The sequence below is a fragment of the Semicossyphus pulcher genome, unplaced genomic scaffold (genome assembly GCF_022749685.1).
Source record: "Semicossyphus pulcher isolate SPU_LCO1_2020_fin unplaced genomic scaffold, fSemPul1.0.p SCAF_28, whole genome shotgun sequence".
In the NCBI taxonomy this organism is placed as follows: domain Eukaryota; kingdom Metazoa; phylum Chordata; class Actinopteri; order Labriformes; family Labridae; genus Semicossyphus; species Semicossyphus pulcher.
In genome coordinates, this window is record NW_027211702.1 from 2,588,748 (window position 1) to 2,697,500 (window position 108,753).

At 41.3% G+C, this 108,753-nt stretch overlaps 5 protein-coding genes across 12 annotated transcripts; all 5 read left to right on the forward strand.

Moving 5' to 3' along the window:
- The first annotated feature begins 3,015 nt into the window (after positions 1–3,015).
- Positions 3,016–8,152, forward strand: LOC138605047 (bile salt-activated lipase-like). Its single transcript, XM_069677121.1, has 11 exons — positions 3,016–3,078; positions 3,659–3,806; positions 3,888–4,007; positions 4,103–4,300; positions 4,371–4,501; positions 4,747–4,854; positions 5,604–5,718; positions 5,909–6,095; positions 6,212–6,415; positions 7,652–7,861; positions 7,960–8,152. Exons 1-11 carry the CDS (start codon positions 3,016–3,018, stop codon positions 8,150–8,152), a joined length of 1,677 nt encoding a protein of 558 aa, XP_069533222.1.
- A 4,712-nt stretch (positions 8,153–12,864) lies between these two features.
- LOC138605096 (bile salt-activated lipase-like) lies at positions 12,865–17,991 on the forward strand. Its single transcript, XM_069677185.1, has 11 exons — positions 12,865–12,927; positions 13,251–13,398; positions 13,470–13,589; positions 13,685–13,882; positions 13,954–14,084; positions 14,316–14,423; positions 15,286–15,400; positions 15,851–16,037; positions 16,154–16,357; positions 17,503–17,712; positions 17,811–17,991. Exons 1-11 carry the CDS (start codon positions 12,865–12,867, stop codon positions 17,989–17,991), a joined length of 1,665 nt encoding a protein of 554 aa, XP_069533286.1.
- A 3,385-nt stretch (positions 17,992–21,376) lies between these two features.
- LOC138605238 (cholesterol 7-desaturase nvd) lies at positions 21,377–30,937 on the forward strand. The gene is made up of 7 exons (XM_069677365.1): positions 21,377–21,794; positions 25,618–25,806; positions 26,788–26,966; positions 27,107–27,232; positions 27,711–27,830; positions 28,159–28,335; positions 30,776–30,937. Exons 1-7 carry the CDS (start codon positions 21,377–21,379, stop codon positions 30,935–30,937), a joined length of 1,371 nt encoding a protein of 456 aa, XP_069533466.1.
- A 16,605-nt stretch (positions 30,938–47,542) lies between these two features.
- On the forward strand, positions 47,543–88,051 carry grin1a (glutamate receptor, ionotropic, N-methyl D-aspartate 1a). 8 transcript variants are annotated; one of them, XM_069677120.1, is made up of 23 exons: positions 47,543–48,320; positions 51,306–51,440; positions 54,393–54,569; positions 59,803–59,865; positions 60,618–60,715; positions 62,512–62,633; positions 63,655–63,829; positions 65,461–65,605; positions 67,860–67,946; positions 68,357–68,492; positions 68,822–68,949; positions 69,853–70,017; positions 71,193–71,311; positions 71,685–71,797; positions 72,395–72,543; positions 73,043–73,200; positions 73,761–73,922; positions 74,237–74,346; positions 74,708–74,853; positions 75,129–75,179; positions 79,705–79,731; positions 80,517–80,627; positions 86,007–88,051. In XM_069677120.1, the coding sequence occupies exons 1-23, from the start codon at positions 48,072–48,074 to the stop codon at positions 86,073–86,075; spliced, it is 2,895 nt and encodes a 964-aa protein (XP_069533221.1). In that variant the 5' UTR covers positions 47,543–48,071; the 3' UTR covers positions 86,076–88,051. The 8 variants fall into 8 exon arrangements, with proteins under 8 accessions (XP_069533221.1, XP_069533213.1, XP_069533215.1 ...); XM_069677112.1 differs by lacking the exon at positions 75,129–75,179 and having other exon boundaries at positions 68,357–68,501; positions 68,819–68,949; XM_069677114.1 differs by lacking the exon at positions 75,129–75,179 and having other exon boundaries at positions 47,544–48,320.
- Positions 88,052–93,183: 5,132 nt separating this feature from the next.
- Positions 93,184–108,083, forward strand: entpd2b (ectonucleoside triphosphate diphosphohydrolase 2b). The gene is made up of 9 exons (XM_069677250.1): positions 93,184–93,300; positions 98,596–98,713; positions 101,076–101,226; positions 103,550–103,709; positions 104,388–104,615; positions 104,729–104,998; positions 106,455–106,574; positions 106,857–106,991; positions 107,108–108,083. The coding sequence occupies exons 1-9, from the start codon at positions 93,184–93,186 to the stop codon at positions 107,321–107,323; spliced, it is 1,515 nt and encodes a 504-aa protein (XP_069533351.1). The 3' UTR covers positions 107,324–108,083.
- Positions 108,084–108,753: the final 670 nt, after the last annotated feature.

A 108,753-nucleotide genomic window follows, 5' to 3' on the forward strand; every position in this document is an offset into this window, starting at 1 on the left:
GTTTACATTTTCCAGGGCAAAAATTTGAAGTGAGTGATACATATGACTGATAAAGAAAGCAGGATGAGATTTGTTGTTAAAAACCACCACTTAAGCATGTACAGGACAGAATCAGCAAAGAGATAAGAGGTACGGCTTTGTACACAGGGGGCACCGAAATCAACACAAACCGAAAGTTTCTCGCTGGAGTTTTAATGGCAAATCTTTATTAGTGGTGCTGAAGAGTGTGTTTGTTTCATTAGGCAAAAAATACAAAATCAGAAGAGACAATAAAGAATACATTGATTTTATTATATTACATTTTTATTCAGATTCAGTTCATTAGATTAGAATGATCTGTTTAAGACAATAGTTTGTTTCTTGACTTTTATTAGGCTTGAACATGCTGGCAGTTTTAAAGCTCCTGCTAAATTAGGTTGAAGTAGCGCAGTCTGATTTAACGTTCCTATATGTATCACATTGCATTAAACAAAGAAGCCCAAGTTCATCTTAATGTTTTTTTATCTGCCTCTTAACTCCTAACTCCTCCTATCTCTGATAGGGACTTGCAAGGGATTTCAGTAGCTAAAGGCAATGCTAGTCTTCTGGCCAATGATGCAACACTTTTCCTTCTTTGTACTTGTGTGTATTTGTTTTAGTCTGAACTCCCATGTAAAGCGACCTTGGGTTTCTTGAAATCACTATATAACTTTAAGTTTTCATTATCATTATTATTATTTAATTCCCCCGAACTTTTAAGTCATGCTTCACTGAGCAAATGGCAGGTACAAAGCAGGTACATTCCTGTGGATTTCAGTAGTTTAAAGACATTTTTTTTGTCAACTGGCCGCTGACATAACATTTTTTCTGAGAAGCACCTCCAAATACCCCCACAGTTTAAATGGAAGTGCAAAGAGGGAATATTTCTGTTTATTACAGCACATGTAGGACCTAAGTATTGTGCTGTTGGTTCGGATCATACAGAATGATTCAGATGTCTCTCACAAGTTCAGCAAAATACACGTTCTCCTGGTAATATATCTCAGACACACTGGCCTTACTAAAGACTCCTGCTCGCCATTGAAAAATGACAAAGGGCCATTTTCACTTTGACAACCTGAATGGGCTGATAATTTGCTATTTGTGTTTTCACTGTCACTTCCCTATTTATTCATGTTCTCACCAAAGAACTCTCTGCACCTGCACCTACCTTTTCTCTGAGCCCAACAGTATGAGTGGCATCGGCAGGTGCGTGTTCAGAAAGCCTTTCACCACACCTTGATACGGGTATGGGCCATGCCACTGCTGTTCATGAGAATCACCTCCTGCTTTCCTCCTAAGGAACGAAGGACTTACTCAGTGATACTTTAAAAGCTTCTGGTCTCAAATGAAACTTGCAACAATGTGAACTGGCCTTAAAATAACGTGATGATCATTGTTTCCTTGCGTACAATCACTAAACATACCTGGGAGCACTTATCACTAAAAGACTAAATGAAAGATTCCCATCATGACATATGCAGACTCACTTATGTGGCTCTTGCACTGGAGTTTGATAGTGTTTTATCTAAAAAAATTGTGAGTATATTTTTTAATTTTGTACAGAGGAACAAAATTTAGGACGCTGCAGTGGTTAGCACTACTCACAACAAGAAGGTTCCTGGTTCGAGTCTTGGTTCCGACTTAGGGGTCCTTTCTGTGCTGAGTTTGTATGTTCTTCCAGTGCATGCATGGGTTCCCTCTGGGTACTCCAGCTTCCTCCAACAGTCCAAAGACATGCTTCTTAGGTTAACTGGGGACTCTAAAATTGGCCATAGGTGTCAGCCCTGCGATTGACTGGGTGTACTCCGGCTCTTGTCCAATGACAGCCAGGATCAGCTTCAGCCCCAGAGCAACCCTTAACAGGATAAACAATATACTGTGTAGATAATGGATGGACTGACCATCATAGAAAAAAAGATGTGGGGCTCTCAAGTCCTTTTTGCTACAAATATGAAAACGTGTGCTGATTTTTGTGACCTTTAACCTTTCCACTGACGCTAGGTGTGGAGTTTAAGGCCTTGGTGCTGGGGTTCAGTTTTATTTGTTCAACTCTTAATCATTCAACAAATTATGTTGAGGTATTTCTTTTATACTGTTGGAGCTATTTTTAGAAAGTGCAGCTCTGGTACATTAATTCAATGGTTGGCTCTGTGTGTAATAAATTAGATTTTTCTGACAAGCAGCACTGATTTTAAAAATGTTTAACCCAGAACACACAGAAGAAACAAACTAAATCTGTGGAAAGAATAATGTGAATGTAACAAGTCTTTTGAAGTTAGACTGATGATTGCAGTCACACATCCACATCCAGTTTTTAGTCATTCCAACACTAATAACTATTCTATCTCAACAAATACAAGACACGTATGAACAGCGCTGGCAGAGGTCTGCAAAGTGTTTTGCTCTTTAACTTGCACAACACAGCTGCCGAGGGTTAACAGCTCTGTTAGGATACAATATAACTTGCATTACTGTTTTCCTTTCGAATTTTGTAAATGTTACCGCAGTGTCTGTCTAAGTGGATCTGCTGCGGCAGGAAGGTGAAGGTACTTATACATCCAGCTTGAACAGAACACTAACTTTTGTAATAGGTTTAATCTTATCTCAACAGTTTGCTCTTTGGTAATCTGAGAATACGTGCACCTGTTTCTGTGAGTCAACAGCAGCATGTGCTTCATTACTTACATCACCTTGCCTCCTTGACTAGATCTCACTACATGTCCACTGTAGGCTTTGTGTTTGCCAAACAAATATTTTACACATAATTTAAACACACATAATAAACATTTAGCTTGTGGTATAAAAAAAACTATTTGTGTGTGTTATTTTCCTGGTTACAAGGACCTTACAAGGAGCTACATCACAAAATGTGTGAAAATAGACCAACAATCCCAGTTGTCACGGTTTACACCAGGTTGGCTCTCATCAGAGGTTTGGAGGTCAGGGTCAGGTATATAAGCACCTGGAGAGGTGCTCACTAGTTTCCATACAGCCATGGAGAAGCTGAAGATTCTGTTTGCTGTTGTCTTGTCTCTGGGGACGGCTTCAGCAGCCACTGTAAGTCAATAAGAGCTTTAACTTTCCAGAATTTGCAAAAGTTTGAATGAGAAAACACATTTGCATGAAGAAATTATTCTGTGGTTTGTGATTTAAAGGGTTTTTTAATAATTTGGGTAATAAATCTTATCTCTTCTACTTGTTAGAATCTTTCAAATTGGATCAGTTTTCACCTTACATAACCATCTATTGCCTTCTTTGATTGCAACTTATCAGCTGGAAATTGAACAGCTGCTAAAACGCCCTTTTTCTTTCAAAAAAGGAAATTGCACAATTACAAAGAGTACCTTCTCACAACAATGTGAACTTACTCAGAAAGTCCATCTTGCACAAATGTTTAGGTATATACAGTATATTTCTTTATTTTTACAATATCACAACTATATGTTTATGTCACTTTTTTGTACATTAGACATCACTGTTTAATACTGTCATTAAATGTGACTCTTGTTCGTGTGAATGTGTTAATATATATTTTTACAATTACACAATTTTCTGTATCGGTCACTTCTTTTGACATTAGACTTCACTGTTTCACACTGTCATTAATAAATGTGACAACTCTTGTTCGTGTCCGTAGCTCGGCGTGGTTCAAACAGAAGGTGGCAGTGTTCAGGGACAGAACATCCCCCTCGGCCTGTTCCGCTCTGTGGATGTTTTCAAAGGAATCCCCTTCGCTGCCAAACCTGGAACGCTTGAAAAACCCCAACCTCATCCTGGCTGGGAAGGTGTGTAAAGATTCGCTTATAATTCTTACACTTTAAGAAATCATCCCTTTGTCACTGAGAGTTATATTGTTTCATCCTCAGGAGTGCTGAAGGCAACAAAGTTTGCTCAGAGATGTCTGCAAATCAGCATGCTCCAGACTTCCAGTTTTGGTAGTGAAGATTGCCTCTATCTCAACATCTGGGTTCCTCAAGGCCGACAGGGTAGCATTTTTGTGTTAATAGTTTTATTATAATTGCAGAATTATTGATACATGCACAATTATAGATATGTAAATGATTCCCCTTTTCACCCCCAGTGTCATCAGATCTCCCAGTTATGATCTGGTTTTATGGAGGAGGCTTCTTGGTTGGCGGCTCTATGGGGGCAAACTTCCTGAACAACTACCTGTACAGCGGTCAGGAGATTGCAGACAGGGGAGATGTCATTGTGGTATCTGTGGGATACCGTGTGGGAACTTTGGGCTTCCTGAGTACAGGCGATTCTGCTTTACCTGGTAAGAGCAAATTCACTGAACTTGAATGCTGTGTTAATGTGCTTTTGACTCAAGTTTGTTACCCAAAAAGGAAATTATGGCTTGTGGGACCAGCATGCTGCCATCGCCTGGGTGCACAGAAACATCCTCTCGTTTGGGGGAGACCCTGACAACATCACCCTCTTTGGAGAGTCTGCAGGTGGAGCTAGTGTCAGCTTCCAGGTGAGAGGCGTTAGTAGAAACACAGTACAGTACAACCTCTTCTTAATCTAATTAATATTGAACAGGAAAGAAAGGATTTAATAATAACAGCACCGAGCAACACAACACATGAACACATAATCACTACTTTTACTCTTCTTTTCAGACACAAGTGGAAATAATTTGATCACTGATGCCAGACAAATTGGCAAATAAACACAGCTATGAGTACTCATTTCAAAATGTCAACATTTGTGCCCTGCCAGAGTCTCTCCCCCCACAACAAAGGGCTGGTCAGGAGAGCCATCTCCCAAAGCGGTGTTGCCTTTTGCCCGTGGGCTATGACCAAGAACCCACGCAAGGTCGCAGATCAGGTTCGTCGTTTTCTAATAGCTGTCAACACTGCTGTCAAAGAATGAAAGAAGTCCTTATTTTACATTTATAGTATTAATATGTATAGAAGAGAAGAGAAGAGAAAAGAATAGAGTAGAATAGAATTGAACAGAAAGCCTTAATTGTCATTATACAGACTACAACAAAATTAATAAGTGCTTCACCTGAGGAATATATTGCACGGTAAATAATTTATATTGCATGGTCCATAATGTATATAGCACAGTAAAAATTATGTATATTGCGCAGTAGATAACATGTGTTGCACAGTTAATAATGTATATTGCATACAAAATAATGTATACTGCATGAAAGGTAATGCATATTGGACGGTATATAATGTGTATTGCATGGTAAATAATTTATATTGCACGGAAGATAATGTATATTGCACAGTAAAAAAGGTTGGTTTGCACGGTAGATAATGTGTATTGCACGGTAGATAATGCATATGGCATAGTACATTTTGTATATTGCCCGATAAATAATTTATATAGTATGGTTGATAAAGTATAAAGCACAGTAAAACATATGTGTAATTCACAGTAGATAAAGTATATCGCACAGTAAATTATGTATATTGCACGGTAGATAATGTACATTGTACAGTAAAAATATATCGCACTAGTTTTTGCAATGGAGGGCTAGGAGTAAAATGTGCATTTATGTAAAAACAAACAAAAAATATTTTCAACTCTAATTTAAACATGCTTTATTATCAATGGTTTAGGTTGCTGAGAAGGTTGGCTGCCCCACTGATGACAGGATGGTGGCCTGTTTGAAATCTATTGATGCTCACACTCTGACCATGGCTGTTCCCCGCATCAAACAAGGATCCCCAGATTGTGAGCATAACATTCTGTCAATTGCACAAAACATCCAGGGATCTATTTTTAGAAATATAACAGGCAATCGATTTTCAAAAATGAAGTTGAAAAAATACTCACAACATTGTTGACTGGAAAATCTAACACCTTACAGATATGTCCATGATTTACAATACCACCTGACTAATCGTGTGTCACTTCATCTCAGATCCTGGTGTGATGAACCTGCTCATGTCTCCTGTTGTTGATGGCGATTTCCTCCCCGATCAGCCCGCCAACTTGTTCCACAATTCTGCAGACATCGATTATCTCGCAGGGGTTAATGACATGGACGGACATCTTTTCACTGCACAGGACATTCCTTCCGTTGGTAACAAGAATGAAGAGACTCCTGTGTACGGCTGATTCATCTTCATCATAGCTTTTGAAGTTCAAGCAAGAGAAAGAATTAAGAGGCAGAAGACGGAAGAGTTGCAGAGTCCTTTCACTAACGACTTTGTTTTCACTGCAGAGAGGATTTAAGGAGGCTTCTTGCTTCTTATACCAAAGAGTTTGGGCAGGTTGGTTTGGAGGTCGCATTTGCTGAATACACATCCAACTGGGGATCAGCGCCCAGCCAGGACACCATTAAGAGAACTGCTGTGGACATCGGCACTGACTTCATCTTCCTGGTTCCTGCACAGTTTGCCATCTACCTGCATGCTGATAACGCCAGGTAAGGCATACTTTTTGCTTCCTTTGCCTTTACGATATCTTTCAGCCGCTGCTGATGTGTTTTGCCTCCGGAGGTTTACCTAACAATGTAACACAAATACTATTTGAAGACAGGCAAACTTTTTTTACTTTAAAGACAAAACTGCACTCTAATGTTAAACTTTCACTTAACAAGCTTTTTGAAGAGCAGTGAACCACGATCACTCAGCCTTCAGTCTGTACATAATGCATTGTACATTGTCCGTCCATCCCATTCTTATAAACACGATGTCTCTGAAACTCCTTGAGGGAATTTCTTCAAATTTGGCACAATTGACCACTTGGAGTCAAGGATTGATTAGATTTTGGTGGTCATAGGTCAAGGTCACTGTGACCTCATGTCCAATCTATTCTTGTGAACGTGATATCTTAGGAACGCCTTGAGGGAATTTCTTCAAATTTTGCACAACTGTTCACTTGGAGTTAAGGATGAACTGATTAGATTTTGTTGGTCAAAGGTCAAAGGTCACTGTGACCTCAAAAAACACGTTTGTGGCCTTAACTCAAGAATTCCTAAGCTAATTATGACAAAATTTCACACAAAATCATAAATGAAAAAAGTGATGACATTTTATACCCAAAAGATGAAAGGTCATCTTAACTGCGACAGCATCATGCTTCATATTGTCACTCAAATCCAATTCTCATTGATTTAGACCCCAAGGTACTTGGTATGAATCCACCCTTTTCACTTCCTCTCACTGGATGACAACCAGGGCAGGGGGCCTCTTGCTCCTCTGATAATCCACAACAAGCTCTTTGATCTTGCTAATATTGATCTTGAGATAATGATAATTGCATCATGTGTCAAAGCTCTTTATCAGTACTCTCTCCTCCTCTTTAAAAATAGTCTCTAAATAAGGGCAGCATATTTCTCACTGGAAACAATTCACTGGAATCATGCATGTCACCATATAATTAACTACTTCTATTTCACCAAAACATACACTTAATATTTTTTGTTTAATAACACAAACATCTAGTCGACACAGACAGAAATGTAACTTCAACTTGAGTAGTTGGCGGAGGCATACAACCGCAACGCGGTAATTGTAGTTTATCTTCTGATGTTAAAGTTCAGATTGCTGGACCGATACACTTATACTGGAAGGTTCATGAATGAAGATAAAAAGAATGTATTAATTTGTTCTTCTGGCTGTGAAAACAAATCTCCCTCTGTGAAATCTAAATCTCCCAGGTCCGGCCGTACCTTCACCTACATGCTTTCAGAGCCCAGTTTGTTGGCTGGACCAGGCAAACCCTACCATGACTGGGTGGGATCGGACCACGCTGATGACCTGCAGTATGTGTTTGGCAAACCCTTCACCACACCGAAGGCTTACGGGGACAGACACAGAGACCTGTCTGGCTATATGATTGCTTACTGGACGAACTTTGCCAGAACTGGGTAAAACAGACTTTACCTTCATTTGTCACAGTGTGAAATCGACATTTTGAGCATAATTTTACAAAAATCTACTGCAAAACCCTCTACGTATTTCACAGGGACCCAAACAAAGGAAACCTGAAGGTGCCTGCGATCTGGCCTGAATTTACCAGCGGTGGACACCCGTTCCTGGAGATCAACTCTAAGATGAACGAGAGCTCCATCAGACAGGAAATGAGGCTTCGTTTTGTTCGACTTTGGACCAGCATCCTCCCCAGCCTCCAATCAGATGCTGTCACAGATGCTCAGTGATGCATTCTTTTTTATAAAGATGCCAATTATACAAATTAAAGAATGTGCACAATAAACATTGGGAAACAAAAGATCTGATTATAATTCAATTTGAATACCTAAAGGAGTATAATTAGCAGCAGATATTTAATGATGTCAACATGAAGTGTTCATTGGAAACATTCCAGAAGCATCTGTTCTGCGGCAGTTTCAAAAACAGTTTAGTAAGTAATTCATGAGAGCTATTTCCTAATAAGCACAGCTGTTCAGATTTTCACAACAGTTTATGATTTTCCCAACAGTCTATTCACACAATGGGATACTTTTCTGTCGATCTAGAAAACAAAACCATCGCCAGGTCACTGTGATATTAAACATCCAGTTTGAACAGAACACCAACTCACCGAGCTCCAAGCTCCTCTCTCTCTCTCTCTCTCTCCCCCACCTTCTCTGTATGCATTTGTTATATTAGTGCATCTTATTAACTATGTAACTTCTTGTCCCATTAACGTTACTAACCATCTTCCCGCAAGTTTTTGAGCTCCTTGTCTCGTAGGTTCCTAGGCATCGTTGCTGCAGAACACCTGCTGCCGTGGACCTGCTTGACTCAGATTGCTACAACTATTGATTTCAGTCATCCCCATAGTATTATTATTATAGTTGTTAATGCTAAGAGTAGACCTGTTGACTTCAACTGTTACAATTATTATTATGAGCCTTACATCATACCTATCCATGTTACAATAAAGGATTTTTATTCAACATCAGAGTCCCTCGGATGCCTGTTGACTGCCTCTCCAGACCTAGGATTTATTTACTGTCAGATAGCTGGACAGTCATTTTTATCTTTGTCTCTATTCATTACTATGTTATTATTGAAACCATCGGAACCATATGTATGTATTATCTGTTGTTATTGCTATTGATGATGTGACAAGAACATATGTTATTGTTGCTCTTTTTACCTTTATGAAGTATTTCCTTGCCAATGTGCCAAATGTTGCTAAGTGCTACTCATGGTGGGTTCATGTTGGGTCTCTCTCTAAATAACATAAAAAGAGTACATGTCGATCCTTGCGCTTTTAGTATCTCCAACAGCGTGGTCTTTGGTAATCTGAGAATATGTGCACCTGTTTCTGTGAGTCAACAGCAGCATGTGCTTCAGAACTAACATCACATGGACTCCTTGACAAGATCTTATTACATGTCCACTGTGGGGTTTGTGCTTGCCAAACAAATATTTTTCACATAATTTCAAACAGGTAAACACCATTATTATCACTAAAAACCAATGCATTTATGCTTAATGCTGTTTGACATTGGGTTTTTAAAGGTGCTATTATGTAACTTTCAGAAAATCCTCATTCCTAGCGACACGGTCGGCCATTGAGGGAACTGCAGTCAACCTTCTTGTATGCGCTCGCGCGGACACCATAGACTGTATAAATAATGGACGTAGTCTCAGTGACGTCACCCATTGGTTTCTGAAGAAGCGTTTGGAAGCCCGAATTGCGCTGCCGCTGGGGGTCACCATATTGGAAATGCCAGAGACGGCTAATCTAGAGACGGGCAAAGAGGCGGAGCGCGACCGAGCTACAGCCTATGGCTGAGCTCTATGCGCGGGCCGCATGAATCAGCCAGCTACGGCTATGAAGCTAGGCTATATGCTCCTCAGCGTAAATAACGGTTATTATCCATAGACTATAAATCATGAATGAGCTGGTTTGACTTTCCCAGGAGGAGATTCTGTCGGTGACTGACTGCAGGTGTTTAGTTATCAGACTAAAGAAGTAGCGGACTCGCTGCTCGCTCGCCCGGTGAGAGAACGGCGAGCCGACACGTAACTGGAAACGTAAAAGAACCGGTCTCTTCATCACTATGGTCCGCTGTAATCTCTCCGGGGAAACGCCAACAACTCCTGACTCCTATTTACTGACCGACGATTAAATAAATAAAGGGAGCACAGTATACCTGCTACTTAGTGCTAAAAATATTTCAATACAATAACACTAGCATTTAACTCACCGAAAAGCTGGAGCTCAGACTTCTTGCACAGCCATAAAGTTCCATAAATCCCACAGAGACAGATTATTTGTCCAAACTTTGAATGAAAAAATCCCCAAAGTCTCCAACAACACAAACAGGTGAAGTTAAGCTCAGTGTCTGTGTGTCTGTGTTGACATCTAGCAGACAGCCAGCAGGATCCACCTGTCAATCAACTGATCCGACCCCTATAATTTAAGGCTTAATATGATTAAAACAGGTGTGTTATAAAAAGAATTCCCCCCCCCCGTACAGTTATCTTGAACAATAAAATTAGCTATTTATAACAAAACCATTTTTTGTACCAGGCTGTAAACATGTTTATTTCTGCTGTAAAAATGGGGATTTTCCCACCTGCTCTAATGTTATTTCTTGTTTTCTGGAGCCAGCCTCAAGTGGCCACTCGAGGAACTGCAGTTTTTTGCACTTCCGCGTTGGCTTCATTTTTCAACACCGGAGGTTGCCGCTTGGCGGACACTCGCACGCATGAACGAGCATCCAGGGTTTTTGCCGAAGACACACGAAACAGAGCATGCTCAATCTCGGCTCTGTTTACTTTTCACTGATGAGACGTGGTCAATGACCGGCATAATGTTGACCGGCATCATGTTGTCCAAAATCAACACTGTTTGTAATACCTTAGTTAATACCATGTTAGGTAGCGAAGTTATTTGTCAAGCTAGACTGACAACACTGACATACACATTCGGATAGTATTTTAGTCATAACATTAGCGAGCTCTAACATAACTACACTGCATGGATCGGGCATTGTGCTTCGTAACCAAACAGCAAATTATTCAATTACCAGCCAGATCAGCCCCGGGAGTCTGCGTGAGTAAGCTGATGTTATCCACTAGGCGGTGTTTTGTTAGGTTGCCTAACTGTCAAATCGTCTGTGATAGCAGACAGGCTAACGGTAGCTTGTTGCCAGCCTACAGCTGGCTGGCTAACCTTAGCCTAGGCAGGTAATGCAATGATATTGTCTAATAGAAAACAATTGGTAGTTATACACATTTGCTTTGTTCTGCTACATAATTTACAAAATCAACACCATTTGTTATGTTAGCTGGCGAAGTTATTGTCAAGCTAGATAACTGACAGACACACTCAGATAGTATTTTGGTAGTCATAACATTAGCTAGCATGCTAAGGTTAGCCAACTAGCTTGAACATAAATACACTGCATGACACGGCATTGTGCTTCCTAACCAAACGGCAAATTTACGCCGGCGAACCAGCAAATCATCACAAGCATAAGCGAACATCAGCCAGGCAGGGCAGGGCGGCTGGAGAGAGCTGGGATGAAGCGCTTGTGCTGTGAGAGAAAAAAACGCTGCACCCGCTGAGAGAATGCTGCACCCGGGTTTTGTTTCTATGACAACAATAAGTTGTGGGTCGGGCTTCATTAGATAAAACTTTTCATGTTGTTTATTCTTGTGTGTAGTTAGTGCTGGTGTTGTTGTGGGTGCTGGTCGTTTGTTGGCATCCATCTCAATTTCACAGCTTGCGTTGTCTCGTGCTGCACACTGTTGACTGTAGTGGTGTGGAAATTCCACACCACTACAGTCAATGGAATGAGCTTTTGGCAGAGGTATTCACGAACGTGCAGATACGTCACATCCTCTTGTTTCCCGGAAAAACCGTCCCGAGCGCTTTACATAAAAATCAGCCCATAGGTTGTTAGGGCCAATGGAGGAAGTTGGGGACGGTCTCGATTTATCAGTTCTTCTACTTTCCTTTCACACATTGGCAATAAAAAATTATATTTGATTGATGAATATATGTAAAATCTTACATATAGCCCCTTTAAGTGTGTGATGTATAGGATGTATGTACTCGCATTTTCAAATTTTTAATTTCCATAATGGAAAATAAAGCTACATTACATGGTACAGTTACGCAATTAACGTGGCTTCTATCAAAGTGCACGGCAGGCCTTGTTCACTCTTGTATGAGAATGGCAAGAGGAAAAGGAGTCTGTCGACAATGACAGAGAAGTATATTATAGTAGGGTTGTAGGTGCATTATAATAGAGGTGAATGCATATTTGAGAGTATTGATCTACAGAGATCTGGACTAAACGTGAGTTGTCCTTCACCATATTGTTGAGATGTCTTGCATGTGTAACAAACACAAACAACAACAAAGGCCTGAAAGCTTGAGCCCTGCAGGGAGGAGAGCTCGGGGCTGTGGGGGGCATTTTTCCAGCATGGTGTGGGTCCTCTTGCTCCCTTACAGGGAGGGGTCACTGCAAGTCAGAACAAAGTAGCTCTGAGTCATCATCTTTATCCTGTGATGACACATTTCTGAGTGGTTTTATTGTGTATGAACACAAAGTGAATTTGTCACCTTTTATTGTGGAGTCAGAGCTCTGATTTAGCTTTTGGTATTAAAAAAAATTTTCGTGTGGGTTTTCTAAAGTTATTTTCCTGGTTACAGTTTAAGACACGCTTACAAGGACCTACATCAAAAAATGTGGGAAAATAGACCAACAATCCCAGTTGTCACTGTTTACACCAGGCTGGCTCCGGAGGTTTGGCGGTCAGGGTCAGTGAGACCACAGGACGAGTGGATGGATTTAATGTTATATAACATTGGTAAACAGCCATTTATACCATTTACTCCTCTAAAAGGGGGATCTTGTGTATATAAGCACCTGGAGAGGCGTTCACTAGTTTCCAGACAGCCATGGAGAAGGTGAAGATTCTGTTTGCTGTTGTCCTGTCTCTGGGGACAGCTTCAGCAGCCACTGTAAGTCTATAAGAGCTTTAACTTTCCAGAATTTGCAAAAGTTTAAATTAAATGGCACAAGATTTGCATGAAGCAATTATGCTATGGTCTCTTCTACTTTTTAGATACAATAATCTCAGTTTTCACTGTGTTAGAACCTTGTATAACAGGGGTCTCCAACTTTTTTTCATCTTAGAGCTACTTTAGAAAAAATTAACATGGCCAAGAGCTACTTACATTACATCGCTGTATTACATTTCTGTATCAGTCACTTATTTTGACATTAGACTTCACTGTTTCACACTGTCATTAATAAATGTGACAACTCTTGTTCGTGTCCGTAGCTTGGCGTGGTTCAAACAGAAGGTGGCAGTGTTCAGGGACAGAACATCCCCCTCGGCCTGTTCCGCTCTGTGGATGTTTTCAAAGGAATCCCCTTCGCTGCCAAACCTGGAACGCTTGAAAAACCCCAACCTCACCCTGGCTGGGAAGGTGTGTAAAGATTCGCTTAGAAATTTCACACTTTCCCTTTGTCACTGAGAGTTATATTGTTTCGTCCTCAGGAGTGCTGAAGGCAACAAAGTTTGCTCAGAGATGTCTGCAAATCAGCATGCTCCAGACTTCCAGTTTTGGTAGTGAAGATTGCCTCTATCTCAACATCTGGGTTCCTCAAGGCCGACAGGGTAGCATTTTTGTGTTAATAGTTTTATTATAATTGCAGAATTATTGATACATGCACAATTATGGATATGTAAATGATTCCCCTTTTCACCCCCAGTGTCATCAGATCTCCCAATTATGATCTGGTTTTATGGAGGAGGCTTTATGAGCGGCGGTTCTATGGGGCCAAATTTCCTGAACAACTACTTGTACAGCGGTCAGGAGATTGCAGACAGGGGAGATGTCATTGTGGTGTCTGTGGGATATCGTGTGGGATCTTTGGGTTTCCTTAGTACAGGCGATTCTGCTTTACCTGGTAAGAGCAAATTCACTGAACTTGAATGCTGTGTTAATGTGCTTTTGACTCAAATTGTGTTACCTCGACAGGAAACTACGGCTTGTGGGACCAGCATGCTGCCATCGCCTGGGTGCACAGAAACATCCGCTCGTTTGGAGGAGACCCTGACAACATCACCCTCTTTGGAGAGTCTGCAGGTGGAGCTAGTGTCAGCTTCCAGGTGAGAGGCTTTAGTAGAAACACAGTACAGTACAACCTCTTATTAATCTAATTAATATTATACAGGAAAGAAAGGATTTAATATTAACAGCACCGAGCAACACATAATCACTACTCTTACTCTTCTTTTCAGACACAAGTGGCAAGAGTTTTATTACTGAAGCCAGACAAATTGGCAAATAAACACAGCTACAAGTACTATTTAAAAATGTCAATATCTGTGCCTTCCCAGAGTCTCTCCCCCCACAACAAAGGGCTGGTCAGGAGAGCCATCTCCCAGAGCGGTGTTGCCTTTTGCCCGTGGGCTGTGACCAAGAACCCACGCGAGGTTGCAGAGCAGGTTCGTCGTTTTCTAATAGCTGTCAACACTGCTGTCAAAGAATAAAAGAAGTCCTTATTTTACATTTATAGTATAATGTATAGAAGAGAAGAGAAGAGAAGAGAAGAGAAAGCCTTTATTGTCGTTATACAGACTACAACAAAAAGTGCTTCACCTTAGGTGCATGACATTCAGGCACAGTAACAGCTAACATGCATTCAAGTAAAACAATGTACAATGCACAGTAAATTATGTGAATTGCACGTTAATCTAAATTATATTGCACAGTAAAAATTATGTGTATAGCATGGTATATAATCACACTATACAATCGCACTAGTGGAAAAAATATTGCACTTGTAGAATTGTGATTATTGCACAAAGAGAAGATATAAATATATACATTTATAAATTAAATGATCAAAATCTTAATTTTGAAACAAATTGTTCAATACTTTTCTTGTCGGTGTCAGTGATTCATTTAGGTGTTAAGTGATTGTAGAAGGCTCAGATCATGAAGCTTAAAGTTTGAAAATGAAAGCCTGAATTTGCTCAAAAACCCAATGACTGACTTCTGTTTACAATTATAGGTACAGTTTTGTGTTTACTTTTGCAATGGAGGGCTGAAGCATGTCATAGAGAATTTGGCTGACATCATGTTAGTTTCTCTTCTCTTTGCTTTTGTGGAGTTCAGGTTGTGTCGCCAAAGCAATTAACCAAGTCCAGTCAACACAGGACGACTTAAAGGAGTAAAATGTGCATTTATGTAATAACGAACAAAAAGTAAATATGAATAATATTTATTGTTAGCATAAATACAATAAATGGCTATCTAGGATATTTTTAACTCCAATTTAAACATGCTTTATTATCGTTGGTTTAGATTGCTGAGAATGTTGGCTGCCCCACTGACGACAGGATGGTGGCCTGTCTGAAATCTACAGATGCACACATTCTGACCATGGCTGTTCCCGTCCCTGAAGAAGGATCCCCTGATTGTGAGCATTACGTTCTGTTAAAAGCAAAAAACATGCAAACATCTATTTTTGGCTGACCGCCGGGGTCAGCCCTACACAGGTCTGTATGTGACTTACTGAGTGAGTGAGAGACGGTACTTTCAGAACCGTAGAGAGAGAGAGTTGCGCTCACATGCTTTTAAACACGTTGTCATTGGCCTCATAAGGACAGTCCTTGTAACACATTGCCCACAAAAGCACACATTGACCCGTAGCGGTCAGCCACACACATACAATGTTTTGACCTAGTCTTGTTAGAAATAGGAAATCAATTTTCATGGATGATGTTGTAAAGTTAATCAGAACATTGTTGACTGAATAATCAATTGATGTCCAAGCTAAAAAATACATATTGTACAAACCAATAATACCTTACAGATATGTCCATGATTTACAATACCACCTGACTAATCGTGTGTCACTTCATCTCAGATCCCAGTGTAATGATCCTGCCTACGTCTCCTGTTGTTGATGGTGACTTCCTCCCCGATCAGCCCGCCAACTTGTTCCACAATTCTGCAGACATCGATTATCTCGCAGGGGTTAATGACATGGACGGATATGCTTTCACTGTACAGGACATTCCTTCCATTGGTAACAAGAATGAAGAGACTCCTGTGTAAGGCTGATTCATCTTCATCATAGCTTTGAAAGTTCAAGCAAGAGAAAGAATTTAGAGGCAGAAGACGGAAGAGTTGCAGAGTCCTTTCACTAACGACTTTGTTTTCACTGCAGAGAGGATTTAAGGAGGCTTCTTGCTTCTTATACCAAAGAGTTTGGGCAGGCTGGTTTGGAGGCTGCATTTGCTGAATACACATCCAACTGGGGATCAGCGCCCAGCCAGGACACCATTAAGAGAACTGCTGTGGACATCGGCACTGATTACCTCTTCTTGGCTCCTGCACAGATTGCAATCTCCATGCACGCTGATAACGCCAAGTAAGGCATACTTTTTGCTTCCTTTGCCTTTAAAATATCTTTCAGCTGCTGCTGATGTGTTTTGCCTCCAGAGGTTTACCTAACAATGTAAGACAAATACTATTTGAAGACAAGGACAGGCAAACTCTGAACTTTTATTCACTTAAAAGATGAAACTGCAGAGCTTTTTGAAGAGCAATGAACCACGATCACTCAGCCTTCAATCTGATCATTCCACGAGCATGTAGAATGCTTCAGTATTGCACTTGAACCTTTGTCAGCTCTGAATGCACAACACGGAACAACTAACAACTTTACCCTAAAGGATTTTACAAAAAACTTTTTTTATGTAAGTTGAATGCAGTGACGGGGATAGACACAAACATATTAAAGCACTTCTGCCAATAAACCACCAAGCCCCTAAATTTGGTAACCAAAATACATTTTTGGAGAGCCCAATTTAAGCTTATGTAAAACATTTTAAGAAAGGACAATTGAAAGCAACTGTACACGCCCCCCTTCCCCCAAGATCAGGGCTGCATGGTGGTGCAGTGGTTAGCACTGACTACCAGAAGGTTCCTAGTTCAAATCCTGGCTCGGACGAAGTCGGCCTTTCTGTGTGGAGTTTGTATGTTCTCCTCGTGCATGCGTGGGTTCCCTCCGGGTATTCTGGCTTCCTCCCACAGTCCGAAGACGTGCTCTTTAGGTTCATTGGTGACTCTAAATTGCCCATAGGTGTGAGTGTGAGCGTGAAAGGTTGTTTGTCTCTATGTGTCAGCCCTGTTATTGGCCCCTAGGCTCCAGCCCCCCGCAAACCCTGAACAGGATAAGCGGTATAGATGATGGATGGATGGATGGATGGAAAAGATTAAAACCAACCAAAATAGCAACAAAGCAGAAAAATGTGGTGTCCAGTTGATGAACATATGTGTCTGTTTTACAGATAAATGTTTTGTGGATATTAACAATCAGTCCACAGTGAATGTTGAACCCTGAATAATAAGAAAAATGTTTTTTTCTTCTAAGGTTAAAGTTCAGATTGCTGGGCTGATACAGACCAAACACTTATACTGGAAGGTTTATGAAGGAATATATATAGAAAATGTATTAATTTGTTCTTCTGGCTGTGAAAACAAATCTCCCTCTGTGAAATCTAAATCTCCCAGGTCCGGCCGTACCTTCTCCTACATGCTTTCAGAGCCCAGTTTGTTGGCTGGACCAGGCAAACCCTACCATGACTGGGTGGGATCGGACCACATTGATGACCTGCAGTATGTGTTTGGCAAACCCTTCACCACACCGAAGGCTTACGGGGACAGACACAGAGACCTGTCCCGCTATATGATCGCTTACTGGACGAACTTTGCCAGAACTGGGTAAAACAGACTTTGCGTTCATTTGTCACAGTGTGAAATCGACATTTTGAGCATAACTTTACAAAAATCTACTGCAAAACCCTCTACGTATTTCACAGGGACCCAAACAAAGGAAACCTGAAGATGCCTGCGATCTGGCCTGAATTTACCAGCGGTGGACACCCGTTCCTGGAGATCAACTCTGAGATGAACGAGAGCTCCATCAGACAGGAAATGAGGCTTCGTTTTGTTCGACTTTGGACCAGCATCCTCCCCAGCCTCCAATCAGATGCTCAGTGATGCATTCTTTTTTATAAAGATGCCAGTTATACAAATTAAAGAACGTGCACAATAAACATTGTGAGAAAAAAAGATCTGATTATAATTCAATTAGAATACCTAAAGGAGTATAATTAGCAGCAGATATTTAATGATGTCAACATGAAGTGTTCATTGGAAACATTCCAGAAGCATCTGTTCTCCGGCAGCGTTTCAAAAACAGTTAAGTAAGTAATTCATGAGAGCTATTTCCTAATAAGCCAGCTGTTCAGATTTTTACAACAGTTTATGCAACCACTCTTCAATACTTATGAACACGAAAATGTATTCAACAAACCAAATTTACATATACGTAAAAAAGGGATGCACACAAAAAAGAATTAAATTCAAGAATATATAATTAGGATATGAATATTATAATTGCATTGCAAAAAAAATGAACAAATAAATAAATATCTTAAAACTATGGAAGCTCTAAGCATTTATTTACTCCGTTCATGAAATGAATCAACGAGTCAATGTAGTTCTTATCTCGAGATCTACTTATTTATCTCGTTATCTCGGGCTAACAAAGCTGGTTTTCTCGTGATAACGGGATAATTTTCTGTCGATCTCGACAACAAAACAGGCCGGTCACTGAGATTTTACAGACCACCACATGCCATGCTGCCATTTCCCACACTAATGAGGAAAGTTAAGGCTGTTTCTATTTTTGTTTTGTGCTTTTGCAGCTCTGGGGATACGAGTTACGATCATCTGACGTTACGGTGATGCAGCGATGTGATCTCGACATAACGACATAAATAAATTGAGATCTCCAGAAATTCAGGAATCACAGGAAGCGGAGTAAATAAAATGTATGGATGCATGTCCGCTTAGGGCTTCCATATAAAATACATAAATAAATGCATATGATCAGACATTAGGAATATTCAATTCATTTAACATGAGGGTGTTTCACCAAATATGTCTTTACAGTATTCTAAAAACCATGTGGTTTTATTTTGTGTAACTTACCTCTCCTCTTGTTTGGATTGCTTAACTTCCTTCCCCTGTGTGTTTCTCATCTGTGTGATTGTCTGCCCCTCCCTGACCTGTCTCACCTGTGCCTGATGGGCTGCGTGTTTGTTTCTCTGTGCCAGTTTGCCCTCCAGCCCTGTGTCTTTCTTACTGGACCGCTAACGTGGTTTTAACCCAGTCCTGCCTCATTTACCACAGGCTTTTTTCTTTATTATTTCTTGGTATGAATGGAACCAGCTCCCACAAGAGCCACTTTTGGTTCCCCTCTCCTGTGTTCCCATATGTTACAGTATTCTTTGATCATTTATTCTCCACACTATCACTTGCTTTCCTTCTGAAACTCCTCTCTCTGGCAAATTCACAGCATACTTTTGCCTACCACACACTATCCATTGAGATCCCTTGCCTCTACAACACAGTGTCAACATTTTTTTTCATTATAAATCCATCCCCTATCTATTTTCACTTTTCAACTTTTAACCATAAGCTGTCAGCCTCGCCATCCACTGCCATCAGTAAGACCCCCCCCCCCCCCCCCCCCCCTTATTCAACAGTGTGTTTTTTTCATTTTGAGAGCATGACTTATTGATTTTTCGTTCAGATTTAGTAACACTTTCATTCAAAACCTGTTTCTGCACTCTAGCCGCTGTTTGTGCTTAGATTTGCTGCTTCTGCTCAGACTGTATGCCTGCACCCAGATATATTGTTGCTTGCCCACATTTCCTGCTCTCCAGCTTCAACCCATCTCCTCTCACTCAGGCCACTTCTGTACGCTTCTGAAACATCCACATTTTCATGCACCAACCCTGTCGAAATTCCCCAACCAAAAGATGTTGAATACATGTTTACATTAAGACCACATTTCACTGAGATTTTCACTGCTAATGAAAAAACACGCTCTTGAATGAAGATAAGTAAAACCCCACACAGATCAGACACCACTTTCCTGTGCAGCCATCATGCTATTCAAAAAGGATGTGCACATTTGTAGGCCCTCTGTTATCTAAAAAGGCTTAAATTGTGCATAAAGCTGTCATACATGAGAAAATCTCCCCAGGGGAGCATGCCACTGGACCCCAAAGGGCTAAGCTCAGACTGTTTACAATGTCTGGCTCCCCCTCTGCACACACACCCCACAGCAAATGAATATTCAAAGGAGGACCACAAGTTTGTTTAAGGTACGCCTCAAACACACCTTTTTTACACATCTATCAGTTAGTGAATAGCTCTCTTTGTTAGCATAATGGCTGGAATTGAAAGGTATACATTTGCATACAATCAGGGCTGGGAAACTGAGGATTTGATCATGTCTTCTCTTGCTAGATGCCCCGAAGGGCAACTGCTTTACTGATAATATGCTCTTCTGTTACGTCTGTCCTCAGGTAATAACTGCTGCTCTACGCTGCACTCTTGTCTGGGCCCTCTCTATTACTTACAGCTGTCAGATGTGATCTCTATATCAACAACATTTCAAGGAGCCATGTGACACAGTTAGAGTAGGATCAGACACTCTAGCTTCTCTCGCCCAACAGTAATCATTCGAGACAGAGGAAAGGGGAATAAAAACAAGAAAAGAGTGCTTTTTTATTGATGAAACAGGATTATAAAAATTCTGCAAAAACCATGTGAGAATAAGATCTTGCTATGCAGATTACAGATTCAAAGCAAACTCTTGGTGGAGGTTCCAGGACACAGACGAAAGAAAATCTGGGATTCAGGCTTTGTCAGTAACCCCACAAAGAACCAAACTAAATATCAGCAAAGCTAGTGCAATACTTTCTTAATACTTTTACAAGAAAGCTTAAATTACCCCTTTGCTTAGCTTTGAGTAGCCCTCCTGATGCTGGCCTTTTTGAACTTTGCTTTGCACGGCTGCATTTCAATCAAAATGTTTTAGTTTATTTGACTTTGTGTATGCTATGCTAATTTTTTCATTAATGTTACCTTTTTATTCCTTCTTCATCTTATGTTATTATTTATTATTTACCCCATGTAATTTCCTTATTGTAAGATTGAGCTGCATTTCTTGTATGAAAGGAGTCATACAAATAATAGGACTATTATTATCATTACTTGAGGGGAGCACTCATATTGAAAAAAAAAAAAAAAAAAAAGTAGCAGGAAAACATATTGGCTGTTTACAGTGATGTTGATGTCAAAAAGAAGTGAGTTACGAAAAAAGAAAACCGTGTGCTTGAAGCCGGCCATGGGTGTGGCGCATCTCGTCTCCTAGACTCCCCTGTCAATGTGTGCAACTTCCGGGCCAGAACATGTTAAAAGTGCCCCTTGCTCTTTAAAAACTAAACCTCGATACTGTGCAAGTCAGCAACGACGCCGTATCACTGACTGCAGACTTGGGGCTGCAGGGAGCCCCACTGAAGAAAAGATGCACAGTCAGAACTTGTCCAATGGGCGGGTAACTGCTATCATTGCTCTGGGTGCAGGTGCAATGCTTGCCCTCCAAGGCACAGACCTCGACTCAGCAGCCAGCGTGTCGCTGGTGTGGGAGGGAACGGGACTACTCGGTGTTCCAGCCAGAGCTGTGCTCTGCATTATCGCTGGAATTTCCTTCCTCGTCCTTGGCTGGCTCTACAGACTGTTCTTCTGTCCCCTGGAGCTGCTTAAGACTCCCGATGATGTGGGATACATCACCGAAGAGGGTCGCTCCAGAGCCCGGGCGGCTAACGAGGTCCGCCGCCGGAGGAAAGTGGGAGAGCTGCCTCCGGTGTATCCAAACGGCTGGTACCGAGTGCTGGACTCACGCATGCTGGAGAGGGGCGAGGTCAAAAACGTCTCTGTAGTAGGTATGATAAGTAGTTGTAGCATATCCCTGCTCAAAATAGCAGTAAAATAAAAAGCAATAAAAGGCACCTATGAGCAATATTAAAATAAGTTGTTATGTAAGTCTTATTTTATATTTTCTCCAAACACTAAAGTGAGAACAGGTTAGTTCAGATATCTCAGCAGACAAAAGTAGCCTAATGTCAGCCAAACGGCTCAGATCAGCAGTGGGCCAGAAGATGCTGAACCTGCACCCCTGTTTACCTGAGTGTAGTGACAGCCAGGTGAGGATGATAAACCACCAAGTACCCAGAGCTCCTTATCCTTATTTGCCTACTCTGTGGACTCCCTGGGCAGCACTTACCAAACAGCCGTCAGATGGGGTTCAAATGGTACGAGACAGTCATAGATGTATAAATCATACCTAGACATAAAGCCCTCTGTTTTATGATGCATACTTTGTTACTGACTGGAAATCTAAATGTATACCACAACTTGGAGGGTCCTTAAACAACATTAGTAACTCGATATTTGTAGCCCAAGAAAGTTCAACGGAAACAAAAATAGTGTCCCTTTCAGTTGCATATAGGATTTAATGAATACTACATTAACATATAATTGAGGTAACGTTTAATTATGAATTAAATTGGGTGTACATTTCTTTTTGAAAACCATATTTGCCAGTCAACCTGGTCTCTGTTGTCCTGCAGGCAGTTGTGAAGTTAGGCTAGGTTGCTAAGATAAAAGATACAAGCTCATATTACTAAGCTTTTATTTGGTATTTAGTAGACACTGGAAACACAATGCACTGTTAAAGTAGTTTGGGGCTTATGGTGCGTAGTAACCCTTCATTGTGAACAAAGCCTCATTGTTTCAGATCAATCAGACTTTAAAATGCTTGTTTGATTCGTAGGTGTCTTTGGCACACACTGGGATTACATGATGGCAGTAAAGCTGTAAGTAAAGAAGGTTTTCATGATCAATAAATGCGGCTGATTTCAGGTTAATATTTTAACTGAGGGTATAAAACATCATATAAAGTACTGACATTTTACTAATACAAGTAAAAAGATTCATTATTATGCACAGAGCAATTCTGAGTGGCCTTCTCCAGTAGTGTGGGGAATTACGGCTTTTTGAAGGGAGCTGGATCTTTGTTCCTTTCTGAGAGCTGGCTCATTGTTCTTTTTTTTTTTTATATATATAATCGGATAAGATTCAAACTTAGACAGCAAGCTCTTCATTTATCTTCCCCTGTCTCAATGGGGTGCTACATATTTGTCCAGAGATGTCTGTCTTGTGCCAGTGGTTCTTTGGTTGCCCAGGCTGCCTGTGGTAATTTGGCTCAAAGGAGAGTGGATCTAGGGCAGGTGGTCAAATTTGGGCACAACTATAAAAAGAACGTCTCTCATCTACGCCTCGGTTCCCGTCGTTCGCACCAAAGAGCCGTTCAAAAGAATCGGATCATTCGCGAACATCACAACACTATTCTCCAACCATCAATCCTTTCTTCATTTAGATCAGACGTGATCATTAATATTGTCTTTCAAACATTTAATGGCTCCATTTCATGCAGAAGGTTAAATTTTAAAATCATCCTTATCAACTTAAATCAGTCTGAGTGACTTATAAAGTGTCTCAATCTGGATTTACAAACTCTATCTGACCTCTCTGACTCAGTGTTTATGGGGATCTAACGGCTTCATGCCTCTCTATGATCAATGATATGACAAGCCGTCACTTACAGCTTTAAAGCTTTGACATATTTGTGTCTCTGTGCTGCTTGATTTCTCAGCAGCTCGGTTACAAAGTTTAAATCTGTTTCACCCTAATATGTGATTTATTTTGGCAGATTTCTATAAAGGCACACGTGTTTCTCATTTTTAGATTTGTTATTCTCGGGTTGATTTGCCGTGTGTCTGTTTGATCTCTTCACAGAGTTGCTTTGAGTTTGAGTTCAAAAAGGTTTCAAAGAGCATGCGGTGCTTTCATCATTCTCACATCACCTGCCAGAAATAAACAAACAGAATATGAAAGGTGTTATACCTGGAAAAGATATGTACCAGTAAATAGAGACACCTGCTCCTGCAGAGTGATGCAGCACACGAGCAGTGATGTGAAAGTGGAGGTGTGCACATAATGACAGCATGAATCCACTGGATGTAGAGTAATGGTCATACTTAAAAAGACCTGCATGATGATATGCTAAAAGAGGGTATGTCCCAGTGCCATTGGAGAGAATAGCTGATATTTACATTGACTGCCCTAGAAAAGTGACAGCAGGAAGTTGTGAGTGAGCACGCATGAGGGGAGTAAATGAAGAACGGTATGCTACAGGCCTAGAATTTTTCAGGCCAAGCAGCAGTGAAGCACGTTATAAAAGCTCCTAGACCAGGGTTTCACAGGGGCCAAATTATGTATTTTAATATAATTTTGCAAAGGGCTGAATTGTCTTTTTTTTCTCCACTGGGCAAATAAAAGCTTTTGCTGATTCTTCAATTACCATGATTATTCATTTTATTTTTTATTAAAGGAGTTGTTATAATTTAGATTTGGGATTCTCAAATCCTGTGTTGGGGGTCACAGAAGAAAAAAAATGCATTCTTGAAACAATAATAAGTCCTAATACCAACCATTTAATTAAAACCATTTTGCAGAACATGCAGGGTACGGTTTGCTTCCAGAGCAATACAGATTTACAACAGCAGGCTTTACATACAAACCTCATATGAGCATAGTAGAAACAGGGAACTTGTATGATGTTTGTATCTGTACAATATTTGTGATGATCCATTTTTGCAGGGTAGTTTGAATAAAAACTGGCAGCATACAGAGTGTTACGGTGGTTCAGACTCTCAAAACATTTTATGCTTTGCAGACACTTCTGTCCAACTGCACATCGGTTTAGCATTGTGGTGGTTCCATAAAATAAATCAGATCTGAACTGTCACTTGACTATGCCCTTTTTTAAACTGGTCAAGTTGTTCTTGGTTTAGGACAGTTAATGATTATTTGTGACTTATTTGAGCTTAGCTGGTTCTGTCCACAAGGCTTAATATACAAAAGATATAACAGAATTGCATTCGTCTTACATATCCCCTCTTTTTATCAGCTTGTCTCTCTAATGCACCTAATATTTTACTGTCCCAATGTCTGCTGAACCAAATCAGAACTTGCCTCCTGTAATAAAATATCTGCATCCTGCTGTGACTGCTCCTAACTTTTCTCTGCAGTCATCCATTTCAAATCAAATATTAAATTCTGCCCAGCGTGTCTTTTCCCCTGTGCTGCTCTTGCTCTTTGCTCTGTGGTTCAGTTCTGCCCCACAACAGTCTTGGGTCAGTAGCGCAGTTCTTAGGATGAGCCCTGTTCTGGATTTCCTAGAATTTTACTACCCACCGAGGAACAGCTAGAGCTGACTCTGTGGTTACTCACCGTGACCTAGCCTGTGCTAATCTGGGAGCAATCTGAGTACTGTGGGTCAGCCAAATGTTAAGCCTAATACAGTGCATACAGTAGTGGTCTTCACATGTGGTGTCTGAGTGGGACACATTCTGACTCAGCAGACACCAAATGTCCTGTCTGTTTAAAGCCTCTGTGTGGAGGAAATGGACATTTCTGTGTTTGTGCCCCCCAGTGGTAGAACTAAAGAAGACTGGCTGTGATAAAAAGCAATGCACACTGAACCCGAAACAGGTGAAAATATATTTTTAGCAGGTGAAGATTTGGATAATTTTTCAGATTTTTTATCTGTCTGTGCAAACATCTCCACTGTTTTCAGAAGTGGCAGCTTATTAATGAAAATGTTTTCTGAATATTTATCCCTGCTGTAACTTATCATCCTAGGTGAGCAGGTGGCAGTATTTCGGGGCCAGGATGGGAAGGCCTACGTGTTAGATGCCTACTGCCCTCACCTGGGTGCCAACCTGGCTGTGGGAGGACGAGTGGTGGGAAGCTGCATAGAGTGCCCGTTTCATGGATGGCAGTTTCATGGAAAAGATGGCAAGTGTGTGAAGATCCCATATGCAGAAAAAGGTATGAACTGAAAGTGGATTTATTATACAAAAAAACTAAAGAACTACTGGAAAAATGACCATGTCTCAGTGGTATGAAAGCTTAAATGAGTGTAATGTCTCTAACTGTGCCAGTTTTGCCAGTTGCCAGTTTTGCTGCATCTTGTATGTTGTCCTTCTGTATTTACGTGACAGTGGCTGGAACTTGTGCGTCATAGCAACTCGCCGGAAAGGGGGCGGAGATTAGCATGTCGACACAGGTTTTGTGTTCCCATCATTGAGAATTGAGGAGCCGAGTCAATAATTACCCAGGTCTAATGCAGAGTCATTTGACCCGGGTCTGAATGCCGATTATAACCTTTCCCTCTAAGCCAAAAAGCCAGGTGTTAGCAGGTGTTAGCAGGTTTTTTGACCGGGATAGGGGCTATAGAAATGATACATCCTCTGGGCAGCATGCATATGTTCAGCTAATAAATTCTGTCAAAGTAACATGTCATTTTCTAGGGTATCAAAGCCTTAAATTAGCTAAAGTTGTCATTAAAAGAATCAAATTATCTAGCATTGATTGTTTTTCTTATTTAATGAAACAGCGGGCGGCTGTGGCTCAGTGGTAAAGTCGGTAGTCTTTCAATCGGAAGGTCGGTGGTTCGTTCCCCAGCTCCCTCAGGCTACATGTCGAAGTGTCCTTGGGCAAGACACTGAACCCCAAATTGCTCCCGGTGGCATAGCCAACAGGTATGAATGTGATACCTGGTTGACAGTTGGGCACTTTACATAGCAGCCTCTGCCATCAGTGTATGAATGTATGGGTGAATGTGATATGTAGTGTAAAAACAGCTTTGAGTGGTCGCAAAGACTAGAAAAGCGCTATATAAGTCCATTTACCATTTACCATTTAATAACAAAGGGGTAAAGCCAATTAAGTAGTGTTACAGGTGAACAGCTGATTATCTCAATATAAAGAGACAACATTATTCAGATTGGGGTTTCATTTGTCTTTCAGTGCCAGAGTTTGCCAAAGTGCGCTGCTGGCCAAGCTGCGAGGTCAACGGCCAGATCCTGGTTTGGTATCACTGTGACGGAGAAGATCCTCAGTGGACCGTCCCAGAGCTGCAGGAGATTACAAAAGGGGAGTGGGTCTACAGGGGGAGAACTGAACACTTCATCAACGCTCACATACAGGTCGGTGGATGTGTTTTACATACACGCACTTAAGTTTGTTCTATGTAAATAGCCAAGAATTATAGTAAATTGCCAAGAGTGTGCTTTTGTTCAAATCTTTAACACAGTTATGTTTTGTGGTGACTTTCTCTTTCTTACAGGAGATTCCTGAAAATGCAGCAGACATTGCTCACCTTGCTCACCTGCATACGCCAGGTATTGTCAGCGGAGTAGATCTGCGTTACACCAACAGCAAAACCTGGGAATTTTTACGACATGACTGGAAGGTAAGGAGTCTTTTAAGCCATGGACAGGTTGACCGTTTTAGCACACGTTATTTTATTTTTAAACATAATTTTACGGGGCGCCAGTTTAGCTCAGTGGTTAAAGCGCGCGCCCAATATTTAGAGGCACAGCCATGAACGCAGCAGCCCCGGGCTCAACACTAACCCTAAGCCTTTTGCTGCATGTCATCTCCACTCTCTCTTCCCTCATTCTGACTCGATTTACTGTCCAACTCAATGAAGGCAAAAGCCAAAAAAAATCTTTAAAAAAACAAAACTTTACGACTTTATTATCAGTTATCAAACAATGAAAAAAACAAAGAGCTCAATAACAGACTTGTTTGTGGACATTTTGAGACTTTTTGAAACATGCTTATCTAAGAGTTTCTCATCAGAGCAGAAATAAGTTCTGTTTTTTATTATATATTATTCTCATTGAACAGTGTATTTCTCTGTCTGTGTGTATTTGTGTTTACTATAGGCTCATTGGGAACCAGAGGCAGAGCCCAACAAGCATTGTTCTAAGATGTTGGTGAAACATGCGATCACTGTGTTTGGACACCACTGGTCTCTGCTGGATGTCGATGTTGTGGCCAGACAGGTACAATCCAATTAATCTCCCGTGGTTGATTTACAGATAGAATTGATTTCCGTTCAATAATCTAATCAATAACTAATTTAAATCATAGTAAATACATGTCACCCACATTAATAATTACACAGAATGCACTGTTCTCCAAAATACCATTAGGATTCAGGTCTGATGAACACAAACATTTTTAATTAAATAAAAACAAGTCATATACTGCAAAATAATGTGATTATGTTTATATCAACAACCTTAATTCATGTAAATCTATAGTGAATCAATAGGGCATGAAAACATGTTGTGACATTATTCTGATTATGCACACGTGTCTGTGTTTCAGGTGGGTCCAGGAGTGGTGTTCCTGCAGTTTGAGCACAGTTTCCTCGGCCGGGGTGTCATCCTGCACTGTGTGACTCCAGTGGAGCCTCTGCTGCAGTTTGTCTCTCACATCGTCTTCTATCAGTCTAACATCCCACCTATAGTACCCAAGTTCATCCTCAGAGCAGAGTGCATTCAGGTGCTGAACACAAAGATGCATCAAATGACTACATGTATTGTGAAATGGTTACCTTCACTGATTGGTTTGCAACTTTAAGTTATAGTTTGTTTATTTTTTACAGCTTGGTTGAGTACTCTTGGTTGAGCAGCAGCAGCAGCAGGCTGATATATATTAAGATATTGTTGGAATATTCTGTATATCTAAACTTATATAGTAGCTGAAGTAAATAATGTACATGCTTCCTTTTAATTCTACACTTTTGAATTACTCTGATTTGAAGAGGACATTGTGTACATTTGCCACTTACTCTGCCTTTGGTTTAATCCTGCCTACTCATTGGCACCAGAAGTAACACCGAGTCACACAGTCACAGAGAAGGTGCCAATAGTCCTCATTAAACTTGATAATTAACTGAGTGTTGATCTGAAAAACACTGTCACTGATTCACAATAAGGAAAACTGAAAAGTTGCATCAAAATGAGGGTAAAACAGGAAAAGTTGACTTGAATTGTTTTGAATTTCACTTCTCAATTTCTCAACTGTGAAATGCTCTTTGAAAACAAGCTGCCTCACCGGATCTCTACCTAAATAGAATAGTTTCAACCCCCCCCAAAAATAAAAACCAAATAACTGTGTTGCAAAACATCATGCAATATAGTGAAATATATATATATATATATATATATATATATATATATTAGGGCTGCACAATATTGAAAAAAACCCAAAACATTGTGATAACTTTTTGTTCAGCGATATTAAAAAATACAGGAAATTATATCAGATAAAAGTGTTTTTTATGTCCATATAAACAATTAACAATCATGTTATTTGGGACCTTTTGGGTCTATTTTCTTCTAACCAAACAAAACCTCTCCTACTTTCACCACACTTGGTTCAGACTCTGACGCTGGCATGAAAAGTAGAGAGAGTTCAGGTGGAGCGACACGTGTCTTCATAAAATAAATGCAAATAGACTTGTGGGCTGCGTTATTTATACTCCTTGTTCTCAACTGGTGGGTCGGGACCCAAAAGTGGGTCGCGGGGCAGTTTTCAGTGGGTCGCAGATGTGTGGTTGACAAAAAGTAGTAGTGTACATTTACATTCTTGAAACTTAATGAGCCTGACAGTAGTTGCATTAATGTTGCACTTTTTTAGTTTATTTCTGTTCAGAAAGGCTGCTGATTGAATGAATTGTAGAGAGAATATTTTCCTCTTATGACCTGCTGGTCATTTTGTTTGACACAATACTGTTGTGTTTTGTGATGTTTATATACTGTGATGTTTCGTTTCAACTCAGGTCCAAACTGCACCATTTTTTATTAAATAAATATGAGTGGTTAAAAATGTTAGAAATTTGGGTCATTAAGTAGGTGGTGGTGGGTCCTGAGGTGAGACCAGTTGAGAACCACTGATACGGTATATGTTCAATTTCAATTATCAATTTCTAACAGTGTTCACATGTAAGTTTAATCAGTGTGATCAGCCCCGTGACAGCACATTTTAGAAACAAAAGCTCACCGTGTCCTACTTCCGTGTCGGCACACACAACCTCACGGCGTGTGTGGGCTGCAGGTTTAGCCACTAAAAGTAAACACTCTGTGGCACGCCCGCTCCGTGAACGGTCCATTTATGTGGCCTCAGTGTTAACCAGCACTGGAACGAGGTGCCGCTGTTAACGGGAATACTCTCATTGATAAGCCCCCTCGCCCTGATCATCCCCCCAACATATCTGTGACGGCAGCAGCTCTGTTACACAAGATGGCTTATATACGCAAGTTTAGTTTCATTGACGTGTTTCACCTAATTTGTCTAACTAATGCACCTCCTGCGGTATAACTATTGCACATGCGCACATCGCAATTGCGATTCATTGACAATATAACGTGCAGCCCTAATAAATATGACAAAAACTTATATTACACTATTTGCAGTGCTGGGCGCCAAATCCTATATCCACCCAGGGCACCAAAATGTCTCGAGCCAGCCCTGGATAATTGTATTCAGTTATGTTGCCATACTGTGTCTCCTTGTGGTATTAACACAAAGAGCAACCAGGAGAAAACACAACTGAAGAGGTTGAGTTTGAGTGTCAACTTGAAATGCCAAATCTCAGCAGGCAATGGAGTAACTGTGCCGTGACATTTAATCAAAAGCACTTCACACTGAAATCCCTGTTGAGAAATTATCATAAATGAACACAACAGGACAGTTAAAAGCACAGATTGTCCATTCAGCTTAAATTGAATTCTTAGTCATATGTAAGTGAAAGCCTGTTCCTGTTTTTGTTGAGCGTGAAAACAAACATGTTTCTAATGAATTTGAAGTTGTAAAACAAACCTATAAAATGTTTGATCATTTAATTAGTAATCATATTTACTCAGTGTTGATTCTCACAGCTTTTTAAAATCATAATTTACCATTCATTGACCTTCTCCTGCTCCCTTTGTGCCTCCAGTTTGAGCGGGACGTGATGATCTGGAACAATAAGAAGTACATCTCCAAGCCTGTCCTCGTGAAGGAAGATTCAACCATCCAGAAGCACAGGCGCTGGTTTAGTCAGTTCTACAGCGAGAACAGCCCGCGGCTGAACTACCAGCGCGACACTTTGGACTTTTGACCTCCCTGCACTACAGAAGGAAAGATCAGCAGGGAAGATGTCAGGTCAGGGCTGACATTAATCAGAGGTCTCAGAGGGGAGAGTCCAGGATTGATTTTTATCTCTCACACATGATAAATTCAAGGAGAAAAAGAGACCTGGTAAATTGTGAGTTGGGGCTGGGGACTCCTCATAAAAAGCCTTACATAGTATTTTTAAACTCTTAGTCGTATGGATAATATGACTTATCAACTTTTTACACACAAGTGCCTACATATGTCGGCTGGTTGGACTGGTAAAAGTGTGAATTCACCCCAGAAATGTGAGATTTGGTTGAACCTGTGCTAACATAAAGTAAAAAGTGCTGCAATTAGCAATTATTTTCAATATTGATTAATCACTAAATCTATTAATAGTCAAAAATGCGAAACACAATTTCCCAAAGCCCAAGGTGACGTCTTCAAATTGCTTCATTTGTCCAACAGCAGTCTACAACCCTAAGACTCTTGTTTACTCCGATAAATGACAAAAGCAGAGGCAGCATCCTTACGTTTAGGAAGCTCAAGCCAAAGAATGAATGAAAAGAATTCAATAATCAAAATAGTTGGTTATAAATTTTCTTTAAATCGACTAATCAATATATCGATGAATCCTTTTAGCCCTAAAAGCAAGCAATACCAATAATACCTTCTACTATCAATGTGACATACTAAAGTCCTTCATTGTCTATTTTCATGGTATAGTGCCACGTGTATCCACTGCCACGTGGTATCTTGGAAGAAAATAAAACTAATAAATCTTTTTATTTAAAAGATGTATCAAATGACTACAAGTAATGTGACATTGTTACTGAGCCGCGTTTAAAGCACACTTACAGGATGGTTGAGCACTCTCCAACCTGGTTTCCAGCAGCAGCAGCAGGCTGATTTATATCGAGATATTTTGGGAATGTACTGTACATCCAAACCAAAGTAGCTGATGTAAATAATAATGTAATGCTACTTTGAGTTATAATAACTATGTACACTTTAGAATGGACATAAATAAAACACCAAAAATTGATAAGATCAAAAGATCCTGAAAGCTGTTTTACTCTGCGAAGTGGGATGCCTTACATACACTGTGATACACATATATATACACACATATATCCATCCATTATCTATACCGCTTATCCTGTTCAGGGTCGCAGGGGGGCTGGAGCCTATCCCAGCTGTCATTGGGCGAGAGGCGGGGTACACCCTGGACTGGTCGCCAGTCAATCATACACATTCTTTTATATATATGTGTATATATATACAGTATATATATATATGTGTGTGTGTGTGTGTAAATATATATATATATATATATATATAAACAACCTGCCTCTTGGTTGAATTGAGTTAAAAAGCTTCTTCTCACAATCCTCTGATGTTATTCTCACCTTTGCCTTCTCTGCGTTAAAAACACAAGATAAGTTAACCCTTTATTGATCACACAATGAAGAAATTTCCAGTGTAACACAGCAGCAAAGACACAACAAAGGACACAAGGTGTGCAAAGTGAACAAATAATCGAGCAGTTAAAAAATCTGCATAATCTGTATTTCACATTCAGGGCATAGAGTGCCCAAAACAGTTAACATGTTATTGCACATTTAGAGTTCTTATATTATAGCAGGTATGTGATTGAAGTGAATTAACTTTCAGTTAGGGTGTGTGTTTATTATTTTCTGTTGGTTGCAGGCTTGATTGAACAGTGTTACTGCAGCAGGAAGGAAGGATTTGCGGTATCTTTCCTTCACACACTGTGGGTGACGCAGCCTGTCACATTCATCTATAAGTCTAATACCTTCAAAGTGTAAACACTCAAGGCTTGGTGTTTTGTTTTCAGGTCTTCAGGTAACTGAACAGTCAGCTGATAATGATTACCTAGTCACACAAGTGTCCAATGACTGTTAAAAGGAGGCTTTTAGTAAGCAGCATTACACTAGCTCTAGCTTGTAGAGAAGCTAAGTCCACAAAAAGACAAAATAACAAAAAACACAAACAAAACAGTGAAACGTAAAAACACATGATGCTGAAGTTATTAAAGATAGACTTTAAATGTAAATGTAACAGATAAACGTAGGGCCAATATTCGGTTTCCTTTTTGGTTCCTACTGCTGAGAAACCTTATCCACCTCTTTCACTGCTACATTCTCCATTTTCTTCAACAGCTAGTCTCTTACTCTGTCTGCTGTCCACTGTGTAATGCTGGGCAGGTACAAAACAGTCAGAGTTGTTTTGCTAAAAAAAAACAGAAATCTGCTCAGGCAGTAACAACACCATGAGAGTGTAAAGATTGAATTGAAACACTAACTGAAAACCTCTGGTTGGCTTCATTAACTCAAGCCACCCCTTTAACACACATCATCATCATCCTGTCCTCCACCTTGGAGATATTCTAAATATATTGATTATAGCTTCTTTGAAACACAGACATGATGTGGATTTCTCAAAAATAAGTGTTTCCTAAAATGTATAAAATGATATAAAGCTTTAATATATAAATGAGATATATATACAGGCATAATATTGCACACAGTCATGTGTTAGAATGATAATGTGCAACAAACAATGAGGTGGTCCTTTGATTGTGAAAGGTAGAGATGTCTGTTCTGAATGTATTCCGGCAAAAGTATGATTGACCCCAAAGAAGCATTGAAAGATTATATCAGAAGAAGACACTGTGAGTGAGACAAAGATAGGCATTTGCAGGTATTTAAACCAAGTACACTTTGTGTCTGTAGCAACATTTTTACTTAACAAATCAAGTCAATATAATAAAATTGCAATTTCTTTTTTTTGTAGGGTTAAATTTAATTTATTTTTTGCCTTTCTGGCTGGTTAAATGTCTCATTTTATTCCTGAATTGCATTAAAAACCTTTGATAAAGTCAGTCCGATGCAATTTCAGATGTGATCATGTTAAACTCAAAAGTTAAATGAAGAGATGATGCACATTATCGACTGTTATTTACTGTCATTGACTTCATCCCTGATGACTGTGATGCTGTGAGGCTTCATCAAATAGTACTGTGCCTGCTGGAAAATGTAACAAAAGTGTAAAAGCAATAATCTTCTTTTGCCTCTGGTGATGAGGCTGCTCATGTGGGATGCTTAGCATTAGATTGAGATTGTCAGATGATCTTAGAAGAGAGAAGATACACTTACAAACAAATCACCAGAAGAAGAAAGCACAACACTTCTTGAGCATATCAGAAAAAACTCTGGTCTTCTGTTCCTTCTCATATTAAAGCACATTTTTATAACTGGCTTATCTAAAGATGTAATGTTTTTTAAATGTGCAGAATAAACGTGTCTGCTCGTCTGTAATGTGTCTGCTCATGCATTCCTGAACTGGCGAAAGCTTTCCGTTGCACTGAATATGTTAAGCATGTTAAATTGAGCGGAGTACTGAAATGTTCTCTATACTGCTTGGCCAGTGGCACTTCTCTGAGGCTTGTTTCATGGCTCCTTATCTGTAAATGTGCTTATCTTATCTGGGCTTATGACGGGAGAAGACTGTGCTGCGTTTGTTATCCAGAAGTGTTACATCAACAGATTATGCAGGAAGAAAGCGCTGAAACAAGGAAACATTGAGCTTTTGGATCAATCAGACAGAAAAAAGAATAAATCTTTTTGTCAGGAAGGAAAAATGAGGCACAAGTTGTTGAAACTGGGGAGACTTGCTCAAGGAAAGGCAGCCACCAGCTACAGGAAAGACTTGTGTAAGAGTTTATCACATGACAAGGGGAGCAGAGAAGCATGAAGACGTGTGAGACTCAGTAACACAGCCTCTGCTTCAGCACAAACATCAGGACAGCCGTGATGGGACTCGCGAAGCATACACGCAAACAGCGACAGATGGGCCTGACCGAATGACATCTGTTCCACAAGAGCTGGAATTGGCTGGCACGGATCAGGCCGGCTGCAGTGGAAGTGTCAGGAGCTTGTGCTGCAACAGGAGTCGACACAAGTGCCCCATCTGCAGTGAGCTGTTCCACTCGCACGGAGATCATGGCTTCAGCTCGCTAAACTGCAATCACGCAGTGTGCCACCGCTTCATGGCTGGCATCATAAGGTGGGCCAGGGTGGCGGGCCCAATGCAGTAGGCGATCCAACCCTGTACCTGCAATGGAAGATCAGAAGTTATAAGATTCTTCATAAGTCAAGGCCCTGAATTTCAGGGCCCAGTTGTTCAAAAAGTTTATTTTATTTATTTATTTATTTAATGTTTATTTGTATAGGGACAAGTATGAAGCAAGTAAACTGATGCCACACACTACAGCATTTATAGCCTTGGCTAATTTGCAATGCCTGTCCCTACATGGGCCTTTAAAATACATTAAATCAACAACAAATACACAAGAGACAATACAAAACAGACTCAACAGCAATAAGACAGATAAAACAATACAGGATACAAAATACACTCCAATAAAACTTAATGTAAAACAGGGAGCACAAAATCATACATGACTACAAGACTGAGCCCTCTTCAAAAAGAGATTAACATAGGTCAGAAACACACAGGTTTGGAAATCCTATCTTTTGCTATCCAGGATAAACCAATCTGACCTTTGTTCCTTTTTCTAAAGTAATAGTGGACTACCCTGATCCAGATACAAATTTTTCAAAATTGCTGTAACAACTGGTGCTCTAAATGCGACTAAAAATCACAGTATGAGTTACTAGCTGTGTAAAGAACAACAGCTAGATCATCTGGCATGGGCCAACTTTAAGCATTTTATTTTGAAGGGACAGAAAACGTTTCAAAACAGTCAGACCCATCTAAACCTAACCCACTGAACAAAATCAAGCAATTTTTTTTAATATGATAATCAGACATGGGACCTGACATAAATGAATGGGACCTGACCCTGATTCCATTGATGATACCAAAACATGGGGCTGTATGTGTCAGGTCTTTGATCATAGCGTCCTTGTAAAACTAGAAAAAGCTCTCACATGCAATAAGGGATGCGCTTGTTAGTAACTATTTTTGATTGTACTGTATTGAATATAAAGTGATTAAAGTAATAAGCTTGATGATTTTCATGTAAATAAATGTCTGTTAAGTCACTATCGCCAAATGAAGTAACACAATGGTGATTGAGCCTGTGGCCCACTGATGAAAGCCTTTGCATTTGCAGTATATCGTATTATTATGGACTGGTTGTCTGTGGCGACTTTCGTGGGAAAAATCACAAGCGGCGTCCAGTTAGTGACGCGTTTTCCATCACCCAGCAGTGGTTGGTCTGTCAGAGAGTTAGAATTATGTCATTTTTGTTTTTGCAATTTTATGACAAAATCTAAAATTTATTTTACTTTAGTGTACTAAAAGCCATAATTGATAGTCTTTTTTTTTCCTAACCCATTTTGGGGATCTGATCCAGTCTGCCAAAATTAGCTTTGATTATTTGGCTGAGGCTGTCCCTGCATCATGTTATGCTGCTTTTCTCTGGAGGGACAGCTGAGACGTGTGTGGATGCTGCATCTACTCTTCTTGTCTTGTCAGATGAGTGACACTGATGGGACTGTACTCCCTCTGCGTCTCCATCACTGTCCTGCTGCTCCTCCTGCTGGGCTGCTTCCTCTGGTTGTTCCTGTTATAATGCTGTCTATTCGTCTCAGCAGTAGCTAACCTTATAGATAATCATTTGATTGATTGTACTTGTCGGACTGCTGCAAAATGGTATAAAAATGCCTGAGTCACATTTTTTTTTATTTTAACTTTATTTAACTAGAAAGTCCACTGAGATTAAATTCTCATTTTCCAAGGGAAATAAATACCTGGACAGTCATCATTACACAAGGAGACAACTATATTGAGCCCAAATAAGACAATGGACTTTTACTTACAAGTGACATTTGGGACATTTTTTGGCACATTTAACACAAACATACAATACAAATTAAGCACAGCATAAATTTGAGCAGGAAGACTGTTTCATATCATCCATTCATTCATTAAAATAATAATCTCGAAGATTTTGATTTCAATAAATGTCTGTTAATCCGAATGAGGCAGCCCACTCATGAAAGCCTTTGCATTTGCAGTATTACAGACTGGGTGTCTGGTGCGACTTTTGCAGAAATAATCACAATCGGCGCCCAGTTACGCTTTTTCCATCAGCCAGCAGTGGTTGGTCTGCCAGAGAGGGTAGGCAGAGCTAAGCGGCTGATTTTCCGGTCTCTGCAAGTGTTGCGGGTAAACAGTAATCTACTATGGCTGAACAAACGAAGAAAAGATGGATGACTACAGATACAATTTCAAAAATACGTGAAAATCCAAAGAAAAAGAAACAAATTTGACGCTCAGATGAAGGCAAACAGTCTGAAAAGGAAAGCGACCGTCAGCGAGGAAAATCAAGAGTTACAACCGGAGCCAACTGTGGACGTCACACATGCGACACTGTCTGGAATTCTGGGAAGTGTGCTCCCACAATTACCATATATCACTATAGGTGCTGCCAAAGAGAACAAAACTGAGATCTTCAAGATTAAAACTTTACTCAACCAGATTTTGCCACGACCTTAGTCAGCCAATCATCCTGCTGCTGTCAAACTACCAACCTGTCCTCCTCTCTGCTGCTGTCAGTTTGTCATTGCAGCATGGATCGTTGCGACCCTCCTCCACTCTTCACCTCCAATCCAATTCTTCGGTGTCCACATTCAGCTCTTCAGGAGTCCACTCCTTATCACATCCTGCATCCATCCTTCCTTCACCACCACCACCAGTGTCTGGACACCATTAGGGGGGGTTCCTATCCTGCTCTCTGTGTCACTACGCCTCTTGAACACATGAAGATGTCATGATGGGGTCTAATTGCAAAGGACAATGCACATGCTCATCCTTTTGTTAACCTGGAAAATGCATAATTGTTTACTTATAATGAAGTCCTCCTGATGGAACTCTAACTACATGTTTTATTTCTGTTGTTTTATAAACCTCATTATATCTTTTACTTCCCATATCCTGTTCATTTCAGACTCACCAACTCAGAAGAGCCTGCACAGTAGTCTTTCAGGGTAAATAATGTTAGTTATTATTTATTATTATTATTATTTATTATTAATTGCAATTGGCAAATAGGGTGATTTTGCAGGTGCACATGAAGAATACATTTTTATACTCTAAATAAAATGTAAATAATCAAGAACTTAATCTCACAACTTTTCTGATAGATGTCTGAACCTGAAAGGATCAAGCCCCTGACTTTTTATTTTCTCTGAAGCGGCTGCAGCTTTGGAACTGAGGAAAAACGGAGGTTTGACTCTGGATCACAACCCTTCAAATCTTTCTTCGTCTCATATTGACCTACTTCTCATCGTAACAGCCCAGATGCTCTCTGACGTTACTGCTGCATATTCTTAGTAACAAAAACCCGGCTTGATCTCCTTTCATAGAGCACTTAAGGACTTGGCCCTACAATTTAATCCTTTCTATCCACGTCATTCATTCAAACGGAAGAGAGAGCGACGAGGATGAAAGCTAAATGTAGCTTCAATGTCTTTCTTCCTGTTGTTTTTTTTTTTCCGTTGTTGAGGCACTTTCACCTTTTAAGTTTAGTATTAAAGAGATGTACATAAATATTCATAAAGACTACATTTCTGCTCAGCTAAGTTCTTGGTGGTGTGTAGATAATGTTGGCTTTTTTAGAACGAATTCACCAGGAAACATTCAGCTTATGGATTGTTATGCCACCCAAACATTTTCTCTAGTCTTATTGTTATTAAATCAGAATTATCAAAGGCAAAAAGGCCTAAAATTATACATTTTGAAAAGCTACTATTTTGCTTTAAAGGTCCAATCCTGGATTTTTTGTCTTTATCTCCCAAACTCTGCAACTCTTTTAGTCTATTTCTGTTTGTTTCTATTTGTGGTTCTTTGTTTCAGCCCTGTTTCCATGAGCTACCGGCAGCAGTTTCTAGCTCTAATAGGCCCATTTTGAACTACTTGCCCATTGTGAAATGGCAAATAGACAATTTTAGCGACTACCTGGTGCAGATAATTCAATATTTGCCTTCCAGATAGTTTCTCAGAAGAGGGAATACTGGATTTAGATTAATGAAAGTGGACAGTAAACGATGGAAATTTAGCTCTGTTTCAAATGGAGTTATTATTATAACATAGGTTCAGGAACAGGACCACACCTCCCTCGCATCACCTGTGCCTCCCTAATGCAATTATCTTTGCTCACACATATAAGCCTGTCTAACCCCTTCTCTCCTGATTGTCTCAGTTCTCAAAACCCTCCCCCCAAAACCCCATTCCTCTCCTCTCTCCTATCTCAACACAGGAACCATGGGGGGGATACTGAATCAGAAAGTGCATCGAGACGTGCCCCCACCCTGAGTCTCGACCCTCAGGTTCCTGATGGCTACAGCTAACTCGACCCTTTTCGACCCTATTTCATCCCGAACTACTTCGACCCCTTCTCATCCCACCCTACCTCGACCCCCTCTCATCCCATCTTACTTCAACCCCTTCTCATCCCACTTTACCTCAACCCCCTCTCATCCCAGCTTACTTCGACCCCCTCTCATCCCATCTTACCTCGACCCCCTCTCTTCCCACCTTACCTCGACCCCCTCTCATCCCACCTTACATCGATCCCCCTCTCAACCTACCTTACCTTGACCCCCTCTCATCCCACCTTACATCGATCCCCCTCTCAACCTACCTTGCCTTGACCCCCTCTCAGCCTACCCTACCTCGAGCCTTTAGCATTATTCTTATAAACAATTTTCTTACCATACAATGCCGTGGTCTTGTTAGTGAACAAATATATGTATATAAATGGACAATTGAGCCATAACTTCAAAGGTTACAACAAGTTGTTTCCAGCTCAAGAAAACATAATAATGATAGAGCTACTATTAATGCTTATTGATAGCCTGCCTAGGTGTCTCAACAGATTCAACAATAAGCTGCTCTGTCCCAAAAAAGTAAAAAAACAGAGAAAGCTGTCCCCAAAATAGAGCGACGCTCTATCTCGACGATCAAGCTCAGGCCGGCAACTCGAGCTGTACTGATTTCACACTTAACATGCAGATTTATCCAAATTTAAGATGCAAGATTTCCAGTCTCTCCCTCTGCTCTGTCATTGCCACCGCTGCCCTGCACCAGTACTGCGCTCAGCTGTTCTGCTGCTCCAATAAACATTTCAAACTATTACTGACTGAAATACCTAAACTATACTGAAGTACTAATGTTTAAGTTATATGTATAGGTGAGAAGTAAAAAAAAAAGTTTCTGAGGCTGAGGCTGTGGATCACACACTATATACACAATTAACATGTGTTTTCCACTTTAAATTAAGTGTTGTATCACTTTGACTGAGAACCGGATCATCTTGGTGTTCTCTGTAACAACACCTATGCCTGTTTTCTTGAGATCGATTCTGTCTCCTGACTTGTTGGACTGTCTCAATTACTGAAACATGAATTTGGAGCTGACAGGCCTCTCTCTCCTGCGAAAGCAATAATTGATCCGTATTGATCAGACCAGCAGCCCCCCACAAGGCTTTGCAGCATGTTGGGAGCAAAGCTGGAATCGGAAATCCGAAAGAGTCTTTATGTTCTCCACAGCACAAATACTTATAGCTGTGCATCGGAACAAGCGAGCCCCGAGTGGGCTCACACATCCATAATTAATGCAAGGACTTTACATTACATGAGAAACACATCAGATAGGCAGGCATCCATCTGCAGATGACTCATTGAGGCAATCCATTTCAAGACTTCATCAGCTCTGTTGTCACAGCACAAGAGCCTGACCTGTTTTGCTCCTCGCTTTGATCAGATAATGTGGGTGGCGTGGCGGAGGCGCCAAATAAAGCAGGGACATTCGCTGCCTTCAATCTGCTGCTCCATGCCTTTATGTGACCCTCACTTACATTTATGTGTACTTCTTCACACCATGTCAAGGTCCGAGCAAATGTGTTGCGGGAAACGCTCTAATGTAGCAACATAAAGAGCTGGAGACACGCAGTTTGCAGGCCAACGTGCTGCTGTCATGCTAAGCGCTAAAGCATGTAGGAGTTCAAGTGTGACATCCTCTGTCTGCTCTCTTCTCCTCTTCGCTCTTGTTCCATGATTCATACATGGATAACCATTCACTTCACCACTTCAGCTGATTAAAAATGCAGGGAAATAATTGTAGTCTGTTTTATCTTTGTTAAACATTGAATTACAAGGACCGCATTCAATTCAATGTACTTCAAACTGCATTTCACACTCAATGTCTAGATATAAGACAGGACATGACATAGAAACGGTTACATGAAAGCACAAATAAAGATGGTTCAAAATGGAAATATATATATATATTAATGTCTTACAAAGAAAAAGCTGTAGCAATGTCTGCAGAGCTGGCATTGGTAGCATATTTACTAAAGCTAATGTTTGATAAAAACAACAACATCATTTTCTTTTTAAAGGCTCAAAGCTGGCAAATTAAGATTTCTTTAAACAGATTGGCACAAACATTTCACTTGCACTACACCATATTGTTGTCTTTAGTAATAATCTTATGGCATCATTGGGCTATTTCAAGGCTCTGTGAGCTAGCTTTATTTTCCACTGACCATAAGCATGCAGTATAGAGAGGTATACGATATGCTAATACGATGAACAGAGACATTTTCACCAACCTGCACTAAAGTTGCATGAAAGAACATGTGATGGCTACGGAAGCCCTGAGCGGACATGCATCCATGGTAACAAGTCATTTCTGGTTGTTTTCTTGAGCTCTCCACTTATTTTTTTATCTCAAGATAAAAAAGCTGGTTTTCTGGTGATAACAGGATCATTGTTCGACGCTCTAGAAAACAAAACAACAGGCTGGCCACATTAATATTACAGACCAGGACATGCCATGCTGCCGTTGCCCACACTAATGAGGTAAGTTAAGCCTGTTTCTATGTTTGTTTTGTGCTTCTGCAGCTCTGGGAAGACGAGTTATGATCATCTGACGTTCCATGGTGCAACATTGTTATCTCGAGATAACGAGATATGTGAGTTGAGATCTCAAGAAAACAGCCAGAAATTACTTGTTATCACGAGAAAACACAGTAAATAAAATGTATGGATGCATGCCTGCTTAGGGCTTCCGTAGATTACAACAGCATCGTCTATAAATATCATCACGTCGTCTGTTCTGTGATAAATGTCTGACGGATTTCAACACACAAAGATTATTACCAGACAATTTGAAGTCTGGAATTTCCTGACATTGGTCCTCTTTGGTTTGACAGTTTCTGGCATTGTATTTGATATCATATGCAACATCACACACAGAACATTTAGTTACCACAAGATCATATGCATACATAATGTAGTTCTCTTAAGTATTACCCATCATGCACCTAGTTTTTCAGTCACCATTAGGTCATCAGATCAATTGTCTGTTTTGGGACACCTTAAAGTTTGATGTTAAAGCACAAATTAATCTCAGCATTCATTTTGAGTTTTTAAACATGCTCATATTTTTTTTTAAATAAACTTTTAAATCTTTATTTGCAATTAAGTTCCGTCTGAAAATGCCTGAGTATGAAATGTGCTATTTGAATAAATAAAATTGGCTTGTCGAAAGAAATATTTTCCAACCAGTTAAAGCATGCATTCACATGCATGTCCCTCTTGCAGCCTTGCAGAGGACTGTGTGGGTGCTGTATGAGTCCAGATTACTTCTATGTGGGCGGACGCCTCAAAGTGTGAACACAAAGTGTGTCCGTGTGAGTGCGTTCCTTTGTGTGCATGTGTGTAACTTACATATAAAAGCCTGCCATGATCTTTGTGTGCTACACTCCCTTGTGCGTTTATCTTACTGAGTCTTAATAGGACTCTTGTGTTGTGCTGCTTATTATATAACAGCTGCAGAGCAGATTGGTCCAGCTTTATTGATGTGTGTGTGTGGTGGCTGAGTGGGCTGGAGAAGCAGCAGAGGAGGGCTTCATAACCTCATTTATTAAGAGGCCGCCACGCTGTCAGGGCCGTCCTGTAAGTGGTGAGTTTACAAACTGGCTGTGGCAGTCACTGAGCGGCTGAGAGGGAAACCATGAGGTCCTCTCTTCAACACCTTTAATTTTTAAGTAGTGCTTTGTTTCCTCTGGTCATTTCAGCTCGCATTTTGGAGGCAGTGTGTTTCGTGTGGCACCGTTTTTCTAAATCCTGGGACTAACTAGCCCCGGGTTCTCCATAATGTATTCTAATTTTCTGTTCTGGACATGTTGCTTTAGTGCTGTTGTGTAACGGATATTAAAAATGTCATTTTTCCTTTGAAATTTTGTTGTGTTGCCTTCGGGGGACTGTTCTTCCTCTTCTTCCAGTTTTTTATTTGTTAATTTTTTAGAGTGGCTATGTAACAAGAAATAACAGGCCTTAAAAACGGGACAGAAGTTCATACAATAAATCAGTCTTTGCTTGCCATAGGTTGGGCACACAGGTGAGCAGTCAGGTAACAAGCAAACATACTTGCAGGAAGAGGGCACAGGCGAGGACAATAAGGACTAACTACTCTAGGAGGTGAGGCTTGCAGGTGACACAAATTAGGCATGAGTAGACAATCTCATGGGTCGAGACCAAACGAGGGCAGGAGGTGAAGTTTTTGAGACGAGAGAGACGTAAATACCGTAGACTGTAAAAATAGTGGACGTAGCCACCGTGACATCACCCATTGGTTTGTAGACTGCCTTTCTGAAGCCTTGAGTTCGCCATTTTCGCCATGACGATGTTGTTTTTTTGGAGCTAGAAGTGACCATATTTGGATAAGAGGTTAGCCTAGAGAGAGGGGAGTTGGCCATTAACCAATGGCCAAGTTACATAAGTTATACAGTCGATTCCCATGGCTAATTCATTAACTGGCTAATTAGCCAATTAGCTATTTTGTTTCACACAAAATGCAACTCGCCGCTCGGTTGTCCACATCTGCAGTGGGAGAGCAAGCGACAAGAGAACCTACTGTTCGCCATCTTCAATGGAGTAAAGGCCAATATCAATCCCGACCCCCATGCATGAGCTGCCATAAAATAAACTCCCACTGAACAAGCTAATGAGCCAGTTGAACACAGATCAATGACTGTATATGTAGCTGTATGACGCGTCTCCACCACCTCTCATTGTACAAAAGTGAAGCCAAAATGCCCTGGAGATAGGTGCTGCCATCTTGTACATTTGGTGCCAGAGTCTGAGCAGTAGAGCTCAGCTGGTGGAGCCGCAGGATCCCCTTCAGCTAACCAAAACACACATTTAACTTAGTGTGAAAACAGCAAAGGTCCCTTATGTCAGTGTCTTCTACAGCAGAGCAGCTACTTGTGTTGGTCCGAAGCAGATATTCATGGAAAGTTCAACAGTACAGATATAAAGCAATATATTCTCATCTCAGGAGAAAGACTAAAAGCTGTTTCAGAATACAAATATCCAGCAGTACACATAGATTCAAACCTCTACAAAACCAACACAAAGTACAGCAATAAAGTAAAGTTCAATTTGCCAAATTTCAGGTTCACCAGAAGCTTTCTATCAACTGAGGCAGCTAAGTTATTCTTCCCTCCCACAAGCTGGTCCAATGCACTCTACAGCCTTAAAACCACTGGAATCATTCTATAAACAAGCACTTAAAACTTTAGACAAGAAGCCATTCAGCTTTCATCATAAAGACGTTTAATCTGCTTAGCTGGGAAAACCTCATTAAATGCAAAAATGTTTGCCTAGTTTATAAGATTATGAACGGCTTAGCTCCTCCTCCTCCGTCTGGTTTCATCATCTTCAAATCTAACAGAACAACTAGAGGTGCAGCTAAGGGGGACTGTACAATCACATGCAGAAAATCTGCATTTAGTCAGGCTGTCTTTTCCTTCATTATAACATAAATGGAATTCAGTGCCGCAGTCAAAAAGAGAGTCCCCATCATATCATTCTTTTAAGTGTAATGCCAAGAAATGGCAATGGTAAGGACCGCTCAAACTGTTAGCATGTCACCTGTCAATTGGATTCTGCCTGGGATTGTTTAAAGTTTTTTGGTTTCTTCTCGTCGTTCCTCGTCTACTCTACTGCTGCTGTCCTTCTTCTCACCCACAAAGCCCTCCATAACCAGGCCCCTCCATACCTCACAGACCTCCTCCATCGCCACACTCCCTCTCACAGCCTCCGCTCCTCTGATGCAAACCTCCTCTCTCCGCCACTCAGAACCAAGCACCGAACCTGGGGTGACAGAGCATTCACCATAGCTGCCCCCCCTCCTGTGGAACTTTCTACCCCAACACATCGAGACTGTAACGACCTGACTTCCTTCAAATCTCTGATCAAGACCAAGAACTGCTGTTTTAACAGTTCCTCTTATTGTGTTTCTTCTGTTCTTATTTTGTTTTTTGTTAAGTTTGTAAAGTGACTTTGAGTTCCATGAACAATTTATTATTATTATTATTATTATTATTATTATTATTATTATTATACTGCAGCCAGCCAGCAGGGGGCGATAGAGATGTTTTGGCTTCACTTTTAGGGAGCTGTCATATCATCCACCTTTTTATACAGTTTATGACGTAGACTCAGATACCTGCTAATCAGTGATTACATGAAGATAATATAATACTACATTTTACTCACTGATGAAGCTGGAGAACAGACTTTTTGAACAACCTGTTATTAGAGGCCACAATAAAACGCACAGGAAGCCATGTTATTTGTCTGATATTTGTATGAAAAACAACAACCAACAACAACACTAACACGGCTGTACAAGTTCTGTGACTGATGATGTCTAGCAGACAGCTAGGAGTACTCAACTGTCACTCAAAGCATCCACGCCCCTAATTATGCACAACTTGACACCCTCATATAATCTTATATATCTTAATATAAACAGGTGAGCTGTGCACACATTCCCCCGATGTACAGTTTTCAGGAATAGAGAAACTAGCTATAGGGACCAAAGCTGTTTTCTGCACCACTCAGGACACAGGTTTAATTCTGCTGTAATGTTAGGCATTTTCCCATAGGCCCTAATGGAACCAGCCTCTATAGTGGCCACGTGAGGAACTGCAGTTTTTGGCTCTTGTATGTTGACTTCATTTTTCTTGCCTGGAGATTGATGCTCGAGTACACAACATGACTGACAAAACTGGATAAATGAAAATACATGACCTCATGCACAGGATGAGGCATGATGAGCAATTGTTGATTTGATCTTGTTTTTTACAAAGAAGTCCAAGCTACGTTTAGCTTCAGGAAACTGTTGACTCGCTTTAGTGTGATAACTTTCATGTTTCCAAGTAATTGGTTGCTCTCAAAGCTCCAAGAGTAGCTTCCCCGGCACTGCCGGCTTCCCATTAACCTATTTACCATCCTCTTTAACAGTGCACATACATTACATTTCCCCTGTCCAAAGTTATGAAAAGACAAAATAACCTTCACAAATCACTTGAGACAGGCTCATTTTGGAAGCACACAGCCAGCAGCTGATGAATGTTGATTTCTTCAGCCTTGTGATTAATTTATCAGCTCACTGCATCACAGAGAGACAGCACAGTGTTGTGTGATTCATAATTCACAACACTGTTGGGTGATTTTATCCTGGCCTCATTTCCAAAATACCTTTTCCAATAGCGCCGATTGTCGACATTTATACAGCACAAATACCATCGGGGCAGAATGTTCGGATACTTGACCATTAAAAATTTAGAGTAAGATGAATGTTTTTTTTTTTAACTCTTCTTTTTTTATGTCCGTTTTGTTTGAGTCATTTATACCCTGCTGTGATTAAGAAACTCATTGTAGGCTTACCAGAGAATATTTCCTCTTTGTAAAGATCCCTTTGTGTGCGTGCGCGCATGTGCACGTGTGCGTGTTGTAAAAAAAAAAAATCTTGTTTCCTAGGTAACCAGGAGGTTGACTTCGCTCATGTATCTAGCTGCAGGGATGCTCCAAACATTTACTTGAACACTCCAAAGCAAGAGGTCAGAGATTATACAACATCCATACAACTACATGTCTGCACACACACACACACACACACACACACACACATGCGCGCGTGATTTAAGTCACAAGACAGGCGGGTCCGCTCGTGTTGAAGTGTGACGGCTGGAAAGACGTATCGCTCTGACAAGCTGCGTGATTAATGAGCTGTCAAAGGAGCTACAAAACCCGTCAGACTCTACTTCCTGTTTGGAGAAAAATAACTCGCATCAGAGCGTGTGTCCATGTCCTAACTCTGAACCCTGAAACCCGCTAACACCCCTCCCTCCCTCTTCCATCTGCTCTGGCGCAATCACGCTGTATGAGGGGGAATCTCACATCTCAACCGCGTGCTTCTCATTACAAAACACACGCATTACCAAAGCCTACATAATAATGTGAATGAATTTTGCAGGGTATCCATGCCCTGTAGGTATGCAACTTACGCTGCATGTGCGCACATCTTGCCTTTCATGTCCTATTACGAATAACATGGTGATCGAGTGTATTTTGAGGGGTATGCACATCTATTTTTCATACGATCAGTTTCTATTCCAGCATCATCATCACCATCATCATCATCACCAGCAGCAGCAGCAGCAGCAGCACGCCAACGCGCAAAACCCAGAGTGAGGAGCCGATACGGCGGGAGCGCGCACTACCACCACCACGGCGCGCATGCACAGCTGTCAGCACCAAGGACAGCAGCCGCTCAGCCCGGAGCGTCCAGCCAGCGACGCATCGGTGCGATCAGTCCGCACAGAGCGCACGGAGCAGCGGCTGCAGGCAGCGATCCACTGCCCGGAGAGGTAGAAGTCTGGAAACTCGGAATATGGTTTGACTCGCTCTTCAAAGCCGCAGAGAGGTTGGACCAATTCTGCAAAGGAGAGCAAAAAAAAAAGGTTGACAATGCGGTTTGGAGGACCCCGGTTGACTGCCACTAATATGATCTTGCACATTCCACCGCATTGCACATAAGTCCTCCCATTTTCTCAGTCTTTTCCTTCCCTTTTCTGGCCTCCCTCCCCCGCTCATACCGCCCACCTGGATCGTGTCTGCATTCATTCATCGGGCTGAGCCGTGCCGCTGTCCAGAAGCTGCTCGAGCCGACCCGCCACTGGAGGGAAAAGCGACCGGGTTGCACTGTGCTGTTGGGTGGTCCACACGATGCGTCTGTTTCTGTTTGCGGTGCTCTTCTTGTGCTCCTGCGCGCGGGCCGGCTGCGAGCCGAAAATCGTCAACATCGGGGCCGTCCTGAGCCAGAAGAGATACGAGCAGGTCTTTAAAGATGCCGTGACCCAGGCCAACCAGGTCTACGGCAGGGACAAATTCAAGCTGACCGCCATCTCCGTAACGCACAAACCCAACGCCATCCAGATGGCTCTGTCCGTGTGCGAGGACCTCATCTCCAGTCAGGTTAGTTTGCTGCCACCTCTGCATCGTACAGCTGCCTTATTAATCTCTGTATCACAGCCAGAAACTGAGCCTACTGATCCATACACATTTTCGCCTGACTGTAAAACTGGTTTGCTGTTAGATGCGTTTTGGAGGATTGTGTGCTGCATTAGAAGCTTGGTGTTCACAGGGAGCATTTCATGCATCAGATGTTTTTTATAGCTAGCAGATTGGCTTTCATGACTTGAGTCTTGAACCCTGAATCCAAACTAAACAGTTGTCTATCACACCAGCAGGCTAACTGTCCATCCAGCAAGAACATTTCACCAAATGTATGGAAACCAACAGCAATCAGCCAACACATTACTACAAGCCTTTCATTTGTCCAGTTTAGCATCACCTTGTACACGTAACAACAATGTAGTCCACCTTATATAGTTCTAATACAGTGAACTCCCCACAGACCCATCTGTTTTACAGACATCCAAAAATAGGCTTTGGTTTGAGGCATATCTCGGATGAGAGGGCATCTGTGGGCTGCATTTCAGGACACACAGCTGCACATCTACTGAACTGCACAGGAGCCAGTGAGGAGTGAGAATATGCGATATGTCATTTACAATTAACTACTTGGCTTTCACTGTGTGAGTGTGTGCGTGCGGCATGAAAACATTTTGGCAGAGAGGAGTCTGTGACGGCTGCAGACGGTTTGAGTTTCTGCATGTTGTCCAGCAGGGGTGGATCACTCACCCGGCTGCAGTCTGTGTGATATGATGCAGCGATAACAACTCATTTTAGCAGTACGAGAGTCCTATTTCTTGTGCTTCAATGCAGATTTTCCAGCTGTTTAACAAGCCTGAAGAGTCTTTCTATATGTTCTGCACATCTACCAAACAAAACATGTTTCATAAGTAATGCATGAAGAGCATATGTGCCTCTGAGAGTTGTTAAAACACCGGAGCACATTGAAATGCAGTGACCATCCACTCAAGAGATGCTCAACATGGCTTTTAAAAAACATTATGTCACAGCATGTTGAGGCGTGAAGCCCTCTCGCTCCCACTCCTCTTCCTCCCACACACACAATTAAGCTTCATGAGAACAAAAAAAAAAACACCCACAGCTTCAGTGCTGCTTTCATGTCCTCGGTCCTCTGCTTGGTGTAATGACTCTAATTGATACAGGCTTGTGCAATAATACTATCGCACCCGACTCCTGTCACACGTTCAACCGTGAAATCCACGCATTACACTGTACACCAACAATGGTTCAGTTCAACACACATGCAAACCTCTCTTGTTAATAACACCTAATGCAGACTGAAGCTCTATGGAGTCAGATGAGATGGCCTAGAAGGCGATGATGGTTACAGAGAAGGGAAGTGCATGGCAGATGGACGAGTAGATGCCTGGGAGCAGTCCTTGGAAGATAGACCCCATTTCTGACCCAACCATACGGACTGCTCACATCCAATAATCCATGCTCCCACAGCCCTGCCAGCTTTATCCCTCTTCCTTCGCATCTCCGAGGCATTTCCCAAGGCTGAGCTCAGATATTCTTTCTCTACTGGAGTAGTTGGCCGGCTTAAAGCAGGGATAAGACTAAACCAAACAGCCACAAATTAATATTAGTCTGTCAGCCCACACAGAGAGGACATTTGGAACAAAGGGAGATATGTCTTTGCTCTTCTTTCTTTGTCTCAGATGAGTTTGTCCCTAACTGAAATTTGTGTAGACGTTCAAAGAAAAAAAAATGTTATTTTTAACCTGTTATACAACATTTTAGAGCAGCAGTTGCACCCAATCAAAAGGGACTATATTGTATTCAAGGACACACAAGTGTAACTCATTTTGAGGTAGAAAAACAAATGTTCAACCAAGGCTGATTACATCCTAAGTGGCCTCAAATGCCCTAGATTCAGTTACTTCAAATGACTCCTGTATTTAGAGCCAAAATTAAGGCTCAGTTTTAAAGCTGAGGTAGTCAACATTTGAAAGTATCCAACCGGAGACATGTCAAAGCCCCAGCCCCCGAACACATCAGAAGCTCCCCCTCACTTACGATGCAGTACAAGTCCACGACAGAGCTTTGAGGAGAGGCGTGCATTGCGTCGATGTCAGAGTTAATTGTGTCAAACTACCTTTCTCTGTCACTCCTGAGCCTGTGGAGCTGCTAGCTTGAGCTTGTGGAAGACTCTGCTCATGTGCAGAGGAGCGCACATGCACAGTGCGCTGCAGGTATCAAACCATGCAATCATTTGATTCCATCCAAATGGACTTATTATAAAGGCCTACAACATCCACAGATACTAGATTTTTGTTGCAGATCATTTGTATATTTTTTAACTTGTCACCAGTTGGAACATGGAGGGCTCAAACACGGCCCTTATCTTGCTGTCTGCCGTCAGGCCCAGTAGCTGGTTAATACAACCCTGGCTTCAGGATGTAGATTCTAAAACTTCTTTCTTTTCTCAAATGGGGTGAAATTAACTTTTTATGATGTAAACATCGCACAGTCGTGGCCTGTAAGTGTGCATAGCAAAAGATGTTTTTTTCCCATGTTAACCGCTTGTCGACTCTTGTTTCTGTTGTTGCTACAGCCTACAGCAAAAACATGTCAGCAACACTTAAATATATAGTTTTAGTCTTTTGGTTGGTGGATGCTATCAATGTAAGAAGTCATGTTTATTGCATATTATTATTTATATATATATTTCTCAGGATAATATGGACATTTTGCACCTGTAGGTTTTTGTGAATGTTGTGTGATGAATCATGAAATGACTAAATGACTAAATATTTGTGGTGTATTGTAAGTTTGCAAATGACAAAGAAAGAGAGAAAAAAAGGAAGGAATGGAGGAAGGAAGGAAGGTAGAGAGAAAAGAAAGAAAGAGTCTTAATTGTATATCTTTGAGAGTATCATCACAGTATGACTAATGTTGTTTCCGCTTTGTCTCAAAGCCAGTGTCGGAATGACAAAGTGCTCTTCTTCTGCCTCTCTGCAGGTCTACGCTATCCTGGTGAGTCACCCTCCCCAGTCCAATGACCACCTCACTCCGACGCCCGTCTCCTACACTGCAGGCTTCTACCGCATCCCCGTGGTGGGGCTCACCACCCGCATGTCCATCTACTCCGACAAGGTGAGTGATGGATGACGGAGATGTACGCAGAGTAGAGCGGGAGGGAAACAGGAAGAGAGCGAACGCAGAGCCAGGCAGTAAGGAGCTCCCATGGGGCGGCTTCAAAAGCTTCCTAGATTAAACGTCCCATCACTGTCCATTACAGCGGCTGTGATTAAATGGGTTTCCAGCTGAAAACTGAGAGCATCATTAATAATGCCTCCGACCTTAGTTAATGTTTTTATGAAGCACAAGCCACTAAAATGAAACTTTAAAGCAGTCAAATAAATAAAATGCCAAGATCTTTAATAACTCAATTTAAAATGCAGGTTAAACAACTCAGAGACATTAAATCCAGAGCTCTCAGGTAGCCTGCAGCCCTCTGCACAGATCTTTACAACATGTTGGTCCATCAGTGATTTAGACTTTGCGTGCCATCTAAAAGCTGTGCATGCTGTCCCTTTTTCCAGAACAAATTGAGCTGCAGGCATTTTAACTTTACATGTATTGCACGTCTATCTTAAAGTTCAGCAAAAATTACAGCCATATTTCATCAGTGAACATGTAATTCAGAATGTGAGCAGTATCACTGTTATTACAGACTCCTCTCTCTTCAGTGAATACTCCGCTCAGTCACAAGAGCAACAGAAAATGCTTTCAGATCAACACACCTAAAGGTTTTCTTTCAGCTGGACTTTATTTTTGAGGGCCTTATCAAACGGTTACCAATCTCTGTTGGAACTATAAATATGTTTTATGATGTGATAACACACGGTTATGGTTTGGCCAGGCTTACGACTTGGTTAGAGTCAGGAAAAAACAAGATTTGTTTGATTTAAGTCCAAAATATTGCTGATCCTTTGATACCGCAGCCTGTTTGCTTTATGGACCTTAAGGCTCTAGGGCTCTCGGCTCGTTTTTTACAGGGTCCAGCAGGGCAATTAAGGCTGTTTCTTTTCCAAACTAGGAGGCCGCCGTGTCCCTGTGAGACCAAAGTACATGTTGATATATTATTTTAAAGGGGCAATATCTTCAGAATTTTCATATTTTGCATGGGTTTCACATGTTTGGGTGTTTATTGTTCACAGTGAAAAAGTGAAAACTGCATAATCCCGTGTAACATGTTTAAAAAGGTCACCTCTGAAATGGGCCGTTCAGAACAGATGCAGGTTTTTACGAAGGACCTTGCTTTCACAGAAAATGACCAAACATCATTCACCATCATTCACCTCGGGCTGCCTTCTTGCGCGAGCTTGCAGTCAAGATTTCAGCGTACCATTCCGATACCTCCTGGTGATTCTGGCTCGTACATATAAGGCTGAATAACCAATCCTAGAGCAGCCATGTTTTCTACAACTTTGGAGTGACAACGCAGTGCGGCCGCTCCCCCCACGTTGGATCGCACGTGGGGGAGGGGCTACTGTCAGCCAAATACTGTCAGCCAATCGTGGCTAAGGTCTAACCTTTGAATGGCAACACGGCTTGTTGGTTTCAGGAGGAAGGAGAGGCTCTGAAAAATAATGAAAATAAAATTTGTTTACAATTTTAAAAAAGAAACATACTTTACCAACATGATTAAAAAACACATTAGAATGATAGAAAATTGATGGCATAGCTAAAATATGTCCACTTTAGGTCCCTGATATTTTCTTTAAGATAACCAGTAGCTTTGATAAATTAATAAACTGCGACTGTTTCACGAAACCAAACAGTCACATTTTGTTTAGGTGCCTTTTTTATGCTTTTATTGCGAGAGGACATTGGATAGTGTCGGAATCATGGTAAGAGAGAGTGGGGATGACACACGTCAAAGGGCCGAGGGTGGGAGTAGAACTTTGGGACCGCCACATCGAGGACTGTAGCCGCTGTACATGGGATGCACAATATACCCGCCTGACAACCATGGCTTTTAGCATCAAATAATAATCTATAGACCCTATTGTAAAGATATAAGAATACAGATGATGAAGGGTATGTTTTCCTTCATCTAAATTTCAGCATATTTAACAGTTATTTAGTTGTAAATGTTTCTAGTGTATGGTTTTAATGATGATTTGAGAATTGACTTTACAGTCAGGTAAGACACTTTAGAAACCTGTAGGGGTCTAGTTGCTGTTGCAGCCGTGCTGCAGTAAAGTAACAAGGAGTAAAACTCTAGTTGTATCTTCATTCATAATCACAGTTTAGGCAAAGATTAGATTCTTAAGCAACTTTTTAGGTTCAGTCAGAAAACTCTTAAATTTATTGCAACAGCAGAACATAGCTCGTGTTTGGTGTCTCGACTCCAACATCATCACTCCTCACAGATTTATTTTACATGCTGGAATTTGAGGAGTGATGAGATAATATCTTAAAACCTTGAGTCGGAGCCTGCAGGTGGATGCTGAGGTGGTGGTGGGGCTGAAAGTATGAGTGCAGTGAGTGAGACGGGAAATCTTGCAGCTTAAATAGACTCCAAATTTGGAGGAAGTCTTTGTCAGGTGATTAAGGAGAATGACGCATGTCAGTGTGAAGTCGAGCTCGAGTTGCCTGCCTGAAAGCTTGCAGGCGTCGCTCCATTTATGTTTTTGCTAGTTTATCCAAAAAGTGATGAGATGACCTTTTGCCAGCCAAAGAGAATACACATCAGGCCCAGCACACTCAGTGCCATTACACTGTCACCACAGTCAGAGCTACTTCTCTCACTAGAGGGCTTTGTCAACTAACACTGTGAATTTTCTTGAGTGGAAAGTCCCTGTTATGGGCCTGGCTTTGTACACGAGGGCATTGTCATGTCAAAACAGGAGAGAGTTTTTCCCAAACTGTTTCCTATAAAAAACAGCTAGGGGACAGCTGTGTTCACATACCTGTCCACTATTTACCCTCGTGGCTGTTTTTTTCCACTTGTTTGCACATGTTGCCAGCGATGAGTCATTAAAAACTGACCTCTTATGACAACCTGTTAACCTGTATTTGGTGCTCTGTGCTCCTCAGAGTATCCACCTGTCCTTCCTGCGGACAGTCCCTCCGTACTCCCACCAGGCGCACGTGTGGTTCGACCTGATGCGCGAGTTCAACTGGAACCACATCATCCTGATCGTGAGCGACGACCACGAGGGGCGCGCTGCTCAGAAGAGGCTCGAGACCCTGTTGGAGGAGAGAGAAACAAAGGTGAGACGCTCCGGCTCCCCACCAGAGTGTGTGAGCATGAGCGCGCGACTGTGTCAGGGTTTAAAAAGAACCTCAAAAGTCTTCTATGTATGTAACTGTTTTCCTTTCTGTTGTGTGGCAACATCTTTCTCACCATTGTGTAAACATTGGCTAACATTCCTAGAGACATCAACAGCGTTTAATGTGGTCTAATCTGACTAAAGTTTGTATGTTTATTTGCTCATCTTCACGTTGCTTTTCGCCATAGTCCAAATTATCCCGTGTCTATCCACAATGGGAGCCAAATAGTGGACTTTAACGTGGGGCTCTGCAAACCATCACAGACTGGAGGGTTTAATTGGGGCCTTGCAGGAAGTCAGGTGTTTTTCCCTCTCGGTGCGTGATGAATGGCCGGCTTCATTATTGTGCACAGGGGCCTTGTGTCTGTTGGACCCTGCTAGGTCATGCTCACATGGGAGACGCTTCTTTTTTCTTTTTTTTTTGCCTTTTCAGATACCGCTGATGCATCCATTTTAAGTGTAGCTCTGAGCCCTGTATGTGGGTCAGTGAAATGCTGATCTTCTTTGAGCCAAAACAGACTTGAGACTGCGATGATGTGTGCCCTTTAGGAACAGAGACAGAGAGAGGAAAAAGGAAAACAACTGCCATCTATTGCATCTATTTAATATGACGAAATTACCTTGGGATATTTTTTTCCCAGTATCCTCTGTGATGCTTGTCCCTCTCTGGGCTCTTTGCTGTAATTGTGCTGCAGAGTGAAATGAGTCCTGATTCGCAGATTTAATTAAATCAAAGGCCGATGAGACGCTGAATATGACACATACCCGAGGTAATTCACAGACGGAAGCTGCAGTTAAACTGAAATCTGCTTAAATTAAGTGTCTGGGATCCATTAGTCACATTGGACCGTGCAACCACATCAATGCGGCTTAAATACAGTCAATTCATCGAGATGCGACTCACATCCTGCACTGAGGGAGAGAATTTGACTTTTCAAAGCCCTTTGATGAGATTTCAGGAAGTTCCTTTCATATTTGCATCATTTGAGTTTGGATCTCGATAATAACCCATCTGTGCATCTCACTCAATCTCATAATACTTGGAGAAGTTGCTCCAACTCTCTCTACTATGAGGCTTTAATTATGCATATATTTAGATGAGACTGCAGAGCGCTGAGCAGGAATTATGTGAGAGTCTCTCCAAATATGTGCAGAGATAATTACATTCAAAACCTGGTAATATTCAGTGATAAGGCTTGTGATAATAGATATCTTTCTCGTGTCAACTGAAAGACTAAAGCCAACAATAACTGGATCTTACTAACAAGGATTGTGTGTTTGCATCCAAAGCCTGATTTTTGGTTTCATCTCACACGCACACAAGCAGCCCTGCTGCACAGAATACTCACTTAAGCAGCAAATGTGTATTAATCCACAGCTAAAAATAGTCCTCTTTAAAGGCTCAAGTTTCTCTTGTTTGCGTGATGTTTGCTAAAACCCACAGTGCCCAGCTGTTTAGTGAAATTACTGAGCTTAGTAATAAAAGTAATCGGCATGTTTTTGACAATTTATTTTGTTAAAGCTTCATATAAACCAATGAGCTACAGACACAGTAAGGGACTTAGGAAGGAAATTATGAAGAAATGGGCACACACACACACAGACACACACACACACAGACACACACACGCACACTTTTTTTCTTTAAATAATTACTGTTTCATCATGGAAAGTAACGTTGTTATATATAGTTTTTTGTATAACAATTCAGGGAGTGTCTTTTTAAATAAAGAAATGTTGTGTGCAGCTTTTACATCCCCTATATGCTATAACACCAGCTGATGAAACCATAGACTGTATAAAAAGATGGACGACATGACAGCTCCCTAAAAGTGAAGCCAAACCCTCTCTATCGCCCCCTGCTGATTGGCTGCAGTATAGGTCATAAAGCCCGCCTCCTCCATGTTAACAGATGGGACATGAGTCAAACAAAAATCAAAATACACGTCAAACATGGTTTCTGTCATCATGTCCAAGTTTGTTCTTAATTGATGCTGTCAAAAGGATGATTGACAGCTCTGTTGACGATTACAGCTCCTGCAGCTGATCTGTCCCTGATTAGCAGAGCAGAGGAGGAACAGCGAGAGGAGACAATCAGGACAGTCAAGTTTCCACATCTGTGACGTTCCTCAGACCAACACAAGAAGCTGTTCTGGTTTTAACAATCTCAGTTTCGTTCTCTTTGGCGGCACCTATGGTGATAAAGGATAATTGCGGGAGCACACTTCCCAGATATCCAGACAGTGTTGCATGTGTGACGACCACGGTTGAAACTCTTGATTTTTTAGACTGTTTGCCTTCATGTGAGCCTCCAATTTGTTTTTTTTTCTTTTCTCTTTTTGAAGTTGTATCTGTAGTCATCGATCTTTTCTTTGTTTGTTCAGCCATAGTAGATTACTGTTTACTCGCAACACTTGCAGAGACCGGAAAAGCAGCCGCTTAGCTCTGCCTACCCTCTCTGGCAGACCAACCACTGCTGGGTGATGGAAAACGTGTCACTAACTGGGCCCTGCTTGTGATTTTCTTCCGCAAAAGTAGCACCCGACACCTAGGCCATAATTCTGCAAATGCAAAGGCTTTCATCAGTGGGCCATAGGCTCAATCACCATTGTGTTACCTCATAGATAGATAGTGACTTAACAGATATTTATTAAAATTAAAATCTTCAAGATTATCGCTTTAAATAGGCCGACGTGCGGGATCTTTGCTGTTTTTTTTTCGGAAGGTTAAGTGTGTGTTTTGGTTAGTAGAAATGGCTACGGCAGCTCCATCTCTACTGTGCAGCTCTGGCTCCAAATGACATCACCAGCGCAGGATGGCAGCGCCTATCACAGGGGCTATTTTGGCTTCAATGTTGTACAAAGAGAGCAGATGAAGACGTGTCATCCATCTTTATATACAGTCACTGAATGAAGCCTGTACCAGCCCATTTATGAGAGTTTGTTTGGTTAGTGCGAAGCTGTAAATGCAGCGACAGCTTTGACTGTTTAAGGAGATAGTTTATATGTGGCTGATCACAACTCTGACTAATTATACTCTAATTAAAAGACTGAGGTGTTATTCTTGCTAATCATGCCGCTGTGCTGCATAAACTCAGTACATTTACATGTTATTTTTAGCTTCACAGCGAGTCATTAACGAGGTCGCAGGGGGATCACTGTCACCACCAGCAAAGAGGCTCTGGACACAGGGGCTAACTCGGAGTGCAAACTCGACCTACACACCGTGAAATATTAATGCTTCACTGAGGATACAAAAATAGAGCTCGAGGAAAATCTCCTGGGGAAAAAAAGACAAAGGCAGTTGTTTTGTCCACAGTGCTGCAGGATGGTACTCATAGGAAAGGTTTCTACACACTGAGGATACAATCTTTTGCTTTATGCAACAATTATTAATCATAGTAACTCCGATTTAAGCGTCATGGTTGACTAAATAAGACTATGATTAAAATTTTGTATTAGAACAATTTGAGTTTTTCACATCAAAGAGGAAACGATCTCCGCAATTTAGTGGGATTTTTATGACATGACAATGAAATGAACACAAAGACGAAAACAGAGTCAGCCTGTGCGTCAGTCCTGCATGATTTCAGTTGTGAATGGGAGACTTTCACAGTGTTTTTTCCTGTGAAATCGCCTGTCAGCTTGAATACTGTACTGATGCACCGACAACGTCAACTTAGCCAAGGGAGAGAAAGTGACCCAGAGTGCACTGAGGTGTGAGCTGTGAAGCCAGGCAGCTGTGAAGGAAACCCTGTGAAGCAGAAAGATGATGTGTTTTCCTGCAAAATGGCTCCCTGTCTGCTCTTACAGAAGACACAACCTGACTGCAATCCAAAATGGTGACCTCCTCAGGTGAATAATGTTTAACCTGCTCAGGTCAAAGTCAGTGTGTTGTGCTGGGACCGAAGCCCATACTGCTAACTACCCATATACATTATTGTTTAAGCAGTAAGAACACAAAAGTCAACATGCTTTACGGTTCTATACGAACAGAAAATGAAGCAACAATTGTGCGGTTAGCCGTCAGTAAGACTGCCACTTTGGAAAGTGCCAGCCAATTATTCCTGACAAAGAGAAAGCTAATTGGTTTTCTCAAGATTTCATACTCTACATACATCTTTCTGGAGCTGCTGTGCAAATAATAATTCATTTTAATTTGTTGCAGCTGTGATTAGAGCCTCAATTTGCATTTTCAGAGTGTGAATCATCAGCTTGTGTTCGGGTTTTTACGCTTAATTACTGCTTTTCTGAATTGATTCTTATTTTGGGAAAACATTAAATGGGTCGCAACAGTTGTAGCGAAACATATTCAAAATACCATTTGCAGTATGTCATGATGGTCTCGAGCTTTGATGATCTCTTCCTTACGTCTTGTCACACTAGTTGATAAAGCTACACTGCAGCCCCCTTCAGCTGGCATACAGGAGCTCATGGAAGATGGTAAAACCTCAACAGATGGTTGGCTAGATTTGTTTCCTGGTGCAGTTTTGAAAAGGCTCTTTGTGGTTTTTGGGGAGGAAAAAAACCTGATCACACTTTGGATTCGATGGAGTGTTGGCGCAGTGTTTTCAATGGGATGGCTGCCTTTGACGGCCATGTTTGTTGGTTAAAAGTGAAGTTTCAAGCTGTGTATTTTTTGCTTCCATTTTGGTTAAGAAGGGACAATCCAGATGACTAATAAGCTAGATAGAAGGTTTTTTAATTAATTATTTGGCTTTTGCATTTATTCAATAGGACAGCTGAAGTAGAGAGTAGGGGATGACGTGCACCAAGTGATCGGCAGACCAGGAGTCGAACCTGCGATCAGTGCGTCGAGGACTGTCGCCTCTGTATACGGGGCGTTTTTTAAAATTGTGAATGCAATTTGATCTTTCAATGTACAAATTTGTGCCGAAGCAGGAAAGTTTTCGTCCTGTTATTTCTTCTTCATTTGATTCTGCATCACTGATAATTTATGCATTGAAATTGTATTTGATATTTTTACAGGCAGACGTGATTTGAGTGTTATTGCAGAGCGGTCATCTCTGATGTCTTTGCAAGCCCCACTGTTAAAGATCCCAATTTGAAGCAGAAAAGTGGAGATTTGTTGGAATGCTTTACTGCCCTCCATTTTCAACTGTTTATAATATTTTTCTGTGTCTGCATATTTTCTCTGTGCACATTACTCATCAGAATAAAAAAAGGAACTATGAAAACCTCGACCAACTGTCCTATGACAACAAGCGAGGACCTAAGGTATATTTGCATGGTCAATGCACGCCGCCCACCAACTTTTCCAAACGTAGCAACTAGAAACCAGCCCAAACCAGTCACCAGCCGACCCAGAAATGTCCCTCTCTTGGTAGCACGTGTTTTCTTTAATTTTTTACTTTGAGACATTTCCCTATGATTTAAATGAAGAATGATTTTTGTTATGAAAAATCTATAATTTTCGGTCATTACAGAAAAAAAAGAAATCAATGAACAGCGACCCGCTTTTATCATTTTCATTTTCTCCTTCAATAAAGGAATGCATGTACTCTGAACACACACACTCACACTCAAAAAGAGTTTGCAAGTCCATTCCTTTGTGGAGAACCGGTAGTGTGGGACAAAACCGTTTCCCAGATGCTACTTCCTCCTGTTCTGTAGCACTTCCCTAATTTTCAGCAGTTTTTTTGTTGGGGGAAAACGTCCCCCTCACCCCCCTTCACCCGTTTTTAGTTACTGGTTGCATTGACCTTCTTCTTCCCCCTACCTAACACATGCACGTCCTTCTTTGGAGCCTTGATAACCCTCAGTTTGCATGCGAACAAATGCAAAAGTTTTTTTTCCCTTCAAGCTTTTTTTTTTAGTTCAGCCGGTTCCCCTGGATCGCTTTCCTTTTTATCTCTGTCTCCCGTTTTCAAACTAAATCGGCCAAGCTCGATCAAGCAGGTAAAGAAGCAGCATGGTGTCTGAGGTAGGGAAAAGTAGCTGGCTTGACCTTTCTTATGCCCCGATCACAGGCAGAGAAAGTCCTCCAGTTCAGCCAGGAGACTAACTTAACTGCCCTGCTGCTGGAGGCCAAAGAGCTGGAGGCTAGAGTCATCATCCTGTCCGCCAGGTAAGATATCTATCCTTGTTTACACATGTTTACACCGCAATATGAGATTGTTGTAGGTGTCATATTGATCCACACCAAAGCATAATACAAGACAAAATATAAAAGTGATGCTTAAATGAGGGATAAAACCAACAATTGTTTTCATTATCAGCTTAATCTATGTTAGGCAAATTTATTTTAGAAGCATTTTTTGTTGTTTTTGTTGAAATTGTCTTTACATTTTAAAACAAGGTCAAGTCCTGTAGCAGGTCAAGTCCATCCAATCATTTGCACCAAATTTCAAGCTCATTACCTTTAGCTTCCACAAGCTATAGATAGCAAGCTTGTTGAACATGAATGGCCGTGAAAGGTAGTTTGATTCCGCTGTTGGTGACAATGACGTGCTGCACTCTTCTCTTCCGTGTTCCCCTTGTACCATAAGTGAGGCAGGGCAAGTTAATGTGTATGTGTGGAATGGCTTTGACATTTTTCGGGTTGGATACTTTTAAAATGTAGATTATTCTCGCTCGTTACTTCATAGTTGCCTACCCAAGCTTTAAAGGGCCACTTCGTTGATTTTCAATCTCAGTTATATCATGCTATTATGGGGAGCTAATGCCATCATGGTAGGAAAAAATTTAATCTGCTCTGTGCCTTTGGAGGACGCCATCAGCTTCTCCAATGGGCCCTGGAAGACCTCTGCCAGACTTTCGTAAAATGCCATGGAGGCCAGGGAACTTGCCAAACTACACTTCCTCAATCTAGGACACCCGCCTCCGATGTCATGTCTCGTTCAAAATTGTCAGGTTTGAAATGTAGACTGCAGACCTGAAGATTTTTTAGACGATCCACCGGATCGCCTCTCGCTGGGCCATTCCTTTCAGAGGGAGGGGCACAATGCACGCTGGTGTTGTAGGAATGTAGAATGGGTGAAACCACGAGCTGTTTGTACAACTTTCTCCGCAGCTATGGCGCCAATTTCAAAAATTATTGCTTCTATCTATTACAGAGAACACCAGCTTTGACTGACAGTAGATTTTTCCAAGATGTTAATCATTTACTCCATATGGTCTGTTAAATTTCTGCTTTCTTTCTTTCTAATAGACAGCCACAGTTTGGTTATAGGCACCAGAACTAATTGGAAAGTAAGGTTTAGTAAGTAGGTTTAGGAAAGTTGATGGTTTGAGTTATAATAATGCATTAGCTGTGAAGTGTTGTTCCACATGGAACACGATGTTCTCCTGGGTAAAAGAAAATGAGTGTTCTGGCAGAAAGCCCGGGGGGGGGGCTCACTTCTCCTGCAACCCAGATTGTCAGAGAGCTTGCTGAAGATTGCACTGCTACATCCTGCAAAACTACACCCATGTGTGAAATATCGTGTTTTAATGGATTCTCTTTGTCAGGATGTCTTGAGGCTGTAGCCTTTTTTTTATTTTACTACATCCTGACGCCCAATTCTCATTAAGTTGGGCAGCTATCTGGTTGATATCTTGTTATCTGATTCTGGCATTTGCTTTTAATGTTCACTCTCATTTAAGCATTGTGTGCTTTGATGAGTGGACATTTGAAACATTAACTTAAAAGCTATGTTAAAGCCAATTTAAAGGCAAAAGCTGGGCATGCCCAGTGACAGTCCCTGTATATCTCCCCTTATTTTCTGTCTACCTTAATAGGATCAGCTATCCAAGGATGAGATACGCAAAGATTAACTTAAAAAATGGAGATGCTTATTTCACATCAGTATGGTCAGTTGGACATGCACCAATCGTTAACAACTGTGAATCAATCAATCAATCCATCCTGCCTTCTTCCCTCAGTGAGGAGGACGCTGCTGCAGTGTACAAGGCTGCTCGCTTCCTCAACATGACGGGCTCGGGCTACGTGTGGCTGGTGGGCGAGCGGGAGATGTCGGGTAAAGCCCTGAGCGAGGCGCCAGACGGTACGTTTCATCCAGCGGAGATCAGTGGGAATACACGAGTTAACCCCCCCGGCTTTATTGAGAGGCCGATCATAACGCCTCCAGGATTAGTTGGATTAACCGTTTAACGATGGATGCATTACATGATTAACTGCATAACCGCTTGTTTTGTGTTGAGCGTTTAAACGTTTAAGCATTATATGTTTAAAGGTTTAAATGTACCGTATAACTGCAGTAGAGTTTTTAGTGTAAATGTCTATAACCTGGATTATCCAAAGGTCAATTCATTGTGCTACTCTGCCGTATTAATACCCTGGTTTCTAATGAATTATGAAGGGAGAGGTTTGGGACAGATAGCTGATAGAATGGTAAGCTACAACAGAGTTTCTTGTCTCTATTCCTGGGTTTTTTCACACAAGTCTCTCACAGTATTTTAACACTTTGTTGTCACAAATGTCGAGCGTCTTTCCCTACGGGCACTCTGACACAACCAACCCCCGCAGAGTGTTTGTGTCCTGTCCTGTCCAGTCTCTTCCACTTTCACTGCAGCTTCTTTCAGGAGTCTGCAAGACTTGAGGGACCTGGTTGCAATCAGAAAACTTAGCTGAAGTTGGATTATTGCTTGGTTTAAACTTAGGTCTGATGGTATTTTTGTTTGTCCCTAACACAAAAACTACTTTGCCTGTGCTGTTTCCTAAACGTTAGCTGGTAGGGCAGAAAAAATAGATCCAACTTCAAGGGACTCTTTACACATGCTGTGAAAAGGTTATCAGTGGCAACATCAGGATAATGATCCATGTATTCTGTTGCCTTGTCTCATAAATCACAAGATGTGTAGATTTTATTTTAGTTATCTTCCTTGAGATTACCAGGCAAAGAAGGTGGATCATGCCGCTGATGTCTGACCTTTATCCAGGATGTCTAAACTGGAGGCCCTATAAGTTTTTATTCCACTTTGTGCATTGCAAAAGGATCCTGAGAGGCGGCGTACTTGGCTCGGGTTGGTGATTATCTTTTTTTTTTCCTGTTGGCCTGGTCTCAGGTCTGATCGGCCTCCAGCTCATCAACGGGAAGAATGAGTCAGCACATATCAATGATGCAGTGGCTGTGGTGGCTCAGTCCATCCAGGAGCTCTTTGAGAAGGAGAACATCACAGAACCCCCGAGAGGCTGCGTGGGCAACACCAACATCTGGAAAACAGGGCCGCTCTTTAAACGGTAAACTGGTGCAGATTTAACACATTATGATCATTTCCTTTTCAATTGACACAGATGATCAAAGCATTATAATGTTTTATAACTCATGGTTGAGGGGCACGGTGATGTCAGTGGTTTGCGCTGTCGCCTCACAGCTACAGGTTCGGATGTAGGAGGCCTTTCTGCGTGGAGTTTATATGTTCTCCCTGTGCATGCATGGGTTCCCTCCCTGGCTTCCTCCCACAGTCCAAAGACATGCCATTAGGTTAATTGGTAACTCTCAAATTGCCCATAGGTGTGAGTGTTAGAGGTCTGTCTCTATGTGTCAGCCCTGTGATTGACTGGCGACCTGTCCAGGATGTACCCCGCCTCTCACCCAATGACAGCTGGGATAGGCTCCAGCCCTCCTGCGACCCTGAACAGGATAAGCGGTATAGATAATGGATGGATGGTTTGTTTGGGGATTAAACAATGATAGACTCTCCCTCCTCCTACAGCATACCATTTTTAATCCTCTATTTTATTCTAAACGGAACCATAAATCACAAACAGAACATCATGCTATTGAAGAAGACTTAAAGCTTGCATAATGAGGTCATAAACTCATTAGGAAAATGTTGACTGAGGTCATATCTAGACTGAGAAGTAGGTTAATTTTTCTCATCTGCCTCCATACAATTGGACATCTGTTACCGGGAATCTCCCCCTGCTGGCCATTGGAAAGAATGCAGGTTTGAGGCACTTCTGCATCGGCTTCACTTTCGAAACAAGTTTATGTTTACAGATAACATTACAAAATTAACAAATTATTATGACAACCAACTTTATAAAAGAGCAATACTGGACAAAACTTTTTCTATGACGCGAGGGAACTATTTTAGACACTGAACTCGAAATTGCTCCCGAAGGCCGAGCTAATGGCATATGAACGAGCGTGAATGGTTAAATCCTGAATGGAGATTTGCACTTTGCATAGCAGCCTCTGCCAACAGTGTGAATGTGTGTGTGAAAGGGTGAATGTGACATGTAGTGTAAAAGCATTTTAAGTGCTAGAAAAGTACTATACTGTATAAGTGTAGTCCATTTTAGAACGGGCTTAAGATAAACTTCAAGTCTGACATACTACAGCCAGATGCACATGCATTAAGTTTGTTCGATTTCTGCTTGGTTGAGTCTAAAGTGTGCATGTCAAAGGTGAACTAATCAATATTAGTAATAGTAACAATTAATCAGCCCTACAGTTCCCCTCAGTCACTGAAATCTTTCCTGTTTTGGCATCTTTGTCTGGATGTAAAGCTTCCATTGAGAAGAACAGGCTTATTAGAGTTCTCACAATGTGCCAGAAACGCTCCATTTAATATCCAAATGATGCAAATAAGTAAAGACTGACCCAGTTAGAGTCTTTTTGCATTAGCATAAAAAAATAATGCACTGCTGCCAAACAGATGTTGTGACAAAAACAGCAGATAACATCAAACCTCAATAACCACAGCAACAACTAAACTGTGCTAAATCAGTTTTTCCACATGGCCTGAACTGAGAGGCCTTACACAAACTGCACTTTAACACCTCATAGATCACACATGTTATCCATGCATGAACACATGAGCACTTATTCAAGCAGATAATATTTTTTCATTTGCATGCCTCAGGGTGTTGATGTCATCTAAATACCCAGAGGGCCTCACAGGACGCGTGGAGTTCAACGACGACGGAGACAGGAAGTATGCCCACTACAGTATCCTCAACTACCAGAAGAGTCGACTCATTCAAGTCGGCATTTACAACGGGACACAGGTAATCTGACACACAGAGACAACTCTGGCCTATTTGACATAACTTATTAATTAAGTAAATAACTTTTAAAAACCACTGACTGTTCTGTACTTACGGCCCCGATGTGCGTCATATCTGCATCATATCTGCACAGTCATCCTCTTTTTTTATCCAAACTGGACTGCAGCTCCAGTTTTCTATCTTTAGTGCGATGCAACTAATGTAGGGCAACTCCACAATCCCTAGTCAGGGCAAAATAAGTAATCAGGTCTGCCAAAGCTACCGCTGCATTCTGTCACAATGAATCTGAGTGATATTTCAAATATTAACATTTTTTATTGCTGTAATGAATTGGATAGTACATAAAAAATTAACAACTGAATGCAGAGAGGGCAAGAGAGAATATGGCTTGTTAAATACGGCTCAAAGCCAGTGTTTCACTGCCCTCTCTGGCTTAAAATTAATAGTCTCTGACCGCAGCCTGCATGCCTGATGAGAAGTCAGACTACTTGAGGTCAGCATAAACAATTTTTTCAAGGTTTGTTAAATTACTCTTTTGAAACTACCCATTGATTTTGCAAGGATTAACTGCAGCAGGATCACTTAACCTTCCAGTTGGATCAAGCTTTCTGATTAGCTTGGTGTGTTTTTCTGGTTTTCTGGAGGATTGTAGATTTGTCTTGATTTATCTAAGTATGTTCGATGTACAGCTCTGAGAGAGAATTAAGAGACCACTCCAAATTTTCCTCAAATCTGAACCACATTAAAAACCTCCTGAATGTGATCAAGAGGAAGATGGATGGTCACGAGCCATCAAACAAAGCCGAGCTGCTTTATTTTTTGCACCAACATCATCCAACAGCAATGTGGCAGCCTGGTGGAGAGCATGCCAAGATGCATGAAAGCTGTTATTAAAAACCAGGTTATTCCACCAAATAGTTAAAACATTAATATTCTGTTGTTTAAACATGAAAATGAACTTGTTTTCTTTGCATTATTCGAGCTCTGAAAAACATGTTTCGGTTTCTTAACTGGTCGTCATTTTCGGCAAAGGTAGGAGAAATGTTGTTTACAATAAAACAAAAGTTAAACCTATAAATAGAAGAACCCGAGACAAACATTTTTTTGCAGTGGTCTCCTTGTTTTTCCCGGAGCTGTCTGTAAAATGCAGACATTTAACATTTTTATGTCCTTTGTGAAATCCAGTGAACGCATCTGCAGCTGAAAACATCTGTCATGAATTAACTCTCCATTAGTAGAAGTAAATGAAAATGATCCTTTCTCATAGATAACCACAGCATCATCTGACAAAGGAAAAGAAGGGACAAACTGTTAAATATCTGTTTCAGATAATAAAGTTATGTTATTTAATTCTTTAGTACACAGGAGTAAGACCCTTTAGTGCAAAGGAGGTGAAGGATGTTGTCTCTGTTCTTTATGGCGGTGTCGTGTTGGTGGTAGTAATGTACCTCTTCAGCTGGTTTGCCAAATGCTAATAAACAAATACAAATCTATTCCCACTTAGCTCACAGTGAGAACCTTCCAGTCACAACATGAACAACCTGCATGTCAAATATAAAGAACCTGTTTGAGAACTGACTACTACACAGGCTACACAATATTTGATGCCTAATGCTAACCTTTGACCTTATTAAGTCCAGTCAAGGCAGATGGCTGTTCAACATGAGCCTGGTTCTGTTTTTCCTTGCCACTGTTGCCAAATGTTGCTAAGTGCTACTCATGGTGGATTCATGTTGGGTCTCTCTCTAAATAACATAAAAAGGATTACGGTCTAGACCTGCTCTTTTTGTAAAGCGTCTTGAGATAAGAAAAAAAGAAGTATGGTGGCGCCTGGAAAGGAACCAAGCCTTCAGACCTGGCTTAGAAAACAGGTCTTTACAATATCAAATATATTTCACTGAAGCTCAGTCAACCGAGCGAACTTCACCTACTAAAGAAGACAGTGAGATGCAGTGGAAAGCTCTGGGAAAAGCTACTTCATTCAAAATTATAGTCATTTGTAGCCAAGTGGTGTAGATCTGTGAGTCTGCACTGGAGCTTGCTGGCAATAGGTGTGATAATAACAAGTTCCTGAAAGCCTCAGGTATGATGCATAAGTCAGAGGTCCCTGAAGTACATAAAAGAAGCGCTGAGCTGTGGTTACATAAAGCTGACTCATTAGCGAAGCTCACCCACAGTGTTGGAGCCTCATCAGCAGCATGCCTTCTGTCAGCAATCACCTATAATACTGTACACGTGTGTGGCATCCCTGCAGGTGGTAATGAACAATCAGCGAAAGATCATCTGGCCCGGAGGAGAGACAGAGAAACCACAGGGCTTCCAGATGTCCACTCGATTAAAGGTAGGGAGCCTTCTTCAATGTGACATTCATGTCCACACAGATAGAGGACGGACCTCGGCTGATACACTCGTGTTGGACAGTGCGCTGACATTTTATTCTCAGAGGGGAGTGAAGTTAATCTATGCTCATAGCGGCAGCCGTGATGTATTTGTTATGACTTTCATCTCTTTAAATTTGTCATAGGCCGGCGAAGAAGCTCTCATCTGTATCCTTGTCGGTTATTTTACATTCATCTGTCGGTCTCTGTGCATCCATGTGTATCTGGGGGTTTGTACGTGTTTTTTTGTGTATTTCTTGGGTTTTTCCAAGTTTTTCTTTCCTCTCTTGCTGTGCCGCAGTGAAGTCCCTCGGGATCGACCGGCTCTAGCTCTGACTATGTGATAAACAGCTTTCTGTCCCGTCTGTTGTAGATAGTGACGATACACCAGGAGCCATTTGTGTATGTGAAACCCACTCAGCCGGATGGAACATGCCACGAGGAAATGACATTAAATGGAGTCTTAATTAAAAAGGTTATCTGCACTGGGCCCAATGAGACCATCCCAGGTAACACATCAGGGACGTTTATATTATCACTGTGCTTTTACTGCACCCGCCAAACACCCACTGGAGATGCATACATATATATGCAGTAGGTATCTATATATGTATGCATGTAGCTGAGTGTGCCATTCAGAATGAGAGGTTGCTGGGAGATGCTTGGCGTGTGTGCTGTGCGTGGCAAACGGCGTGATTGTGTGTGTGGTCGTCTGCAGTGCACCGTGTCACGCATTTCGTTCCGTCTACGTGCGCCGCCATCGGATTAAAAACAAAAACTCCAACATGTTTCCTCAAGAGTGATTGTAACTTGCAAACTGTTGCTGGTTTGATTACAGGACGCCCAATTGTACCCCAGTGTTGTTATGGATTCTGTATTGATCTCCTGATCAAGTTGGCTATGACCATGAACTTCACCTACGAGGTGCATCTGGTGGCTGATGGGAAATTTGGAACTCAAGAGCGCGTAAGTTTTTGTTGTTATATGTTTCTTTGTTTTATTCTATGAAAGAAGTAGATGTAGACTTTTGGTTTCAAAACTAAAGCCATTTTAGAAGTTCCTGCATTTTGCCTAATGGCCAGCAGGGGCGAACTTACTGGTTGCAAAAAGAAGTCCACTTGTAGGAAACCTAATGGGAAAATGACCCCGCTTCTCAGTTGAATTTTGATCCCAGTCAACATTTTCCTAATCAGTTTATGGTCTCAGTTGTTAGTCTGAAGTAATTTTCAATACAGCATGATTGAAACATAGTCCCACTGAGAATAAAATAGATGATAAAGCAGGGTAAGCTTTAGGGCATGGGTAATCTCTATTTATTATTCTATATATCTATTTATTTTTCTCGAATGCAGAATTGATCGATCCAATCTCCATTCAACGAGCATTTTAAAAGTAGTTTTCTTCTCCTCTCTTCACAAGAAAAACTTTTCTTTTTCTGCAAACAATGCAGCACGCGGAAAAGGAAGTCTTGACTGGAATCCAGTGTTATAGGCAATCTGAAAGTTCCATATTTGTAATGTGTGAGTAACAAAAAATCACTTGAAACCAACTCGGAAACCACCAGAAAAAAACGAGAGCATGTCCTCAGTGCTGGAGAGGTATCATGGTGTCAAGCTAAACAAACAAGGCACCTCAAAACTGGAGAACACTTCTCATGTCCTTCAGTGAGTGAGCTGACAAATTCCTGAAAATAGCAAACTTATTTTGATATGTAAGCCAGAGGCAGTCCCAAAAAAGCAGAGCATGTCCAGAACTCTTATCCCCACTAGGCTTAACCCAAATCCTGAAGGCCTGGAAACATTCTGTGGTCTAGACGACAGCAGGTTGACAGCTGATTCTCATGTTAACACCTGCCTTCTGGGACTGCAGGTAAACAACAGCAACAAGAAAGAGTGGAATGGCATGATGGGAGAGCTCCTGGGGGGCCTTGCTGACATGATTGTGGCCCCGCTGACTATAAACAACGAACGAGCCCAGTACATCGAGTTCTCGAAACCCTTTAAATATCAAGGTCTCACCATCCTCGTTAAAAAGGTAAGGGTCCACCTTTAGCCCATGTCGTGCGTGGATTGTTCACATTTCGAATCCTGTCCCCTCTTAGGCTGTTTTCATCCCTTGTTGACCGATCACAAATATCAAATCCCCAATGGAACCAACTTATTTTATACCTTTTTTTCCTACAGCACAACTACAGTGTAACACTGTGGTGATACTGAGAACGGGGGGTTATATCCAAGCCAGCAAATGGGGCCCACATGGCTTCAAATGGAGTGGGCTTTTAGGTTGGTGTATGGGCAGAAGAATGGGCTATAACTGTGCAAACCATTTAGACAGCAACAAGTGGTACTGACAGGGTCCAAAGTGGGCTAGAATAATACAATAAATGTTTGTGTATACATGTAGCCCATAAAGAACCCTTCATCAACCAATCTCTAACCAATCCAGGTTAACCCAACAACATGAATATGAGGACAAAAGTGGGTGGCCCCTAGTTGGGTATCCCAGACTGGTGTGTTGGATGCCCTTATAAAACTTTGCATAATAGTATTACAAAAAGAAACTCTCATAAAGGCATCACCAGAAAACTATCTGTATCCGGGAGTTGAATTTATAAGCAGCTGTCATTGGTTCAGGCTGTCTTACAACCTTTATCAAAGGACCTTATCAGATGTTTAAGTACTTACTTTTTAGTGTATTCGCTGGAAATCATACATACTTTACATTACACAGAACCATTATGCAGATGATGCAACTGTATTTTAAAAATCTTAATTAGTTTTTCTTCTGACTCAGGTTTCCACGAGCCTTTACTCAAATCTTTCAGCACACCGCCAGCAAACAGCAACTCTGCATTTATCTTGTCAGTTATGAGTTTGAGGTGATACAGTATTGACTTTTCAAATTGGTCAGCACTTGCTATGATCGTCTTTTCTGTATTTGACTACACAAATCAGGCAAATTCCAAGAGTCTGCTTTAATATTTTCCAGCTGTACAGACATGAAAAGACATAGTAACGCGCCTGTGATAGCAGGAAAAACACAGACAAAAATCTAAAACTGAAACTGCTCTGGAAAAATGTAAAAAGTTCAAAAGTTAAGGAGATAAACTTGGTAATAGACTTTGTTTTTTTCTGTCTCTAAGTCTATAATATGCGAATCTCGAAATAGTTATTGTTTAATCTATAACTAACTGCGGTGTGTGTTTTCAGGAAATTCCTCGCAGTACGCTGGATTCGTTCATGCAGCCGTTCCAAAGCACGCTGTGGCTGCTGGTGGGTCTATCGGTGCATGTGGTGGCGGTGATGCTTTACCTACTAGACCGGTTCAGGTACACGGGGGTCCTGTGTGTGTGTATGGCTGTGCCCATGAATGTCAGTCTATGTGTACTCACCACTGAATGAATGAATGTGTTTGTGTGTGTATGTGTGATCACATACACTCCCGCGCGCTGAAGATCTTCCCTCGTTGTGGACTCGAAGGCCGACAGAGGTGAAGATTGGCTCCAATCATCCCACCGCTCTGTCCATGTGCAGCTGTCTTTGTCTGTTTTCCTTCTCAGTTTGTCTCCCTTTCTTGCTTATGCTCGCTCATTTTTCAGTTTCCTTCCCTGCCTGGGGTCGCCTGGGTTTTCCTCCGATAAAGGTTCTTCTTGGTGATATCTAATTTTATCTCCTGCAACCCTCCCAATTTCTTCCCTCCAGCCCGTTTGGAAGATTTAAAGTAAACAGTGAAGAAGAAGAAGAAGATGCCCTCACCTTATCATCTGCCATGTGGTTCTCCTGGGGAGTGTTGCTGAACTCTGGAATAGGAGAAGGTGGGCTGAGAAGAGAAATTAAAAAGGCGTCCCTGTAAAATCTCCAAATCATCATTTATTTAGCAGTAAATGTTGCCTTTTTCCCAGAACATTGTAATGCTGTCGAGTACTTCAGTCTTCACACAGTTGTGCATGTGTAAAAAGACCAGAATCAAGGCGTTTGGGGCTCGAGGTGTTGGCTCACTGTCATGTTTTTCTTTTAGGATGACAAATTAAGTCCTTTGAAATCACATTTTGTAAAGACAGACATTGCTGCCTGCAGCTTTTCTTTTAATAGTTTGGACCTGTTACTTCGACTTATTTCATTTGTCTTGCAGCATTTCCATTACATGTGTAACATTTTAGAGGACAATTTTTGTTGCGTATTCTTTTTGTTTTCTTTTTGTCCTCAACTCAATATATGAATTGTTTTTTTAATTTACAGTACTATAAAGGTTAATGCGAGGTTTGCCATAGAAGTAGTATTAATCGCAGAAATAACAGTATTAGTTATTTTTAGTTATGAGTTGTAGAATGGAAACAGAAGTATCCAGCTTAATAACAATTAGCAATCAAAAATTACTGAGCTTAAAGATGAAACTTGAACTCGCCACACAGGTGCCCCGCGCAGCTTCTCAGCGAGAATCCTGGGCATGGTGTGGGCTGGATTTGCCATGATCATTGTGGCTTCTTATACTGCCAACCTGGCTGCCTTCCTGGTGTTGGACCGGCCTGAGGAGCGCATCACCGGCATCAATGACCCAAGGGTGAGAACAGGATGATTCCTGCACATTTTGATCCATGTAAAAACGCTGGCAATACTTTGCATCAAGGTTGGAAATCCTGTACTGGCGGATTGCTTAACTAATGCATGACTCGAGATGATTTCATGTAGAATTAATGCAGGCTATATCATAAATGTATAATTATGATATCATTCATTGATTTGCGATGAAATTAGCTGGATTTTAGTTACAAAGAAATTGTACCCGCTGTCTTAGAAATTTGAAGCTTTGTTTACAATTAAACATTTTGACCGAACATATTAACTCAAAATGACTAACAATTGTTAATGTTGCAGGAATTTTTTACATCCAGCATTCATTAATTTTGAGTCATGTTAGTTAAGCATATACTCAGGATATTATTCATACCCTTATTGTAAAGTAAAAAAATAATACATCCATATGAAACTACAAAATATAAGTATAGTTATTTGTCTTAAATACTCAACTGTTAATACCTTATCCCTGTCTTCTCATACAGCTGAGAAACCCATCGGACAAGTTCATCTACGCCACGGTGAAGCAAAGCTCCGTGGACATCTACTTCCGGCGGCAGGTGGAGCTTAGCACCATGTACCGCCACATGGAGAAGCACAACTATGAGAGTGCCGCCGAGGCCATCCAGGCCGTGCGTGACAAGTGAGTCTCGGCCAGGCCGGGCCGACCAGAGCACGTGTCGGCCGGCTGCTCGACTAATCAGGCACACAGATTAGGGCCAGACCAGTCAGTTTAGAAGGGGGGGACATGGACCTCTGGACCAGATGGAAGCGGCAGGACTTAACTGCGGCCTTCCCTCTGATCCGGGCCCATCGCCTGGCCAAGACAGAGTTCAAGGGACAGGAACAAGTGTGGACGTGTCACCAGCACTGACACCAGTGTGAGGTTAAGCTAACATTGAGTGGAGGAGCACCCTTTTTCAGGTTTTACCCAGAGGAACATCTTTGAGATGGGGGGAATCCAATGGGGGACGCGCCCTCACCCATCTGGCATTGGATTTCTTTTGGGACATAAGCAGCCGTAGAGATTGCTGGTAAACGCTGAATGACACACAAGATCTGGTGTGCGAGAGAGAGAAGGGTGGGAGCCGTAAATGTGTATGTAAATCATTGTACTGTCGCACCGTAACCCCCTCCTTCCCCTCCTCCCTCCTCCCTCCTCCCTCCTTCCTCCTCCTCCTCCTCCCTCCCCCTCCCCCACAGCAAGCTGCATGCTTTCATCTGGGACTCTGCGGTGCTGGAGTTTGAAGCCTCGCAGAAGTGCGACCTGGTGACCACGGGAGAGCTGTTTTTCCGTTCGGGCTTTGGCATAGGCATGCGCAAGGACAGCCCCTGGAAACAGAATGTGTCCCTGGCCATTCTCAGGTCTGTCCCAGCCGAAGCTGCATTACTCGTATGACTTTTTTTGTTTCTTATTAATATGATTTTCTGGTCACGTTTTGACCTTTTATAGCCATCCGATACATCGCCTTATGTCACATCTTCTCTCTCTGTATCTCCCCTCTCCTGCCTCCTGCTGTCTGTTTGTCTCTGTCAAGTGTTTGTCTGTTTGTCACTTGTCCTGCTGTCTCAGTTTCATTTGTGTTTGCAATCTGGGAGTGAGCGGCTCGAATATATCTTCGGTAGGGGTGTGTGTTAACTTTGTCACCTCTCTCCCCACCTTCCCTAACCCCCTGCAGTTCTCATGAGAACGGCTTCATGGAAGACCTAGATAAAACCTGGGTGAGATACCAGGAGTGTGACTCAAGGAGCAATGCCCCAGCCACACTCACCTTTGAAAACATGGCAGGTATGGTCCATATCGCGTAGAGAAAGCGTTAAAAGTGATTGGACAAAAACTGCAGTGGTAAGGTACTGTAGCGCTTTTTTGTCCAATACCTTTACAAAATCGTTGTTCTAGTGTAGGAGTGGGTTCTCTGTAGTAGTGTGCCGTACAGTATCTTGTGCTGTGGCTTTGTGCGGTTGTGGTTTTTAATTAATATTGTGTGGTTTTTAGTCGCCGTCCTAAGTCAGATTCGGTTGATAAAGTAGGGGGTGACCACTGAGCATAACCAAGCGTTCATTCTCAGTGGAAGCGGCGGCGTTTGTACCTTACCTGCTCACATATCTCCACCTCTGCTCTGTTTCTGTCCGTCTCTCCCTCCCCACAGGTGTCTTCATGCTGGTGGCTGGAGGCATAGCAGCCGGGATCTTCCTCATCTTTATTGAAATCGCCTATAAACGCCATAAAGACGCCCGCAGGAAGCAGATGCAGCTAGCCTTTGCGGCCGTCAATGTCTGGAGGAAGAACCTGCAGGTAGGATTGATCCCCTCCGCCCGCTCACACACAGGGTGGAATGTTCTGAAGCTTTGTTGCGAGAAACCCATCAAAGCCCCCTCTATACTGGGGTTTGATTCTATCTCTGAGCCTCTAGGAGCTTTTCACTGTGTACACCTGTGGTGGTAAGACTGCCAAGATCACAGTATGACAAACTGTGATCTCTGATGCCTTCATGCACTATAAGGCATGCTCAGTTACTAAAACAGTTACTAGAGGCCAACAGCGCCCGTGTCTCTTCTGTGTGCCTGCAGGAGAATAAGGAGGCCTCTGGAAGTCAAGCTGTGGCTGGAACCCCCTCATTAGTATGTAACTAACCTCTCACTGTTAGAGTAACAATAAGATAATTGACCTCGTGACCCTCTAACATCTTGAACATCCGACTTTAAACTTCACCTTCCACGTCCATGGCATGAACTAGTGTTTTCTAAGCTGCTGCTGCTGATAGGCTTCATGATGTCAGATGATGTGGACATGGAAGCCAAAGAAAAGCAGCAACTGCCCTGCCATAAAAACTCAAATAAGGGTGATTACTGTTCAGTTGATCGCTTCATGATTGATTTCTGTCACTCTCCACTCAGTCATATTAACAGCAGCCAGGAGCTAGCAATACAAATAGAGCATAAAGATTAAAATCAATTCCCCAGCTCGATCACACCACAGCGACTCCCCCAGTTTAACCAGTATAACTGTTGTTCATGCCTCCTTCTCTACTTTAGCGACTGTAATGCAGACTCCATATAATAGTTGAACTAACCTTGCATTCTAGAGGCTTCATATAATTCAATGTATGCAGGAAGAGGTGTCAATTTAAAGTTTCACCTGAAGTTTTCATGCCATGCAGTTAGTTTTGGTTTGATATGCTGGGCTCTCAGGATATCTGCTCCTGAAACTTCTGCAACCCAACTAGCAAAATTATGGGGAATGTAATTCTAGATATCTGCATAGCAAGATTCTGCTACTTTTCTTTTTTGTAATATGAGCAAACCAACCCCTTACGCTACAGTCAGGCAATAAGGAACTCCCCTCAGTCATTGAAGAACATGATTTGCCCCCTGTACTCAGATGCAATGAAACATAGCTGTGAAGCGTTGGAGCCCCCCCTCCTCCACACACACACACGCCTACCCTTCCTTTCCTCTTGATTGTTTCACTCCCTGATTGAGTCCCCTGGAGGTAAAGGGGTTGCCAGTCACACTGTGAGTCTGTGATGTGGCCCTGGCAGCCTGTCTGCAGACTCTCCATAAACCCTGAACCAAAGCTCAGTGTTTGGCCCTGCTGAATAGAGCCAGCAGGGCTGGAGGAAGGTACGGTATAAAATCACAAGTGCCTGTCAGCAATGTCATTCTGAGAGTGTCTGCCATCGACCTGACAACTGTTTGTCACTGTCGTGAGTGTCCTCATATGGATGTGCGTCCTCTAGGCGCATACAGCAGGCGAATGCATGCAGGGCAGGCGGCACTGAGAAAGGAGAGGGACACAATAAACTGCCTGTAAACCAGCGAGTTTCATATCCATGTCAGCGATGATCGTGTTGAGTTCTTTGCTCCGCTGAACAAAGACGGCTCATGCATGCTCATCTTGCTCATCGACCGTCACTGTGGGCCCTGGAGCTAAAATAACGGACACACACAATCTTCACTGCCCTAAATAGCAATAACTTGCATGCAAGAATCGCAGAGGAAGCCCATGAAGTCAAATCAAGCTCATACAATCTGCTCTGTTCTGCGGGAATATTGTTGAGTAAATTATTCATACTGTTTGGGTGCATTCATTTAATTTGTCTCGGTGATGTAATTGACACAAATTTAAAGTGACAGCTGGGTTCTGTAGAACACAAATACATCACGGTGGAAAATTTAACATCTCAGTTTATGTGGCCTCCTCCTTTCTTAGGACAGCAAGCGCTGAACCCGGAGTCCCATTGTTGGCATCATTTTGACCGCTTGTTTGGTGTTCGTAATGTAATTATGTGCTTATGTACTGCCTCAGGTTAGTGCAGCACTGTGCAGTACTGTGCACCCACACATATTTAAACATAGAGATGTAACCTGAGAGAACGTGCACTTCTGACTAACACAAATCTGTTGGTGCAGAACATCCCTCATCCTCTGCAGGCTGACACTATCTCTACATGCTGTTTATGCTTAAAAGCCCTTAATATATGAGTTAATTTACCACCAGAACGGCAATCATTTTAAAAGGCTTTACACTGAAGTAAAGATGCATGCATTGTTAGAAGTGCATGTCTAATATATTTCAGCTTTTAAGAGCTCTAGCCACAGAGATGTAGTGGGGGAGAGCTATTTAATCTCATTATGTGCAAATTTATATTTTTGTAAGATAATAAAGCAACATTTTTGATGCTGATTTAAATCTTTATGATATAAATTTGAATTTTTTATTAAATAAAGTAAGTACACTTTGTAATAGATGGTCTCTGTAGCCACACATACCAGCCACAAAAACTGTAGTTCCTTGGATTGCCACTTGAGGCTGTCTTCAAAAGCGAATCAATACTTTGCGGCATATTTAAATGCCCAAATTTACCGCAGATATAAACGTGTTAACAACCAGGTACAAAGTACATGTTTTACCTCTTCCATTTAGGTTATATAAGGAGTGTGGTCGCTTTGAGTGACAGGTAGGATCTGCTAATTGTCTGTTTAACGTCACATGAACTTGAAGTCTTGGTGTCTTTTGAGGATTTCTTCATATAAATATCAAAAAACAATATGGTTTGCTGTGTCTTTGATGTTACAAACATATCGTTCCGAGAAGTCTGTAGCTCTTTCAGTTTTTCTCTTACATTGACTTATTTTTGGCAGCACATACAAGGGAAGCTGCATCGAGAAGATGACGGGCCATAGTGATAAGAAGACTGCTTAGTCTCCTGGTTTGTTTCATGTCCCTGCTTGTTGCTCCCATGTGTGACTTGTTAGCTGAGTTTGGCTCAAAAAACAAAAACCAAGATGGTGACGGCCACAATACCAAACTTGAGGGCGACGTCATGATGGTCCACGTTTTGTGCTGTATATGCTATATATCTTAGCAATTAGCTGGTGAATACATCGGAACATGAAGAGATAAAGAGCTCTATGTTTTTTCTCAGCGCTGCTTTGGTCTCTGGTGGAGACCAAAGCAGCGCTAAAAGAGCGTGTGTATCGAGGTCTTGTTGTTGTTTGCTCATGACTTCAAATGACTTTTTCTCTGCGAGTGTTTATCCACCTGAAGTTACTAAAATGTCATTTTTATGTTCAATGCTTGTTTCTGCTTCCTCCTAGTGACCACAGATCAGTTACTACAGGTTTAAAAGTCATGACAGCAATCTTTGTGGTTCTTATTTAATGTGTTCTACAAATTTACATCATACAGATTTATTTCTTTGTTAAACTTCAAATGTTACATATTTCTCTGACCACTGTTTCAGGTTTATTGTTGTTAACCACTACATCACTGAGAGGCTCCACCGTTCTGGCTTTAAGTTTTCAAAACAGACGTTACTCAGAAGTGCACTGTCTGAACAAGACTAAAACTGGTGTCAGCTTGGGATGAAACAGTGTAAGAGACCCTGCTGCGTGATGATAATGCTGCTGTATAATGATGGTGTATAATGATGATGCACTGCAGTAGCTCGCTTCTGTTTCTGACAAGAAACAGGCGGCTGCTGTTCACTATGCGAGTCCCATGCCACGCTTCATCTGATGGTCCAGCATGCCATGCATGGCCGGGACTGAGCACACGCAGCACCTCATCAGGGCTCAGAGCGGCCAGGCTGCACTCCTGCAGTCTCAAATGTGTAAGAAATGGTGGAAAGTAAAGATTAAAAGAAGAGGACTAACGTCACTTTGGTATTGATTTTTCCCTGAACCATGACCAGATAGAAGCATTTGTTATACAGGCTGATTTTCTCCATTTACTAACTTGAGATGTCATTTTCCTACAGGAAAAACATGTTATTTATTATCACCTGCACTAAAATCAAGTGATGTGCACCAAACACTTCCCTGCCAGCTCTCATCTATCCTCAACGCCAGCTAATGCCTGCTCGCCACCTGATATCATGCCACTAGGTTGTTGAGAATAAAGCGCTGGTTGGCGGGGGGGTTGGTGGGTGATACCGGTGTGCCCCAAAAGTGCCTAGTCATGTGACCTGATGAAAGAGGATGTACTGCGAGGCCAGTGCTGGCCAGGATTGATTTGTCATGCTATTTGTTTTGTGTTTTTTACTTATTCTCTGTTTTCCCCTTTTTATTCCTCTCTCCATCCATAAAATGTTTGGCATGTTGAAATTCACACCACACTGCCCCGCCCGCTCAAAGGGCCTCCCTCCCTGCAACTACTCTCTCATCCTTCACTTATACTTTACTAGCATCCATCTCAGAGTGCTTTCTTTTTATAGACTCCATCCTTTTGCACTTTTACTTGGAGCTAGAATATATTTTGCAGCTGCAGTAGATAACCATTCCTTTTCAAACCTTATTTTCTTATGCACTCCACCTCATTTTCCATCTCATTCCCTTGTGTGTGGGGTGAATTTCCATTATACCATTTTAAGGTATAATGACTAAATGGGCTTCAATTACTGACTATTGTCGCTGCTGTTTTCCCTCTTTGATATGCACATTAGTGGCCTTTGATACTGTAGCTTCTCGACTTTTGATACCTGCCTGGCTTTGGATGTGGATGTTTGCTTTGCTAGTTTTTTTTTTTATTTCTTAAGTATCCGGCCTTTTGGTTCCCTTGGCTTTTGCATAAGGATCTTCTTTAGAGTAATAACGATCAATTGGATGGACATTTATTTTACTTTTCTTTTCTCCCCCTATGCAGCCCTCTTCCTCTCTAGAGACTCAGGATGTAAGAATACCTTAATATGAGTTTCATTTTACTTTTTTGCACACAAACACCCAGTTATTTGTGCTGAGAGTAGCTGTGGGGCACTCTGATGGTACGGGGGAGGGAGGGCACTAAATTGGCTCGCCATCTTGTAAGGATATTGTTACTACGGCTTCCTTTTGTTAACGTTTTTTTCTGCATTTCTAAATGTCTTCCAGTGCTCAGAACCAAGTAGAAAGTATATTCTAGATATTTCATTAAGGCATATTTCTGCTTAGTTGATCCATTTCTAATTTAAGATCTCTTTGTGTGTTGGGATGAAGTGTGTGTGCAGGCGATATCGGGCGTACAGGCTGAATATTTCAGATCCTTAAAGTAGTATAACTTAGCTATCACAACCACTGACATCTTTAATAGCCATCTCTCATTCCAATGCATTTCTAGGGGCCAAGTGAATGTGTCAGCACATTTCTAGAGGACTACTGTGCCATCTTGTGCAGCCCCACTGTGACAATGTCGCATAAAATGTAGATGAATGCCCTCATATCAGACTGAAGAGACTATTTCCACTCTCACGTCTAACAGGCTTTATCCCTCTTTTTCTCCTTCATTGCGTATGTTACATTTCCAAATGCTGTAGTCTTTCTCACAAGGACCCTCCCTCTATTTAGACAAGATAAAGTAAGGTAACTAACTGGGTGGTGGGTTGGTGGTGGTGTTGGGAAGAGCAAATGGGTGAGACTAGAGGCACGGTTTTCACCCCAGCCAGAGGACATGAATAATGTTTTTACATATATTCATTTTAGGATAGGAAAAGTGGTAGAGCAGAGCCCGACCCCAAAAAGAAAGCCTCTTTTAGGTCCATCAGTACCACCCTGGCCTCCAGCATCAAGAGACGTAGGTCCTCCAAAGACACGGTAAGAAGACGAAGAAGCAACATCTTCCCTTGTTTACTCTTCCCTCTCTTTCCTCATCTTCTTCTCCTCCTCCTCCTCCTCCTCCTCCTCGCCTGTCTCTACTTTCTCCTTTCTCTTTGTCTGTCCTCTCTCTTCCGCATCTCCATATTCGACTGCCAGACAGTGCCATGCTCCACTCACCCATTTCCACACGGCTCCGCGGCCTCTGCCAAGTGTCTGTCAAATCACCATCGATCAGCCATCAACCATTTAGCATCTGTAGCTCCTCTACAGGCCCAAGGGCATCAGTGCAGGAACTCAGGTCAGGCCAGGCCAGGAGCTGGGCTCTGAATATGGGGAAGGGATGTCCCTAAGTGTCCAGGATTTGGGGGGTTTTGATGGGATTAGTGGCCTCTTGAGTAGGTGGGCAACAATAGCAAGGAGTCTGCCAGTGGTTGTTTTGTCTTGGGCTGCTCTTTCTCCCCGCCTCTAGTTTGGACGTTGATTCTAGCGATTGTGTCCTTTAATGGTGGCGTTGTGCTGCGTGTATGTACTGTATGTACGTAAGCGTGTGTACATATATATATTTGTGTTGGTGTCCCGTCCTTTTGACAGCTTGATCCTTTGTATATCCATTGTTACTTTGCACCAATCCCGCCCGCACCTCCTCTGTTTGGCTTTCAGCCGCTGTTGGTTTGCTTTTGGTTTGAAAAGCATGCGCTGGTGTTCTGTCATTTTATTCCAAAAAACATTTCCAAGGTGGTCGTGACGGCCCGTCCTGCGGAGAAGAAACTAATGTGTTGTTATTTATCAATTTGTCTATTTCAGGATTACACTCATGGATTTCTATTAATCAATTTCCTTTTTGCTTTGTCATATTATTTTGTCATAATTATTGTTTATTTTTCAGTCTCCTTGTGGTCTTAACCGTGCATGCCTCTTCCAGGGTATATTTTCAGGTGGTGAAGACTGTCTTCTTCTATGTTTTCATGATTGGTTTGACGGACTACAAACTCTGTGAAGCTTGAGACTCTCACTGTGTTTCAAATACAAAGTTATTTCTGTCTTTGCTTGACTCCTTTGTTGCTAGCTGCGCGTTCTCATTCCCAACTCATCGAACGCTGCAGCTTGGTCAGCGGCCCAACACTTAAAAATATGACGATCCGGGAAAGGATTTTAGCGCAACTTCGGCACACGCAGGGCCTGCAATCAAGTTAGCTGTCAAGAACGCGATAATAAATTAGCAACATTAAGTTGAATTTTCAAAATAAAGCTTGCCGACAAATGTTTCCCATCTTATGACTTCTGGCATGCAATAATCACAAATACATCTGGAAGTTACTAAATGGTAGCAGTTTGGTTAGATTTGGGTATCAAAGGTTCAGACACCAAAACTATTGGTTAGGTTTCACAGCATACATTGAGATCTTGACTGAACGTCCTGTCACCATCAAATCTCGACGTCCCATAAGGTTCAGCAAGAGTTCCAAAATGAAAATCATGTTGACGTCCAGGACGTTACCTTGTCTTCAGCTGGACTTTCCTCCTGGACCATTACCACGAACAGACCTCTTGAGCAACTACATGCACACAGTGTGCATTTAATAGCTCTATATTTATTCAGAAATAGGCTAACCCATGTCCTGTCTGACTCAGACATCTGTAAGATGTTTTAACATGTAATTTACAACATCCAGCTAATATATGCATACCAATAACTTGTGCGATAACTCAAAGCTATAAATTGCTGTCTAGTTTGCTCAAGTCTGCATATTTCTTTTTACAGAACCAATAAAAACCAATGCTAGAAAATTTAATTACGTTAAAAGTAATCTGTGTAGACTGAAGACAAACGTCCTGTACATGTGAATACACCCGACTCCGTCAAAACAACTGCTAACAAAGTTTTGGCCTGCTAACTAATGGTAGCCGAATACAAATCTAAAAGCATGCCTAAAACTTGCCAGGGGAAAGCTTTCATGTCAAGTAATCCCAGCAGATGGTGGAGTGGTGGTGGTAAAATATGCAGTTTAAATAGACCACCAAAGGGAGGAAGTGTTTGTCAGGTGATTGTGGAGAATGTCAAGTGTGAAATCAGCTTGAGTTGCCTGCCTGAACCAGCTTGCTTTTCATAGCAACAGTAACAGAGAGGGTCTGCCTTGACCATTATAGGACGTAGAAAAAGTTCGCCATCTGGCCATCTGGATCCACGCAGTTTTTGTCGTCCAATGGGGACAAGTTTTGGTGGGGGACATGATGTCACCATCCGACCAGTGTTGGCTGGGTCAGGAAAAACATGATTTGGGTTTAAATAAGTACTAACACCAGTAGGCTGTGCTAGTAATGTAGGTTACCTACATAACATGGTTAAATTTGATGGATAAGACGCAAAGAGTGGGCTGCGTCCTATATACTGGTGAGACCAATATCCAGTATAAAATGCAAAGTGGTATGTTACTGTGTTACTGATTTTACCCAGACCATGGTGCTATCCAGTTGTTAAGTGGTGACGTCACATCTCCACATTAAACTTTTTACGGGTCCAAGCAGCTACAACATCTCCTATTTATAATATGCCGCAGCGCTGTTTTCCTCGCTGTTTTACTGGAGGAAAACTAACTTGATTACTGCTAACGCTTTGTTACGGACATGCACCATCATGATTGCCCTTGCAGCCGCCACCCTCACAACAATAAACTTTACCGTAGGCTGCCAGCTACCGCTAGCTACAGCACCAGTAGCTAGCAGGATTGCAAACTTGGAAACAGATGGTAGGCTGTAATTTTTGTGTGTTTTGAATGTGTTTTAAATTAAAATTAATTGAAATTGAAAACCTTTTTTACGTCTGGGATACCCCCAAAACAAACTGCGTCTTATATTCCGGTGAGGCTTATATTCCAGATTTTACGTTATATAATGTAATGTTTGATGTATCAAATGAATAACGTTTGTTGCTTATGAACTGACTTTGTAATGTATTCTTATATTGGTATTTTCCCATTAATATATACATAGAGTTTCTGTGATGTTTGTTTATATGTTTAGCTTTAAAAAATGAGAGTAAAATATTCCAAAAAAAAGAAATGATGCCAGAGGGCAATGTGAAGCATCATATTTTTAGGTTTTTGGCCGCTGACCAAGCTGTTGTATTTGACAGGTGGGAGTGAGAACATGCTGGTTGCAGCACAATGAGAGTGTCAGGTGTTTTTTGATTCCTTCACAGTTCAGTAGAAAAGTCCGGCTTATTACGGTTGAGAGATTGTACTCCACAAGCTCGGAGTGCTCTGACAAACCCACCAACATTTATGCCCAGTTGCTCCGCCAGACAAGGCTGGTCTCTGACCGAGTCTGGTGTGAGACTCTAAAAGGAAATCAAAAGAATCTGTGGAGATTTGCAGAAAGGCTTCTGTACTAACATTGTGTTTTGAATGTGCTTCTCAGGGGAGAAGTAGCCTATGGAAGCTAAGCTAACGGCTAAAATTGAAACGTTTTTGTGTGTTTTAATTTGATTTTCTGTCTTTCTCACTTGTTTTAACTGTTTCTTTTTTTTGGTTATGGATGTTTCTGCACTGAGCCAAACCAACCTTACTCTCGCCTGGAGGTTTCTCAATAGATTTGGTCCCATTTGAAGAGAAGAAGAGTTGGATTGCCATTGTTAATGTCTGAAGATGCGTGGAAAAATAAAACAGGATTTAGTGTAATCACAAAAGATGCTCCGATTGAAAGATGTGCCATCCCCAGTCTTTGACCATTATTTTGATTTTATATAAATGTTCTTATTTTATATTAATGGATATCAATGGACTTAAGTGTCAGTGTCCCTCACCCACATGCCACACTGCTCCTCTCTCCCTCTGCAAGCATGCCAATGACTGTAACTGTCATAGCTGTAGTCACAGTAGAAGCAGTCAAATAACCTCTGTAGCTGTCCCATATAGTGATAAGAATAACCGTAGCCGTATTGAATAAGTAGCTTTGTACTCATTAATTGTGGTCGTGATGTCAGTGAAGTGTCTCTCTCTTGCTGGTCCACTTGACCCCAGTAGGGTGCGCTGTTAGCAGCTCCTCAAGGTACAAGACATGGGGAGAACCAAAGGGGGGCTGTCAGCCATATGATGATGCAACTCGCGGGTCAAGGGGATGAGGAACATCCACTCTGAATCCTTTTTTTTTTTTTTGTAATTGAATATTTTACTACTCAGTGTGGATGTTTCCTCATCTGTCAGCATGGTAGTTGCATCATAAGAGCTTCTGAAGCTCATATGCTTGAATGTATCGGCTCTATTAGCTTGAAACGAGAGGCACTTAAATCCTAAAACCTTTCTAATTGTGAAATACAGAAAGTACACATGAGACAGGTTTCACTCTTCCCTGTTTTGGTTCTGCAATTACTTCATGTCCAAGATAGAATTTTATTGATTTCATTGTACAAACAAAAGATGTGTTCTTGCACATTGGATGTAATAAAACAGGTTGTTCTGACATCGCTCTGTCAGCAAGGATTAAGATTGGCTTAATGGAATCAATTATCCACAATGCTGACAATTTATTACTCCACCCAGTCTCGCATAATAAAAACAAAACCTGAAGCTGCTCCACCAAAAGAAACAAATGCATGCTACGCTCTAGTATGATGTGATTAACTTTATTAACAGTGTCAAACACGTTGTTTCATCAGGTTTCTATATTCTTGCTCATGCCAGAAAAAAAGCAGCCTCAGCATTGTAAAAAAATATGGCTTACTGCTGTCAGACCACAAACTCAAAGACTCGAAAGCAAAATCACTGTTGCCATAGAAACTAGGCACCTGCATGGAATTGGGATCTTGTTTCCCCTTTCAGCACTGTAGACGCCTTTGATTCAACGCACTCTGCTTTACAAGAAGCACAGTGACGCGGGGACTGGACGTAAGAGTCCGACACAACAGCACTTTGAAATCAGCCTGAAATTCGTCTTCTGCTCCAGAGCTGCTGAAATTAGAGATGCCTCCAGTCTGCATGCACTGAACTACAAATGAGGTGTCCGCGTTACCCATTATCAGCCATGTTTTAAGGCCAACAAATAAATTATTCCTGATTCAACTTTGCTGTTGTCCAGACTCGTGACCTTACGTCTACTCCCACCTAGCCCACCTCAGGCACAACCAAGCTGCTCTGCAAAAATCCCAACTGGAGAGATTCAACAAAAAAACTACCAAACTGAGGTCTGCCTGAGAGGGGTTAAAGAACCCTCCTGCTTCTCATTTTCTGTGGAAAAGAAGCAAAGGTGTTCGTTAAATTACAAATAGTGAATGTTTAGATAATTCTCCTAAAAAGCTTCCAATTGCTGCTTTTGTCAAGAAATGACACCCTGTTATGTGTCTCCCTTCCTCCTTCCCCCCATCTCTCTTCACCTCTGCAGCAGTACCCACCCACTGACATCACGGGCCAACTCAACTTGTCTGACCCGTCTGTCAGCACTGTGGTGTAAAGAGAGAGGGCGACACCGAGGTTCGCTCCCCCGAGGAGAGAGGAAACGAGGCGAGGAGGGAGCGGAAGAGGAGAGGACGGGAGAACCCATCTCCTCGTTCCCTTCGCCGACGAAGTCTGAAGCTTTCATTTCACCGCCTGCCCAACGGAGCTTTTAAAGGAAACTGCCTGCTGGAGAAGTGGCTGAAAGAACACTGAACTTGCACCTTTTTTAAAAGTCAGGATTACCTGGCGTTAGATGTTTGTATAGGTTCCCTGAGCATGCACAGAAGAACCCTTCTGACTCACATATACAATCTTTTCCTTCTGTATCTTACTAGCTAACTGATTTAACCTTGTTTTTGTCCTTTAACTCTCAGAAATTTACTTAATGTTTGATGTTTGCTACTTTCAATTTTCCTGACCAGCTGTATAGATTTAGCAAGGCAGGTTTAGTTTAGTTAAGTTTAAGGATAAACCAGTTAAGTTGAGAGTACTGTACTCGACATATCACCTCCGTCTAGGGCTTAGCCATAGTAATATCTAGCATTTCATTTTAACATATACTGCAATACAAGACGTACTGTAAGCTTCAATGGATATCAAGTATTTTTAATAGGAACGACTTGCATTTTTATCTACACTTTAAAGGTTTTGAGATGATTTTTCTTTCACTTGGAAGCACTAATATGGTACTAATATTAAGGACATGACTAATCTTGTCTACCAGAGTAGATGATGCAAGCATGTGTGTGTTTGTATATGAATAAGAGCTTTATGTATCTGAATGATGAAATGTTGAAGGTTATACCAAATTCAGTAGATGTTTAAATTGTATATTTTCCCCTTTTCATTTTGTACTAATCAGCAAAATGCATGTTTTTGTTTCTTTTAGAAGAAAAATCTCTGAAGCTTTACTGCTTTTTATCGCAAGAGACAACATGAAATCACAGATTAATTTACATTCGGATGCAACAAGTCATTAAGGCAGTTGTTTTTACGTCCAAACATATTTGAGACACCCTGTCATAAGCCATGTTGCGCTTGGGGACGCCCTCTCTCTTCCTCTCTCCCGCTGCAGCAGTCTTTCTCACTTCCAGTCTCCGAGGGGTTGCATCAAAGGGCCAGGTTTTTCACCCAACCAGCACTCGTTCTTTCATGCAAAACTTCCTCCCTGCGCATGCAGCGCCGGAGAACTTTTACACGAAGGAACCCGAGTGAATTGAAAGCGTTGCTCAGCTTGCGAGCTTGTGTGCAGGTCTTGGTTAGTTGCAAAAACAGGCCGTTTCCCATTTTCTGGAGCTGAGAAACCACTGCTGTCTGTTGAAAAGACTATCACATCCTGTCTGGTGTCGGCACTGCAGAGCACTTTATGTTGAGGGGTCCCCTAAAGTGTAAAAACAAAGCTATTGCCCTTCCAAGAAACTAGAATAGAACCACTACTATTCACTTCTCCACTTTTATGTTGTTTTAATTTCACAAATCTCTTTTTTATTTTATTTTATAACAGTAATATCTACAAAGTCTTTATAAGAGCAATTATGAGACTTGCTGCAACACAATTTTGTTTCTAAACTTGGACCGAGAGTTTGCTTCTGATCATGTTGTCATTCTGCCGTATGCATGCTTACGTGTCAATATCAGTGCTTTGGTTTGTTTCTGGATGCCTGTTGTCGCCGTGTGCAGTCAGCTGAGCTGTGTGGAGCGCTTAAATCGAATGAATTGTAAATAGAGTCTGGTTCAGTGTGGATAGGTTTGAGGAGATTGTACTGCGCTTGTACTACGACTGCAACTGAGAATGTCTTAAATTATAGTTACACACGCACATAACAGCTGTGATACACAGGCATGCATTAACACACGCACACACATGCACACACAAACACAAAAACCCTTATTGAGGAATCACTTGTTTTTCTTACCTTTTTCCAAGATCTTGCATTGAATCATCTTGTTTATACAACTGTAAATAAAATATACTGACATTGACAAGTCTAACCAATCCTGAGATTTGATCATTTTCAGGCCTGCAACTAACAATTACTGCATTTTTTTGTATAGTCTACAAAATGTCAGGTATAGTGAAACATTACTCTTCCTCGGCTGCAATCAGTGAGTTTCAAAGGGTTTCATAGTTACAGATGAAAGAATGTAAGCACATGCCATATCAAAGAGAACCTAAGGGTATATATCAAAGAAATAAGAAACAGAAAAACTACTAGAAACACACAAAAAACAAGAAGAAAAGAAACATCTGAACATCAAATAATAAAACTGCATGTTAAAAAAGGCTCAGAATAAATCAAGGCAGAAAAAAGGCCTCAGAGAAAAAGCAGTACTTTGGTGCAGTGGTCCAATGGAGAGGCAGCCGTGCATGATGATTTTTTTTAAATTAAAAATAGACTTATTATAAATTCAGTCTTAACATACTTTGTGTAGCTCTTCTCAAAAGCTAAGTGCAACAAATGCAAAATGAAAAAGCAGAAAAGGAGCAAAGTTCTAAATTAAAAAAGACTTAGAATTAGCCGCTCAATCCATAGTTTTTTTTTTCTCCATATATATTGAATGAAATGACTCAATGTAACCTGCAATCAGTGTCAGGATTCTAAACTCCTACTGAGCATGAAGTCTCCCTAATATCTTGTTTTGCTTCGTTGGCCTGCCTTAACACAGTATGATTGACTCCTGACTGCACTTAGCAGCCATTCAAAGAAAACTCTAAGCAGCAATTTGCCGCTCATTGAGGCCGAGTGTGTGTGACCTGCCCAGCAGGAAGCAGCAGAGAGCCAAAGCAAATTACAAGTGAACATACTATAGTTAAGCCCTGTGATTGACTGGCGATCAGTCCGGTGTGTACCCTGCCTCTCGCCCAATGGCAGCTGGGATAGCTGTTTTTATTACCAACACTGATTAACTGACCACGTAGTGACATGCACGGATCCCAGGGGATAAATCCATCTCACCATTTCCTTTTATCAGATTAATCAGCCATAGCTCGTATTTACTGCTATTACAAGATGATAACTTCCTAATGCTGAATTAAGATGGCAAACACAGTAAACATTTCCTGCTAAACATTAGCTCATTTACATAATCACTGTGGTCACGTTAGCACCCTGAAATTAGCATTTGGCTCTCAGCAACACTGTCCCCACATGCACCCTTATAGAGCGGTAAAACGAGACATTTGGTTGTATTGTTATTGTCCCTTTACATATTGAACCATATAATTTAAAAACAAACTGAGTATAATAAGTTTCCCCCCCTCTTATACTTATACTAAAATATAATGTTCCATAATTAAAAGAAGGTGTTCTTAGGGTTGTTGTATCTGCACAGACGTTTACATCTCGAGGCTAATTCAGAAACATGTAAAGGTTAAATAATGACCTTCGTTAACTGACATGCTAACAATGTAATGCTTTATCCCCCTGTGGAACAAAGCAGTTGCTGTCACAGTCAGTGTAATCTTTAATTAAATTATGAGTGTCATCATTAATTAAATCATGGCTGTCGTTGTAAATTAATGACATACCTTGTGGAGAAGGAGGTGGGTCACAGCATATTGTCAGGTGAGACATTTGTTCTGCTCCATTGACCTTCTGCCCCGATCGCAGTGGAGACTCTGTCACACTCTGTCAGAGAGATGAGTGTGACCCTGTGGCTGATTGGTCCTCTGTTAGGAAGACACAGGGTGATTTATAGCTGCGGTTTGATTTACAGAGTCACTCTGCTTATTTTGAACACTTACTGCAAACTCATGAGACATATTTCTGTCCATACGTGATTGATCAATACTACTGTGACTGTATTTTAAAACAGACAGCTCTTGAGTGACACTGTCAGGGCCTGCCAGCATGGCCAGCACAATAGCACAATCCTGAAAGTGATGCATTACCCCCACCTGTTGTTTTCTACTGTAACATGCCCTGTAAACCAGCTTTCAGTAAATCAACCTTTACGGTGTTAGATTTCAAAAAGGCCCATTTGATGGTTAGTGCTGGGAAATTGATGTACCTAAAATGAAAGCTGATTATCATAACTCTTTTGCATTGTAGGTATATGGGAAAGGTATTTTTGGCTAATGTATATCAGGTGATGGACCCAGAATTAGTGATGACACCTTTTGGCCTCTATGTCAAATTGGCTTCCAAGTCCAGCACACTTCCTGGGTGCATGGGAAACAACCCACACTCCTACTACACGAAAGATTGTGCCGAATGCAAGCGCAACTCTAAGTTTCAATAACTCCAATGCAAACCATTGACTGACATCATACTTTGCTATGTCAATCTCTACATGTAGTTTATGCTTGTATCACTTCTGAAGCCCTTTTCACACAGTGTGCACTCCTGACAATTTCAGGAGTTCAGTTGATTTTCCCTGTCGGACGGGTGGGGGTCTCATGAGGAAGGACATGGCGTAAAAAGTATGCTTCGTCCTCGGCCCTCACAGCGGGCAGCTGTGGCCCAGTGGTAGAGTCGGTCGTCTTTCAATCGGAAAGTCGGAGGTTCGATCCCCAGCTCCGTCAGGCTACATGTCGAAGTGTCTTTGGGCAAGACACTGAACCCCAAATTGCTCCCGGTGGCATAGCCAACAGGTATGAATGTGATATCTGATTGACAGTTGGGCACTTTACGTAGCAGCCTCTGCCATCAGTGTGTGAATGGGTGAATGTGATATGTAGTGTAAAAGCAGCTTTGAGTGGTCACAAAGACTAGAAAAGCGCTATATAAGTACAGTCCATTTACCATTTACAGCCAGAAGCGCCTGAATCTCTTATCTCTCCAATTTTAGCCATCTTTGCTATTGTCGTGATCCTTCTTCTTCAACCTTGGATGTTTATAATCATCCTGTTATGTGCCGGTCTTCTGGTTTCACACATAGACTGTATAAAAAGATGGACGACATGACAGCTCCCTAAAAGTGAAGCCAAATGTTTCACCCCCTGCTGTCTGGCTGCAGTATAGGTCATAAAGCCCGCCTCCATGTTAACAGATGGGACCTGAGTCAAACTATAAAATCAAAATACACGGCAGATACATTTTTCGCAAACCTTGTTTCTGTCATTATAGTTAGTTCTTATCATGCTGATTTACGTCCAAGTGTTCATTTTTCTGACAAGTTTATTTTTAATTAGTTATTTGATGCTGTCAAAATGATGATTGACAGCTCTGTTGACAAATACAGCTCCTGCAGCCAATCAGTTCCAGATTAGCAGAGTGGAGGACGATCCGTGAGAGGAAATGTAACAAACACAATCACTACAGTCATTGAAGTTTCTATATCTGTGAACGTTAACTTCAGACCGACACAAAGAAGCTGTTCTGCCGTTAAACTCACCGGCGTGCGGGATCCTTGCTGTTTTTTCGGTAAGTTAAGTGTGTGTGTGTGTTTTGGTTAGCAGAAGTGGCTACGGCCGCTTCACCCACCGAACTCTACTGTACAGACTCTGGCTCCAAATAACGTCACCATCACAAGATGGCAGCGCCAATCACGGGGGCTATTTTGGCATCACTTTTGTACAATGGTAGCAGATGGAGACGCATCGTCCATCTATATATACAATCATTGGTTTCACACAAGTGGCATGATATAAACGTCACTGACTATTACTGATTACTGACTGTTACCTGTTGCCTTTACACATCAGCTCACACCAACTTCTCGCAGTCATTTTACTAGGTGGCTGGCTGGAAAAAGTCTGCATGTGTAAGGGTGAAAAATTCGGCCATTTGCGTTCACACATGCAGCCCAGCCCGATAATGTCGGGAAACTTTCAGAAAACTTTCAGGATTGCAGTGTATGTATGAAAGGGGCTTGAGAAATTAACCCTGACAACATCGGGATTACTTTGGCTGAGCTTGGAGACTGTACATTTTCTTATTATTACATTTTTAGAAACCCTGTGGCAAACACTATTTACTTGCATTATTGTAGGATTTGATGTTTTTTGGAGCTGAGCCCTTACTCGACTTAAAGTCTGAATATTTTAGTCTCTGCTGCTTAGAAATGTAATATTTGTTCATTTATGACTGATCTTTATGTTACATAACCTATCAAATATTCTTCTTCTAGGTCTTTTATTCTTAAGTAGTAGCCTGCATTAAATATAAACAGGCCCACTCTTTGCAGACTGCTTGTTCACTGTATTTGTGCACAACATAGGAAAGCACACAATGGAAAGACTGAAAGTATTAGAGAGCATGAGTGATGTAAGTCTTTGTGGCATTCAGCTACGCCTCAGGTCTTCAGAGGGATAAACCCAGATGGAATTTTAATAGTTACACTAAAAGTATGATCGTTTTTTAGCTCAGTGTGACCGGAGCAAAATATAAAAACTAGTATCCTCAATGACAGTGTGAAGAAGTGCAATATGCAGGAGCTCCTTCAAAATAACTCATTATATATTCTGCTAAATTTAGACTCTGTCAGAAGAGTTCAGCAAAAATAGACTTTAAAAAAAGGTACAAAGAAAGTATAGGCCTCTCGTGAAAACTTCATTTCCATGCTTAACTCAAGGATTCAAATGAGGCACTATTTGCAAATCAGGTTTTTAAGCTGCCCCCATTCACATGCAAATGCTGGATGAACACAACAACCAGCTCTGCAGCTCCACAGTCCAACACCCTACAACCTGGACCTCTGCCAGTTCAGGCCAGCCCTTATTTACCCATTGTTGATATATGAATAATTATGAACCATGTGATTTTCTTTATGTCTCCACAATAAACGCGGAAATGATCATTACTGTAACTCCATTTTAAATTAGTGTGATCAGCGTATTCTGCAGCAGCTCTGTTCATAATAAAAACATTGTTCCCTCCATGGCTTCTGTAGCCTTGGAGCTGTTTTCATTCACTGACCGAGGAGTTGGTTTCAGGCGCATGGAGGACGACTTGGCTGCGCGCGGAAGTCGGGACATAAATTCAGGTCAGGCTTTGCTTTGCTAGCTCAAGTGAAATGTAAAACAGGAGGCAGGCAGCAGGTGAAGCGTGAACCACAGTCGGGCAGTGATAACGCCCGGCCAGCGGGAAGCCAGCAGCCACTTCTCCCACTTGGCCGCTATTAAGTCGACGCTCAAATTTCCTGCAGGCGCAGAGAAGAGCTGCACTTCTCACTTTCACTTCATGGCTCAGCGCGCCGCTCACCCTGCCGTCCCCATCGCGTTGCTGCTGTTTGGACTTGTTGCGATCCTGCTCCTTACTATCCCCACTCAAGACGTCCAGGAGGCTCCGGGGTTTATGGTAAGGTCGGTTCCATTGGGTATTTTTGGATCAGAGTGTAGGTTTTCGGGATGGTGTAACCAAAGCCTTGCCGTGCCGTGCAGAGTGCAGACCGGGAGCGAGAAGGTGTTAAACAGAAAACTGTCACTAGAGGATTCAGTGACATTATGTCAGGATGTAGGCTTGTTTGGCATTATTTGCATGCATTTGTTTTCCCATTTTGTTCACAATTGCATCCTTTCGTATCCTTAAAATCATGAGCGATAATTAGTTTAATCACCAGTTAAATATTCCCTGCTCAGTTGGAGAAATCAGCCAATCGTTTCAACTGTTCTGTTGTAAATGTTAAAATGGACTGTACTTATATAGCGCTTTTGTTTTCCGAGCACTCAAAGGGCTTTTACACTACTTGTCACATTCCCCCTTTCACACACTGATGGGCCAGTAAGTGCCAGTCTCCAAAACAGGATCTATGCCCACTCCTGCAGCCTTCGGGAGCAATGTGTGGGGTCTTGCCCAAGGACCCTTCGACATGTGACATGTGAACCCCCAGACATCTCTACCAATGAGCCACAGCCGCCCACATCGTTGTGTATCGATGTGAATGCAGAATAGTATTCCTATAATGTAGCAGTTTAAATCATGATTAAAAAATTACGCAAATTTAAACCGTTTTTTGTCTAATTTAAACTTAAACTTTTACTATCGAGTCACCTAATCAGAGCCTATTAGAAAACCCTTTAGTATAAAAACCCTACATGTATGAAATTAAATGTGAAATGTTTTTTGTATTTTTATTCATGTTTGTTTTGCCACTGATGAATGACCGATGTAGGACAGTAAGTGTGTCACCAGTTACCCTGTGATGTAAATACTCTCAGGTGACCTCATGCCTGAAACACTGATGAACTGTGAAGTTCCCTCATTGTGTGGAAAGACATTGTATCAAAATACTTAACATGTGGAGCGATATGGTGACTTAAAAGACTGCCCGACATGCAGAATACCAATTAAGGGTTAAAATATCCAAAGACGATTTGTTTGGTGGAAAACTGCAGTTGCAACGTTTTGTATTTTCTATCTTAATATCTAATAATTGCAAAAGAAAAAAACTCAACAGGCTACATGGAAGTCCTGAAACTGTAGTTTAATGCTTTCAATGCATTCAGACCAGTTTTAGCTGCATAGGTCAACTCCAGCTTTTGTCCACTGTCCTCCCTCTTGTACGTGTTACTGCTTATATCCCATGGGGCCTTTTTTAGTGTATTGATGCTGCCTTTTCACTCAGTAACAATGTGTTTCACCAGTATCCAAAAAAGGACACAAAAGGCTTTCTCTCACATTCTGCAGGGAGACAAGTACAACAGTTCCCAAATGAAAGGACAGACAGGTCATTAGAGCTCCTCTGTGTTTTTGGCAAGTGTTAGAGCGAGTCCTTACAACTGACTGAGCAGCACTAATGAGAAAATGTGATGAGACACAACTAGGCTCAGTTCCACCCGACGTTTCTGTTCACCTGTTGCACTGACTGAGAAGTTGTATGTTCACAAATGTCTGAGTGTGGAAGGATGAGCATGTGTGTCTATTTCTACATAATGATTTATGTATGTGTGTTTGTGTGTGTGTGTGTGTGTGTGTGCAGCCCCTCTCCCTTGGATCGTCTGTCACATACCTTCTTGCATGGATGGATTTCTCAGACTCTATGAGAGTGTTTCCTTTCATTTGAGCAGAAGAGTTGCTCTGATTTAATTTTCTACACTGTAGTGAAAGTGGAAATTCTGTCAGAGAAAAGTTTTTTTCATCCCAGAAAGTAGATGATATTTTTTCCTGGGAAAGTTATTTCTAACTGACTTAGTTGCTTAATAGAAAATAGTTTTCCTAATGCTTAAGATCAGTTGTAAATTATATTCAGGATGTTCAGTGGTTGAGTTGATTGTCACTCACTTGGAAGGTTGTCGATGTGTCCTTTGGCAAGACACTGAACCCCAATTTGCTCCTGGTAGAATAGCCAATGGGTATGAATGGGCATAGATCTGATTGGAGATTGGCACTTAGGCCTTTGCCATCAATGTGTTCACTAGCAATAACCACACCATCAACAGGATATGATTTAACAACTGATTGATTAATGAGATTGATGATAATGATGCTTGGGCATGGAGAGGTCGAAGTTCTTGCGGTTAGTGATTTGGGGAAGCTTTACTGGGGATCCGCCGTAGCACCCGGGCATGACGAAACCCTTCAGGGCCCTGCGGATAAGAGGACAGAAAGAAACAGAAAAAGAAAAAGGTACGAGATCGAAAGAGGAGGAGGTGGTTAGGTTTGAATTCATGGGATTGGTTAAGGTGTGGTCCTGCTCCTGAAACTTTGCTTTATAGCATCAATAAATGTGTGTGTGAATGGGTGAATGTGACACGTAGTGTAAAAGCAGCTTTGAGTTGACGCAAAACTGAAAAGCGCTATATAGAAAAGCGCTATATAGAAAAGCGCTATACTGTATAAGTGCAGTCCATGTACCATTATATATTGATTGATAAGGAAAGTTATCAGTACACTGATGTATTTCAGGCTCCTCATGTGGTAATTAAGTGTTATGATAGAGACGGTAACCATAAACAGACGGATAAGATGCACCTGAGGGTTCAGCTGCCTCGACAGTCTATCATGCTATACAATTATAAAGCTGTCATTGGCAAATACAAAGCTTCTAATAATTGCAACTGTCATAACTTTAAAAACTAAACAGAAAAGATGAAGACACTATAAAGCCAAGGTTAAAAGTGACCTATTAATAAAGACATAAAGGTGATAAAAATGTGTTTTGAGTAGATATTTAAAGCTATTGTGAGGAACTTTAGTTTTGTGTCGATTTTGGCGCCCCCTGTGGTCAAAGCGGTACCTCTTATCTCTTTTGTGCTACATTCAGGCTCATGTAGAAATTTTGCATCAAACTAAGGGGGAATTCACTAAAGGATTGCACGGCTTTTGCGCCAGCTAAACCTGCGCAAATGACACAAAAAGACTCATTCTCGAAGCACACGCAGAGGGTTGAATGCACACTGCAGAGCAAACAGCGTCTCTGTGCTCCGGTGTCGTTTGCATGTAGTTAAATGAGTCATTAGTGGATGGAGGTGAGATCCGTCAGTGTGCGCTCAACTACTGCCTGAGAGCGCAGCACCGTGCAGCAGAGAGTGGAGGTGCTGACAGCTTCTCTCCACAATCAGACACAAAACAAGAGCAAACTGCACGGATCTGCGAAGCTTTATGGCCACGTTTACAATTGAATATCATCAGTGCAATTTGCGGATTGTGCAGATAGTGGATGCAAATGGTGCACAATTTATGGTGCTATCAGCGGCGCAATTCACGCTAAGTGAATTCCCCTGTAGCCAAAATATCAATAAAATTATACCAAAAACACTTTTTATCCCAAATTAAATTGTGCTGTTATGGATGTCTGACTTGACGCTGGATGGGGAGTAGCGACGTTATTCCTCTTCATACCTTCATACACTCATACTGAACTTTGTGGTGTTTACTGCAGGTGGTTGAACAAGTAAGTTGTGTTCCTTTGTGGTGCAGACAAAGGTTTCATGCACCCTTAGCATATTAATTTCTCTTTCTTTATATCACTTGCCCTAAACCTAAAATACCTCCAAACGACTGTTTAGGAGCCGATTCAGGGGACCAGATCTTCTTCTTCTGTTCCAGACATTTGCCTTTTGTTTCTCCTGACCTGTCTCTATTGTTTACTCTTCCACTCTAAACTGCTGCTGCAAGATAGGCGCTTATGACATGCCCCCTGGGGGAGTAGCTGTTAGGGAGTGCTTGATACGACATACAGCAGAGTTTTTTAACTGGCGTAGCATTCCTTTAAATGTCAATATACGCCGTCAATCATGTTTATTTAATCATGAGAAGCCAAAATCATCATCTGGATTAATATTTAATTAATTGTGCAGCTGTACTCATGGGGACTCTTTTCCATGGAAAATGAAAAAAGGCACTTCTGGGTGACGTGCTGTAAATCGTTTCATCAGGCACCGACCCGATGGCAGCAATGACAGGCATTAAAAATAACTATTCAGTCCATCTTCTTCCTGATGGTCTTGTTTGTTTATAGGCCGTATAGAGGCATCCATACTACTACATACTCACAGCAGGTTTAAAGGAAGTCACTGAAGAAGCGAGATAAATTTCAACAGGAAAACTTGATTAGAGTTGTGAGTCCTACAGGAGTGGTGCAGCAGATGCACCACTTCCTTGAGTTTTTCTTAGACCGCAAAATTCCCTAGAGTTCACCAGAGTGTGGTTGCAGGGTCTGAGGACAAACAAGGGTACACACGGGGATGAAAGCTAACAAATGTATGCTAGAACATGGAGGGCTATAAAAGTACAACATGTCAATTGATAAGAAAAAGCTAAAATGGTGCTTCTGAGATCTCTTGGTTCTCAATAACAGGCTGTAGCTTTCTGTACGAGTTTAATGCATGAGCCGGATTCGCCACTCAGACAGACAAAGAGTTAGAGTTTAGTTTTAAGAGAGAGATTAATGATTGACAGATGAAAAAAGAGGCATCTATGTTAAACTGATCTTTGCCCACAATACAAGAACAAGCCTTATGAAAAGTCCCACTTGTGTTTCAATATGTACATTTACTAATTGCCCTACAAAACAGGTGTGTTGTATTTTGGCACAGAATTAAAAAACAACCTCATCTTTCTTCATAACATAACATTGACTGGAATCAAGAAGTGCAGAAAGAACTTTGATAGTTTTTTCAGACCGTATTTTACGATTTATATTTCATTGCTATGGCCTTGTGGAAGCCAAAACAAATGTGTAAATTATATAATACCAAGGAACAATAAGGTGCTCAAATTGAAATCAGCGATGTCATTGAAATTGAAAATACATTGCTGCTTCAAAGAGAATTAATGAGCGAAGATGTGATCACATAGAGAATACTTTCTGCTTCAGGGCTGTTAATATGTTAATATGGATGTTTTTAAGTTTGACTTTCACAAAAGGAAATCATGAATTAGATTTTTTCCTGTGTAATAGATGTTTGTTCAGCACACATGTTCTTGTGTTTTATACACCTGGAGGGCTTTCTTTGAAGACTAAAATTATTAGTCAGCAGCCAAATGCCTTTCAGATGCCAAATTTGTATGGAGAGACGATTGTAAACTCTTTCTAGTTAACTAGACTCCCCTTTACAACATGTCAGCACAGTTTTCTTTTGGAAATGTTTAGCTGTCTCTATTCTCAAGCCCTTCTCCGTTTGTGTTTTCTCTGCCTGTTCCTATCTGCAGTACGGGATCGTCCTGGATGCTGGATCTTCACACACAGCGTTGTACATATACAAGTGGCCAGCAGACAAACAGAATGGCACAGGCGTGGTCACCCAGCACAGTGAATGTCATGTAAAGGGTAGGTGTCAGCTCTCCACCAATAATCTCTGTTTTGCATGTCAAACACTCCTGCCAATGCTCCTACTCATAGGCGTATAACGTGGCTCTGAGAGTTTATTGCTTGCTTTGTCTCAGAGGACAGCATCTGTTGTCAGCCCAGAGTCCCAACTGCAACATGTTCCAACAGCTACCATGATTCTCAGTAAATGAACAAAAAATACTCGATTTCCATGGAAATGTTTCAAACCACAGCTGCAGCACTGTCAGTTTCTGATAGCATGGTGAGCTGCCTGGTGGGGGTCATGTTCCCACTGCTGTGTGTTCACTAACATTATAAGAGATTTCTAAGAGATTTTTTTAAACTCTCTTTGAATAAAAAGATCTTTTCTGCCTTTATGTATAAAGTGTAATAACACCTCTACCGCATATTTTAGGGTGTAGGTTTCAGAGTATAGCCTAACAGAAGTGGGCTATAAGCTTTGGGTGGGTGATTTCAACATCTTGATCCAGTGAAACTCTTAAAAAAACACTGTTAAGAACATTCTTTAAAAGATCTCCTACAACAATTCGTTTGTGTTTCAACCGAATTTTAACGAGTTAGGTATGGAGGTTGAAAAATGTCTGTAGTATATACTGATGTTCTCAGTTTCTCCAGGCGCAGCTTCAGGCAGCTGCAAGATCTACTGTTTTTTTCCACCATCAGCAGTCATACGACGTTGTTTGTGACCTGGAAGAGCTACAGGCTATTTCAGCTGCTAAACTAGCTACGCTTACAGCTAAACTGGCATCCAAAATTATGAGTGCGGAGGAAGCTACGGCAGAGGATACATTTTACAGAGTTCTGGCTGACTGGATATTTACTTCAACTCAGAGTTAAATAGCCAAAAAATAAAGTGGAGTGAGGCAGTGTTTACTGCTGCTTGCATGCAATGCATCCTGGTACACGTAGGCAGTGCTGGTGCAGCACCACCAGCCAAAAACATCACGCACTGAGGAACAGAATACTTATATTGACTACATTTACCATTCTCTCTGATTGAACAGCCTCATTAAAGGTGACGAAATTCGCTTTAATTCAGACGTAGATATGCTTCTGCCTGTTGCTCATGATGACTGTTAGCAAGTTAATATTATGCAGCTCGCTGTGTATTTTGGCTTGGTTTAGCAGTAGGAGTCATTAAAACATCCAGAGTGATTAATACTGCTTGAGTGATGCAAAAAGTGTAGAAAATGCACTTTTTAAGCTCAGCTAAATGCACTAGCATGAATTGGTTGTTTGCTTTGTATCTAACCTAATTTTGGTATATTTGTTGAAGATTTGAATTGTACACACATACTGAAGAGGGGACGTAAAATAAGCTGTGGGTGTAGTTTGAAAAGTTTTATAGATCCTTTGTGAGTGTGATCCTGCATTGGTGTCATGTGAAAGTTATTACAGCATCCAACTTGTAAACGTTAAAGCCAAGGTCCAACATTCAGGTTGTAATCCTGACTGATAAAGTCTGTCCTTAAAGGTAATCAAGTAAAGTCAACATAGTGCCATATACACATGTGTTTGTAGCCCTTACATGATAGACTCTGCTGTCTGTGCTGACTGTGTGAGCTATCCATTGAATGTTTGAGAATCTTTTATCCACATTAGCTGCAAAACTACAGCTGCCATCCAACTATTCAGCTCCTTTTCAGATCCAGTATAAACTTTTTATATTCAAAACACTGGTTATCAGTGGACTTTAACCTTTAATCTTCTGATAGTGAAATTAAACAGGAACATGCACACAGGGAACTCATTGTGCTTTACGTTTTGGTTCTTGAAAAATACATTTCAGAAAGTTGTTTTTCTTGTTATATAATCACCACTGGGTGGGATCTAAAATAGTGCTAGCTGTTTCCTGTGATTGGATTATGTTATCACAACAAGTGCAGCAAATCATTGTCTCAGGCAATTGTGGATCAGGTGTGAGTCAGTGTTGAGCTCAGGGCTTTGCCAATCCTGTCCTGCCACAGGATCATTATGTTTCTTCACTTAGATAAACACTTTCCTTCCCAATTAGTCATGAACATGGTGTTTACACTGTCTTGTTTCCTAACTATAGCAATTACCAAGTCAGGAGTGAACTTTAAATAACAAATAAAAAAAAATAAAAAAATGTATCTTTGTCAACAAAAGCACTGTCTACATTTTTACATTTTCCCACAGTTGTGAGCAGAATGTCACACAGTTGTTTTTCAAGGTAACTGGGGCAATTCTAGTCTTGAGGGTGTGATCAATTTGCACTACTATACATGTCGTTCTCACAGTTCAACACAGGAACAAGACTCTACATGTCCGTAATGTAGTCTGTTTTGTGTTTTTTTAATCCTGCTCATCACTGGCTCAGGTGGAGGCATCTCCAGCTATGTGGGCCAACAGGGAGCAGCAGGGCAGAGCTTAGAGGTCTGTCTGGACCAGGCTGTGAAGGACATCCCCAAAGAGAGGCACAAGCTCACACCTGTGTACCTGGGAGCCACAGCTGGCATGAGGCTTCTGCAGTGAGTGTGTGTGTGTGTGTGTGTGTGTGTGTGTGTGTGTGTGTGTGCGTGTGTGTGTGTGTGTGTGTGTGTGTGTGTGTGTGTGTGGGAACAGACTGTCTCTGTTTACTTTGCATTGTGTCTATGTCTTTGTTTTACTGTCACATACATTACTTGCCCTTTGTTGCAGCTCTATTACTGTCATATTATACTAACCCTTTTTAAAAGTATGTTAATAAAACAAAAACATTTCATCTACTGTTATGGGCTCTTCAAAACATAGTTATGTATCATATGGGAAACAAAACCAAATGAATTTATATAAACAGCTACAATGATGCAGGCTGAGTCCACACTAGAGAAGCCTAGATTGTCTTTGCCTTTCCCATCTGAAATGGTCCATAAAGTAATCTTTGAAAAATACAGAACAACAACATGTTTAACTTGTTTTATAGTATTAAAGGAAATCAATACTTTTTTGGGCTTTAGTCCTCTCCATGCACATTACACAGTAGTATAGTATCAACTACGGACACTTCACCAAGCTTTAAGGTTACAAATAACCAGTAGGATAATGGCAAAATTACTGAGGTTGTATATAAGTTAAAGCTCCTGTGCGGAACTTTCGGTTTATGTTTATGTTTTGGCGCCCCCCTGTGGACGAAGCCGTACCTCTTATCTCTTTGCTGATTTTGTCCTGTACGTGCTTAAGTGATGGTTTTTAACAAAAAATCTCATCCTGCTGTCTTTAGCAGTCATATGTGTCACTCACTTTAAACTTTTGCCCTGGTAAATGTAAACAAAGGCAAAGTGCAGTTAATCACTTCGCCTGACACCTACCCCCCACCAGCAGTTTCACGCATTCAAAATAACTGTATAGGAATGATCAGTCTTGGTTAAAACACATTCAAAACACACACAAATTACAGCCTACCAGCTGTTTTTGCCATGTCGACTTTGCAATCCTGCCAGCTTCCGGGGCTGCAGCTAGCGGTAGCTGGCAGCCTACGGTAACGTTGATTGTTGTGAGGGTGGCGGCTGCAATGGCGATCATGACGGTGCATGTCCGTGAGGAAGTGTTAGCAACGATCAAGTTACTTTTCCTCGCTTGAAACAGATCATTGTTACACAAGCTGATTTGAATATACATTTTGAATATGTCTTTCTGAGCAGATTAAACAATAATTGCAATAATTCACTGTTGCAATAATTAGCACAGACACATGCACCTTATATATGTATATAGTAAATTGTTAACAAGCTCCTAATATTTTCATTCAGGAGCACATGTACTACTTGTGAACAAAGTTAGAGCCATGAAATGTAAACAAAGGCACTTCTGGTCTACGTTCTGTAAATTGCTTCCTCTGCAGTTGTGACAGACATAAAAATTCAGATACTGAAATAATAAGTTTTCTTCCTGATGGTTTGTTAGTGTCATATGGAGGCATCTGTAATATTGATTTTCAGTCTGTTTCATAAGCAGCTAAGAATCCTCAGAATATATATATTTCATTATATCACCAGTGACATCCCTCTTGTAAGACATGATGGATTTGGTCTTATACACAGCAGGTGGAAGAACAACTATTTACAATGAATCTGCAGACATAAAGATTCACTGTTATACTGACATCTTCCCTCAGTGTGCTTGTACATCTTATCTGAAATTACAGACATGAATATTTTGCATACAGAGCTGCCTGTGTATGTGCAGATATGAACCCTGTCGTTACTCATCCATTATTAAATGAGGGAACAAAAGAAGAAATAAGGGGTTCTTTGTCTTGACATGATTGTTAAGACGTTTGTTTTTGAACTATCTTCATATTCCTCCTGATCTAGAATATTTAGCAGTCTGATTGTTTATCAAGTAAAACTGTGTGACTCTTCATGAATTTTAATGGTATGAAGTGTTTTGACAGAAACTGTCAGCATTTTCAAATGCGATTTAACTTTATGCAAATATGCTGCAAAATACAGCTGCCCAATCACACAGTCGGGGGTGAATATGTAAATCATTCGCTCAGTGCAGACGTGTCCTACAGCTGAAATTTGAGTTAGAGACAAGAGCCTGCCTCTCTGTGCACGCACATCATCCCTTTGAGCTCATACAATTTTTGTCATTAATGTTTTTTCCTACAACTTACATGTACTCATTTAGCTGTTGATGACACTCGGGTCTGACAGATATGTTAAAAGGATTTGGGCAAGAGAAAGAAGCAAATGAAAACTGTTTATTTTTATTCATACAGCCGCTGAATAAATACCCTTAAATGTGACCTACTGCAGCTGAAACTTGTGATAATGGTAATAAAATATGACTCTTCTTTCCCCCAAACAGTATGTCCAGCCCGGTGCAGTCGGATCAGATTCTGCAGGAAGTGGGCCACAAAATCCAGGCGTACCCTTTCAGCTACAGGGGTGCAGCCATACTGAGCGGTCAGGAGGAGGGGGCGTACGGCTGGGTCACCGTTAACTATCTCTTAGAGAACTTCATAAAGGTAGGACTACTTGTATGAGTGTGTTAAGTGTGTTCTTGTAAATGGTAATGGTAAATAAACTGAACTTACATGATGCTTTTCTAGTCATGTAGCGCTTTTACACTACATGTCACATTCACCCTTTCACACACACACACACACACACACACACACACACACACACACACACACATCTGCACACTGATGGCAGAGGCTGCTATGTAAAGTGCCGATCTCTAATCAGGAGATAGCTTACAAGCACAGTCTATGCTATTTCTATTTGGAAAACTGAAATGGAGCAACAATGAGGGCAAAGCTGCTTCTATTAGAATAACTTTCCATTAAGTTATTTTAGTAAGATATTTGTCTTGGTTTTACACAACATAGTTGCAAATACTGGGACTGTGCCTGGTGGTGGTTGTCTCTTTAAGGCTGTTTTAGAGGGTGACTGATGACACCTAGTGGCCTCTACAACACTCATTTATAACTTTTCCCTCTGCTGTCAGAAGTGGTCGCTTGTTGTCAGCTTCTTGGTGGAGATGGATCTTTGGGTCATTTAGGGTAATTTGTGTAGGCAGAGTCAGCTTACAAAATGCATCTCCACTCACTCATCTTTATGTATGACACAGACAGCTACTCTTAATAATATTAACATGAAAGTTTCCACTGTCTTCTGCTTCCCTCATTACGCCTTTGCAGTATGGATTCGTGGGGCGCTGGCTCAGCCCCGGCAGGCCCACAGTGGGAGCGCTTGATTTTGGCGGGGCGTCCACTCAGATAACATTTGCGACTCGGGACGAAGTAGAGGACAAACAGGACATGATGAAGCTGCAGCTTTATGGCCAGGAGTACTCTCTGTACACACACAGCTTCCTGTGCTACGGCCAGGACCAGGCCCTGAAGAGACTGCTGGCTCATATATTGAAGGTACTGTCACATGCAAGAACATGAAAAACTAAACGAAACAACCAATATAAATATGTAGATTACAGGGTATAGATATTTTTATTGTATTAATATAATCTCTCTGTCTCTCTCAGTCTCAGGGTTACTCTGGCTCAGTCACTCACCCCTGCTATCCCGCAGACCACAGTCGAACTCTAAAGTTGAACCGAGTATTCAACTCTCCTTGTACAGAAAAGTACAAACCCAGCTCCTACGACTCTGAGGCCCTTCTGACAGTACAAGGCAGCGGACATTATGAACACTGTCTGGGCAACTTGTCCGAGATCTTCTCCTTCGACAGCTGCTCCTTCTCCCAGTGCTCCTTTGATAAAGTCTTCCAGCCAAATGTCACCGGCAGCTTCATGGTAACAAGGGTTGGAGGGAATAGATGACACAGGGGGGTTATACACCAGTAGTATTGTAGTCTAAAGGGGTACAAATACAGATTATCTTACAAGGTTATGATTTTTGCCAAACTTTCTAAATCAAAGGTTATATACATAGCTGTTATTACTGTGCAACACATGCACAGAAATACAGAAGTTGATTTTATTTGGGTTAGCACTAATCTAAATTTGCACTGATGAAAGCCTTGGCATTTGCAGTATATGGTATTATTATGGACTGGGTGTCTATGGTGACATTTATGGAAAAAATCACAAACGGCACCCAGTTAGTGACACGTTTTCTATCACCCAGCAGTGGTTGGTCTGCCAGAGAGGGCAGGCGGAGCTAAGTGGCTGCTTTTCCAGTCTCTGCAAGTGTTGCGAGTAAACAGTAATCTACTATGGCTGAACAAACTAGGGAAAGGTTGATGACTACAGATACATACAGAGTTACAACCAGAGCCAAGCATGGACATCTTGATATGTAGAAAGTCTGCTCCCGCAACTACTGTTTATCGCCGTTAGGTGCCGCCAAAGAGGGCGAAATTGAAATCTTCGAGATTATACAGTAAATTCAATCCTATGGGCTGTTTAAATGCCTGACTTCTGTGTGATGTTGACCTGTAAAGATGCTCTACAGATCCTTGGCTCTCAGATGAGCTAGTGTGAGACAGCTCAGATGATTCTCTTCTGACTCGGTACCTCCACTGACTGTTACGAGCATAGAGAGACACTCCTTTCTCTTTAGAGAAGCCTCAGTAGGCTGCCCTTTCTTTCAGAAGGGACATTAGCGCAAAAAATTTGACTTTGTTCTTACATTAAAAGTAGTTACATGCACAATATAAGTTACTGTATTCCATTACAGGTGGGTTCAAAACTCAATACTGGTTATATTCAGCTAAATGGGTGTAACTATCAAACAAAAACTAAGGCCTGGAACCAACCCATCTCTATCTAGCTATCCATATATACACATATACTACAAGCGATGTACAAATGTAGTGAAGCACAAACTACTACATATAATTTTTTGTGTGAATTGGAAGGAAAAGTACAAAGCACATTTACATGTACCTCCAATGTATAATGTTCACAAGTAAATAAATAATTGGATAGATAAATACCAAAGTGGCACAAATAACTTTATGAGCCAGCCTCGTAATGGTATAAGAATTATCGCACCTCAAGAACAAAGCAACTGCACCAAAGTTCGACTTCTTACTTTGTACAGACTTATTTAGAACCTACAGATTTTCCCAGTAGGCTACACACTAGAATATGCACAACACAGTGCTAATAAAATTTAGACATAATTTGCTTATATACCCATTATTTTCTATTAATTACATCACTTTTATAGCTAAATTATTTCCCAACATTCTAATAATTTACTTTTCTGACTGTATTATATCTTGTCCTGTTTCTGTGTCGTCAGGCTTTCTCTGCATTCTTCTACACTCACTCCTTCCTGCAGCAAATCACCGGCATCACTGTGGCCACTCCTCAACAGCTGGAGGAGGCTGCCAGAGCTGTGTGCAAGATGACCTTCAATCAAGTAACATTATTTAAACACATTTTATTTATTCTGTCTCTGCATGTGTGTTCATACCTGTGGAGGGCTTTGCAGTAATGTGCAGTATTGATTGTGGGAAAATATGACAATATCGAAGATCTCTTTCAGTGTCACCCGCAGCACCCGTAGCGATAATGTGGCACCCTCTGTGCCCCTATATAGTTTGATAGAGCAAGCCTTATTCCTATTTTTGAAAAGATCTATTGTAATTCTATTCATGTATTGTATTGTAACATTTTAACGCATATTTGGCACATGTTTCAGATGCTGGTTCTTGCTCCAGAGCAACAGTCTCGTTTGCAGGACTATTGTGCTTCCTCTGTGTTCGTTAATATTCTCATGTTGAGAGGATACGGCTTTGATGACACATCATTTCCACACATTTCCTTCCAGAAGAAGGTAAGAATTTCATCATCACTTAATCAAAGTGTAAGTCCAATGCAGATTGCAAGTTACAGAAAGTAAAGAACCATTTTCCACCCTGTAGCAGTAATCATTTGTTGTTGATCCTGCAGGCAGGGGACACCTCGGTTGGCTGGGCTCTTGGCTACATGCTGAGTTTGAGCAATCTGCTGCCGGCTGAGACCGTGGGGCTGAGGAAGGCCCTGACCCCGGCAGCGTGGGGGGTGCTAATCTTTCTTTTTGTCCTCCTGCTTGCAGCAGTGTTGGTCTTCATCTTAATCCGAGCTCGTAATGTGAAGAAGAAGGGAGGCAATGAAAGCAATATCTAGACATTTCAACAACATTCAGTGCAGCCAGGAAAAAAACTAAACAAAGTGGAATGTTTGTGTTTGTGTAGGCCCTAAACTCAGGCACACTGAATCTGAAATACGTTTTTATTATTGAAGGGCGTTCACATTGTGATGGGTGAAATGTGTTGGAACTGTATTTTATTTTATTCATTGTCCCCCAGCAGGACACTCATCCTAAACATGGAGACTTTAATTTATATTCACTAACACTAACCACTAAAACTGCATTCCTACATCGACTTTATTTTTAGCCAGTAACTTTTAAACTTTCTCATTGGTCTCTAAGTTGTAGGACCATGTTGTCAATGATAACTGTTCCTCCACCGTTGATCTGATATGCATGCCAACACCCTCAAATTAAAGTTAAGTCAGGATTTTCAGGAACATGCATTCATGTGTGAGGAGTATGAAGCCAACACAATGAGAATCTGCCACTGATCTACTTCTGCCTGACTGCCCTGTAGGTTTGGGAACATAGCACTCCCCTGGTGCATTTGCCACTAAAGGGGAGGCCTGAATGTAATTTGGTTACACTTTACACAATGTTTATCAAGATATTGTGTCCCTTATTGTAAGGCGTTTCCTTTTTACGACACACTGTTCATTTTATTTCAGTTTATATCTTTCATATTAAAAAAATAATTTTAGCTGATTAATTTCTCATTCTTATTTTAAATACTTTGTTCACAACTTTAACCTTTAAATGTTTTTTATGTATATTGTGTTTGTGTGTTTTCTAATAAAATGCTTCACAAAAGGATTTCTTATCAGAACAATAATTTAGACTAACAACCAGATTTTACTGTAAATAAAGACACAAAAGAACACCATGAAGGACGGCTTGATATAGCTTGACGCATTTTTATAGAATTAAATCAGAATATTAGGTGTAAAGCTCTTTTAATCTAAGTTCAGGTGGAGTTGGACCTTGTGTAGAATGCTGTTTTTGAAGTTTAAGTTGTGTGTGGTTGCTAATATAGCATAGAACCCATGACACCACAGAGAAAGGGCCACATTGTGTTACTAGCAATTGTAGGCCTACCTGCGCATATCGGTGGTCCACACTGAATCTGAAATACGTTTTTACATTGGTCTTAAATTTAGCAGTGGTCAGGTGCACTAGTGGCTCATTGATATCTTACAGCAGAGCTATAGAGCTATTGCCCTTTTACCACAGTCTTCAGAAAACAGTGCAGTGTGTTTCTGCGTTTTAAAGGGTTCATGATTCATCTTGTGAGATGCACCTTCATAGACAGTTTCACAAGGCACTTCCACTGCTTGTTACACATACAGAGAAGGCAGCAGTGCTCCTACTCCACAGTCAAATATCAGTGCATTTGTTAAAACTCGAATAGACTTGTTGGAGTTGCTCTCTCTGTAGTTAACTCTCTATAACACACACAGAAACC

Bases quoted from the DNA above. Each gene is read 5' to 3' on its own strand.
- LOC138605047 (XM_069677121.1), top strand. From the start codon at position 3,016: ATGGAGAAGCTGAAGATTCTGTTTGCTGTTGTCTTGTCTCTGGGGACG. The intron at 4,301-4,370 runs GTAAGAGCAAAT...TTACCCAAAAAG, and splicing joins AGGCGATTCTGCTTTACCTG to GAAATTATGGCTTGTGGGAC. The intron at 7,862-7,959 runs GTAAAACAGACT...CGTATTTCACAG, and splicing joins ACGAACTTTGCCAGAACTGG to GGACCCAAACAAAGGAAACC.
- LOC138605096 (XM_069677185.1), top strand. From the start codon at position 12,865: ATGGAGAAGGTGAAGATTCTGTTTGCTGTTGTCCTGTCTCTGGGGACA. The intron at 12,928-13,250 runs GTAAGTCTATAA...TCGTGTCCGTAG, and splicing joins GGACAGCTTCAGCAGCCACT to CTTGGCGTGGTTCAAACAGA. The intron at 13,590-13,684 runs GTAGCATTTTTG...TTTCACCCCCAG, and splicing joins GGTTCCTCAAGGCCGACAGG to TGTCATCAGATCTCCCAATT.
- LOC138605238 (XM_069677365.1), top strand. From the start codon at position 21,377: ATGCACAGTCAGAACTTGTCCAATGGGCGGGTAACTGCTATCATTGCT. The intron at 21,795-25,617 runs GTATGATAAGTA...TTATCATCCTAG, and splicing joins CAAAAACGTCTCTGTAGTAG to GTGAGCAGGTGGCAGTATTT. The intron at 26,967-27,106 runs GTCGGTGGATGT...TCTTTCTTACAG, and splicing joins TCATCAACGCTCACATACAG to GAGATTCCTGAAAATGCAGC.
- grin1a (XM_069677120.1), top strand. From the start codon at position 48,072: ATGCGTCTGTTTCTGTTTGCGGTGCTCTTCTTGTGCTCCTGCGCGCGG. The intron at 67,947-68,356 runs GTAGGGAGCCTT...CGTCTGTTGTAG, and splicing joins AGATGTCCACTCGATTAAAG to ATAGTGACGATACACCAGGA. The intron at 74,347-74,707 runs GTATGGTCCATA...CCCTCCCCACAG, and splicing joins CACCTTTGAAAACATGGCAG to GTGTCTTCATGCTGGTGGCT.
- entpd2b (XM_069677250.1), top strand. From the start codon at position 93,184: ATGGCTCAGCGCGCCGCTCACCCTGCCGTCCCCATCGCGTTGCTGCTG. The intron at 104,616-104,728 runs GTACTGTCACAT...TGTCTCTCTCAG, and splicing joins TGCTGGCTCATATATTGAAG to TCTCAGGGTTACTCTGGCTC. The intron at 104,999-106,454 runs GTAACAAGGGTT...CTGTGTCGTCAG, and splicing joins ATGTCACCGGCAGCTTCATG to GCTTTCTCTGCATTCTTCTA.